Source organism: Megalobrama amblycephala, linkage group LG2 (assembly GCF_018812025.1).
Source record: "Megalobrama amblycephala isolate DHTTF-2021 linkage group LG2, ASM1881202v1, whole genome shotgun sequence".
In the NCBI taxonomy this organism is placed as follows: Eukaryota; Metazoa; Chordata; class Actinopteri; order Cypriniformes; family Xenocyprididae; genus Megalobrama; species Megalobrama amblycephala.
The window spans coordinates 10,691,761-10,835,939 of NC_063045.1; the positions used below are offsets into that span (position 1 = coordinate 10,691,761).

A 144,179-nucleotide genomic window follows, 5' to 3' on the forward strand; every position below is an offset into this window, starting at 1 on the left:
GAACCTCTTGCATGCTAAATGAAAATGCTGCCACGAGTCTATCAGGTCAACCTTATAAGAATTGCGGATCCTCGTATTTATTAACTAATGTACATACTCTCGGGACTAATGGCATATTGTTTTATAGCAGATATAAGGAAAAAACTATCATATTAATTTACGCCACTGCAAACAGCATCCCCAGCTTCACTTATTACTAACCAGATTGACTTGATTTATGTTAGACATCAACAAAGGTTGTTATTGAGAATTAGCAGAGGTTTTAACTCTGTTTCATTTGAAGTCACCATAATGGTGAATAGCTGTTCCATTAGTTGGGCTCTTCACTCTTAATGTTCACTTGTTTTTTCTGACTGCTATGACAGTGTGTTTGTTAAACACATTTGCAATAGTAATGAACGCTAAACAAAATAACTTCAGGTGATGATGGCTGTCTGTTGATTGCTTTGTTGGCATCATGAACTGGACTGTCATTTGAATCTAACAACTGTGTTGTGCTATTGATTCATCTACATTATGAACTCTGCGCAGCAGGGGTGTCTGGAAAATAAATGTCTTATTAAATGTTTTAAAATAACAGTTATTTTACGTTATTTTCTGGCGCTCCTGCTGCCAGAAAAGTACCGTCTTTTCACAGGATCTTTTTTACAGTTTATCTATGCTTTTTTTCTGACAGTATTTTTCTGTTTTTAAAGGGACATTTTCTGGCGCCCCTGCGCCCCTGTGTACTGTAAATATATTTACAGCAAGTTAAATGGTACTGTAAATATTAATACAGTATTTTTACTGTAAGTTCAATTTACAGTAAGTTACTGGCAAACTGCTGCCAGTAAGTTACTGTAATTTCTACAGGAAATTTTTTACAGTGTATATAGAGAAAACGTTGTGAGAACAACATTCAAGGAACGTCCATACAATGTTATTTTTTACTAAAAGAACATTCTCATAACATTGAGAGAAAATGTACTTAGAACAACATTGCCGTAGCGTCTTTATGATGTTATTAATATTTGCTAAATGTTTTTGAAGTTCAATGTTTTGAACGTTCTTATGTGACCATAAAATTACCCAAATTGCAATGTCCCCCTAAAGTCATTCATGTTCTGTAAAATGTCAGAATTTTTGTCACTTTTAGAGAACTTTTAGGCAAAGTTGCACAAGGTCACGAGAACGTCGCCTTCTACGTGTGTGTTTTATAGAAAATAATAAAGTTTGAAATCACCATTATAGAGGTGAGCGGTTGCTATAGATGGGCTCTTGATTCCTGACATATAACGTTAGCTGTTTTTTGGCTGCTTTAACTGTGTTATCAAGACGTGCTAGTTACAGCAATAAATGCAAGAGAAATTCTGGTCAGATGATTTGGGTTGTTAAGTGCTGGTGATAGAAAGAAAATACAATATTCAGACATCAGAGAATAAGGTTTTAAAAACACAATTGCAACAATTGGGGGGCAATAGTCAAAACGTTAAGGGTCAGGAGCCCAACTAAAACAAGCGCTTACCATCATAACGGTGACATTTATAAATTTGATAAAACACCAACACCTCATTAAGAAGATTTGTATGAAAGAAACAAAGTCAGAGTGGTTTGTAATGTGAAGATGCAGATATCTAGAGAGATCTGTTAGCGTTTAATGTTGTTTCTGTTATCTGAGTTTTGTGGGTCACCATTGTGCTGGAGAGTAGAGCCTGTGCTTCAGTCAGTGATGATCCAGAAACGCTGATGATCTGCTGCATGTTGCTTTATTTAAAGACAGTAACTGTGTAGTTGTTGATGCAGTGATACAACAGTTACATTAGCTTACGCATGTTCTGTTGTTTTTTCGTCTTTCGTAAGACTTTTAAGAAAAATTAGTTTTTGTTTGAGCAGATGCTTTTATTAATTGACTTTTTTGACAAGGGCAGCAGGGGTGTTCCTTAAAAAAAATAAAATATGGTTCCCTAAATGTTCAGAGAACGTCCTGAATGTTCTGTGAAGGTCAAATAACGCCAAATAACGTTCCCCAAACCTTAAAAGAACTCCACATCGTGACCGTCTCTGAACATTCTGGGAACATTATTAGACAACGTCCTCAACACCAGTGGGGACGTTTTGAGAATGTTCTGGGAACGTAAAATTTCTAGCGGGGCAGGGTGTTTTGAACGTTCAGAAAATAACGTTTTCATAACATTTCCAAAATGATAGAATGGAATGTTCCTCTAACGTTCACATAAACCAAGAAAAAAACATTCTTAATACATAAAAAACAGATAATTTGAACGTTCCAAAAATATTACAAAATAACGTTTTTATAACATTTCCAAAATGATAGAATGGAATGTTCCTCTAACGTTAACATAAACCAAGAAAAAACATTCTTGATACATTAAAAAAACTGGACGTTTTGAACGTTTAAAAAACATTCCGAAATAACGTTTTCATAACTTAAAGAGAATGTTTACAAAACGTTCTGACAACTTTTTGTTAGCTGGGTTGATCTAACCAAATTCTGTTTGTTGGTGTAGTCAAGTTGATTGGCCAATTTTAAGGATTCCTGTAACAATATAGGCCTATCTCTTTATCAGAACACCTGTGGAGCTTTCACAAAAGGTTTGTTCTTGCGTCAAGCAGTTTCGGTTGAGCTTCTGTTTATGTTCTCCGATCAAAGTTCATATGTGAATAAATGCCTAAATTCTATCTGTTAAGCTATCCAGTCTCTTAAGAATTTTTTATTAAACTGCATGATTCATACTCAGCTAACAGGGAATGTTCTTATAACTTTGGTTAACGTTCAAGAGGTTAGCACAAAAACATTATTTATATATTGTTTTTAGAAAACATTCTTGGAACAACATTCTTCAATTGTCCTTTAAATATTAAGGATCTCTAAACTTTTTGGCTAATGAATTGGTGGGATGCTACACAGCAAAATATTGTGTTTCATGAACAGCGCTCAGTGTTCATATGTCAACACTACATGTTAAAATAAAATGTAAGCGATCTTGGAGTTTATTAGATAATTAAGAGACCTCAAGAGTCTTGTTCGGTTTGGTTGAAGGGTTTTTGTTATGATATAATATTACTCAACTTTAGCACATTTGTCAGCTAAACATTCATTCAGTGTTTCCCATTAATTAATGATAATTAATTCCTTAAGGATTAGTTCACTTTCAAATTAAAATTTCCTTATAATTTACTCACCCCCATGTCATCCAAGATGTTCATGTCTTTCTTTCTTCAGTCAAAAAGAAATAAAAATTTTATACATTTTAACCATAAATGCTCATCTTGAACTAGCTCTCTTCTTCTTCTTCTCTATTTGAATTCCAGCAGTGTAGACACTGTTAAGTGTATTACTGCCCTCCACAGGTCAAAGTTTGAACTAAATTGTCATATACAATATGCTAGTGCAAGTATATAACAATTAGTTCAAACTTTGACCTGAGGAGGGCAGTAATACACTTAGCAGCGTCTACACTGCCAGAATTCATATAGAGAAGAAGAAGAGAGCTAGTTCAAGATGAGCATTTATGGTTAAAACATATATAATTTTTATTTATTTTTTTTTAGAAAATGAGCAATGGTTTCTCTAGATAAGATTCTTATTCCTCGTCTGGGATAGTGTAGAATGCTTTGAAGCTGCACTGAAACTGTAATTTTGACTTTCAACCGTTTGGTGGCCATTGAAGTCCACTATATGGAGAAAAATCCTGGAATGTTTTCATCAAAAACCTTAATTTCTTTTCGACTGAAGAAAGAAAGACATGAACATATTGGATGACATGGGGGTGAGTAAATTATCAGGAAATTTTAAATTGAAAGTGAATTAATCCTTTAATGACCCTGAGCCGCCACTGTTTCATAATGATCTGAAAATGTAAAACTTATAGTCTAACATAAAAGGTCTCTAACATTGTATTTTGTCAAAGAACTAAAATCAAAACTGTAATATTTTGTAAGTGTGATAAAGTGTGCACTTTGCTCAAACAATCATCTGGTGATCTGATGATAATAATAAAAGGATTAATCACTTGCAAGTTTAGAAATTAGGACTAAAGTATTGTAATTTTCTATACTATAAGTGTAAAGTAAAATATACTTATGAAATATTTATTTTAATTTATTTTGCAGGGCATTTGTTCCTTCTGTCATAGGAATAATTCTATAAATCATTATTATGTTAAGTGTAACGAATGTAGCGGTTCGTACAGTTATTAATCAATTTATGGATGAAATATGAATATAATAATTCATAAGGTTATGAATAAATTATGATTCATATATCGACCCAACGGGGAATTAAACATATATTGTGAATCAATTACAACGAATTATAATCAATTACATATATGATTAGTTCTGGTTTAATAATTATTTAGAGAAACTGTTCGTTTGTCCAGCAAACTAAGTCCCTCACCGAATATTATAAACGGAGTTATTCTCTGGCCATGAAAATAACTTGCTATTAGCATAAAGCGATCGAAAAACGTTAAAGTGACTTGGTCTTCAGTTGAAAGAACGAACAGAACAATCGAGCATGAATTAAGTGTTTAATATATGCAGCTATGACTGAGATTATACGTCTAAAATATATACAGAAGGTAGGCTATACACATAGCCCAGCAGGCACAGAACGTCATAAGACGTTAGTATTTGGTTAAATTTAGGTCGCGACGTCTGGTAACCAAAATTCAATGTAAAACCAACGTCTAATAACAACATTAATTTGACGTCCAATACTGACGTCATTTGACATTGATATTTTGTTGGTTTTAGGTTGTGGTTTTAACTAACCAAAATCCAACATCGAATCAACGTCTTAAACCAACGTCAAAATGACGTCAAATACTGACATTTAGTCGTCAGGTATGGCAACCAAAACCCAACGTCTTCTATACGTCATAGTGGTAACGTCTATTCAACGTCAAACTCTAACATCATTAGACATTGATCTTTTGTTATTTTAGGTTGTGGTTTTAACCAACCAAAATCCAACATCGAATCAACGTCTTAAACCAACGTCAAAATGACGTCAAATACTAACATTTAGTCATCAGGTATGGCAACCAAAACCCAATGTCTCCTTACCATCATAATGGTAATTCCCAAACAATTTCAAATTCCAAAATCATTTGACATTAGACATCGTGTTGGTTTTAGGTTGTAGTATTAACTAACTGAAATTCAAACTTAAGCCAACATCTGAAGCCAACATCAAATTAATGTCAAACACTGACATTTAGTCATCAAGTAAAGTAACAAAAAATCAACTTCAAGTCAATGTCTCAAGCCAACATTAACTTACAATTGTGTGGACGTAACATAATGTCTCTAACCAATGTCAATTTACAGTGTACTTTTGTTCATAAGATTATATGGAAGTTTTTTGTTTTGTTGATGAAAAGTGTTTGTTCATCAAATCAAATCAAATCAAATAAAGACCGCTCAGATTTATAGTGAGGTTGTTGTATAAAATAAATATCACATCTGTAATTGTGGACAGCCTCACCTTTCAGGTAATGATTCTGGAGGCAGCATTTATGCACAAAAGAAATTTTGTGCACAAAGGAAATTTATGGTCATTTTCAATGGTCATAGCTGACAACAGCTATCAGGAATGAAATACATACATGAATTTCTAACTGTGTTGTTGTCAATGGATTGGCACTTGGCAGTTTTGACAGTAAGCAGAAGGGGGTTTTTTTTGTTGTTTTTTTTGTCTGACACTATACCCTACAATGTGTTTGTAATCTTGTGTTATGACTTTATTTTGACCCATAATGTTTATTATTAATTAATATCCAATCTTGTTTACAATATAATGCAATTCAAACACTTAGCCCAAACCTGTTAAGACAAGATGATCAAAACAGTTATTATTGATTAGTCGATTCTGGGCTGGAAACATTGCTTATAACAACATAAACTTGTTGATATATGTGTTGGAAAGTACAGTAAGTGCATGAAGACAATGCAAACATTACTACTGTTTATTGTACAGTCTTGTAATTAATGTTTTATGCAATGTATAACTAATTCCTTTGCTCTTTAATTTGGTCTGTTCCAGAGGTGGACATTCCAGGGGTCAGAAAGTAAAAGTCCTGCCATATTTTTATCTCATCCACTGAAGCATTAATGAGATAATTAAGTGATAAATTGAGTGATGATTGAGCATTATTGAAGACACCTGATGATAAAAAGCAGAATCACCAAAGGAGAAAATCACAATTTTTAAGTTACCATCATCGAGGTCAGGGTTTGTTTTAGTTGAGCTCTTGACCCTTGCCTTTTTAGTATTAGATTTTGTTTGGGCAGTTTTAACTGCATTAAAACCAAACAGACAAGCAAAGTTAAAAGACAATCAGGTGTTGGTTATGTTTTTACATAAACATTATTTGATCTGAATCACTGAACTCATTTAGAGCCCAATCTCTGAATTAGATTTACATTATTGATTACAGCAGCACTGTGATCCGACAGCACAAGATCATTTTTTTTTAAGAGTTCTGATTTTTTTTTTAAAAAGCGCTCATTTAAACACACAAACATCAAGAATCATCCTGTGAATCTCAACAGTGGTGGCCATCATAAAGCATGTTGCAGTGCATTCTGGGAGCCACCAATCAAAATTCATCCATGGCTCCCTTCATGCATTGCTGTATGAATAAATTATGAGCTAAATTGTCTTAGTAATTTCATTTATTCTCACTATTAAAATTTTGCTGTTTTTCTGTGACTTTTTAGTAGCTTGTTTTCTAATGTTCAGAGTTGATCTGTTGATCAGAATATGTTGCTTGTCACCGTCGTTGAGATTCACAGGCTGATACTTGATGTCTGTGTGTGCCTAAAAGAATTTTTTTTTTTTTTTTGTGATAAGGACAACTTTTAAAAAAAAAAAAAATTCTGTATTGTATAAGCTGATCTTGTGCTGTCGGATCACAGTGCTGCTGTAATCAATAATGTAAATCTAACTCAGAGATTGAGCTCTAAATGAGTTCAGTGATTCAGATCAAATAATGATTTTGAGAAAACATAACCAACAACACCTGATCATCTTTTTTCTTTGCTTGTCTGGTTGGTGTTAATGCAGTTAAAACTGCCCAAACAAAATCTAATACTAAAAAGGCAAGGGTCAAGAGCTCAACTAAAACAAACCCTGACCTCGATGATGGTAACTTTAAAATAGTGATTTTCTCCTTTGGTGATTCTGCTTGTTATCATCAGGTGTCTTCAATAATGCTCAATCATCACTCAATTAATCACTTATTTATCTCATTAATGCTTCAGTGGATGAGATAAAAATATGGCAGGACTTTTACTTTCTGACCCCTGGAATGTCCACCTCTGTTTCTTACAGAGAGTGTCCAGAAAACATCAAAAGAGACGGAGGCAAATATTGCAGCGGCCATCGCCTTTTGTTTAAAATATGCCCCAGACAAGGTGGGTGGAGGTGGCAGGAAAAAAAGCTGTGAATAAAACTGATGTTAATGTTTTGAAAAATATTCAGTTCCAATAAGGTTGGTGTTAAAATTAAATTATTTTGAAAATGTTCTGTTCCAATAATGTTAATAATAAAACAAATAAATAAATCATATTTGTTATAATCCAGTTTATCTCTTTGTAATTTTTCTGATAAAACCACCAAACATTTGTAAATTCCATTTTCAAATTAAGTTAAACTATTCTTTTTGCTAATGTCTTAAAATTTAATAATTTGGTGTAGTCTCACATTGGATCTTGATCTCTCTCTGATCTTATTGTTAGAGTTTCTTGGTATGTTTTTGTTGTTGTTTTTTTCTCTCTGAATGTTGATTTTTATTTTACAACAAAATTGAAGGTTTAATGTCATGCCAACAAAATCCATACTAACCATATCTTTCTTTAAAGTTGGAATTTGACAGCTTGACAATTTGTTGTTGGTTTTTGACAGATACCAATTTTGATTTTATTTTCCATCAAAGCGCAATGTCTCCGATGTAGGAGATTGATATTAGTCTGACGTTGGGTTCTGACATCAACCTGATTTAAATTTTCAACCAAAATGCAACGTCTGACCAACGTTGGAGATTGACGTCAGTCTGACGTTTGGTTATGACGTCAACCAGATTTTCATTTTCAACCAAAATACAATGTAATACCAACGTTGGAGATTGATGTCAGTCTGACGTTTGGTTATGACGTCAACCAGATTTTCATTTTCAACCAAAATGCAACGTCTATCCGACGTAGTGGTCCAACGTCAATCTGACGTTATATTGACGTCCGGTGCCTGCTGGGAGGCTATATATACACAAGAGTGAAAATGAAGAAAAGACAGGAAAAGAAAGATGATCAAAGAATGGCAAATTACACAGTCAAACCTTTTTGAGAGAGCCAGCACAGAAATCAGTTTAAACACATTTCAGGTAAATTATAATACTTGCTTATTGGTTCAAGTCCGTGTGTAGCAGTTTCAATGCGCCTAGCTGGGTTGGTCCTTTCCGAGAGGGTTTCTTCGGCGGGGTTTTCAAAAGAGGTTTAAACTGAAGAGTAACTTAGCCGAAGAGAGAGAAGAGAGAGAGAGTCTAAGGAAGTGGTCCTCCTGAGCTGCGCGCGTGGTTGGGAAGCGCGGTCACCTGAGGCGTCCGGAGAGACGTGCACGAGACGATCGGGAGAACACCGGGAGAAGGAGAAGGTGTGTGTCGTTGTTTTTATGGAAACCCAAGCTAACACACCTCCTGAATTGTAGCGGCCAATAGAGGCGCAGCACTATTTGGCGGGCAAAGTTCCTTGGTTTGGTCTCCTAGATGAATTTGCATACTTAATGGCTATCAGACCGGATTTCGAGATCGAGTGCTTTCTTCACAGTATCATTAAACACATAGAAAAATGCATATGTCAGCCATGTGACCCACCTCAGTGGATAGCTCGAGTCCGGAGCTTTACGGAGAGATCAAACTCGACAGATCAGAAAGGCATAGACAAGAAGTTATGGTTTACAGACAGAATTCCCCTATTAAAATGCACACTAGCACAAATACACTCATTTAAACACTAGGAAACATGCATAGGCTCTAAAATATATCATGTATATATTCCAGCATAGTGGTAGTTCACATATACAGTTAAAAATGTATGATTGTGTGTTTCTGTATGTGTCTGTGTGTGTGTTTTTGTGTGTCCCTGTGTGTGTGGGGTGTTGGAATGTGGATCTGGTCAGTCTCTGGGGGGTGCTCCTTTTGAAGTCACCGAAGTGAGGAAGTTGCACTTTCTGTTTACCCTCGCAGGTCCACAAAAGTGTCAAGTGGGCTCATCTTTGGCAGGCTGTTCAGAGCCGGGATGGTTTTACAACCCAGTCCAGCATGCTAAAAGCGTTCTGAACATTCCAAAGTTTATTGATTATCCTGATACGTGTGCATATGCTACATAAGGTAATAATTTTTTGGCATTCTAAAACACCCTGAAGAAGGCAATACCAGCCACAGCGTGTAGCTGTGCAGTCTATACGTGTCACCTGTTTTTAAGATTTAAACACATTGTGTCAAGTGAAGTGAACTTTAACAGATTTCATCTGCTCAGTCCGTTGTTGTGCCAAATTCTGACCCCCGCCAAATATTACCCCCTAGTATTGGTTTAGGATTGGGAGTGGCATTAGGATTAGGCAATCAGGTAGTGACTTAAACGAGGGGGGTAATTATTTGGCACAACACCAGAACACAGCTACTGTCACATATTGACACCCTCAATGACAAAGAGCACACATTGTTCCTATAGTTCAGGTTTGATATTTAGCATTTTATGGACTTATTCTATTTATTTATTCCCCCTCCAAAATGTAGTAAGTGGTAGTGATAAGAAAACATTTTATATGTCAACAACATGGTATGACAGCTAATGTCACAAACGTTACTATAGGCAGCCAGCAGTGGGAACGCCTTCTAACAACCCAACCTTCTGGGGACTGCGTTTGTGTTCAGGTCATATTCAGACATGTCAGGTTATTAGAGTGGTGGGCAAACAACCAGGGAATATGGTTCATGCTTTTGTTTTCTTCTCTTTGTGTTTGTGGCATCTGGTTGGTAAGTTATAAATGTGTTTTTATGACTTCTCTTCTTACCGTTTTAATAATAAGCTTCTGTTTATGATCAGGATTTGCGCATAACATTAGCATAAGATTATTCCCATAAAAAAGTTTCTCAGACAATCACTTTAATATAAAATCTAATAGAAATGTACCATAACAACATGTATTATTTTGTTTTAAAACACTGAAAATTAATTTCACAACTTCAAAAGTACTTAAAATAAATGTTATAATATTCTACTTTTTTATCATGCAGCTTAATGATGTGTATAACATTGTATTTTCTCAGTATGAAATTTAAATAACTACATGATCCAATCAGTAACTAAAACTTGTCAAATGAATAAAGTTAGAGCAGTCTGATCCAGAGGTGAGTGTTTTATGTTTCACTTCTCTTTGCTGCAGCTCTTCTTTCAGTTTTGTTCAGTGCAAGCTGACTCACTCCGGCAAATGCAGTCCTTATAATCAACAGTGGCATAGACGTGGTGTAATAAGATATTTATTATATTATGTATCATGGATTGGGGCCAAAGCCCAGGAGCCTTTGACATGGGGACATAGATACTGATCTAATATCTAATGTTTGCCCCATAGCCTGTACGAGGATTGTCTTTTCATTTTCTGTGTATAATTCATTAAAGTTTTCACTGACGGTTTTGGTTAGTAATTCAGCATGAGCGAATCAGACTGACAGACCGTAACCAATCACAGACAAGCCCATTTAGCTCATAAATGCAGTGACCAATCAGGAATGTTAAAATTAGCCCAACAATAACCCACAGATGAGTGTTTTATGTTTCACTTCTGTTTGTACATGAAAGTGAGTGCCTAACCTTACCTCCACACTAAGCAAAGTTATGTTCAGAAGATGTCTTTTCGACATTGAAAGATGTCCACTGAGGAGCCAGAATAAAGTATACAAGTGAAGTACTTTGCAAGGTTGTTCATTTCACTGTGCGTAAAAAAACAAAGTATACTTTCTGCTTTAGTGTGTGACAAAACATCTGTATATTCTGTAGATGTGACTGATGAAATGAAGACAATATCAGTGATGGAGGGAGATTCTGTCACTCTAAACACTGATGTTACTGAAGTACAGAAATATATGTTGATACAGTGGATGTTCGGAAGCACTCGAATAGCTGAAATCAACAGACTCACGCAAAGCAACTCAATGTATGAAGATGAGAGATTCAAAGACAGACTGATGCTGGATCAGACCGGATCTCTGACCATCACAAACACCAGAACCACAGACTCTGGACTTTATAGAGTAACAGTTATCAGCAAAGAGACCAGCTACATGAGTTTCAATGTTAAAGTCTATGGTGAGTAGAGAACTACAGCTTGATAGGTCCCCTTTAAAAGCCTTTTTTTTTCTCCACTGAAATCCACTGTTAGCTCATAGTTGCCTGATTGAAGTAAAATCAATAAGACAGTTGTGTTCAAACACAGCCCAGATCTGGTACATGTGGATTACACGCGGACCAGATGTGGGCTGGATCTGGGCCGACACTTCGTTGCTGTTAGTTCATAGGTGTTAATTTATGTTACTGCTGGTGTGTGTGCTTTAATCGACCACATAAACCAATTAAAACTGTAACATTTACATTGAAATTACATTTATGCATTTGGTAGATGCTTTTATCCAAAGCGACTTAGAACTGCATTCAAGGTTTACATTTGATCAGTGCTGGATGTTTATGGATATGGGGTTAGGGTGCATTTGCTTGTTTTGTTTTTTTATGTTTACAGGAATAGAGAATAGACCACAGGCGACCGACAGAGAAGTGAAGCGTGAGTCTGAGATTCAAGTGTGTGGGTGGTGACCAATGCTGCTTTAGAAAACATTAATTCTCAAGGCAAAAACATCATAGAGAAAGATTCACATAATAACACAGTTGCTAGGAGAGCTGAGAAGAAGGATGGGGCTAAAGAGTCTAGAATTACATGTATTACACAAACAATCCTTGTTAATATTATTTGGCTAAGCAAGGAAAGTGTGTAGCCAGCTAACAGAATTTTGTTATAACATTCTCTAAATATTCAGTGTTGGTTCTGGGAACATTAAAACATCCAGTTTTCTTTGAAGTTTTTATAAGGTATAATGTTCTTCAAACGTTCTGATTTTGATTTAAAATTCAGCATTCTAGGAACGTTTATTTGTAGCATTCCAAGAACATGAAATTGTCCAGTTTCCTTAATGTTAGTAGAATGTTATTTAAAGGTTAGTGTGATGTTCCTCAAACATTCTTTCAATCATTCAAAAGAAAGAAAGAGGAATAAGAACACAAACTACAACTTTCTTCAGCCACAGCCTTAGATGAACTGAAGATAAAAGACATTAAATCTCTGAAGATCTGATTAAACAACTCCACAAACAGCTTTACCAGCTTCACTTATTACTAACCAGACTGACTTTATTTCTGTCACACGTCTACAGAAGATCTTATTGAGAATTAACAGAGGATTAGATGTTGATGTCTTATTGAAAATGTTTCGTTTGTAGTGTTTGCTTTTGTTGATCATGGCTTCTTTTTCAGATCAGTGTTTGCTTTAGTTGAGTTCCTGACCCTTGACTTTTGTTCAAGGGCCAAGAGAGTAGCTTCTCAAACAAAACATTTTCAGCAATTGCAGCTGTTTTCAGTCTGGTTAAAAAACATTTCTGAATTGATAAAGCAGCCCCCCCCAAAAAATAACTTTTAGTCAACATGTTTTAATAACAGGCAAATGATAGTATTAAAGTGGCTTAAATAACTACCTTTCTGTAGTTTAAAATGGACATGTGGTTCATTTCACTTATCTGCTTTATCACTTGGCTGCCTGTGCAGAAATGTTTTCTGAAAACACCTGTAATTGCTGACAAAGAAGCAATTCAACAAAAATCAAGGGCCAAGAGCTCAGCGGTCCTGTCCTGTTACTAAAGCTAATGTTTATAAATCACTGATCTCCATGATGGTGACCTCAAACAAAACATTTTCAATAAGACATCAACATTTTTTTTTTTTTTTTTTTTTTTTTTTTTTTTTTATTAAATCTTAACCTCTGTTAATTCTCAATAAGATCTTCTGTAGACGTGTGACAGAAATAAAGTCAGTCTGGTTAGTAATAAGTGAAGCTGCTAATGCTGTTTGTGGAGTTGTTTAATCAGAGATTTAATGTCTTTTATCTTCAGTTCATCTAAGGCTGTGGCTGAAGAAAGTTGTAGTTTGTGTTCTTATTTCTCTTTCTTTCAGTGTTTGTTCACAGCAGGTGTTTGAATGACTGAAAGAATGTTTCAGGAATAACATACTAACCTTTAAATAACATTCCACTAACATTAAGGAAACTGGACATTTTTATGTTCTTGGAATGTTACAAATAAACGTTCATGGAATGTTGAATTTTCAAAATTAAGTTGAAAGAACGTTTGAGGAAGATCATACCTTATAAAAACCTCAAGGACTGGACGTTTTTTTTTTTTTTTTTTATGTTCCCAGAATCAACACTGAATATTTAGAGAACATTCTTATAATGAAACTCTGTTAGCTGGGTATGCAAACACTCAAACAGGCACACAGTACAGCTTGTGGATTCACTGCCTTCCCGACAGATGATTGAGCTCCTAAAAAACAATGAATTTGGCACCTATAAGTCTATTTGATAAAGAAACAAACACACAATTCTAATTCAGAGGTCTCTTTTTTTAGATCACATCCACAGTTGTAGTTTTACTGAGGCTGTAATCCGATTGGTCGTCTCTGCTCTGGTGGGTGTGGCTACTGTTGCTGTGCTGGTTTATGACATCAGATCTACAAGAATTGAGCTGAACAGGATGGAAGAGACTAGACATTACAATCAGACCCATGGAGAACAATCAGATCAACAGTCTGAAATGAGCAGAAGGATGAGTTCCAGATTTGTCTAGATATAAAGCTAAACATATCAATTCTCTATATTAATAATATGCACAGAATATGATTTGATCAATCTATAAAATTAAATACATGACTGTAAACACAACTGCCCCAAACAAAACAATAATTAGCAACAAATGATGGCACAGAATGATCTTATAGGCTCTCAATTTTGTTGCATCCTTGAAATGACTCACATAGGCGAATGATCTGCATTTTTATTTTGTAACTTTTAATAAAGATTTGGTTTTACAACAGGGTGTAGAGCTTGTGTTTTTCTTTGTTCTTCTGTCCACATTTATAATGTCACAAGACAATATTCAAATAGCAGTTGAGTGGATATGTAATTCACTGAATGCACGTGATACACTTGCAGTTTGTGAGGTGAAGTGAAACCTGCTGTGCTCTCAGTTATTTACATCTGTACAGCTGTGGTTTGATCTGATGGCTGGACAAACTGTTTGTGAAAGAGTCCAACTAGTAGACGTTGTTTTGGCTCCCCCTTTTGACTGAATATGGAAACACTAGGCTCGTTTGAAATGAGCCAATTGTATTTTGTCAAACTAAATCTGGTGATCTGATGTTAGTTTTCTCCAAAATAAAAGCTCATAATAAAAGGGTTAATCTCTTGCAAGTTACTTGCAAGACTAAAGTAGTAAGTAAAATATACTTATGAAATATTTATTTTCATTTATTTTGCAGGGCATTTGCGCCTACTGTCATAGGAATAATTATATAAATCATTATTATGTTATTGTAATAATTGTATGGCATAAAACACCCTGAAGAAGGCAATACCAGCCTGTACGTGTACGTGTGCAGCCTGTAAGTGTCACCTGTTTTTAAGATTTAGCCAAGATGAAATAAAGGCTTTTTAAAATAGTTTTTACATTATTCGAGTGCCTTGGATTATCCATAAATTTACAAGTTGAATTATCCCTTGCATCCAAAGAGCACCGAGACGGAGCACTTCTTTGGCATAGTTTTGCTTTGAAAAATAATGACTTTATTCAACAATCTTTTCTCTTCTCTGTCATTATCCTTGCCGCAGTAAGCACAGTGAAGACTTATGTGTTTACGTCTGAATGTCAGCTTGGTATTGGCCAAAGCTGTTCACATGAGCAGCATGACACATATGTGTGATGTGATGCTGGTGCAGAATAAAGTTGTTGTTTTTGTTTTGTTTTTGCACACAAAAAGCATTCTCATCACTTCACAAAATTATGGTTGAACCACTGCTGTCACGTCGACTGTTTTAACGATTTCTTAAATACCTGGACCTTGAAAGTGGTGCAAATTGTTGTCTGTGGACGAGTCATATACCTCTTGGAAATATCTTAATCTGTGTTCTGAAGATAAACAAAGGTTTTACGGGTATGGAAAGACATGAGGGTGAGTAATAAATGACAGAATTTTCACATTCCAACAAGCCATCACAGAGAGTACAGTAACAATGTCCTGTTGGAATAATGACAACAGAACATTTTGTAAACACATTGTGTCAAGTGAAGTGAACTTTAACAGATTATCATCTGCTCAGTCCGTTGTTGTGCCAAATTCTGACCCCCGCCAAATATTACCCCCTAGTATTGGTTTAGGATTGGGAGTGGCATTAGGATTAGGAAATCAGGTAGTGACTTAAACGAGGGGGGTAATTATTTGGCACAACACCAGAACACAGCTACTGTCACATATTAGATAGCCTCAATGGCAAAGAGCACACATTGTTCCTACTTCATGTTTGATATTTAGCATTTTATGGACTTATTCTATTTATATACTATATTCCCCCTCCAAAATGCGGTAAGTGGTAGAAAACGGTAAGAAAACGTTTTCTGTCAACAACATGGTATGACACTGGCAACTGCCACAAACGTTACTATAGGCTGCCAGCAGTGGGAACGCCTTACTAACAACCCAACCTTCTGGGGACTGCGTTTGTGTTCAGGTCATATTCAGACATGTCAGGTTATTAGAGTGGTGGGCAAACAACCAGGGAATATGGTTCATGCTTTTGTTTTCTTCTCTTTGTGTTTGTGGCATCTGGTTGGTAAGTTATAAATGTGTTTTTATGACTTCTCTTCTTACCGTTTTAATAATAAGCTTCTGTTTATGATCAGGATTTGCGCATAACATTAGCATAAGATTATTCCCATAAAAAAGTTTCTCAGACAATCACTTTAATATAAAATCTAATAGAAATGTACCATAACAACATGTATTATTTTGTTTTAAAACACTGAAAATTAATTTCACAACTTCAAAAGTACTTAAAATAAATGTTATAATATTCTACTTTTTTATCATGCAGCTTAATGATGTGTATAACATTGTATTTTCTCAGTATGAAATTTAAATAACTACATGATCCAATCAGTAACTAAAACTTGTCAAATGAATAAAGTTAGAGCAGTCTGATCCAGAGGTGAGTGTTTTATGTTTCACTTCTCTTTGCTGCAGCTCTTCTTTCAGTTTTGTTCAGTGCAAGCTGACTCACTCCGGCAAATGCAGTCCTTATAATCAACAGTGGCATAGACATGGTGTAATAAGATATTTATTGTATTATGTATCATGGATTGGGGCCAAAGCCCAGGAGCCTTTCGACATGGGGACATAGATACTGATCTAATATCTAATGTTTGCCCCATAGCCTGTACGAGGATTGTCTTTTCATTTTCTGTGTATAATTCATTAAAGTTTTCACTGACGGTTTTGGTTAGTAATTCAGCATGAGCGAATCAGACTGACAGACCGTAACCAATCACAGACAAGCCCATTTAGCTCATAAATGCAGTGACCAATCAGGAATGTTAAAATTAGCCCAACAATAACCCACAGATGAGTGTTTTATGTTTCACTTCTGTTTGTACATGAAAGTGAGTGCCTAACCTTACCTCCACACTAAGCAAAGTTATGTTCAGAAGATGTCTTTTCGACATTGAAAGATGTCCACTGAGGAGCCAGAATAAAGTATACAAGTGAAGTACTTTGCAAGGTTGTTCATTTCACTGTGCGTAAAAAAACAAAGTATACTTTCTGCTTTAGTGTGTGACAAAACATCTGTATATTCTGTAGATGTGACTGATGAAATGAAGACAATATCAGTGATGGAGGGAGATTCTGTCACTCTAAACACTGATGTTACTGAAGTACAGAAATATATGTTGATACAGTGGATGTTCGGAAGCACTCGAATAGCTGAAATCAACAGACTCACACAAAGCAACTCAATGTATGAAGATGAGAGATTCAAAGACAGACTAAAGCTGGATCAGACCGGATCTCTGACCATCACAAACACCAGAACCACAGACTCTGGACTTTATAGAGTAACAGTTATCAGCAAAGAGACCAGCTACATGAGTTTCAATGTTAAAGTCTATGGTGAGTAGAGAACTACAGCTTGATAGGTCCCCTTTAAAAGCCTTTTTTTTTCTCCACTGAAATCCACTGTTAGCTCATAGTTGCCTGATTGAAGTAAAATCAATAAGACAGTTGTGTTCAAACACAGCCCAGATCTGGTACATGTGGATTACACACGGACCAGATGTGGGCTGGATCTGGGCCGACACTTCGTTGCTGTTAGTTCATAGGTGTTAATTTATGTTACTGCTGGTGTGTGTGCTTTAATTGACCACATAAACCAATTAAAACTGTAACATTTACATTGAAATTACATTTATGCATTTGGTAGATGCTTTTATCCAAAGCGACTTAGAACTGCATTCAAGGTTTACATTTGATCAGTGCTGGATGTTTATGGATATGGGGTTAGGGTGCATTTGCTTGTTTTGTTTTTTTATGTTTACAGGAATAGAGAATAGACCACAGGCGACCGACAGAGAAGTGAAGCGTGAGTCCGAGATTCAAGTGTGTGGGTGGTGACCAATGCTGCTTTAGAAAACATTAATTCTCAAGGCAAAAACATCATAGAGAAAGATTCACATAATAACACAGTTGCTAGGAGAGCTGAGAAGAAGGATGGGGCTAAAGAGTCTAGAATTACATGTATTACACAAACAATCCTTGTTAATATTATTTGGCTAAGCAAGGAAAGTGTGTAGCCAGCTAACAGAATTTTGTTATAACATTCTCTAAATATTCAGTGTTGGTTCTGGGAACATTAAAACATCCAGTTTTCTTTGAAGTTTTTATAAGGTATAATGTTCTTCAAACGTTCTGATTTTGATTTAAAATTCAGCATTCTAGGAACGTTTATTTGTAGCATTCCAAGAACATGAAATTGTCCAGTTTCCTTAATGTTAGTAGAATGTTATTTAAAGGTTAGTGTGATGTTCCTCAAACATTCTTTCAATCATTCAAAAGAAAGAAAGAGGAATAAGAACACAAACTACAACTTTCTTCAGCCACAGCCTTAGATGAACTGAAGATAAAAGACATTAAATCTCTGAAGATCTGATTAAACAACTCCACAAACAGCTTTACCAGCTTCACTTATTACTAACCAGACTGACTTTATTTCTGTCACACGTCTACAGAAGATCTTATTGAGAATTAACAGAGGATTAGATGTTGATGTCTTATTGAAAATGTTTCGTTTGAAATCATGGAGATCAGTGTTTGCTTTTGTTGAGCTCCTGACCCGTGACTTTTGTTGAGTAGCTTCTTTTTCAGCAATTGCAGCTGTTTTCAAAAAACATTTCTGAATTGATAAACCAGGTCAACATGTTTTAATAACAGGCAAATGATAGTATTAAAGTGGCTTAAATAACTACCTTTCTGTAGTTTAAAATGGACATGTGGATCTGCTTTATCAGTGCAGAAATGTTTTCTGAAAACACCTGTAATTGCTGACAAAGAAGCAATTCAACAAAAATCAAGGGCCAAGAGCTCAACTAAAGCAATCACGGATCTCCATGATGGTGACCTCAAACAAAACATTTTCAATTAGACATCAACATCTTAACCTCTGTTAATTCTCAATAAGATCTTCTGTAGACGTGTGACAGAAATAAAGTCAGTCTGGTTAGTAATAAGTGCAGTGTCGGCGCTATGGTGGGGCATTCGAGGGCCGTGCCCCCCCTAGCGGTCATTGATGCCCCTCCTACCACAGGCCATGGCGTGGCCCCCCCCCAAAAAATAACTTTTAGTTATTCTTTTAATATTAAATGTACAAACTGTAACTTAAATGAAATAAAATGAAATCAACGGGGAAAACATTAATTTTGGTTGTTCATGACATGTTACTAGGCTTGGTCATCATAGGTCAATGCTTATTGGTCGCTGAGTAAACTTGTTACATTTGATTTTCAGCGCGCTGCGCGCATAATCCATTTCAGTTTGCCCGTCTTTATCATAGACATTTAGCGCTAACTGTTAGCCTAATTATAGACAAAAAATGGATTTACGAAAACACTTCTTCTGAGGGTAAGTCGTTTGTTCATTTCACTTATTAAAGCCAGCCTGGCTTTGATGATAAGGCCTACTAAGCAGTAGAATTGTGTATGTGTTTTATACTTGGCTGCCTGTAAGTCTTACAGGTAAGATATGCTTATGGAGCCCGATCACACGAAAATGCGTATAAATAGTACGAGATTGTAATCTCGTAGAATATATACATTTTGGCGTGCTTATGGTACGCAGTTTTTCGCGTGCATATGATACGCACTTTATGGCACTTTATTTATAGGCCTATATATATTCTACGAGATGACACACTAGTACTAGCTTATTGATACGCATTCTCATGTGATCGTGTTGTCTTATGTCATTTCTGCCTGGTGCGTGGCTTGTCCAATTGGCTACTTGCTGCCCGAATGCGTGCCTCAGTTATGTCAGCGGTCCTGTCCTGTTACTTATATGTTGTAAAGGGGTGTTTTTGATGGAGGCTATGTTGTCTAATGTTTATAACCAGTGGTAGGCCTATAATGGTTTTCTGGAAGTGCGTAAACTGTTGAGAGGTGGATGAACTATTTCTGACATGTCAGAGATGGGTAAACTGCATTTATTTGCGTATAGACTCCACGACAGCCCTATGCTGTGTGTGACTGAGCTGAATTTCAAATAGAGGGCATAACTTTATGCTTTTTCTGCTTTTAATGTGACTCCACTCCAAACGCTGTCTTCATTTTTTTTTTTTTTTTTTTTTTTTTTTTTTTTTTATTAAATGCAACGTTTTTAATTTCAAAAGCATTTCTAAATTCAGTTCATATTTCCAACAAACGAAATTTCAAGCCAAAATAACGAAATGGTTAAAAAAAATATATCGCAAAAGTTTTGTGCAAATGTGTAATGGAAATGCGGCTACATGATATAGAAATTAACAACAACGAGAATAAACGACACTCGCAAATAATAATATAATAATATTAATATTAATAAAACGTGTTTCTCTTATTTATTGCATTTCTGCTGTGTTGGACTGTGATGTCGCCACTGCGTAAAAATATTTCTCAAACGGCAGTGCCCCACCGCCGATGACCCAATGCCCCTCCAGTAGATCTGCTCTGGCGCCGACTCTGAATAAGTGAAGCTGCTAATGCTGTTTGTGGAGTTGTTTAATCAGAGATTTAATGTCTTTTATCTTCAGTTCATCTAAGGCTGTGGCTGAAGAAAGTTGTAGTTTGTGTTCTTATTTCTCTTTCTTTCAGTGTTTGTTCACAGCAGGTGTTTGAATGACTGAAAGAATGTTTCAGGAACAACATACTAATCTTTAAATAACATTCTACTAACATTAAGGAAACTGGACATTTTTATGTTCTTGGAATGTTACAAATAAACGTTCATAGAATGTTGAATTTTCAAAATTAAGTTGAAAGAACGTTTGAGGAAGATCATACCTTATAAAAACCTCAAGAAAACTGGACGTTTTTTTTTGTGTTTTTTTTTATGTTCCCAGAATCAACACTGAATATTTAGAGAACATTCTTATAATGAAACTCTGTTAGCTGGGTATGCAAACACTCAAACAGGCACACAGTACAGCTTGTGGATTCACTGCCTTCCCGACAGATGATTGAGCTCCTAAAAAACAATGAATTTGGCACCTATAAGTCTATTTGATAAAGAAACAAACACACAATTCTAATTCAGAGGTCTCTTTTTTTAGATCACATCCACAGTTGTAGTTTTACTGAGGCTGTAATCCGATTGGTCGTCTCTGCTCTGGTGGGTGTGGCTACTGTTGCTGTGCTGGTTTATGACATCAGATCTACAAGAAGTGAGCTGAACAGGATGGAAGAGACTAGACATTACAATCAGACCCATGGAGAACAATCAGATCAACAGTCTGAAATGAGCAGAAGGATGAGTTCCAGATTTGTCTAGATATAAAGCAAAACATATCAATTCTCTATATTAATAATATGCACAGAATATGATTTGATCAATCTATAAAATTAAATACATGACTGTAAACACAACTGCCCCAAACAAAACAATAATTAGCAACAAATGATGGCACAGAATGATCTTATAGGCTCTCAATTTTGTTGCATCCTTGAAATGACTCACATAGGCGAATGATCTGCATTTTTATTTTGTAACTTTTAATAAAGATTTGGTTTTACAACAGGGTGTAGAGCTTGTGTTTTTCTTTGTTCTTCTGTCCACATTTATAATGTCACAAGACAATATTCAAATAGCAGTTGAGTGGATATGTAATTCACTGAATGCACGTGATACACTTGCAGTTTGTGAGGTGAAGTGAAACCTGCTGTGCTCTCAGTTATTTACATCTGTACAGCTGTGGTTTGATCTGATGGCTGGACAAACTGTTTGTGAAAGAGTCCAACTAGTAGACGTTGTTTTGGCTCCCCCTTTTGACTGAATATGGAAACACTAGGCTCGTTTGAAATGAGCCTCGCCTCGCTTGAAATGTACTTAGCTGCAAGTGCATGCATATAAATACTCATGCTGTATAATAATAATAAAAATTAATAATTTGTTACATTTATATAGCACTTTTCTGGGTACTCAAAGCGCTTTTCATAAGGAAGGGGGAATCTCCTCAACCACCACATACACTATATTGCCAAAAGTATTGGGACACCACTCCAAATCACTGAATACTCACTGGACACTAGAGCAGTGGAGACATGTTCTCTGGAGTGACGAATCACGCTTCTCTGTCTGGAAATCCGATGGATGAGTCTGGGTTTGGTGGTGGCCAGGAGAACGGTACTTGTCTGACTGCATTGTGCCAAGTGTAAAGTTTGGTGGAGGGGGGATTATGGTGTGGGGTTGTTTTTCAGGGGTTTGGCGTGGCCCCTTAGTTCCAGTGAAAGAAACTCTTAATGCTTCAGCATACCAAGACATTTTGGACAATTTCATGCTCCCAACTTTGTGGGAACAGTTTGGGGATGGTCCATTCCTGCTCCAACATGACTGCACACCAGTGCACAAAGCAAGGTCCATAAAGACATGGATGAGCGAGTTTGGTGTGGAGGAACTTGACTGGCCTGCACAAATTCTTGACCTCAAACCGACAGAACACCTTTGGGATGAATTAGAGCGGAGATTGAGCCAGGCCTTCTCGCCAACATCACTGCCTGACCTCACAAATGTGCTTCTAGAAGAATGGTCAAAAATTCCCTTAAACACACTCCATAAACCTTGTGGAAAGCCTTCCCAGAAGAGTTGAGGCTGTTATAGCTGCAAAGGGTGGGCAACACCCACCAGAGCAGAGACGACTAATTGGATCACAGCTTCAGTAAAACCCTACGGGTTAATAATGGGATGTCATTAAAGTTCATGTGCACGTAAAGTCAGGCGTCCCAAAACTTTTGCCAATATAGAGTATATAGAGAAATAAATAATGTGCCCTGTAAACAAGCCTCCACTGGCACTTTACGGGCCCACTTAGGGCTGCCAGCACAGGGACTCTGCTCACTGGCAAAATGTTGGACCATTGTTGAGGTTCATACACTGAATCTTGATTACTGTGTGAGTACATGATTCTGTCCAAAAAAATTCTGCATAATGGCTTAAAAATGTTAACAAATATTAAAGCAGGACAAAATTTCATGCAGTGGTATTCTAGGGCTCCTGTGTGAATATTCCCAAACTCTCTGACAGTGCGATCTCTCTATGAGTTATGTGATGTCATTTATAAAAAATATATAAAAACATGTCTGTAAAAATGATTGATACACACATCTTTTCGAATGGAAATAAATAACAAGTACTTTGGGTGTATTGTTCATGATATTTATTTTCATATTGTAACAACCGCACGAATAAGAGGGCAGAGAACAGAGCACCTGGATGGCAATTAACACACAATTCATTATTAAACATTAAAAGACAGCACACTTCATAAAAATGTTACCCCCCTTTGCTTGATGGACCAGGAGAGGATCACACGAAGATGGATTCAGCTCAGCAGGGAAGATACACCATAAACCCCTTTTGTCACTTAATCACTCAATACATAGAAATCAGTCCATCAGGTTCAGCGTGGTCTTTCAGCTCAGTTCCAGGGGCAGAGTTATTTGCGGCTTCAGTCAGGAGCTCTCCTAATCAGAAGTTCCACCCTGACTACCTACCACATTTACCCCCCCACTAACTTACTATCCTCACCACCAGAGACACTATTTGTCCCGAGCGGCCGTTTGATTTGATTTTGATTTTATTTGACAAGCCTTTATAAAAATTGTACAAAATAACAAGTATCCCATACACTTCACAAAAACTGTCGAGGATAAAAACACAATAAAGCCACTGGCTTATTTCCATTGCGGCCCTCGATGTTAATATAAAGAATAGAGGCAAACATACAGAAGTGACAGAGCAAGCAACAGTATCTCCCAATCAACCTACAAAAAAAAAAAAAAAAAAAAAAAAAGCTTATATCACCAAACAACCATCTTTTTACCAAACTTTTAAATCTCCCAAAATCTTTTACTCCCTTTAATGACGCTGGTAATTTATTCCATTCAATAGCACTAGTATATAAAAAAGTATTCTTCCCTACCAAACTTTTAAATTTACATGGACAAATATTAAATTTTCTACCCCTAGTACCTTAAGAATGCTCTTGTCTCACCACATAAAAATAATGACGTTCCACACCCGTAAGACCTTTGTAAACCTCAGAACACAAATTAAGATATTTTAGTTGAAATCCGATGGCTGAGTGAGGCCTCCATAGGGAGCAATGACATTTCCTCTCTCAAGATCCATAAAGGTACTAAAAACATGTTTAACATAGTTAAATATTAATATTATAAGGCGACGAGAATGTTTTTGGAGCGCCAAAAAAAAAAAAACAACAACTTATTTAGTGATGGCCGATTTCAAAACACTGCTTCATGAAGCATCGGAGCACAAATGAATCAGTGTATCGAAATGAATCAGAGCACAAATGAATCAGTGTATCGAAATGAATCGGAGCACAAATGAATCAGTGTATCGAAATGAATCGGAGCACAAATGAATCACACAAATGAATCAGTGCCAAAGTCACGTGATTTCAGCCAGTTGGCAGTTTGACACGCGATTCATTTGTGCTCCGATGCTTCATGAAGCAGTGTTTTGAAATCGGCCATCACTAAATAAGTCGTTATTTTGTTTTTTTGGCGCTCCAAAAATATTTTTGTCGCTTTATAATATTAATATTGAGCCACTGTACTCACATGAACTGATTTAAATATGTTTTCAGTACCTTTATGCATCTTGAGAGAGGAAGTGTCATTGCTCCCTATGGAGGCCTCACGGAGCCATCAGATTTCAACAAAAATATCTTAATTTGTGTTCCGAAGATTAACGAAGGTCTTACGGGTGTAGAACGGCATGAGGGTACGTAATAAATGACAGAATTTTCATTTTTTGGGTGAACTAACCCTTTAAGGAATGTTTAACACGCATCACCTAAACCCATTCATTTCATTAAGGGACACCCACTTACGTAAACTGAAGGGCGTGTACATCAAACATTCAAATTATCCACTTCCATTCATCACAATATAAAAGCAACAGAACTTTAATTACATCAAGTTTATCAGCAACACAGAGCACGAGTGTGAATCAAGCGATAACCGTCTTTGATCTCGTAGGTTCTGATCCACTATGAGAACAGAGAACTGTCCGTCTTGCCTGCACTTTTTTTCACTCCTCTCCTCACTGCGGCCGCCTACTCCAAATACTCTCGCCTACATTTCAGACGAGGCGCATCTCAAACAAGCCTAGGTCAACAAGATGACATCCGCTAGCTAGGCAACCAATGGAAACGCCTTCTGCCAGTGTCAGCATTTGGCGACATGCAGCGATAAAGTGGTCGATTGTGATGTGACCGGCGGTTTCAGAAAGTGGTTGACAAACGACCAAGGAACATGGTTAATGCTTTTATTTTGTTCTTTGTGTGCTTGTGGCGTCTGGTTGGTAAGTTATGAATGTTATTAATTATGATGTCCCTTTAGTTTTTATAAACAAACTCTTTGCATTACGGTGGTTTTAAAACGTTTCTCAATTTCTTATCGCTTTAATATATTTACAAACGACAATCCAATCCATTTACAATCCACAAATTTTAGTGGAATTCCAGAACGAAATGTTAAATATGGTTTTAAATCTGCCTGATGCAAAAATAATTGTTGTTTCACTTCTGTTTGCGCATGAAAGTGAATGCTGGAGAAAAACGCCCTGACACTGAACTCCTGAACTTTTATTGTTGTTCTTTAAATGTTTACTGCAATTCATTCACTAAATAAAATGTCTGCATAATACAAATCACGACAACTCCTAAATAACAAACATCATGTCTGTTAAAAAAATGTTCCTTCCTTCTGTAGATGTGACGGGTGGAGTAAAGTCAGTTTCAGTGATGGAGGGAGATTCTGTCACTCTAAACATTGATGTTACAGAATCACAGAAATATTTGTTGATACATTGGGCGTTCGGAAGCACTCGAATAGCTGAAATCAACAGACTCACGCAAACCAACTCGACGTATGAAGGTCCTGATGAGACATTCAGAAACAGACTGAAACTGGATCTAACCGGATCTCTGACCATCACAAACACCAGAACCACAGACTCTGGACTTTATAGAGTAACAATTATCAGCAAAGAGACCAGCTACATGAGTTTCAATGTTAAAGTCTGTGGTGAGTAGAGAATAATAGTAATATTTTTAAATGTTTATTTTCTGTTATTTTCACTATTCCTCCATTTTTATGATCTCTCAATGGCTTTAGTTCCATTTAATTTATTAATTACTATAAATAAAAACATAAATAAAATAAAACATCTGTGTAATTTGACTAATTTCATTATCAGAGACTCCACAAAGTACTTCATCACCAGAAAGATCATCAAGCTCCAACTTTTTGGTGAACAATTCAACCATCATCCAGACTGAGGATGCCAACATTACTGAACTCCATCAGCCAAGTTCAGGTACGTCACTCACATGTACTCTGAAAAACAATATTAGTTTTTGGAGAGCTTTAAAAGATTGTCAGAATGGAAACCACACGTGCAGATGTGGCCAAACTTAGGTATTTTATGTTCCTTCTGATGGGTGCTAATCATGCAACCACATAAACCAATTAAAACTGCAACATTTACATTGCATTTATGCATTTGACAGATGCTTTTATCCAAAGTGACTTAAATTGCATTCAAGGTTTACATTTGATCAGCTCGTGCATTCATAGAGAAAGACTGAACTGTTTGTGCACACAAGTGCATTTGCTTTTTTCCATTTGTGTTTTAACTAGAACAGAGAACAGACCGCAGAATTGCGACAGAGGCATGAAGCAGGTGTGAGCGTGAGAGGGTTGTTGCTCTAGAAAACAGTGTTCGAGGCAACAACAACAAAAATCTATTGGAGAGAATCACAAAATCACATAAGTTTCTATGAGAGCTGAAGTTAAAGAAGGGGCTGAAGCATTTTTAGAAGACTCTAGAGTTATATTATATTGAACAATTCTAGCTAATGTTATTTGGCTAAGCAAAAACACATTCAAACATATTCACACAGTCAAGCTTGTGAAGGCTTTGCATTAATGGATGCTTTAAATCCTAATAATAACCCACAAAACATTTGAAAAGGAGCTAAATGTACAATTCTGATTCAGCGTTTTTTCTTTTTTTCAGACCACATCCACTGTTGTGGTCTTGAGGCTGTGATCCGATTGGTCGCCTCTGCTCTGGTGGGCGTGGCTGCTGTTGCTTTTTTGGTATATGACATCAGATCTACAAGAAGTGAGCTGAACAGGATGAAAGAGACTAGACATCACCGTCAGACCCATCGAGTAAAATCCGAGCAGTATGAAATGAGCAGAAGGTTTAGTTCCAGATATGTTTGCTGAAGTTTGCTGTAATAATCATGAAAATAAAACTGTCCAGATTTCCTGTACTTACACAGCTATTTATTAACAGATTATTTTTCTTCCCTTTTTTTCATTGTATTTGCACAGAATATAATTTGTTATATTAAATTAAATGGGTCCAAACATAATTACCCTAAACAAAATAATAATTAGCATCACATATGACACCATAGAATTATCTCATAAGCTATTTTGTCTGTTAAAACCCTTGAAATGACTTTTGGTGGATGTTTGTGCATGGTAACTTTTAATAAAGATTTAGTTTTACAACAACTATTGTCCACTTTTATTACAGACTTGTAGTTCAAATGGAGGTTGTATGTGATTCACTGAATTCACGTGAGCAGCGCCAGATTGATTGTAAGCCTTTTGTGCTCTTTACATCTGTACAGCTGTGGTTTGATCTGATGGCTGGACAAACTAGAAAGAGTCCAACTAGTAGAAGCATTAAGGACATTGGGAAATGGAAAAACATAATTTGTTAAAAGGCAACGGACCTGATTAATATGAAGCAAACTTTTATGCAGATTTCGGAACCGCACACAATATTTATGCCAAATAAAGATATTACTATTTATAGCCACTAGGTGGCGCTCCAGCAGTGTCATTTGTTTCAGGAGACCCCTGAACTGGACACCATGACTAAAGCATACTGAATAGCAGATACGATAATCTTGCAGACTATCATGTTCCTGTGAGTTTTTAAGTTTTAGTTGAATATGGAAAAAAATGTTAAATAAGTTTGTCTGCTATGTGCTAACAGACCATTAGTATGTTTATGGTGTTTGAATTTTTGACTTTTAGTTTGAACATATATCAACATTTATTTCCAATTTATTTTTAAAACCTTAGATTTCATTAGTTACTTTTATTAGTTCCACATGCTCTCGGGAAAGATGACTCCTCAAGAAAAATGTGGATTTACTGTTAAATTGTAACATATTTAGATATAAGTTTAGCATGTGCATCATGATGATGCATCAGCCAATGTATTATTATAGGGGAAAAGTTAGGTCATCCTAACACGGTCAGTCCTCCTGCTTATGTCCCATAATTATGTTATTCATGTGTAGTAAAATTTACATGTGGTCACTCAGTGTGTAGTGATCAGATTTTATTATTACTTACAACCACTAGGGGGAGCTCCAGTATAGTCTGATGCTTGCAAAAAATGTATAAACCAGGTGTCATATCCTGCTCCTGAAGGGCCACTGTCCTGAGAGTTCAGCTCCAATCCCAATCCCAATTAAACACACCTGAACCAGATAATCAAGGTCTAATTAGGCATACTAGAAACTTTCAGACAGGTGTGTTGAGGCAAGCTGGAGTTAAACTCTGCAGGACAGCGGCCCCCCAGGACTGAGTTTAGACACCACTGGTATAAACATATATTTTGAATAAAGAAGGATGCATTGTGGGTCCTGATGGTGTAGTTATGGCTTCTACCAGCAGCTAACCAACCAAACACTGATATGTTGATGGGAACCATCTGGACGGACAGGCTGTAAACCTGCGACCTTTGACCTGCAACATGCAACTCTGAAACATCATATTACACTCTGACTGGTGCTTCTCAAGCGTGCAATATTTTCCGGTATGTTGCACCAGAGAGTCACTCAGGTATAAACGAGATGTAGGAAGCTATTTTTTTGGTAACGTGACAACCATAAAAACAGGAAATGACATCAGAGATAGGACCTCTGTAGACCCTCATGACAGTGTGTAAAGGTCAGGAAATATCTTTAAAATTATTAAAGATATCTATAATATGGCAAGACTAGTTTAGATTCCAATGCCAAATGATAAAACCCCCCAAAAATTCATGATATTTATGATTAAAAAACATAATTTTTGTAAAACACTTTAAAAAACTAATGTTTAAAATATGTACACTAATGTGTGTTCCAGGAAAAATCAGTTTTTAAAAAAGAAAAAAAATTGTTGCGGTGAAATATGTTATATATTTGCTATATGCTATATTTTGTGATTTATGCATCTTTCTAAATGGCACATAAAAAATCTTGACCTTTCATCCTCAGCAATGCTAGTTTCAGTAGTTATTTCTAGCAGCACTTGTTTTCCAGAAAACTATTTTTGGAATCACACCTAAACCCCATGCCCTGCAATGTAGGCCTACCTTCTGGTAGAATAACATGTCCTGTTTTTGTTTATCAATGTCTGGGACGAATTCAAATTTACAACGTTTCAACAACATTGATTACAAACATTTCTGCAGTTTTCATCAAATAATCTTGAATCACATTGCGTGTGAGTCAGATATAGTATATTGCACCTTTCATCTCCTTACACATTGCACGTCTTACACAACTCAAACTTTCTGTTCTTCACCAAATACTTCATTATAGATGTTATTTTCAGACCCTCAGACATCTTCATTTACCTTTGACCGATTTAACACTATAGTACTTATGTAAAAGGAAATCAGTCTGTGAGGTTTATTCTAGCAGGACAGGAAGAGGTTCATAGAAACTCTCTTCAAGATGTGTCCATCTATCAGACCAAAACCACATTTCTTTCCAGATCTAAAGGAATCAGGCCACATCAGGTTTCGTTTTGACTCTAAACTGAACATGCCCAGATAGCACACGTGTATGTAGGACGTCTGTTAAAGATCACTTCATCTAATGATGAAGATACCCTGATAGCACATGTACTTGGAGACATCTATTTGATGTGTGAGTTTACATCTGCAATAATCTATAGGATGTTTCCTGTTAAATAGACATTTAGAAAATGTCTTCAAGATTTTAAATGATTTATGATTTAGAATGTATGTGAAACTGACATCTTTAACACTTCTATCAGATGTTTGTAAACAGCAGATGCTTTCCAGACGAAATGATCTTTAAAAGACATCTCGCAGACATGATGTGTGCTATGATATCTGGGTAAATCTTCATCTGATGATGAATATAGGTGTCTTTAAAGGTGCCCAAGAATGCTTTTTCACAAAATGTAATATAAGTCTAAGGTGTCTCCTGAATGTGTCTGTGAAGTTTCAGCTCAAAAATATTTTTTTAACTGCCTATTTTGGGGCATCATTAACTATACACTGATTTTTTCAGCGCGCCGCCCCTTCAAATCGCATGCTCCCTGCCTCACGAGCTCTTGACTATATTACAGCGCATTTACAAAGTTCACACAGCTAATATAACCCTCAAATTGATCTTTACAAGATGTTCATCATGCATGCTGTGTGCATGCATCAAATGATGTGAGTAAAGCATTTTTTTTTATGTTTACATTTGATTCTCTATGAGTTTGAGGCTATACTCCGTGGCTGACGGCTAATGCTACACTGTTGGAGAGATTTATAAAGAATGAAGTTGTGTTTATGAATTATACAGACTGCAAGTGTTTAAAAATGAAAATAGCGACGGCTCTTGTCTCTGTGAATACAGTAAGAAATGATGTTAACTTTAACCTCATTTAACAGTACATTAGCAACATGCTAACAAAACATTTAGATAGACAATTTACAAATATCACTAAAAATATCATGTTATCATGGATCATGTCAGTTATTATTGCTCCATCTGCCATTTTTCGCTGTTGTTCTTGCTTGCTTACCTTGTCTGTGCACAGATCCAGACGTTAATACTGCCTTTCCTTGTCTAATGCTCGAACATGGGCTGGCACATATGCAAATATTGGGGTCATACATATCAATGATCCCGACTGTTACGTAACAGTCGGTGTTATGTTGAGATCCGCGTGTTTTCTGGAAGTCTTTTAAACAAATGAGATTTACATAAGAAAGAGGAAGCAATGGGGTTTGAAACTCAATGTATGTCTTTTCCATGTACTGAACTCTTGTTATTCAACTATGCCAAGATAAATTCAATTTCATTCGAGGGCACCTTTAAGATGTAAATTTTACATGCATTCTAAATCATAAATGTATTAAAGACATCTATTTAACATCTGACAGGAAATATAGGCTTATTGCAGATGAGATAACTTTCTAAAAAAATACGTCTTCCGATTGTAAACACTCACATCTCCAAGATTTTGAAAATCATTATTCACAAGAGAACCACTGAGATGTCTTCTGTTGGTCAGCCTTGATGACTTATGATGACTAGAGAGAGAGAGATTTGAAAGATGAAATATATATATATATATATATATATATATATATATATATATATATATATATATATATATATAATGTGTGTGTGTGTGTGTGTGTGTGTGTGTGTGTGTGTGTGTGAAACCTTCCTTACAATCAAGCGCGGTCACAAGCGCGCGCACACACACTCACGGCGGCGGGGCGCGGCGCGCAGAGAACTTCAGATCCTCTGACTGAGTTTCGACGTTAGTTACTTATTTCGCTACAGACCACGAGGCTTTAAGTTTCTGTTTAAATGCAGATAGTATTTTAATTATAAAAGATTAAATATCCTAATTAACACACGAGAGCCATCCTCAGCAAAGTTTTAGGAAATTCGTTTTTATTGCGGTATAATTTTTAAGAAATGACTTCTCAGTCAAAGAAATTGTTTTATAAAATTGTTTGGTTCAGTTTTTATTATGAACGACTGTTTGGTAAGTAATTCGTGTTTTTATGGTATAAATCCTTCGAATTAGAGAGTAATAAGCTTTAAACCAGTGATAATTATGCCATAAAATCAGGGATCTAATCAATTTCCGGAAAAGGCTAGAGGTAGATGTTTTCGACCAGATCCAAATTGGTCATTAGCCAGTTGATAGCTACCATTAAAAAAAAAAAAAAAAAAAAAAAAAAAAAAAGTGGTTTGTTGCTGTTCCAAGATGGTCTACCAGCCTGTACCTAAGTAATGACAAATATGGACTAAATAATCTGCTATTGAGTGACAGTTCCTGTTCCATTGTTCTCCAGGTGTGTTTGGTGTTGAGACGGGTGACATAAAGGTGATGGAGGGAGATTCTGTTACTCTAAACATTGAGGAGCAGAGAGATAAAGAACTACTTTGGACGTTTGGACCTCAAGAGACTCTCATTGCACAAATCAATAAGAAGGAGGGAGTCTTCAACACGTATGATGGTGCTGATGGGAGATTCAGAGGCAGACTGGAGCTGGAATATGATACTGGATCTCTGACCATCACAAACATCAAAACTGAACATGCTGGAGTTTATAAACTAGAGATCATCAGTGATAGAGTCTCATACGAGACATTCACAGTTTCTGTCTATGGTGAGTAGAGAAATACAGTGTTATTTATTCTTCATGTTATGTTTCCATAATTCTGGGCACAATTCCTTTTAAAATGAATGTAATCGTGAACATTATAACACTTATTTAATGTTATTTTATTCTAACTTCATTTTCCAGCTCGTCTGCCCATTCCTGTCATCACCAGAGACTCTTCACATTGTTCATCATCATCATCAGTAAACTGTTTATTGCTTTGTTCAGCTGTGAATGTGAGTCATGTGACTCTCTCCTGGTACAAAGGAAACAGTTTATTGTCCAAGCATCAGTGTGTCTGATCTCAGCATCAGTCTCTCTCTACCTCTGGAGGTGGAATATCAGGATAAAAACACCTACAGCTGTGTGCTGAACAATCCCATCAGAAACCAGACTCAACATCTGGACATCAGTGGACTCTGTTGGCCATGTCCAGGTACAATGGTGAAATAGCTCATATTTGGTATTCAACTCTATTTACAGTAATGCTACTAAATTAGTAAAATAAACTATATTTTTCCCCATATATTTTGTCTAATTCTAATGCATAAGATTGTTTAAAAAGGTGTGATTCCAGTAGGTGAATTAACCCTGCAAACTGCACGTTGTGGTGCACTACAATTTTAGACCTACATGTAAAAAAGAAGAGTCTGTGGAACATCTAAATGTGTCATTTAAAAAGACTACATATATATTTAAACTAAATTCTTTGTAAGATTTCTCTTCATTCACTTGTTTTCCAGCGCCTCTGCCGATTCCTGTCATCAGCAGTAACTCTTCTCAATGTTCTTCATCTTCATCATCATCAAATTGTTCATTGGTGTGTTCAGCTGTGAATGTGAGTCATGTGACTCTCTCCTGGTACAAAGGAAACAGTTTATTGTCCAGCATCAGTGTGTCTGATCTCAGCTTCAGTCTCTCTCTACCTCTGGAGGTGGAATATCAGGATAAAAACACCTACAGCTGTGTGCTGAACAATCCCATCAGCAACCAGACCAAACATCTGGACATCACTCAACTCTGTCACACATGTGCAGGTACATAACCTGTGATATTAGAACTGTACAAGCATGCTGATCTTGAACTTTTTTCAGTATTTTTTCTCTTTCTTCAGGCCCCGCCCACTGTTGTGGTTACACTGAAGCTGTGATTCGATTGGCTGGCTCTGCTCTGGTGGGCGTGGCTACTGTTGCTGTGCTGGTTTATGACATCAGATCCAGAAGAGCTTATCAGAAGAGGAGAGAGCAACCTGCGCCAGCACATGCAGATGAATATGATGATGTTGTATTAGGACAATGATGTTGAGCTGTCCTTTATGTTCCTCAGGAATGTAAATAAGGAATATACCAGGCATCTCAAACTATTGACAATTTGCATTATGTCAATCATACAGTGAATAATAAAATACACAAAATGAAAACATGAAAATCAATGATATAATGGACACTTTTTGAAGTGTGTCATAACTGATCATATTGCTATTTGGTGGCTGCTTTTGTTGCTTATTGTGTTGCTTTTACTGTTGCACCAATAATTTTCTTTTACTTTTAATGTAAGATTTTATAATTTTCTATACCAAGAATTTTTTATTTTTTTATTGGTTCATAAAGTTTTTGTATTTACATTTTAAGTGTTGCCAAGTGAAATTCTTGATGTATGAAAACAATGTCTTATTACCAATTGTTCATGTTTTTTCCTGTATTTTCACGTTTACATGAATTATTGTAACATCCAGAAAATTCATTAAAGCTAAAAATGTCTGCAGAATGTTTCATGAATATATTAACCTGTTATAAGGCTGTCTTGCTCAGTATATTGCATACTCATGTTGTTTAGTTTGGTATGCTTTTTCTTTCTTTTTTAGATATGGGTCTGCATTAATACAGTTCCTCTACTTGCACAGACCAAAAGAACTCTTATAGTTCTTTTTGCACCCCAAAAGAACTAGAAGAAAATTATTTTAATGATCCATTTACAATATTATTTTGTTAAAGTTCAGTTTCAATCATGCAGCCACTTCATTTGGATCATACTTTTTTTATATGCACAGATAAATACTTCTTTATGTAATCTATTACAACACATTAGAATACTATAGATTAACAGGACAAAGTGCAAGATTTATAGAAATGTATTTTATTTTCTGTTAACACCACAACAGAAAACACATACACCATAACTGACAAACATCAAACTCAAAATTAAAATGTATAGAGTTAATTTAGAGATGATAGGAAAACCAAAAGCTGTCTATACATGGCCATAGATAACATTAACACAGACAAAATGTATATACATTTGGTTTGAATTTACAAATGTTCTGAGATTCCTCACTAACATCCTTTATATTTGGACTTTAAACAAAAACAAGCATCTGTGTACAATCTCAGTTGACGCCAATAAAATAAATTAATTTATGAACACATGCATAACATATCATTCTAAATTAGTGATTATCTTACATATTCTATTTTTTTATTAAAGAATTACAAGCAGATCTGCTGAAGTTTCATAGTGTTTGTCATAGATCAAGCCAACACATTCAGGTACACTAATAAATGTCTCTCTTTCTCAATTTCAGAACTCATTTCCAGTCTCCACTGATCAGATGTCAGGTGCCACTGGAACCCTGATGTTCATGGCTGCAGGAAAGAGAGAAAAAGTGGTCAGGATTTTCTTACATATAATACAATTTTTAGAAATAAAAGGTTTTAAAATAGTATAAATGTAATTTGATAGCAATTGTAGATAGAATTATGACTAGATATACTGACATGCTCATACTGACATGCAAATTTTAAAATGGGCTGCATATTTATTAGGACTCTGGGACAACCAAACAATAGTGCATTGCAATAATCTATTTTTGAAGTTATGGATATACATAAACTATCTTTTCTATTCATTATCAGAGAGAGAATCCATAGCATGGCAATATTTATGATATGAAAGCCTTAATAGGGACATTAAGTCCAATCAGGCCCAACACTACTTAGTTATCACAATTGATTTGTATTGATCAGATGTAAATAAATCAATATCTAGTCTATAATGTGCTTACTGCAATACACTAGCTTTAAAGGAGGAAATATAACGCTGAATTTCATCTGTGTAATAGTATCCGAATGATATCAATTGAAGGGAACATGTAAATTGAGAATAACAAAGGACCCAAGACTGAGCCTTGAGGCACACCACACTTTATCTGTGTTACACAGGACATCTTTTCATTTACAAAAATAACTTGGTAGTTGTCGGACAGATAAAATCTTAAGCAGGCTAGCACCTGTCCACAAATGTCAACATGGTTCTTAATATTCTCAAAAGAAAGTCATGATATAGGGCCAAATACAGTGCTAAGTAATGCTGAAAGAGACTGTTCGAGTCAAGTGCTAAAATAAGTATTTTGTCAAGTATAGGCCCAACTGGAATAGTAGTATTTAATAGTACATTTTTATTCTTAATGGCATTTTCATTTCTTATGGGATCTTACAATTAAAACTCAAGATTTCCTCACAGTATTTCTCACGAAACTGAGACTGATGTCCACTCATGTTGTCCAGACATGGCAGGTGTACAAGGATGTTTTTGGGGGGGCGAGTTGGTTGAGTGTGTGTGGTTTTTGTACGGTAGGTGGCGTTATGAGTCTGTGTCGTCCCCGCGTCACGTTACCTGCCAGACGGAAGATTCAGCCATTTCGAGCGAGTTGTGCGCTCTCTTGTATTTGTACCCTTTAGGGAACCTAACCCATTTTCCACATCGTACATATCTTAAGGAATATTAACTGTAACTCGCAGTCAACATAAAAGTGTCTCGGTCATTCTTTAGCCATTTTTTAGTAATTGTCGCAATCTGGCTGGGTGCGGTTGAGAAACTACAGCACGACGGATTTATATGGATATTTATAGCTACGATCTTCATCGTTTTTAAGCTCCAGAAATTACTGAATTCTTCAATCAAAATGGGAAACGCGTATTTAATGTTTATTGTCTTATTATCCGTGGAGGGTAAGTAGTAATTTTATTTATGTAGCTATAACACTTTCGATTTTAATTAATAGAACCGGAAATAAATAATGCGTATTTGCTTTTATACCCGTATTTTCTTATTCCTTGTGGATCGTAACGTGTTAATCGTGTTTGCGTTTATTAAGATGCAAGCCAGGGAGTAGGAAAATGGTGTGTGTTTTTTATTTAGCTTTATTTGGCTTTATGAAGCGTCAGACACCATTGGGTTTCAAGTTCAGGCCTTGCGATAATTATTATCAGCCTTTTGGAGATTGACGTCCGAATCACGTCGGGTCTTTGGGAACTATATTTTATGCGGTTGTGCTATTCAGGTAAATTAAATTTATGTTTCTCGAGATCTATTCATGCTTTTTGTGTAATATTTTTATATAGGCCAAATCAGACTTCCGGAGATACCAATAGGCCTTAATTCCTGTGTATCTGATGTCGTTTCTATTGTAAATATTTGAATATTTAGGTTTAAGAATTGAAGATTTGGGGGGTTTTGTTCATACAATTTTTTAGATGCTGTTTTGGAGGATGCTGTTTTGGAAGGCAAGGCTATGTCATTTTTTCCCTTTATGTCTGTTGTACTTCAGCCTATGTCCTTATTTTCTCAAATGTATCGTAATCATAATTTGTGAACAGCTTTTTAAACACAGACAACATGATGGTGAAATGCGTCATTTATATTTCTTGTAGGCCTATGTTACGCCAGTTCATGACGCGGGTGGTGGTTTTCGTTCATACTTAAGCTGCAGGTCCAGTTATTCATGTTTAGAAGTGTCGTGCAAATGTCAAGCCAGCTTTAAAGCTGAATCAGCCGTATGAAATTAATATAGGCCTATATATCTACAAGAAATACGTTTTTGCGTTCATTCTAATTCTTGATAAGCAAATAGTGGAATTAGCCTATTAGTAATCAACTGTTAGGCTACTATAATTATAGAGTAAAATGACAATAAACGTTAACTTAGTAAAAAAAAATAATAATTTTGTGCTTCTGTAATTTGGTTTAAAAATAATATCTATTGAAGGAACATTTATACGTTTTATCATTAGCATCTGTGTCATAATACACGTGTTTGTATATATAAAAAAGGCATAAACCTCACCATGACATCTGGTGTGAAAGAATTTTCGCGAGTGTAGTGTGCGCTCTTGCGTTGGCGTGACAGACTTCAGTACTCTAGGGGGCGATAGAGGTACATTTCTGACAACAAACCGGATGTTTTATTATTCAGGTGAGTTTCTATAAACATATCGACTTAATAAATAGAGTATAACTTGATTATAAATGCTATTTTCAAACTCTTACTTCGCTATGACATTAGTTCGAATCGATAAGTTTACCGAATTGCGCTATTAGTGTATCTGGCAACGCAACGAGTTCTTGAGTTGGGTTGTGAATTTGCGAAGTGTTTCAGAATGCAATGGCGCGTGTTTCGCTCTGATGTGTCTTTTATGGTAGAGCTGGAAACTTAGGTAAAGTTGGTTTTATATTCGCACATTCGCACTTCTGATAAATTCAGACTTTCCAATAAATGTGCAATAAATTAATTTTTGCGAATTTTAAGCAGCGACATGATATTGACAACCAACGATTGTCAACTTACAACATTTTTCACAGTCGATCAAAATAGGCAAGTATTGTTTTAATGGCATATTTACTTGTGAATGTCCACTGAATGTCCAATGTAGTGTGATTAACAAGGCCATTGAATACGGATGTCCGAATGTGCGAATATAAAACCAACTTTACCCAAGTGAGCTGGAAGCACTTCGGTTAAGTTGGTTTTATATTCGCACATTCGGACTTCTGATGAATTCAGACTTTCCAATAAATGTGCAATAAATTAATGTTTACGGATTTTAAGCAGCGACATGATATTGACAACCAACGATTTTCAACTTACAACATTTTTCACAGTCGATCAAAATAGGCAAGTATTGTTTTAATGGCATATTTACTTGTGAATGTCCACTGAATGTCCAATGTAGTGTGATTAACAAGGCTATTGAATACGGATGGCCGAATGTGCGAATATAAAACCAACTTTACCCAAGTGCTGGAAGCATAGCTTGCTGCAGGCATTGTTGCTAATGCAAACCAAATTACAAACCGGAGTGCATTTTGTTAGTTTGTTATAATGAGTGGTGATTTTTGAAGTTTGTAATGTTTTGATGTGGTTTCTCAGCACAGCAGTGGATATAGGTATAGGATTGCAATGTTTTTTTTAGCATGCAGTCCATTTCCTTTTTATTCATCCATGGGATGTAAACAAATGTGCTTCTAAAATCCACTGATGCACAGTTTATTAAAACTAGGCCAAGGTCATGGGATTTTATTCCCAGAGAACCCATGAGCTGATAAAGTCTATACTTTCAATGCATTGTCAGTTGATTTGGATGAACATATGCCAAGTTCATAAATATAATTTATGCATGGTTTATCAAATAATTGTCACATGATCATTTGAGCATTTCAACTGACCACTTTTCTTTTGTAAGATCAACATATTTTTATGTATAAACACTACCATTAAAGGGTTAGTTCTAGGGATGTGCACAAATAGTCGAATATTCGAATATTCGTTCTGTAATTAATATTCGAAAAATAAAAATACTATTCGAATTTTACTATGTTGCTTTGCTGGCCGTAAATGCAGTGAATCCATGATAAATCCTAAGCACTAAAACTCGCAGTTATAACTAAATGCACCAGGTGGCGCTGTGGAGCGTGTTTAACAAGTTTATTTTATTTGATCGTCACATGTTGTCGTCTGCCTCGCAAAGTTTGGAATTACTTAGATGAAAATGATCTTACAAAATGGAATTACTTTTGATCAAATTAATTAATGAAACCGAGTTATCATAATATCAACACCATAATGAGAAAGCACATGAAATCTAAACACCAGAGAGGAAAGACAGCGATCCATCACTATTCACGACAGGTAGGCTAAGCGCAACTGTAAGTTATCCCCGAGTGAGCCAAGATGATAACTTATGTGATAGCAAAATGATTTTGAGACGTATGCTTCCTTTAAGTTTCGTCGAGGGAGATATATTTACGAACAGAAAACAAAGTGCTGCTGTTAGAAACTTAGCTTAGCACACAGTTATGTAACGTTAGGCTATTATTATCTTTGTGTCTCTGCAACGTCTGTCAGCACGGCTCGTTTTCTGACCCGAGCATGTGGATATTATCGTTTTTCTCAACATGAACATGTGAAACAATATAAACACGATAACCATATACTGAGTGTATTATGTACGTTTTGTACAATAACGGGCGCTGTCTGCTTTATAAGTATTTTTCCCGCTCGCGCTGCTTGATGTTAAATACTTTTGTTCTTAATATTTTCTGTTTACACATATTGTTTAATGCTTTAAACTAAAAGAAAACCTTAAGATATAATGTAAGCTTGTTGTGTATATTGCCTAATCGTAAGCTTGTTCAGAAATGGTTACAAAATATTGATGAATATAAAACAATAACGTCTTTCTCGTTTAACCTCATTTAAATAAAAGAATATTCGAATATTCGTTTTTTACGAGCCCAAATATTCGAATACAATATTTGGGAAAAATGCCCGTCCCTAGTTAGTTCACCCAAAATTACATTTATTTCATTAAGTACTTACCCTTATGTCGTTCCAAACCCTAAGACCTTTGTTCGTCTTCGGAACACAAATTAAGATGTTTTTGATGAAATCCGAGAGGTTTCTGAACCACACATAGGCAGCAATGTAATTTAACCTTTCAAGGCCCAGAAAGGGCAACAAGAATAATTTTGTGTGCAAAAACAAAAATAACAACTTTATTCTTCTCTCCCCTGTTCACTCTCCTACGCAGTTGATGAAGTGAACGCAGTGCAGTGCTTCCAGGTTCTACGTCAGAACCGACACTGTTCACATGAGCGGCACGACGCATGCGTGTGATGCTGACGCAGGAGTCGGCGTTCTGACGTAGAACATGGAAGCGCTGCACTGTCTACTAGGGATGGGCATTTTTCCAAAATATTGTATTCGAATATTTGGGCTCGTAAAAAACGAATATTCGAATACGTTATTGTTTTATATTCATCAATATTTTGAAACCGTTTCTGAACAAGCTTACGATTAAGCAATATACACAACAAGCTTACATTATATCTTAAGGTTTTCTTTTAGTTCAAAGCATTAAACAATATGTGTAAACAGAAAATATTAAGAACAAAAGCTTTTAATATCAAGCAGTGCGAGCGGGAAAAATACTAATAAAGCAGACAGCGGCAGTTATTGTACAAAACGTACATAATACACTTGAGTCAGTATATGGTTATCGTGGTTATATTGTTTCACATGTTCATGTTGAGAAAAACAGTAATATCCACATGCTCGGGTCAGAAAACGAGCCGTGCTGACAGACGTTGCAGAGACACAAAGATAATAATAGCCTACATAACTGAAACCCATGACCTTGACATTATAGTGCAATGTGCTGCTATAGTTAGACTAAAGAAGACATGTTTGTTGAAATATAACCTTCACCTAGCTGCCATAACTGATTTGCTGGAGGCAAGTGTTGCATGGACTTTAATTGTATGGGGATAAAAAAGAAAGTCATACAGGTTTGGAACTACGTAAGGGTGAATAAATGAAATTTAAATAAATTTTTTGGTGAACTATCCCTTTAATAATGATTTAGCCAGGAAAATTACTTTAATTTCAGATATGAGGAGTTGAGACACATGGCATAATTTTACTGTATTAATAATTATTATTTACTGTATTCATGCCAAAGATGATAACTGTAATGATAAAGATACAGTTCTAGAGATTGTCTAAACATAAATAAATAGTAGAGACCAGTCCACGCCACAACTATAACAATAACGGCACAGAGAAATGATAGCGTTTGAATCACTGTCAGAACGTTTTTTTTTTTTTTTTTTTTTTTTAGCTGAACAATAAAAATATTGACAGCCTTTCAGAATCCACCCTGCTTTAAAGTACTTGATCAGTTAAAACGACAGACAACAAAGCAGCAGCGCATACTTAGAATAAACAGAACAATATTGTCGATCATTTATTCAAATTGTGTTTCAAGTTAGTGTTAATTGTCTTTTTTAATTGTGGTGTTTTTTTGTTTTTTTAACAATGTCTGGTTATGAAGGAATGTAAAATTGTTTAATTCCAATTGGCCGATCTTTTGTAGATCTATAAAAAAAAAGTCGTTCTCAACAGGAAGCTTGACATTTTGAGGCTCAGCAGTTATGAAAGAGTTTCTTAAGAGCCCCTCCCCCAGTAAGAGCCTTCGAGTTTGGCATAAAAAGTGGTAACATAACAGGGAGAAAAGAGGCCCTTCTGTTTTGAATGGAAGTCAGTGGAGGAGAGGCCTCAACATGCTGAACAACTGCTTTTGTGTTGAAACAGCTTATCACTTAAAGGGATAGATCACCCGAAAAATGTCTTTCACCCATATTTAGAATTATTACACCCCAAATAAGTTAAAGTTTTACTTATTTATCTGGTTAACCTGTTTCTCATCATGAAAAAACCTGTTATGCATTAAATTGCATGCTTATTTGGATGCAGCATATGGTAGTCTAACTGTTAGAAATACTGCTTTAAATGGCACTGTACCTTAAAATGCTCTGCAGTGGACAAGTAATTTAAACAGCATTTTTCAATTTGAATAATTACTCATAATTATATGATTGTTGTGCACGCAGTTCCATGGCCTCATATCAGACTCGGGAGGCTACATGAAATAATTGTACTATTTTAATTTCATATTTTTTGAATGTAACACAAGAATAAGAAAATAGTTTTAGACTACAGCCTGTTACACAGCAGGACACTTGAAATTCTTCTCAATGACTGAAAAGCAAATGGAAAACGTGTGCAAGCTTGTACATGCTTAGAAATGATTAGCACAATTTACAATCGCCTTGAAATGTCCTGCCAGCATAGTTCATGAACCGTGTAAATCATTGTCTAGAGTAGACCGGTCAGTCATAGCGTTGTCACGTGGTACCTGTTACTTTTGTAAGCGGTGATTACGATGAACTAATCACAGCAATTTGTGATTAACATGATACGGGATTTTTAAAAAATAATTGTATGGAAATAGCAGGGAGGGGGATTCTGTTTTATTTAGAAGTACCTATTCTGGTTACTAACATATTTAAATAATTATACTTTCCATTGTACAAATGCCTTTAATAGCCCAAAACCCTCCAGAGGTTTGTATGCTACTCAGTGGAGAAGTCGTTTTTCTGAACCGTGAAGCGCCCTCTAGTGGAAGAGACCGACGTGTGTGGGAACAACATTTACCGCCCAAAGGGCGTCAAGTCCGCTCTGGTAGCAAGAATGTCAACGTAACGAGAAAAATAACGTCCCTGCCTGTCAAATTGTTTGACATATCAGTGTAAATTGTTGCTTTGGTCAAGTTAATCCGGCGTATGTCACTAATTCACCCGACAGTTGATTATTTACCAAAACTTTATCAGTGAATTCATATCATCCACCATTTTTGTCCGATGACAGATCTCTGTCTAAACCTATGGCTTTATACAATGTGTTTCCTCCGTGATGTGGAACACAAACACAAAACGGCTTTGGTGTATATAAAAATATTATTCTTACCCGTATTTTGGTGACTATCCGTCACAACGATGGTTCAATGTAATGCTTTATCCACAGCCTCGGTTCTCAATAGTTTCTAAACGCGTATAGGTTTCTATCAACGTTTTATTTTTCAAAAATAAATGAATTACAGCTGTGCTTAGCATCTAAATGGATAAACAAAAACAACAAATAACGTAAATCCCATTATTTAGCTGGATAAAAATATCATAGTCTCTATATATTTTACAAAGCGCTACTGTATGATCCAGTTTCAATTTTAATATCGTAGCCACACAATCGCACACCAGTTTCCGCATTGTGCTCGTCCTCTATCTCGCGAGATTTCATTTAAAACTCAACTGCTTGTTTATGTCTATTGTGAGTTTGTTTTATTCGCATCCAGCCTTGTATATTATACTAAGATTTCCTCAAATGGTCTGTAGGTGCTCGTTTAAACATAGTAGTCCGTCAATAGTTTGTTTGACTAAAATAAGGTGTTACCTAAATATTGGAATTTAAGAAATATCCATATTTAGAGTTCAGATAGGTAGCCTACATGTAGTCTGCATTAAATGACAATGTTTTGTTTAACCATCCTGTCGAATATTTCTGAATAAATTTGTCCATTTATATTTAATTTTAGAAAACCATTTAGTGATATATGCATGGCTTTAGACAAGTAAAGCCTATTTATATTTCTGAATAGTAGACACATGTAGACTGATAGAAATGAGATCAAACTTGATCTCCACTGAATCTGTTATATTGGAGTTTTATATGTTCCTGTTTGTTCTCCAGGTGTGTTTGGTGCTGAGGCAGATGCATTGAAGACAATAGAATCGATGGAGGGAGATTCTGTCAAGCTAGAAACGTGTGTTACCAAAATACAGAAAGATGATGAGGTGGAGTGGAAGTTTGAACATCACATCATAGCTACGATCAAGAGCAATAATGTCTTATTATATGACACTGATGATGCAAAATTCAAAGACAAACTACACCTAGACGGTCAAACTGGAGATCTAACCATCAGAAACACCAGAACCAAACACTCTGGGCTTTATGAAGTGAAGATCGTCAATATCACCAACCAAACAATACTCAAGAGATTCAGTGTCACTGTCCTTGGTAAGCAGTCTATGGTGATATAGTCTTAATGGATGATTGTGATTAAAGGGATAGTTCATCCAAAAATTAAAATTCTGTCATCATTTACTTACTATAAAGTTGTTCCAAACCTGTATTAATTTCTTTCTTCTGCAGAACACAAAACAGGATATTTTGAAGCATATAGGTAACCAAACAGTTGATGGCCCCCATTGACTTCCATAGTATGGGGGAAAATACTGTTGAAGTCAATGTTACCAACATTCTTCAAAATATTTTCTTTTGTGTTCAGCAGAAGAAAGAAATTCATACAGGTTTGGAACAACTTGAACTTGGGTAAATTATGACAGAATTTTCATCTTTGGGTGAATTATCCCTTTAAAGTATGCAAAAATATTTGTCAAGGAAATGTTAGTATTGTAAATGAATACTTAAATCCTGAGAAGAGCATCCATTAATGATAAAATGTACTCCACGTGCCAGAAGTTAATTGTTTTTGGGTTTCAAAATCTCATCCTTCAATCACTCCCATTATAAAGCTTAGTAGAGCCAGGATAGTTTAATAATATCCATGTCTTTTATTTTTGTATATATTAAACGTATAGAGATCAAGTGTCAAACTGGAAATATTTATGTACAATTTACACCGATCAGGCATAACATTATGACCACCTTCCTAATATTGTGTTGGTCCCCCTTTTGCTGCCAAAACAGCCCTGATTGTCGAGGCATGGACTCCACTAGACCCCTGAAGGTGTGCTGTGGTATCTGCACCAAGATGTTAGCAGCAGATCCTTTAAGTCCCGTAAGTTGCGAGGTGGAGCCTCCATGGATCTTGGACTTGTTTGTTCAGCACATCCCACAGATGCTCGATTGGATTGATATCTGGGGAATTTGGAGGCCAAGTCAACACCTCAAACTCGTTGTTGTGCTCCTCAAACCATTCCTGAACCACTTTTGCTTTGTGGCAGGATGCATTATCCTGCTGAAAGCAGCCACAGCCACCAGGGAATACTGTTTCCATGAAAGGGTGTACATGGTCTGCAACAATGCTTTGGTAGGTGGTACGTGTCAAAGTAACATCCACGTGGATGGCAGGACCGAAGGTTTCCCAGCAGAACATTGCCCAAAGCATCACACTGCCTCCACTGGCTTGCCTTCTTCCCATAGTGCATCCTGGTGCCATGTGTTCCCCAGGTAAGTGACGCACACGCACCCGGCCATCCATGTGATGTAAAAGAAACCATGATTCATCAGACCAGGCCACCTTCTTCCATTGGTCCGTGGTCTAGTTTTGATGCTCACGTGTCCACTGTTGGTGCTTTCAGTGGTGGACAGGGGTCAGCATGGGCACCCTGACTGATCTGCCGCTATGCGGCCCCATATACAACATGCACTGTGTATTCTGACACCTTTCTATCAGAACCAGCGTTAACTTCTTGAGCAGTTTGAGCTACAGTAGCTCATCTGTTGGATCGAACCACACGAGCCAGCCTTCGCTCCCCATGTGCATCGAGTCTTGACCACCCATGACCCTGTCGCCGGTTAACCACTGTTCCTTCCTTGGACCACTTTTGAGAGATACTGACCACTGCAGACCGGGAACACCCCACAAGAGCTGCAGTTTTGGAGATGCTCTGATCCAGTCTTCTATCCATCACAATTTGGCCATTGTCAAACTCGCTCAAATCCTTACGCTTGCCCATTTTTCCTGCTTCTAACACATTAACTTTGAGGACAAGAATGTTTACTTGCTGCCTAATATATCCACCCACTAACAGGTGCCGTGATAAAGAGATAATCAGCGTTCACTTCACCTGTCAGTGTCATAATGTTGTGCCTGATTGGTGTATATGACAAATTATAATAATATAATTATATTGAACTGTTTTTTTAATAGTATAGGATTATTGTCTGAATGCAATCATTAACGTCTGTTATTTCTGTGCATTTTGTCGATACGTATTTCAGATGCAATCCCTAAGAAAGTGTCAGTAACGGAGGGAGATTCTGTCACTTTACAGCATGATATTGCTGATATAGAGATTTACGATATGATCAAGTGGAAGTTTGAAGATGAAGCGACTCCCATAGCTCAAATCAACAAACAGACCAGTAAAAGCCCCTCATATGATGAAGCTGATGAGAGATTCAAAGACAGACTGCAGCTGGATCAGACCGGATCTCTGACCATCACAAACACCAAATCCACAGATGCTGGACTCTATAAACTACAGGTGACGAGTCAAAACATAGCGGCCAAATACAGGAGCTTCCGTGTTACTGTCAGTGGTGAGTAGATCAAGTTCCTCAGTGTAATAAGTGTTATTGTAGTCATGTTTATAACTGACTGAAGGTTATGCTTGAACTGACTGTCTCTCTTTGTCCATTACAGAATCGGGTCTGCCCACAGGTGTTATAGTGTTCATATGTGTCATATGTGTTATTGCGTTGATCGTGTTGGTGGTTGGGATTTGGTGTCAGAAACAGCGACGTGAAAGAAGTCAAACACCACAAGGTCAGCAAGGCCCATATTAACTTCATCTGTTCCTACAATGAGGAAAATCGAAGCGTTATTGTGCGAAAGCAAAGTAAGCATTCTGTACTGTATTATGTGTGTTGTTTAATGTCTGTGATTGATTCAAACGATATTTACAGTATTTCACTAAATGGGTTAATTGATTGTGTAAATACTTGCATTTTTTGTTCATCAAATGTTTCATTTGAATAGCTGCAGTAAGGAATTCATTCTGTGCCTTCTTTCAGATGAAGATAAAGGGAATGGGGTACAGGATCCATTGAAAGGACAGCAGTAGTTGAAAGCCTCTGTAACATGAACACGAGCTGTGGTTGAAATCGTGAACGACTTATTTGGCATAAACTGAGAACATATATGTTGTACATTTGCTGGAAAGGTTTGCACTACATGTTGATCAATGATCCTGTTATTTTATGGTACAATTCTTTGTTTTAAAAGCATTTAATTACCTGTTTTCAGTACATATATAATCATGTTGGCTGGTGGGACTGTTCACTGCAGCTTTTTTAGGTGGATGTTTTCAAGGTCAAATGACAACGGCAGGTTTCATCTTTAAAAAAAAAATTGTTTTCCTTAGTGATTCAAATCATGCTTTAGAGGGCTAAAGAGGGAATTGTGTGATGGATGCTTTTTTCATGTGCAGGACGAGCCTGTTTTGGGGTAATAATTTGCACATGTTTATTTTCTGAAGTCTTTTTTTTTCATAGTGTTATGGAAACTGCCTCATTTTTGCTCTGTAAGTATATTTTAAGATATATTTTACTCACTTTGATACTCTGGTTACATTGGGATAGGTTATGATAAACTGCTGCTTACTTGCCTTTAGTGAATGCCGATAGGGGTGGTGAATATTTCCAGTTATGAAGGCCTGCATATTTTTTTTTTAATGTGAAATTATAGAAATTATTAAGGATCAGCAATTAAAATGAATGTCAAAGTTATTGCACTTATTGTAAAGCCATTTAATGGCCTAATTGATTTGATGTGTAGCCAATTTTTTTTGTTATACAAATCTCTGCTAGGCTGTAATTGAAAATTATGATGTCTTGGTGCCTTTTTGTTTGTATATTGGGAAATAATTGGAATAATAAAATATGTGCAGCAGCGCAACAACTATTTAATCTCAAAAAACATGATTTTTATCTCAAAGCTTAGTTTTTACAGCATCTATTTACATATGTGATAAACTACATATTAATATATGGTGCAGTTTGTGTTGTAATCTTGTGTTGGTTAATATGTTGATTAATACAATTGCAAGAAAAAGTTTGTGAACCCCTTGCAGAATCTGTGAAAATGTGAAAAATGTTAACAAAATAAGAGAGATCATACAAAATGCATGTTATTTTTTATTTAGTACTGTCCTGATTAAGATATTTTACATAAAAGATGTTTGCATATAATCCGCAAGACAAAAAAAATAGCTGAATTTATTAAAATCGCCCCATTTAAAAGTATGTGAACCATTGGTTCTCAATATGTGTGTGGTTACTTGGATGATCCATGACTGTTTGTTTGTTTTGTGATGGTTGTTCATGAGTCTCTTGTTTGTTCTGAGCAGTTAAACTGAACTCTGTTCTTCAGAAAAAAATCTCCAGGTCCTTTAAATTCTTTGATTTTCCAGCATCTTCTGCGTATTTGTACCCTTTCCAGCAGTGACTGAATGATTTTGAGATCCATCTTTATACATTGAGGACAACTGAGGGACTCAAACACAACTATTAAAAAAGGTTCAAACATTCACTGATGCTCCAGAAGGAAACACGATGTATTAGTAGCTTGGGGTGAAAACTTTTGAACAGGATGAAGTCCAAATTTTTATTAATTTGTTTAAATATCAGTTTTTTTCATTTAGTACTGCCCTCCGGAAGCAACAGAAGATACTTTTTTTGTTTCCCAGAAGACAAATTAAGTACAATTTACCTTGATCTTCAAATTCCAAATGTTTTCACCTCCCCACTCTTAATGCATCGTGTTTCCTTCTGGAGCATCAGTGAATGTTTGAACCTTTTTTAATAGTTGTGTTTGATCCCTCAGTTGTCCTCAGTGTGAAAAGATGGATCTCAAAATCATACTGCTGGAAAGGGTTCAAATATGCAAAATATGCTTGAAAACTGAAGAATCTTCAGGACATGGAGAATTTTTCTGAAGAACAGAGCTCAGTTTAACTGCTCAGAACAAACAAGAGACTCATGAACAACCATCACAAAACAAAAAACAGTCGTAGATCATCAGGTAATCACAGACAGTATTAAGAATCAATGGTTCACATACGTTTGAACTGGGTCATTTTAATAAATTCAGCTATTTTTTTGTCTTGTGAATTATATGTAAACATCTTTTATGTAAAATATCTTACTCAGGACAGTACTAAACAAAAAAATAACATGCATTTTGTATGATCTCACTTATTTTGTCAAAATTTTTCACAGATTCTGCGAGGGGTTCACAAACTTTCAAGTGACACTGTATATGATGTTAATCTTTTAGAGGGCATATAAAATTAATGGTTTCAGTTTATGTTTTTTGTTTTTGTTTTTGTAAACATGAATCTAGTTCCCTGTTGAAAAAAAAAAAACAGCATATACTGGTTAGGTATGTTTTGAAGCGTGGAAGCTGCCTGGTTTATGCTGGTCATGATTTAAGATGGTCAAGTGCTGGTCCTGAGCTGGAGCTAGTTGCTTGGGACCAGCACTTGACCAGCTCATGACCATTTGTCTCTTCTGTCTGGGTCAAGATTCTTCTGTTCTCTAAAAGTTTACACTTTCTCAGAATGTAAATTTGAAAACATAACTATAATTTTATCTGAACAAACACTGGAAACATCTGCGGGTCAAAGGAAGGTACAAGTGGTGGTACCTAGATGTTCAATGGTCCAGTTCCTGGTATTGTGTTCACAGATGACAGGTGAGATAAATCTCAGACCACCTTAACTACATTTATTAGTTCCCTTCACCAGGTGGCGCTGTTCAGCTAATCGATAACAAGAACATGCTGCTGTTTCCAGCAGATGTTCTTTAGCGCCCTTCTCTACAACAAAAACGCACTGATTTCTTTCAGCATTATAGATATCGTTATGAAAAATCATCTCTTAATCTCGGTCTCTCTGTCCGTCTTCAGTCGTGTTTTCAGTCAATAATCCTCTCAGTGGGGAGCGGCTCGGGAACAGCACATATTTTACATGCATAATTACCTTCTAGAAGTCATATTTTACTGTCTTGTTCGAAAATATGAATAACCTAATTTTCCCTATTTTCTTATTTTTCGCTGAAGGTAAGTCGTCAATTGTTTATTTTTCATTCGTTTTCAAGCCATAGAAACCGGAAGTGGAATGCACACACGATTTTGTGTGTTTTAAGGTGTTTACATGTGTAATAATAATGTCTTTGTTTTGGTGGCGGGATTTCATAAATGGATCGACACAATACATTTATAGTTCCCGATACAGTGCTTTGCATGTAGTCATTGTGCGTGCGCGTATCTGTTAGCGTCCTGACGCAACTGTAGTTTTCTTGCATTGTCGGTGTATTTGCATTTTGTGGTGAATGCATATGCGCTTTTATTTACCTACTATATTAACATAAACATAACACTGTTCAAATAAGATTTAATGTGTCCTCGTTACTTTTTATTAACAAATTTATTTATTTTTGTGATTCTGTGTAAGTATTTTGTGGTTGTTCAGTTAGTTTTACATATTTTTTGCAAGTCCATTTAGTTTGTTAGATAAAATAGTGATCTGAATTGAACCTGTGTGCATATTCAGTGGTTTAATATGTGATTAACTGTGAAAATCTATTCTCTAGGTTTGTTTGGTTTTGAGACAGATGGAGTGAAATCACTATCAGTGATGGAGGGAGATTCTGTCACTCTACACACTTGTCTTAATGAAATACAAAAATATGAGAAGATAATGTGGAAGTTTGAAGACAACCTCATAGCTCAAATCAACAAAGACCAAACATCCTCCACATATGATGGTGCTGACGGGAGATTCAGAGACAGACTGGAGCTGGATTCTGAATCTGGATCTCTGACCATCAGGAACATCAGAACCAACCACTCTGGACTTTATAAAGTGGACATGTTCAGCACAAGTGGATCCTCAAACAAGAAGAGATTCAATGTGACTGTAATTGGTGAGTAGTGCATTAATGATTATATTTACCAGCAATTTGAACACATTGATTATTTATCTGTTAATATACAGTTTATTACAGTTTTTGGTTAACACTTTAGTTTAGGGTCCATTCTCACTATTAACGAGTTGCTTATTATCATGCTTATTACTAGGATGTTGGCTGTTTATTAGTACTTATAAAGCACATATTAATGCCTTATTCTGCATGACCAAATTCTACCCAATTCCTAAACTTAACTTAACTACCTTACTAACTATATTAATAAGCAGTAATTAGTAGTTTATTGGAGTTAATTGAAGCAAAAGAACAGTTAATAGTGAGAATTTAAGTTTTTCAGTGAGATTAGAGTTTTTGAAATGATGTAGAAGAGTTTAAGTGGGTTGTTGCATTAATAGTTTAAAGATGTTAAGATGATTATAAAGTTCACTAGTCAACTAATATACATGACTAGAAAGTCACAGTGATTACAAAACAACAGCATAAATAATGTCAGAAAACAGTGATTATATTTAATCTCACCCGATTGGCTGTTCCATTGTAACTTTTTAATCCATACGTGAAAGAAGGTCACGATCAGTCTCAGATTCCTACCGTTGTTCTGTGGTGAAATGTCTCTCTCAAGGGTCGTGCAGTTCCTTCCCCCCTGTCTGCCCTTCAAACTCTCTCTCTTTGTTGTCATGTGACCTGCCAGCTCTGTCCCATATTAGGAGGAAGTTCACAGTTTGGGAGTTTTTGGACCACATTCATTGTAATAGTAATTATGTGATCGGATTACACAAATCTGGTTTGTAATTATTATGGAAATGTAACCGGGGCAAATTGTCACAAGTGTTTTGTATATAAAACCTCTATACATTTATTAATTACAATACCTGTTGACCAAAGCATTAGTTTAATATTATGCTTTGTTAAGTGTTTCATAATTGTTCGACTGTTAATGCTAAAATTAGATAAAATAAAGCCATTAATTATCCTATAATACATTTTAAATACAGATATGTCTGCTATAGGGTCAGCGTGTATTAAATGAACTGCATCTTTATTACAGATCATTGCCAGTGGAAATATGTTCTATAGATTCTACGAAAATTGAAGTAAAAGTATGACAACATGCCCTGATGTCCCCTATGTACATTATTATGATGTGTTGCAGTGCAAATAATCAAATGTGAAACTTTTCCAGGTGTGTTTGATCCAGACGCAGATAAAATAAAGCCAGTGTCGGTGATGGAGGGAGATCCTGTCGTTCTCAACTCTGATGTTAAACTACACAAAGATGATCTGATGCTGTGGAGGTTTGCACAAGCCACAAAACGCTGCGTATATAATCCGGTTCATCATAACCCGTGTCTAAGCGACACGACTGCCATCGCTAAAATTGATGGAGAAACTCGGGAGGTCTCGTTAGATGCTGGTGTCAGTGAGATATTTAATAATAGATTGAAGATGGACAAAATGAGCGGATCTCTGACCATCACAAACGTCAGAACTGAACACTCAGGGTTTTATATACTGCAGATCAGCAACAACACTGGGACCAAATACAGGAGATTCAACGTTACTGTCCGTGGTGAGCATGTATTGGTTTTAGTTTTCTGTTCAGTGTAGTTTATTTGAATAAGATGCAGGTAATTGAGATCCTTATTGAATTTGTGCCAGTATGAGAAGTTGTTTCCCAAAACTGCACTAATTTCAGATCATTTCTTTTAGCCGTTACAGAATCCCACTCGTGTACAGTTTGGATGTCAATTGCTCTAGTACTTTTGTTGATGATTGCGGTTGGGTGTTTGGCTGCGGGCATTAAAAACTGGAATGGTAAGTAACAGAAATGAAAATCTTCTGAACGGATTTCTGAATGTTTTGTTAGTTGTGATGGTTGTAGTAGTGCCCTATAATTAAGGCCCTGTTTACACCTAGTATTGAGAAGCGTTTTTGTCAATAGAAATAATCCAAGCACATAAATCACTATATGGAGGATTAAATAAGATTGCATTTGTCCATTAAAATTTAAGATTTTGTAGAACTTTCAGCACCAAAATAACAAGTTTAACACAATCCTGGGTTTTTAAATTATGGAATTTATTCATGAAAATGAATGAACAATGATCTGACTTTAACTAGGCTAACATTACTTTATTTCTTACCACTGAATCGAGCAGTTTAGTGGGAAGTCCTCATACTTTTGGTTAGTAAACAAAAATTCTATTAACATGTTTTCTTCAATTAGATGTGTCAAATCTTTCTGAAATCCCTATTTACTCTTGTATATATATTAAAGGGTAGTTCACCCAAAAATGAAAATAATGTCATTAATTACTCACCCTCATGTCGTTCTACACCGTAAGGCCTTCATTCATCTTCAGAACACAAATTAAGATATTTTTGAATAAATCCGATGGCTCAGTGAGGCCTGCATTCAAAGCAATGGCATTTCCTCGCTCAAGATCCATAAAGGTACTAAAAACATATTTCAAACAGTTCACGTGAGTTCAGTAGTTCTACCTTAATATTATAAAAGCGACAAGAATATTTTTTGTGTGCCAAATAAAACAAAACTTAACAATATAGTGATGAGCTGATTTCAAAACACTGCTTCGGAGCTTTACGAATCGAATCAGTGATTCGGATCTCCTATCAAGCGGCTAAACTGCTGAAATCACGTGACTTCAGCGCTCAGAGTCACTGATTCGATTCATAATCCTCCAAAGCAGTGTTTTGAAATCAGCTCATCACTATATTGTTGAAAAGTCAATATTTTGTTTTTTTGGCACACAAAAGTATTCTTGTTGCTTTAAAATATTAAGGTAGAACTACTGAACTCGTATGAACTGATTTAAATATGTTTTTAGTACATTTATGAATCTTGAGAGAGGAAATGTCATTGCTGTCTATGCAGGCATCGGATTTCATCAAAAATATCTTAATTTGTGTTCTGAAGATGAACGAAGGTCTTACGGGTGTGGAACGACATGAGGTTGAGTAATAAATGACATTATTTTCATTTTTGGGTGAACTAACCCTTTAATTATTAGTAATTATTCAATAAAGAGATCGATAAACATGTCGCTCAATCAGTAAAACGAAATGACTGTTAATTTTTAAATGATTTTAGATGCACAACATGATGCTCTGTGGTTATTGTTCAGTGTTTTACCTTCATTCTCAGTTTTGTTAGGGAGATTGAGGTCGTATAACTGCTGTCGATCAAAGGGGCCACAGGAAATGGGTGAGTGTTTCCTTCAGATAATAAGGAGCTTCCTGTGCCTAAAGGATTAGTTCACTTTCAAATGAAAATTACCCCAAGCTTTACTCACCCTCAAGCCATCCTAGGTGTATATGACTTTCTTCTTTCAGATAAAAGGGTTAGTTCACCCAAAAATGAAAATTCTGTCATTAATTATTCACCCTCATGCCGTTCCACACCTGTAAGACGTTCGTTAATCTTCGGAACACAAATTAAGATATTTTGGATCAAATCCGATGGCTACCAAACACATATTTAAATCAGTTCTTGTTACTACAGTGTTTCAACCTTAATATTATAAAGAAATGAGAACAAAAAAGCGACTTTATTCCACAATATCTAGTGAAGGGTGATTTCAAAACACTGCTTCATGAAGCTTCAAAACTTTATGAATCATTTGTTTTTCGAATCAGAGGTTCAGAGCGCCAAAATCACATGATTTCAGTAAACGAGGCTTGGTTACGTCATAAGCGTTTTGAAATTTCAATAGTTCATTTGACTTTGGCAGTTTGATACACGCTCTGAACCACTGAATCGAAACAGAGTTTTACACTTTCTTCGTAAGTTAAATACAGAAGGCGGTCTGGCGGAAGCTAGATATTTTACTTTATAACTTGTTAAATATGGATATTTTTCTTACTCAAACACATCGCTTCACTTCAGAAGGCCTTTATTAACCCCACGGAGCTGTGTGGAGTACGTTTTGCTTTAGATGGAGACAATTTCTTCAGCTTCAAACTCGTTGATCTCGTTCGCTGCCATTTTAAAGCTTAGATGCGTCAGGATATTTATTAATATTTCTCAGATTTTGTTCATCTGAAAGAAAAAAGTCATATACACTTAGGATAGCTTGAGGGTGAGTAAAGCTTGGGCTAATTTTCATTTGAAAGTGAACTAATCCTTTAACTAAATGAAAAGTAGGTTCATTTGTAATAGTGTAAAATATAGAGTTTTTCTTTAGTTCTCCTTGACAAAATGTTGTTTAATGGAATTCTGGCCCTTTGTTGATAAAACAGAATCAGAATCAATAGTGAGGAAAGGACAACCTCTCATTCTCAACACTGAACATACTGAACTACAGAGAGACGATGTGATAGAGTGGAGGTTTAAAGGCAAAGTTATAGCAAGAATCGGTAGAGAGAGTGATGGAGGCAGACTGGAGCTGGACAGTACGACTGGATCTCTGACCATCACAAACACCACAACTGAACATGCTGGAGTTTATCAACTACAGATTACCCACAATGGACAAGTGCAGTCAATCAGAAAGATCAAGGTTTCTGTCACTGGTGAGTAGCCCAGGTTTGCTTGAATATAACATCTTGTATATAAATAAAAAGTTGACAAATATAATAATCCAAAAATAAATGTATGACCTCATGTATCTTTGTTTTTGTGTAGCAGAACAACAGTTATTATTATTCTGTCTTTTCTTATAGATTCCGGCGAGTCAGAATCTCTACTGAAGAGAAAAGAGAGCAGATCCACCACTATGGAGGTGGCATAATGTTATTAATATATAAGTGAAATGTTATGTGCCTCTAAAAACACTTTGCACTTACGAATGATCAAGGACTGACCTCATGAGAAATATCATGTACTTATAGATAATATACGACGTTATATGCACCACACTTGTTTCTCTGCCTGATATGTGCATTATAAGCTGAAAAGATAAGTGAAGCTGATAAATGTGTATGCTGTATGTTTTGAACATATCCTTCATGCTGTATCATGTTAAGTGTCTGTACAGGTTTATTGTGATGCTTTATTGCAGAAATCTTACCTCCACCATTGTAAATTTCTGAAAGACATACTTCTTCTGTGAGCGCTTAACTGACTTAATCATATCTATAAAGGCACTTTCTATGGCTGTTTATCCAAATAATAGTAGAAAACGCTCATCTCCACTGTTCACTACCTTCATTTCTGCTTTACCTGTGTGTTATTGTGAAAAACTTGAAATTCAGTACTGTTAGTTTATTAATTTACTTCTGATAAAAACATTTGCTGCTCAATAAAAAATTTGGATGAGAACTCTAATTTTAAATATCCATTTTTTTGGTTATTTTTTTTTTTAATATATTTTTAAAACATTTTTTACACATGCTATCATGCTTCTGGAGAACAGAAACTGGCAATATTCTGTGTTCTCTGTCAGTTTGTCATGCAACAAGATATGATTATGAAATCTAACGTGGTCTGAATTGTATATTTTTTTTCTGATTCATTGCTGTTCTGTATGCTCTTACTGGGAACTGGGTTTGTTTTTACTTTAAACTCTTAAATATATGTGAATACATATGAAAATAAGGATTATGGTGATAAAAAGCTAATGTGAATCATCTGTGTCTTTGTGTTAATTGATATTAATACTTTTTTTTTATATTTTTAATGACATTTAAAAATATAAACAAATAAGGACACTGAACATATTCCAAAAAGACAAGAGACAGTGTGAAAATGGGGAAATTACATATTCACAGATGTTTGTGACTACAGAATAATTATTTGTAGCATAATTTAATAGAGATTGCTAGAAAAGATTTTTATTGCTATCTCAAGTCAAAATCATTGCAATTTATAGATTTTAGAAATGAAAGAAAATCCCATTATGAGAGTCCGTGTGCAGCCTGATTTTTCTGTCCACGCGTCAACATTTTAGTGCGCTTGCGTCCATTCATGCTCACGGTTTGTGTAGACTGAGCAAAACATGGAAACAGGCTATCGTAGACTAGACTTTGATAATGCCACCTGAGGAAAACAATTTTGTGTCGCAAGAAACAGTTATTAGCCATCAAAATTTGCAGCCTAAAATCAAGCATTAAGTTAATGTTATTATTTTAAATGAAGTAGACCTATGTTCTTTTATTTATTGTTTTATTCCCATTGAATGGATTGTTACAAAAAATTTACAGTTTTGATGAATGGTGAAACCAAAATAGGTCTCTACACTTTGCAAAAAACAACAACAAAAAAAAGAAACGTATTCTTATTAGATCATTTTTTTAACCGACCCCTGGACACCCACCAATTTCCAAAAGTCACACTTTCAATGTCAATAGTCATAAAATTGTGAATCTAGGCCTAATAATCCAGAAGATCACAAACCCCGCCACACACCAGCTTATTGGTGGAGAGGAGAGAGAGTGAGGAAGCCAGTCAGTATGGGGATGATTAGGAGGCCATGATGGTCAGAGGCCAATGGGCAAATTTGTCCAATTTTTAATGATCACAGAGAGTCAAGACCTCGGTTTAACTTCTCATCCAAAGGACAGTGTTCTTTTGACAGCATAGTGTCCCCATCACTATACTGGGGACCTACACAGACCACAGGGTGAGCGCCCCCTCCTGGCTTCACAAAAACTTCTTCCAGCAGCAACCTAGGAGCAACTTCCCAGGAGGTCTCCCATCCAGGTACTGACCAGGCTCAGCCTTGCTTGGCTTCAGTGGGAAACCAGTCTTGGGCTACAGGATAAGATATGGCTGCTGGATAAATAACAAATACTGTACTTTTCTTTCGAATTTAAAATATAAAATACATACAAAACACACATTAATGTAATATAATCAAAACATATGAAGACTTCCATTGCAAAAGCCTCTAAAAGCCACCTCGGTCAAAAATGAGATAACGATACTCAGGAAAAAGGTGTTAACCTTAAGGTACTAATATGTACCCATTAGGAGTGAAAAAAAGGTATAAAGATGTCCTTTTAAGGATAGGCCTACTGCCCCAGCGACAAGCTGCCTACCCCTAAAGGTGCAATTTTAACACATTTTTTTACTGTGTGCTGAGTTCATGCTTTTTGCATTCATCATATTATTTCTTCTTCAAACCCGCAAAATCCCAGCCTCAGCCCAATCAGAAGTACGGTACTGAGCTGAGGTAGAAACCTATACATGTGCCCAGGGCCGTGCACAGACCTTTTGAGGGGCATGTGCCGAAACTATGTGCCGAAACTATATGTGTGTGTATATATATATATATGTGTGTGTATATATATATATATATATACACACACACACACAGGGTTGCAGGGCTTCTTTAAAACTAATTACAACAGCAATCTTCTGTGAGCCATGTGCTTGAAGACGTTTATGACTTCAATGTGATCCACTGGGATGTCCCTCTCAACACACATTAATACACAGACTACATTCTGCATGATAAAATATAAAGAAGCACAGTGACCTGATGATTCTGTAATATTTTTTAGTTACTACAACATTACTGTAGTAAAACCATGTTTTTCTATGTTTATACATGTGAAGACAAGCGGGGAGTAGTATACAATACAAGATTAAAAAAATATCTAGCGAGCAAATACTTAACATCGTAAACATTAACCATACTGTGTGACCATATATAATATGATTAAATGTTAATGAATTAAGTGTATCAGCAGATAGCCATCATAAATCAAATAAGAAATTTCTTAGAAATATATTTTACCTAGCTGACGAGGATCACTCGCTTTGTGTCAAAGTCAAATGCAGTTATATGTGTGGAAATGTGCAAAAACATCATCACATTAGGCTACGTCATCATCAATAGGTTATGAGCGCTCAGTTTTTCCTGTTGTAAAATACGTTTGGCCAAAATCTCAATTTATAAAAGATGTAATACTACTGTATGCACAGGCTATTTAAGGCTATTGGCTATGACTAACTTAGATGGCAAATGCTAGCCCCCTCTCTCTCTCTCTCTCTCTCTCCGCCGCCGGTCTCAGGCTTCAAATGCATAAAATATGAAACTTTATAGACATACTAGTGTTTCTTTCGTAAAGACAACGACTTGTAGCCTAATTATTCAAACAACAAGATTTATTTACCGTTGCAAGACGTTCAGCTGCTCGGCTGTGGAACTTCAGTTCGCGGCACTCAGGGGGCGGAGTTAAGAGGTTTGACTGACAGTTTGAGCGGAACCAAAACGATTTTGTCACAAGCTCTTTTTAATACCTTTTATTAGGCTAAATATATTTGTAAATCAGTCAGACATGCTTAAAGGGTGACCAATAGCATTGATTTATTGAAGAAAATGAATAAATAAAATAAAACACCTCCAAAAAAAGGGCACTTCGGAGTGTAAGGACAAAAAGGGCATGTGATCTGCACAGGTTTAGCCCTACCTGTGCACGTGCCTGCATGTGCCTGATTAAAAATGCTAATTTTAAAGCAAAACGTCAGACTAAGAGACCTGCGCGAGATGGATTTTTCCTGTCCCGCTTTCACCAGTTCCCGCAAAAAATGTGTTATGTCTCGCTCCCGCCCGCAACTTTTATGTTTTGTCCCGCTCCCGCCCGCGCAATATCCCGCATAAAATATAGATTTTTGTCAGTGCATCCATGTAGCCTACATCAAATAGCCTATCAAGATATGTGTCGCCTATAACATCCCAGCATAAACGCTCCCGATAAAATATGTGTTATTAAAGCATCAACATTCACAAACCACAGTTAGTTTCAACAGAAAATCAAGATGCGTGCATGGTTTGGTATGGCAGGATGCCCGCAAAGAGCACTTCCTTTATAATGACTAAAAAGCTGACATCTCATTTCATCGCGATCTCACTAAGCTCTGTTATAACTCAATGAATATATGAACAATGAATCTTTCATAATGTCTATAGCCTACAGGGCCGGTTCTAGACATTTGAAGGCCCTAGGCAAACTTTCTGTTGGAGACCCCCCACGAAAACGAAAATCACTTAAGTAGCTAAATTAACATCATGCCTTAATCATTTTTTGGACAGGATTTTTCCCTCCTGTTGAACCAGTTTAGACTAGCCTATATTATCATATGTGTTTTAATGCAATACTTAAAATATGCACTATACACTCTTAAAAATAAAGGTTCCAAAAGGGAGTTTTTACACCTGATGCCATAAAAGAACCACTTTTGCAAATCTGACAGCATTCTGTCATCAAAAAGATCTTCATTTGTGTTCCGAAGATGAAAGAAAGTCTTACGGGTGTGCAACGACATAAGGGTGAGTAATTATTGACAGAATTTTCATATTGAGGTGAAATAACTAATTTAAGATGGAGAAACAAGATAGAGAAGTCTACTTCACAGTGCACTTACGGTCGAATGGAACGCACCTTTAGTATGACGCATCACATCCTTCGCAGAAATCACATGACTCGGAGGGTTTGACTTTAGCCCAACATTAGTACCCTGGATCAATGCTTTCATTTGAGTTTGTATGCGGATTCAGTATGAGGAACCATTCTTTTGCTTTTGTGGGTTTTATTACTCATGTACGGTGAGTTATATTTGTCATTATAAATTAAATAGCCTACTTTCGGTTTCTGCATAAACTGGAAACAGCTATAATAATGCGCACTTGCTTAATCTTTAATTTGTTTTTGATAGCCTAGGGCTGTATCCGGTGTTTTTAACATTGTGATAAATAACTGCGAATAATGACAGCTGACAACACTATTGTAAGGGTTTTTAAGGTGTTAGTGAAAAAGTGATTTGTAATAAATCAATCATATTTGACACATGCCGCCCTATAATTGCTCTTTCTTCAACAGATCTTCTACACACACCAGAGAGCTCTAAGGTCCCCTGTTTTTATATTAAATTTTGACGCACATTATCTCGTTTTACGCACACGTTGCTTGCGTTAGCATATAACCTGCATGAGTCAATTGCTCAGTTACTTGCGTCTATCACTTTTTTTTTTTACTTGCGTCAATACATTTACTGTTTGCTTTAACAACACACATTTTTATTCTACATTTTATCAGATTTCTAACTTGCTAGACATTTATGTCCTGTCTTCATTTTTTTGGCAGTTACACACAACAATGCTTCTGTCCCCCAGAGCCCATGTTCACCCACACACATAATGCAAATACGTTATCTTTACAGGATGCGGTAGGCCTATACAGCATGTGTGTGTGGAAACTAGAGGAGCGCTGACGGCTTGCAATACTCGGCGCAATGGCGCATCACTATTGAAATAATAATGGGCAATAGCCATTTGATGAGATCTTTCACGTGCCATAATGGATGCCTGTTTGCTGTTATTTTTCTTTTCTTTTCTTTTCTTTTCTTTTCTTTTCTTCGTTCTTTAATATTTTGTCATATATGGGAATGTTCCAGTGTAAGAATGAACTTGTTTAATATAGCCTAATTTTGATGGAAATGTTCTAGAGTTTTGCACTATCATGCACTATCACTATCATGCTTCAGTTATCAGTATAGGGTTGTCAGTAGTAGGGTGCGGCTTAGAAAAGACGAATAGGCTAGATGTTTTTTAACTCTTGCTATATCAATATGAATTTGTTTCTAATTTAAGATGAGATTTCTTTGGCATTTCCTGTGTTACTAGTTCTTCATTGAATAGAAAACACCATCAAATAGAAAACACGTTATTGCATTAAACCATCATACTCGTAAATTTAGATTGGCCTTGCCCTTGTAACAGTAGGTGGGGTTGCTTTGAATTTCTTTGGTAATCAGTTTTACTTGTCCAGAATGACACTAAGCCATCCTAGGCTACACTCACGACACATTTTTTAACACCACAATGTTTAAGTTTAACCTCTCACTTTGCAACACCTGTTTCTATTTGTTCTGCAGGTGTGTATGGTGCTGATGTAGGTACAGTGAAGCCAGTGTCAGTGATGAAGGGTGATTCTGTCACTCTTCACACTGGTGTTACTGAACTACAGAGAGATGATAAGATAGAATGGATGAATGAAAATCGAGATATCATTGCTCAAATCGAAAACAACATAACCTTAATTCATGAAGACAGACTGGAGTTGGACCATAAAACTGGATCACTTACCATAAGAAAAATCGCTGAAAACAGACTTTATGAACTACACATCAGGGGCGACCAGCTGACATCCAAGACATTCAATGTTACTGTTCATGGTGAGTACACTAACATCTTACAATGTGATATTTATGGGATTAAAGCAGGGTTCCTCAAATCTAACCCTGGAGGGCCACTGTCCTGCGGAGTTTAGCTCAAGCCCGATTAAACTCACTTAACTGCAATTTTCTAGAAACTTTAAAGATCTTGGTTAGCTTGTTTCAGGTGTGTTTGATTAGGAATGGAATGAAACTCTGCAGGGCACTGAGGAATCCTGGATTAAAAGATCATGGCCTGTGTCACAAACAGAGTTTAGCCTAAACCAGGATTAGGTCTTAGTTCAATTAGGGTATACACTAAACGTACACTAGAAAAAAAACATTACTGGTGTGCATCTTGAGACAAAACAATGGCTCTAACATATTTTGAGATATGTCAGTGCAGGTTACTTTCAGTTAAAACAGCTCAGACATGAATTTTAATCTATAGCTTAAGCCTTGTCTGTGAAACCGGTTTTTACAGTTTTCCATTGAAAGAGTTAAAGGGAAATTTCTAGCCAAAATGAAAATTCTGTCATTAATTACTTACCCTCATGTCCCGTAAGACTTTAATTAATCTTCGGAACACACATTAAGAATTTTGTCATTAAAATTAAACATTAATGACATAATTTTCATTTTTATATAAATTTTAAATAAAATCAGCAACTGTCAAAGTTTGAGGTGTGTGGAGTTATTTTTATGTTGACTTTAAAAAACATAGAAGCCAATAAAGTTTACAAGATACAAGATTTTGTATTAAAGTAGGCCTACTATTTTTTTTATTCATTTTTACGTATTGTTTATTTAATGCCTTTCAAAAATGCATAAGAGAAAAACACAAATAATAAGGAAGAAGTTAAATTGAGAGGAATTGTACTGCCTTTTTATTTGTTTTGTTATTTTGTTGTTGTTGTTGTTGTTGTTTTGTTTTTGTAAATTTCAAACAATAAATCAATTCTAATTGTAACAAAAGAAGACACATGACATGTTGTGTAATCATTTCCTGATTGGCTGAAATGCAGAGGACTGATTTTGAGCACAGGGACCTTTATACAGCTACTTATATGTTATGTAGAAATTTAGATTTAATATTGAATTATTTATAATAGGGTTAAGTGCCAGTAGAACCGTAGAGTCTGGAAAGCAACCATTTTTATCAATTTATTTACTTATGTTTTAAATAAGTCATGTTTAAGGTTGCACATTACCTTTTTGTGGTCATTCTTTACCCTAAAACAGAAAAATAATGTTATAGGAGCAAAGTCTTTTCAAATTTTCAGTCTCAGATTTTAGACTCCTCTTCACATGTATATTTCAAAGTATGATTGTGTGGAAATTACAGCATTAAACATTTTGTGTTTGTTCTCATGTGTTTGTTGTTGAGACAGATGAAGTGGTGTCAGTGTCAGTGATTAGAGGGAGATTCTGTCACTCTACACACTGGAGTTACTACTTTTTGGAAAAACAAAGAGATGATCTATGTTTGTAGATAGTGCCATCTTCTCTGGAACTCTCAATTCGTTTGGATTGTTGCGAACTCTTAAACAATGTTGTCGCTGTGACATTACAATCATAAATATCAATGCTTGAGCCTTTACACTTCCACATGACATTCAATAAATGTTAACTTACAAACCTCGGAACCGGCCATGGTCTCGTGAAAGTTAATGGATTAAACGGCCCTGTTGACTCAAGCTGGAAAAACATTCATCTGAATGATCAGACCGGGGACCTCACCATCAGAAACATCCAAATCGATCAGTCTGGAGATTATAAAGTGGAGATCAACAACGTCAGTATGATTTTACACAGAAAATTCTATATGGCTGTTGGTGAGTAGCTGTTCTGTTAAATTCTGTATTGACTCTGTGATGACTTGCAAACAGCTAGATGCTCAAAATAAGTTTACATTAAGATGCAGGGTATGCATACAGGATTTATTTAATAGCCTAATTTGCTAAGATGGATTTCCATTTGTTTAGTCATGTGCTAAACTTTAGAATTATTATCTTAAAATGTTTATGTTTAAATGTTTCCAGGAAGACTAATACAGTCCTAAAACTGTAATATGGCTTAATATAAATCATCTTTTTGAGCTGTGACCCGCCCCTCTTCATAAAGAACAACTTTGCACCTCATAGAAATCACATGACAAAAGTATCTAACACGTCTTGTTTTCAATTTCAAGTTTCATTATCAATATTCAGGGTTGCTGCTGTTTTTAATGTCAAATTTAATGCTTTTTAAGACCTGAACAATTAAAATTTAATACCATATGTCCATACAAGAACATACACCTTCATTTACCATTTACCTGCATATTATACTAATATCTATGTACAATTTCATGTGGGGATATTCATGGACATGTTTTTATTTGAAATGGACAACATATAAGAAATGCTTGAAGGAAATTAAACTCTTATATGCAAATCAGCGTTTGCAAGAGGTTGGAACAAGCTGGAACAAGCTCAGGTTTTACTTGTCTAATTCTTTGTTCGCCTCCCTGGCTGAAAATAAACAGTGTCATAGCAGGTAACTTTTCAAGAGAACTTTGCTTTGCTTTCCTTCCCATCACCTCCTCGCGCTTCCGCTGTCTGTCTGTCATTGAGACAAACATCAGCTTCTCTAATCTAAAGGTGCAGCAGGGATAGAACTGATATATGTATAGTGCTGTACAATACAAGTTGAACAAGTCATTGAAATTACAAAATAAAATAAAAACAAATGATTTATTTTATAACAAAAAAGGAATATCTGGAGCATTAACTACTATTAACGTCAGTCATACTCAGATGCGAAACAATTATTCAAAGAATTATTCCGATGGTTAATCATATATTCTTCATATGTGTTTGTTGCTGTGACAGGTGGTGTGAAGACAGTATCAGTGAAGGAGGGAGATCCTGTCAATCTACACACTGATGTTATTGCAATAAAGGGATTTGATGTGATATTATGGAAGACTGAAGGTGATCTTGTGGCTGAAATCAATCAAGTTACCAATCGGTTCTCATTATATGACAGCGGTGATGTGAGATTCAAGGGCAGACTAGATCTTGATCGTCAGTCTGGAGATCTCACCATCAGTGATGCTGAAACCACAGACTCTGGCGTTTATCATCTACACATGAGCAGCAGTACACACACCTTACAGAGGAACATCAGTGTTACTGTCAAAAGTGAGTAGATCAAAAGTATAAATATTTTTGAACATAAGATATTCTATCCAAGAAATGAGACATTTGTAGAGGAAATTAACCTTATTTTACATATGTAATCTTAGATTTGTGTTTTAAGTATTTGTTCATTATTAGAAGAGCAACAGGTTTTAAATAATTTGGTGGAAAACAGGTTCTGTCACGGAAGAGCTTTAGGGCCCTATATCATTACACCCGGCGTAATGCGACGTCAGCCGTGAAACAAGTGTTTTTTGCTAGTTTCAGCTCGACGCAGTTATCATTTTCATGTCCAGTGCCACATTGTTTAAATAGCAAATGCACTCGTGCCCATACGAGTGTCATTTTTGTTATTTAAAGGCTGTGTTAGTAATATGCGCTTATAGGCGGGTGCACAACACTGGTACACTCTGGTACACTACCGCTCTGTGTTCTTTTGGGAACCACCAGCAGGGTGTTAAAATTAACACCGAAGCAGTGTTAGAGTTAATTAGGTACTTAAATGATTAATTGAGTGATGACTGATTGATTATTGAAGACACCTGATGATAACGAGCAGAATCACTGAAGGAAAGAGAAACACAAGAACTACAACTGACTTCAGCCACAGCCTTAGATGAAATCAGCTGAAAAGACATTAAATCTCTCTTATTACAAACAGACTGGCTTTATTTCTGTCATTCACCTACAGTTATTTTTGACAATGAACAGGTTTAGATGTTGATGTTTTATTGATAATGTTGGTTACCATTATGGTGATCAGTATTCCATTTAGTTGGCAGTTTGACTCTTGACTTTTTATGTTAAGTTTGTGGCCTTTATAACAGTGCTTACGGAAACACATCATTTATTATAAAGGAGACCATAAACGAGCAATCGAGTGATAAAATTATTTCTTTTAACATTGGTTGAGTTTTATACTTCTCAATAACACTTCAATTCCTTAAGTCAGCAATTACAGAAAAAAACAGTTATTTAAACCACTTTAATGCAGTAATTTGACTGTTATTTTAAAGCAGACATGTGGATCTGCTTTCTCAATCCAGAAATGTTTTCTGAAAACACCTGCGATTGCTGATAAAGACAAAACATTTTCAATTAGACATCAACATCTAAACTCTGTTAATTCTCAGTGAGATCTTCTATAGACAGAAATAAAGTCAGTCTGGTTAGTAATAAGTGAAGCTGGTAATGCTGTTTGTGTAGTTGTTTAATCAGATCTTCAGATGTTTCATGTAGAAATTTAATGTTTAAATTTAAAGAAAGTTAGTTTGTGTTCTTATTTCTCTTTCTTTCAGTGTTTGTTCACAGCAGGTGTTTGAATGATTGAAAGAATGTTTCAGGAACATCAAACTAACCTTTAAATAACATTTTATTAACATGAAGGAAACTGGACATATTTTATGTTCCCAGAACCCACACTGAATATTTAGAGAACATAGTGTTGATGTTTATAGTGTTTGTTATAGATCAGACACATTCACACTAATGACTGTCTTTATCATTACAGATTCAGGTAATTCAGGTGCTGTATCAGGGATATCTGGTGCCAGTGTTGCTCTGGTGGTTTGGGCTGTAACTGTTTTTTTACTGCAAGAAGTATAAGTAGCCAAGGCAAAGGTGTAAGTATTACATACAAATCAAATAGCAAGAGACAAATATAAAATTATTCAGTCCTTTTTAAAGTCTTTTTTGTTTCCACACATAATTGACCAGTGTTGGGGGTAACGCATTACAAGTAACTTGAGTTACATAATCATATCACTTTTTTTAAGTAACTAGTAAAGTAATGCATTACTTTTTCAGTTTAAAACAAAATATCTAAGTTACTTTTTCAAATAAGTAACGCAAGTTACTTTTTCACATTTATTGACTGACAGCTTTCCTGTCCCCATGTGTGAAAGGGCCTTAACATTTGCCAAAAAAAATATAGAACTTTTTTGATTTCATTAAAAAACAAACAAGCAAGTCCAGCCCAGGTGAGAAAAAGTAACGTAAAAGTAATGTAACACATTCATTTTTATAAAAAGTATCATGTTTTAAACAATGTTTTAAAAATTCTAAATTTGAAACTGAAACCGCCAGTAGGTGGCAACAAAACACTTTATTTATTCAACCGGCTTTGTTCAAAGAAGCTGATTCATTTAGTAAGGAAACAACGCAGTATGTTGCTTGGAAATGCAAAACAGTTCTGCTATGGATTTTTTTGGAACAATTTTCTTTGCCAAAATAACATTTGGTCATAACTTTGGTCCCACTTTATATTAAGTGGCCTTAACTACTATGTACTTACATCAAAAAATAAGTGCAATGTACTTATTGGGTTCATATTGAATTGCAAAACACTTTTTCTGCTATTGAGGTGGGATACGGGTAAGGTTAGGGAAAGCTTTGGTGGTATGGGTAGGTTTAAGGGTAGGGGTTAGTCATTATAAATGTAATTACAGAAATTAATTACAGATGTAATTACATGCAGGTGTTTTTCAAATATAAGTACAATGTAAAAACATGTATGTACACAATAAGTGCATTGTATCAAATGATTAATTTAAATGTAAGTACATAGTAGTTAAGGCCACTTAATATAAAGTGGGACCCAAACTTTTTTTGTGTCTAAAATGTAAATCACTTAACATTAACTTCTTGTTTATTGAATGAACGTTTGTATAAAATCAAGTATTCAAGTTTGCAATTCATGCTCATATTTCGTGAAAACGGCTCTCTTGCTCTTGTGATATTGCTTAATTTATATCCTGTGTTATAGATAAGACACAAGATCTAATTCAAGTACATTTATGGCAATCATGTCTTGTATATTTGTGGGCAATCATATGTATGAATATATGGGCATTTGAGATTTTGGGCCTTTTTTTCTTCTTCTTTTTTTTTTTTTTTTTTTTTTTTTTGAGAAAATCCTGCATTGATTTTGAACCTGGCACAACAAAAACAAAAGACTTAACATTAGAAATAAGGTATTGATTGCATTTTAAAGCAAGTAACGTTTTTACATCAAATCACATTAATGATGTTAACAAATAAATCAGACAATGTACCAACAATTTAGTGATATCCTCACAGTTGTGATCTTGACCTGGTCTTGGAGATAAAATCCAGAGTCCTCTTTTAGGCTAAGACTGAGTACAAATGCGGTTGAGACCAAGACCAAGACCTTCAAAACCTTAAAAAAGACCGGTCTTCGAGTACTAAAACACTAAATGATGCGGTTGATCTCAGCAGCATTTGCAGCATGTTTGTGTCTGTTTGTATATGATGGGGCTTCATTAAGTTTGTCCAGATATGAAACACCTTGACAAAGAACACACCTATTAAGTACAGAAATATTAAATACAGCACTGATCTTGTGCTGTTTTACTTTAGACAGAACAGCAACTTTACCATTAACACAAACAGTAAATACAGTGGATTTGTTGCTGTTTTGATCATAGAAAAAGGCTCCGGTATATTTTAGCCATCTTGTTTAGTAATTTTCCCTATTGATTGGACAGCACTATTTGTTTAATTTAACATTTTTTTTTATTTTTAAAGCAGGTCAGACTCCTGAGCTAGTACCTTTTATTTTTTTTCTTTCCTTTTTAAAATTGGTTTCAAAGTTTTTGAAAACAATACCGTCTCCATGTAAACTACCAAAAATGCAAATTTGTGGACAAAAGTGACATCGTCAACTACTGGCCTGGCAGCATAATACAGCGTTTTTAATCATTTTCGTGGATTAACCTGGAATATGTAATTTCACAAAAGAAAACCTTTTCTCTTTTTAGTACATTGTTGTCGTGTAAACGTACCCTAAAGGCTAAACTTGCATTTAAATTAACATTCACAAATTACAACATATTCTCCACAGTGTTCAATACATGGTGTACTCATAAACAAAAACAAGTGTAACGCAGGAGAACATATAGCTATTATTATCATCTTTATTATCAACGCTATTATTTATTCATTACTATTTTCATTTTGTTTTTAACTTGGTGTTTTTACTGTGAATCTTTCTGGGGGTTTTTTTATCAGGTTTCATGGAAGAAAAAGTGAATCAAACTCAGGATGAGGATGAATGAGAAGAATCAACCTGTAATAATCTATAACAATGTAAAGATGGGCTTTGCATGACATACTGATCAGTGTAGGGGCTATATGTAAGAATTTCTTGTATTAATCTTTTTTATTATTATTATCGCCAATATGTAAACAGATTGTAATGAAACTTGAAATTGATACCTTCCACAACTTCCTAGGTTGTCTATGAAAGCCTGTAGACAAATTTTTATGCAAAAGACTTGTCAGTTTCCCCGGGAAAATCCAAAGGATGTAACTTTTACACATGCTCCCGAGAGCCTCTCTTCCATTCTATGGCACATGAAATGAATGATTATACAATGTTTAGGACAACGCTGAAAGAGCTATTCTGTACTGTAATGTCATTGTGTCAGGCAAAAATGGGTTAATTTAAACTATAGTCTTAACTTAATGGCCAATAGCTAATGATAAGGGTTTCTGAATTTTACTTTTAAAGACATCTTTAACTCTGGTACATTGCTTTTTTTATGTAGGCTACATATTTTTGACATAAATCACGCTTAATGTATTTTTTATTTTTTATTTTTTTGCCTCATGCTTGATTACTAGAACAAAAAGGAAACTTGTCCTGTCTGACAGTGATTTCTGTTTTATGAACTACTGACCTTTTTGTTTCCTGGTCAGATGTGAATATGAAAATATGAGCTGAATTCAAAATGATTATTTTAGACCCATGTGGTCATGAATGTAGATATGCTGCTGTTTTATATGATCTTGTTTGATCTTTTCTGCACCTTAAGCCGGGGACACACCTAACGATTAGTTTAAACATTCTACGACTGAACTGAACACACATAACGATTGTTTCCTGCGACTGAAGCAGATTTATATACTTACACATGGAATTTGAACACCGACTGTAATCACAGACTGAACGCGACTGGACGCGTTTGAGCGCGATCAGTCATAAGTATCAATTTACATTCATAATCGGCCTTACAATCGTTAAGTGTGTGCGCGGCTTTAATGAACGAACACTGATTCATGTTTAAAGCTCTTTTTTAATTAATCAAAAGAAAATGTTATAGTCTTTCTGAATTTCATGAATCCCTGATTTTTTTTTTTTTTTATTAGTTTCACTGCATACATTTCCTTTTTTTGTCTTAAAAGTGAATCCACATTTATAATTTTTCTGTATCACGAGTATTTGTTTTTGTTTATAATTTTTCTGTATCACGGGTATTTGTAAAACTCATGCCTATCATAAGTAATCTGAAACTGGTGTTTCTGCTAAGTGTAATCTTAAGATTATTTGCATGGAGATTTGTGACTGATCTTATGGGTGTAATTTCTGTTCCATTAATATGTTCATACAGTGCTCATACATGGATCTATGTGCAAAAACACAATAAAGCCAATGTCTAAAACTGGATAAAACTAAGACTTTTATATGGTGTCAGAGTGAACAGGGTGAATGGATTGTAAGATGTTGAAATTGGCCAAGGCATAAAGAAAGATTATGCAGGATATTAACATGCCTTATCAGTAGGAGTGGCTCATCTACACATTTTAATGGGATCTCATTGGCGTCAGACTATAAACACTGACCTAAATAATGCAAGAATATTTAAAAAATGTTGAGGCAGAAGGAGAAAGAAACTAGACAAAAGACTGTTTATTATTGCTATACAATATTATGTACATGACTGTCATTAACCAGAAGAACAACAGCAGACACGCCCATCAGAGCAGTGACGACCAATCAGATCACAGCTTCAGTAGAGTCAAAACAGAGGGAACAGCCTGAGGAAAGACATGAAGTTGAGTACTGAACAATTGCATTATAAAAATATTTCACCAAAATCCACCTAATTGGATTCAGAGTACCTGAATATATCTGGCAGTTGAGTGATGTCCAGATGTTGAGTCTGGTTGCTGATGGGATTGTTCAGCACACAGCTGTAGGTGTTTTTATCCTGATATTCCACCTCCAGAGGTAGAGAGAGACTGATGCTGAGATCAGACACACTGATGTACCAGGAGAGAGTCACATGACAGCTGAACACAGAACGATCCTTGAAGATCTTTCAGCTGATAAAGAACATTGTGAAGAGTCACTGAAGATTAGAGGAACTGGCAGAAACACAAGAAAATAAAGGGAACCAAAAATAAACAAAACTAGAAAGATTTTATATTATTTACAACATGAATGAAGACTCACCATAAACAGTGACACTGAATCACTTGATTGACTTCTTTTTCCTGATAATGATGCTCATCTGGTTTTAGCAGCCAAGTCTGTACTTGAAGGTGCAGTGTGTACATTTTAGTGACAACTGGTGGTGAGGCTGCGAATTGGAATATAGAGAAGCTACGGGTGGCCAACAGGACAAAGATGTCATCATCTGAGACAGCAGAGAGTTGCCAGTCAAATAAACATGCTCTGTAGAGCAGCTTGTCCGTTTAGGGAACATGTGTCAAACTCAGTTCCTGGAGGGCCACAGCCCTGCAGAGTTTAGCTTCAACCTTAATTAAACGCACCTGATTCAGCTAATCCTTCAGGCCTTTCTGAAATCTTCCATCCTAGTCCTTCAGGCCTTTTTGAAAACTACAACTGTGTGTGTTCGGAGCAGGGTTGGAACTAAACTCTGCAGGGCCTAAACTCTGCAGCTCTGCGGCCCTCCAGGAACTGAGTTTGACACCCCTGGTTTGGGGCTACTGTAGAAACATGCCGGCCCAAAATGATGATTTAACATGTAAGGGGACCTGCGGTATATAAATGGCTCATTCTAAGGTAATAAAAACATAATGGTTCATTATGTAACGTCTTTATACACCACTAAAAATATATGTATAATATTTTGTATTTCTGTCAATAGATCCTCCTAAAATGTACTCATTGCACATTTAAAGCAGCAGATCAATGCTGTACGGTGCATGTCAATGGACGTGCACAACAGGTGTTACTAGATTTTCAGTTTCCCAGGGAGGAGCATACATGAATATTCATGAGTTTCCTAGACATGCTGATCGCACATGCAACTGAGAATTTTAGTTCACAACTTTCACACTCCTTGTATCTCAGTAGTTTAGTGGATTATTCCATAAAGGTAACTATTCTCAGTGTCGCAGCTGACTTATACCTAAACTACAGTTGTTTACTTCTAAGTAACAGTTTATAATGTTTTCATTAGTATGCACGATTTGTGTAGTATTTTTTTTAACACTTTTTTTGTCAAGTGGCTAACATAGCATCAGATCCAGCTTTATTTTTAGTAACAGTAATACAGAATTTTTTGGCTAAACATTCACATGGGCCAGTGCTTGAACCACGATGATTGTCGCTTGCAGCTATATTATTTATTATAAATTTCCTTCATTATTTTTCTAATAATTAAATTAATCAATTATTCCACTTATACTAAGGTTACCACATCACATCAAACATTGTTCAGATGTATTTCGAGACATTTGTCAGATTTTGTCCTTTAAACTCTCTTTTGCCCAACGGTTTAAGGAATGTAATAATATTGTTGAATAAATCGAATATATCTTTCAATAGACTTAAGCAAAAATTCATCTTCTCTAATGATTATTTCTGTAGATATGCTCACAGTATCTTTACCTCCCCCTCATATGCTCCAAGGGGTAAAAATATCCTCAAGATGATCTGGAAGATTGTGGGTACTGGCCATGAGGCATCTAAATATTATTCGATGGGCTAAAATATTAGTTCAGCAGTTAAGATAATTTGGGATGCACATTTGAAGATGTACTGTAAAAAATAATTTTCATGATTTGTTATAACTTTTTTCTTTTGTCAAATCAACTTAGATAATTAATGTAGTTAAGATAACATAACATTTTGAGTTTCTGTTGATTAAACTAATTGCCTTCATTGTAACTAAATTTTTTAAATTTCAGTGAACTCAAAATTTTAAGGCTACCATTTAACTTACTTTTTTAGTAAAGTTAAATCAACAATTCTTTTTTTACAGTGGGGAGGATCAAGAGATATTAGAACATATGTCTCATACAAATTAAAATCTTACATTCTATTGGACACCTAGAAGGCTGTTTAGAGCGGGTTAATCCTGAATGTTAGCAATGCCATATTTTAAAGATATCACAGTCCAAGATCTCTGTCCTAGTTTATATATTCTTGGTGACCCTCAGCCTTTAAGTCATGTTTAAAAAAAAAAAGAATCAGAGTGGATACAGAGCTGCATCATGCTGGGCAGATGTGTGATAGTAAAAAACTGGAAATCTTCCAGAAAGATTTGTATCTTTTACCCTATGATTTACTCACGCATTAAGTCGAACAAGCCTACCGCCTATAGAGCAGTGAGGCAACAAGTCAGCTGCCACAAGGCTTGTTTGACTTCATGCGGCAAAGATCTGCTGCCGCCTGACAAAAGCAATGCATTCTGGTTAGAAAATTTGTCGCCTTACAATCACATGGGCCATAAAAGTACCGCAAGAGCAAAACGAAACCAGCCACCTAGGTCAGGCACTGCAGTTGCTAAAAATCATCTGTTTTCTCCAGTGTTGTGACGTATTTAGGCAGGTTTTACTTTAGTGCTCCTCCTCTCCATCTCTCGGTTGGAGAGGAGTGGTTTACGTGTTTTCAACCCAAGCCGTCAAACTGACATCATCAGAGAAGGAACACCATTCCAGACCGGAAGTTACTTTTCAGATTTTGATTAAAGATTACAATGACAAACTTTTTCTGTGTTTTAACTTGCACAAACCTGTGTTTTAATTTGCACAGATTAATTGTTCACCACAAGACTAGTAATATGTGCTAACAAAGTAAATAGGGTCAGTTTTGATTTAATGACAACTTTAAGACTTTTGTCGCACTTGAAACAAGAATACACAAAATGTTTTTTTACAGGATTTGAGGAGTTTATGTGGCTGTAATAAAAAAGTAACAAATCCTTTCATCACGGGTCAATTTGAGCCCCTTAGGAATAAATTGAATGCGAGGAATGCTTCAGTACACATAGAAAACTAAAAATGCTAAAGCTAAAAAAAAAAGATTTTATAATGTCTACATGTGTATCTGAATGCATATTGAAGAGAAATTACTTTGGAACAGCTCATTTGCTCCATATAGAGTTATAAGGCCATCTAGAGGCAAGAGTACGGAAGAGGATTAGGGCCAAGCAATAATAAAAAAATAAAACCATCTCGAGATTAAAGTTGTTAAATTTCAAGAAAAAAGTTGAGATAAAATGTTGAGAATAAACTCATTAAATTACGAGAAAAAACTTGTTAAATTTCGAGAAAAAAGTTGAGATAAAATGTTGAGAATAAACTCATTAAATTACGAGAAAAAACTCGTTAAATTTCGAGAAAAAAGTCGAGATAAAATGTTGAGAATAAACTCGTTAAATTACGAGAAAACAGTCGTTAAATTACGAGAACAAATTCGTTAAATTATGAGAAAAATGTTATATTTCGAGAAAAAAGTCGAGATAAAATGTTGAGAATAAAGTCATTCAATTAACGAATTTATTCTCATAATTTAATGAATTTGTTCTCATAATTTAGCGCCTTTTTTCTCGTAATTTAATGAGTTTATTCCCGTAATTTAATGACTTTATTCTCAACATTTTATCTCGACTTTTTTCTCAAAATTTAACGAGTTTTTTTCTCGTAATTTAATGACTTTATTCTCAACATTTTATTTCGACTTTTTTCTCGAAATTTAACAAGTTTTTTCTCGAAATTTAACAACTTTAAAGGTGCCCTAGAACTTTTTAAAAAAAGATGTAATATAAGTCTAAGGTGTCCCCTGAATGTGTCTGTGAAGTTTCAGCTCAAAATACCCCATAGATTTTTTTAATTCATTTTTTTAACTGCCTATTTTGGGACATCATTATAAATGAGCCGATTCAGGGCTACTGGCCCTTTAATTCTCGTGCTCCCCGCCCACAGAGCTCGCGCTTGCCTTGAACAGTGCATAAACAAAGTTTACACAGCTAATATAACCCTCAAATGGATCTTTACAAAGTGTTCGTCATGCATGCGTCAGATTATGTGAGTATTGTATACTGTTATATTGTTTACATTTGATTCTGAATGAATTTGAGGCTGTGCTCCGTGGTTAACGGCTAATGCTACACTGTTGGAGAGATTTATAAAGAATGAAGTTGTACTTATGAATTATACAGACTGCAAGTGTTTAAAAATGAAAATAGCGACGGCTCTTGTCTCCGTGAATACAGTAAGAAACTATGGTAACTTTAACCACATTTAACAGTACATTAGCAACATGCTAACGAAACATTTAGAAAGACAATTTACAAATATCACTAAAAATATCATGATATCATGGATCATGTCAGTTATTATTGCTCCATCTGCCATTTTTCGCTGTTGTTCTTGCTTACCTAGTCTGTTGATTCACCTGTGCAGATCCAGACGTTACTGGCTGCCCTTGTCTAATGCCTTTCATAATGTTGGGAACATGGGCTGGCATATGCAAATATTGGGGCGTACACCCCGGTGTTATGTTGAGATTCGCCTGTTCTTCGGAGGTCTTTTAAACAAATGAGATTTATATAAGAAGGAGGAAACAATGGAGTTTGAGACTCGCTGTATGTCATTTCCATGTACTGAACTCTTGTTATTTAACTATGCAGAGGTAAATTCAATTTTTCATTCGAGGGCACCTTTAATCTCGAGATGGTTTTATTTTTTTATTATTGCTTGGCCCTAATCCTCTTCCATAGTACCAAGAGTCATGAAATATCATATTGTATTTTTTTTTTTTTTTCAACAAGAGGTCGGCAGAAACACCCAAATTGACCCAGTGTGACCCAATATTTTGAGCTGATTTGAGCTGGGTTATTTTGAGCATGTATTGGAGAGTTATTTTGAATTTAAGTTGAAAGAATGTGAAGAATGTGCTTAAATTATATTATTTATTGATAAAAATCTATCAATTAAAATGTAAATATAATAAGAAATCTCAAAAAAGTCTGAGGTGTTGTCATGACGTAATTACTGTAACTGGATGAACGCAGCATCTCTAATCAAACACACCTGAACAGCTGATCAGGGTCCTCAAGATTAGGCTGCTAGAAAGCTACAGGCAGATGAGTTGCATCAGGGTATGAGCTGCGCCAGATCTCCTTGGATCTTTAAAAACTTGTTTTCAAAAAAGTGCTTTAAAACCCTTGTGATCCTCTAATTCAGCGCATTTTCCAGTAGAGTCTGTTGTGAGATCTCTGGTCGAGAGGATGACGGCTCGACTGTGCTGCTCGTTGATTGTTTTTTTGTGTTCCTCTGTATGCTGGAGCGTAAGAGTCCCCGAAGAACGAGTAGGTGAGATCTTTTCACTCCTTTACACAGGGCGAAGCAAATATGTAAATGTACTTGCACAAAATGCCGTTAGAGCTTTAGTTTGTAACAGTACATTTGTATAGTACAGATGTCCAGTGAAAGTTAAACTTTGTGTTGCTGTTTTGTGTCCCTCCGTGCTTGAGCACTACAGACTCTGAAGAACCAGTCGCAGGTGAGATCTTCATTACACCGCGCGAAGCAAATATGTGAATAAGTAGCCTGGGCAGCGTTTCAATGGAGCTACGATCAACTTAGGCTTACGATGCTTTTGGGAAACGCTGCCCTGGGCTATCTATATAAAAAAAAAAACATGATTTTTATTTTTTTTCTTACTTATTTTTCTATTTTATTTTTTGCAGAAATCAGACCTGTTGGTTTAGTTCCACCACTACCAGGTATGTATGCTAATTTTATTTATTTTATTTTATTTTTTTGGTTAAATTTTCCAGTTGTAAAGTAGTACACTTGGGTAAAGTTTGTTTTATATTCGCACATTCGGACTTCTGATAAATTCAGACTTTCCAATAAATGTGCAATAAATTAATGTTTGCGAATTTTAAGCAGCGACATGATATTGACAACCAACGATTGTCAACTTGCAACATTTTTCACAGTCGATCAAAATAGGCAAGTATTGTTTTAATGGCATATTTACTTGTGAATGTCCACTGAATGTCCAATGTAGTGTGATTAACAAGGCTATTGAATACGGATGTCCGAATGTGCGAATATAAAACCAACTTTACCCAAGTATTAAGTACTACATTACAAGCCACTTTTATTGTTCAAAAAAAAAAGTCTGATCTCATTGGTTTAATGGGTTCATCCTGTTTTGCTACATGTTACTGTGTTGTTTTTCTCTTGTGCTTATTAAATTTCTTAATGTAACGGCGGTGGTCATGGTAATAGCATAATTGTTTTGAACAGTAAATTCATGTACAAAATATCAGCCGATGTTCATGTTATATATTAGCATTCCTGTGCACTTGTAGTGGGGTAGGTAAGGTTTCTATGTTGTAATGGCACTCCTTGTCTTTGAAACCGGTTTAGGTATAAATAGTAGATTTTCTAAACTACTTTGATTTGATCCAGATAAATTTGTGGCTATTATACTTAAAGGTGCAATGTGTAAAATTTAGGAGGATCTATTGACAAATGCAACATAATATACATAACCGTTTTCAGTGGTGCATAAAGACCTTTCATAAGTCATTGTTTTTATTACCTTTGAGCCATTTCTTACCACATCTTATACGCCGCGGGTCCCCTTACATGTTAAAACGGCATTTTGCGCCAGCATGTTTCCCTAAACGGACAGACTGCTCTACAGAGTAAGTTTAGTCACTATGTTGCTGTTTATCTTAATCATTCGTGTTTTTAGAGGCAGAATACACACAGAGTAGTAGTCGTCTGGTTTATTAGAAGCAGATATCGTTTTTTTGTTAGAAGTAAGAAATCTCATTGCTTGACTGACTACTCTCTTCTGTTTCAGACGAAGACATGTTTGTGTCAGCGCGTCGGCTACCGTAGCTTCTATGTGTGCTTCGAAAAGGGAGGGGTGAGCGCCATTGGTTGCAGTTTGCAACCTCACCGCTAGATGCTGCTAAAATCTACACACTGCACCTTTAAGTTTAAAACACACATTGCAAGACCTCTGACTTACAAGTGCTGGAAAAAGCATTCAGCACTCCTGGCCTCCCCTGATGATCCTCTTGAATATCTTCTGCAGTGGCCGGTCGGTGTCTGAAACTGATGCCGTCCCATCGAGGACATGTTTCTACCTGCTCTAGTCTAGGGGACACAAATGCTGTTGATTTGATTGTAGTTCTGTGTGTGTACTCCCTGCTTTCAATGAGTTTCACTTCTTAGTGGATGTCTACGCAGCCCCGCACATGACATGCAGGAAAATAGTAGGCTAAATCATGTGCACGATTTAGAAAATCAAGGGAACATCTTGGTAAAGTGTGCGCATGATTTAAAGGTGCCCTAGAATGAAAAATTGAATTTATCTTGGCATAGTTAAATAACAAGAGTTCAGTACATGGAAATGACATACAGTGAGTCTCAAACACCGTTGTTTCCTCCTTATATAAATCTCATTTGTTTAAAAGACCTTAGATGAACAGGCGAATCTCAACATAACACCGACTGTTACATAACAGTCGGGATCCTTAATATGTACGCCCCCAATATTTGCATATGCCAGCCCATGTTCAAGGCATTAGACAAGGGCAGCCAGTATTAACGTCTGGATGTGCACAGCTGAATCATCAGACTAGGTAAGCAAGCAAGAACAATAGCGAAAAATGGCAGATGGAGCAATAAGTAACTGACATGATCCATGATAACATGATAGTTTTAGTGATATTTGTGAATTGTCTTTCTAAATGTTTCGTTAGCATGTTGCTAATGTACTGTTAAATGTGGTTAAAGTTACCATCGTTTCTTACTGTATTCACAGAGACAAGACTGTTGTTATTTTCATTATTAAACACTTGCAGTCTATATAATGCATAAACACAACTTCATTCTTTATAAATCTCTCCAACAGTGTGTAATGTTAGCTTTAGCCACGGAGCACCATCAAACTCATTCAGAATCAAATGTAAACATCCAAATAAATACCATACTTACGCGATTAGACATGTTGCATGACGAACACTTTGTAAAGATCCATTTTGAGGGTTATATTAGCTGTTTGAACTTTGTTTATGCTGTTAAAGGCAAGCGTGAGCTCCGTGGGCGGGGAGCGTGAGCATTTAAAGGGGCCGCAGCCTAAATCGGCGCATATTTAATGATGCCCCAAAATAGGCAGTTAAAAAATTAATAAAAAAAAAATCTGGTATTTTGAGCTGAAACTTCACAGACACATTCAGGGGACACCTTAGACTTGTATTACATCTTTTAAAAAGACGTTCTACGGCACCTTTAATTTCTTATTTCCCCTGCATGTGCATGTCTTCCAAAAGAAACTAGAAACATTTTTCATTCAAATTAAGTTTCACAAATTACACAGAAACTGCAAGTAACACTTTCAAGAATTATACTTCTTGAAAAGAAGTGGTAAATGAGACCTTCAGCATGATTTGCTTTTTCTGTTGTGTTTGTGTATCAGCAAAGCCAGGAGTGTGTCCTAAAAACTACCTTGAAGTAGCAACGTCTAGAACGTGTAGAGAGTCATGTGCCCATGACAGTGACTGTCCGAACACTGAGAAATGCTGCAGCAATGGATGTGGACAGCAGTGTATGCCTCCATATACAGGTATTTTATTGTATTAGTGTGTGTTGGGGGTCAGCTTTTTAAATGCAGTGAGTCATTCAGCATTCACTGATCTGGTTTCTCTGTAATGTTTGTATAACAGGAAAGCCAGGAGTGTGTCCAAGCAAAAAACATGGAGAAGTGGGATTGTGTGTCGAGATGTGTTCTGATGATAGTGGCTGTCCGAATGATGAGAAATGCTGCAGCAATGGATGTGGACATCAGTGCATGCCTCCATATAAAGGTATTTATCTTGCATTAGTGTGTGGGTCTGTGCTTTTTTTTTTTTTTTTTTTTTTTTTTTTTAATTAATGCAGGAAGTCATTCAGCATTCACTGATATGCTGTTCACATATACATATAAAGTAATGCATATTTGGCGTACTGGAATTTTGGCCCGAACCCAGAGTACTCCCCCTGGATGTGGTAATAATAGATAGAACTCGAAGTGAAGAGATGGGGTGGTGGAAGGATGCTGATAAACTGTCAATGAACAGAGATAAGTCTGCAGTGTATATATACCTCTTGTTTGTTGATTAGCTCAATGCTTTCCACTTATGCTAATTAGATTAATTATATGCACCTGCTCCTCCCGAATTTTGTTAATAAAACATTTATATAAATGCATGACAGAGCAACCAAAGCCAGGAGTGTGTCCAAGCAAAACCCTGGGACAAAAAGTGTGTGCAGAGTCATGTGTGAAGGACGGTGACTGTCCGAATGATGATAAATGCTGCAGCAATGGATGTGGTCATCAGTGTATGCCTCCATATAAAGGTATTAGAGTGTGTGTGTGTGTGGGTCAGCTTTCCTTTTTCCCTTTTTTTTTTTTTTTTTTTTTTTTTTTTTTTTTTAAATGCAATGATTGATTCAGCAATCAGTGATCTGGTTTCCCTGTCATGTGTTTGTATAACAGCAAAGCCAGGAGTGCACAAACAAAAACCTTAGACAAGGAGTGTGTGCTGAGTCTTTTCTTTATTTTAAATGCATGGAGTCATTCAGCGTTCACTGATATGTTGTACAAACACACGACAGAAACCAAAGCCAGGAGTGTCCAAGCAAATTACTTGGTGTAGGAGGAGTGTGTACCGAGTTGTTCCTATGACCGTGAATGTCAGAACGATGAGAAATGCTGCAGCACTGGATGTGGACATAAATGTACAGCTTCATATAAAGAGTTAAACACTACTGGTCAAAAGGTTGGAAACATTACCATTTTTAATGTTTTTGAGCGAAGTCTCTTATGCTCATTAAGGCTGCATTTCATAATGAAAACAATTTTATTAATACAATTTAAAATTATGGTTTTCTATTAATATACTTTAAAATATAATTTATTTCTGTGCTCAGCTGAATTTTCAGCATCATTACTCCAGTCTTCAGTGTCACATGATCCTTCAGAAATCATTGTAATATGCTGATTTATTATTAATGTTGATAACGGTTGTTAATATTTTTTGGATCCTGAGATGATACTATTTCAGGATTCATTGAATAAAAGGTTCAAAAGAACAGCATTTATTCAAAATATAAATCTTTTCTAACAATATCTTTACTATCACTTTTAATCAACTTAACACATCCGTGCTGAATAAGTGTTAATTTCTTAAAAAATAAAAATAAAAATACTGACCCCAAATTTTTGAACGGTAGTGTATATTGTTATAAAAGATTTATATTTTAAATGTTATTTAACTTTTTATTCAAAGAATCCTGAAAAAGTATCACAGGTTATAAAATAAGCAGCACAACTGTTTCCAACATTGATAATAAATCATCATATTACAATGATTTCTGAAGGATCATGTGACACTGAAGACTGGAGTAATGATGCTGAAAATTCAGCTTTGATCACAGAAATTCTATTAAGTATATTAAAATAGAAAAGCCATAATGGTAAATTGTAATTCACAGTATTCTGTATTATGAAATATATGCAGCCTTGATGCGCATAAGAGTTGGTTCAAAAACATTAAAAATAGTAATGTTTCCAAACTATTGACTGGTGGTGTTTATAATGTTTTTACATTGCTTAACTTATTCTGATGAGTTAAAGCAATGTTCAATGTTTTAATATCTTGTATGAGATGTAACTCATTTAAGTCGGTGCAATGTAATTTAAGTTTATGTGACTCAAACATCCAAGTTGATTGAATTTCATTTAAGAGAGGTGTGTGTGTGTGTGTGTGTGTGTGTGTGTGTGTGTGTGTGTGTGTGTGTGTGTGTGTGTGTGTGTGTGTGTTCTGATGCATGGTTCAGCTTTTTTTCCCCCATCACAGTGAATGGGACATTCAGCGTTCAGTGATCTGGTTTCTGTGTTTGTATAACAGCAAAGCCAGGAGTGTGTCGAAGCAAAATCCTTGAACGAGGAGTGTGTGCTGAGATGTGTGTTGATGACAGTGACTGTCTGAACGATGAGAAATGCTGCAGCAATGGATGTGGACATCAGTGTATGCCTCCGTATACAGGTCTGTTTGTCTGTAACATTTATAGTAGTAATAGTAACTGTATATATTAATATTTTAATATTTATAAAAACAAACACATGACAGAGAAACCAAAGCCCGGAGTGTGTCCAAACAAACTTGGAGTAGGAGCGTGTGTGGAGTCGTGTTCCTATGACAGCGACTGTCTGAAAGATGAGAAATGCTGCAGAAATGGATGTGGTGGACATCAGTGTACAGCTCCATATACAGGTATGTTATACTGATGCATGGGTCAGCTTTTTTCCCCATTACAGTGAATGAGACATTCAGTGATCAGGGGTCTCCTTTATAAAGCGTGCGTACGCACAAAACGGGGATGGAAACGTGCGTACGCCAGTTCCCACGCAAAGTTTGTGATCTATAAAAACAAACTTGACGGGAGAATGTGCGCACCTTTAAAGGGCACCTATTATGCAAAATTCACTTTTACATGGTGTTTGACCATAAATGTGTGTTGGCAGTGTGTGAGCAAAACCACCCTAGAATGAGAAAAATCCACCCAGTGGTTTTTTTACAATCTCAATAATTCATAAGCACTGTCTCAGAACGCCCTGTTCTAAGATTGCTCTCACTGTGACGTAGAATTGCGCTAAGCCCCACCCACGTGGTTTGATTGACAATCTGGTTTTGGCATAGACCCCGACCTCGGTGATCTGTCAACCATCCTCCATTGTTTCAACGACAGCCGGTAATGTCTCCTAAGAAACATAAGTGTTCTGTTGTGGGATGTAATAATGAACATAGTAGTTTTCACTTACTTCCGACATCAGAGCCACTGAAAACGCAGTGGATGGATTTTATTTACGAAGGAAAGGCGCCACTCAAAATTCCAAAATACGTTTATGTTTGCACGAATCATTTTTTGACTGACTGTTTTGAGAACGAGGGTCAATTCAAAGCAGGTCTTGCTTCAAAGTTAATCCTCAAGTGTGGATCGTTGCCTACTGTTCGCGATCCAACGTCACCTCCAGAAGAAGTAAGTGTATTTAATGTTTTTTGAGCAAATAGTCATTTCAGTCGATGTCAGCCAGTTCAATAACAAATGCGTCTAAAGTTGTTGTTGTCGTCGTAGAATGTCTGTGTATATAATTTAAACCTTGTTTGTATAGTGTGTATCCACACGTGTATATATATATTTTTTAAAGATATTGTATTAAAAACTGTGTATGTTTACTTAGCAAACGTTATCACAGTATTTGTGTTTGTAGTTTCAAAAAATTGCGCGAACGTTATCACGCAGTGTGTGTGTGTGTGTGTGTGTGTGTGTTGCACATCCATAATTGCAAAGGGGACGCGATTAAAACTCTAAGTACATAAATGTATCAAATAACCATTCAGAGACGTCCTGCTCCATTCTCAATTGTGTTTCTTCTGCCGGAGTCTCTTCATCATCTGGGTCTGATTCCGGTTCAAACATGTACGGCTGAATGCCATACAAAACAGCGGGTCTCTCACTCTCAGCCATTCTGCTTCTACCAACTGTTTATTGCCATAGGTATGCAAGTTATGCCCTCATCCAAAGGCAGGGCGGGGATATGCAGCTCATTTATATTTAAGGTGGTACACACCAAAACAGCTCTTTTTAAAACAGGCCCCCAAAATGACATTTTCAAATGGTTATAATAAATTAACTGTGGGGTATTTTGTGCTGAAACTTCACAAATACATTCTGGGGACACCCAAGACCAATATTACATCTTGTAAAAAGGGGCATAATAGGTGCCCTTTAAGCAAACTTTGAGCCGTGCGTACGCACATTCTGGAGACAAAAGTGATATGAATTGAGATAGTAGATGTGCTACTTTCGATCACTTTTCCAGTGACACGCTGCTTTAATGACAGCGAGGAGCGCTGGGAGCACAATAATTCCTCTTTAAACTAAACTGCAGATGTTATGACAAAATATTTTTTTGAGAATGACGATCAGTGATGCACACTTAACTTGGATATTATGGAAGACCCTGCTGGATTCGGTGGTCGAACGGTCCGTTGTCCAGTTTGAATAGGTCCAATAATATCTTACTGTACAACCACAGCTGCAGGAGGTGTTCGTGTGAAGGATCTTCAAATAATTACCATTTGAAGGATATCATTTGAGGAAAACGGTAAGATTTGCATGTTTTCTTTTTAAAATACTTTGTCAGTGACGCGCCGTTTCAGACAATTGTATTTACACTGCAATAAATAGGTAGGCCGATCTGTTTCCACTAAAAATAGCCTATAAACTTCCTAAAAGATATGTTCACCTTATCAGCAAAACCTGCATAAATTTGATTTGAATTGTTTAAAACTATTAAAATACTATCTGGCCAGTGGAAATTAATGAATCAACTCTATTCTAAAACCTTTATCTGAAGTTTTTTATACAATTTTGTTTTTATGGATATTTTGATATATTTATTCTAAAACATAAAGAGGATATTGGATGATCTTTATCAATATAATGTGTGGCACAAATTGCATTTATAGTCCATATCTAATATTTTCCAATGTCTTGTACCTTTGACGGTGTTAACCGTGGTGTCACGTGGATGGGAACATGTATGGGAATGATATGCAGATGAGGTTATGCATAGTAAAACTAGGCGTCGTAAGCTCCATATATGGTGATTTCGGGGAGGAGACAGGGTGGAGATGCACGTACGCACAATCTTCTGCTGACTGGGATTTATAAAGGGATTTGTGCGCAGGTTCTGGCGTACGCATGGTTTTATAAATCTGATTTTTTTTGTGCGTACGCAGAATCTAGCTTTTGCGCGTACATACACTTTTAGTAGGGATCCTACGCACAGTTTTATAAATGAGACCCCTGGTTTCTGTGTTTGTATAACAGCAAAGCCAGGAGTGTGTCGAAGCAAAATCCTTGAACGAGGAGTGTGTGCTGAGATGTGTGTTGATGACAGTGACTGTCTGAACAATGAGAAATGCTGCAGCAATGGATGTGGACATCAGTGTATGCCTCCATATACAGGTCTGTTTGTCTGTAACATTTATAGTAGTAATGGTAATAGTAATAGTTGGTTGTATAAATATTAATATATATTAATATACAAACACATGACAGAGAAACCAAAGCCTGGAGTGTGTCCAAACAAACTTGTAGGTGCGTGTGTGGAGTCGTGTTCCTATGACAGCGACTGTCTGAAAGATGAGAATTGCTGCAGCAATGGATGTGGACATCAGTGTACGGCTCCATATACAGGTATGTTATACTGATGCATGGGTCAGCTCCCCCCCCATCCATCACAGTGAATGGGACATTCAGTGTTCAGTGATCTGGTTTCTGTGTTTGTATAACAGCAAAGCCAGGAGTGTGTCGAAGCAAAATCCTTGAACGAGGAGTGTGTGCTGAGATGTGTGTTGATGACAGTGACTGTCTGAACGATGAGAAATGCTGCAGCAATGGATGTGGACATCAGTGTATGCCTCCATATACAGGTCTGTGTTTGTCTGTAATAGTAATAGTAATTTTATAAATATTAAAATATAAATGCATACAAACATGACAGGGAAACCAAAGCCCGGAGTGTGTCCAAACAAACTTGGAGTAGGAGCGTGTGTGGAGTCGTGTTCTTATGACAGCGACTGTCTGAAAGATGAGAAATGCTGCAGCAATGGATGTGGACATCAGTGTACGGCTCCATATACAGGTATGTTATACTGATGCATGGGTCAGCTTTTTTTCTCCCATTACAGTGAATGAGACGTTCAGTGATCTGGTTTCCCTGTCATGTTTGTGTAACAGCAAAGCCAGGAGTGTGTCCAAACAAAATCCTTCTACCAAGAGTGTGTTCCGAGTCATGTGTTGATGACAGTGATTGTCCAAAAGATGAGAAATGCTGCAGCAATGGATGTGGACATCAGTGTACAGCTCCAAATAGAGGTATTTGTTATATTAATGCTTGGGTTCCACCATACACGGTTTGTCTTTAGTATTTTTCTTTTTCAGTGTCAAAGTACCTGAGTTTCAAGCATGTGGCTTTACAAAATAAAGATTAAATATAGCTGCAAGCAGCAACTGTTGGATCCAAGCACAAAGAACACAGTCTGGGAGCACCAGACCAAATGCAACAATGAGCAATTAGACATTTGATGTAAAATGGCTGAAAAAACACAAATACTGTCACAATGAATTTGATTTAAATGACACATGCAAAGTTTGGTGTCAATATGCCAAAGCATTAGAGACACAGCCTCAGAAGTTGTTTTGGCATCATGTCTAGTCTATGACCCAATCCATAACCTTTTGCCTGCATTGTCTGAAGATAAGATTCAATCTATGTTCTCAGAATGACCCAAGGAATCTATTAAGACTGGTTTCATTACAATAGTCTAATTTATTTAAAAGCTATTGGCTTTTTTTTTTTTTTTTTTTTTTAAATATAACTTTTGACCGCAAGGTGGCACTGTCCTCAAACATACCTTCAGGACATGAAATTCAGGAATCTAAGGAGATAAAGTTGACCAAATCCAAAGTTATAAGCATATAAACTTTTTTTTTTTTTTTTTTTTTTTTTTTTTTTTGTATCTCTGGACCAGTAGGTGGCACTGTGCCGAAACACAGCATGTAAACTCAGGTCGTGTTTGTGATGACATGTTTGGTCTGAATACAGTACAGCAGTGGTTTTCAAACCTGTCCTGGAGCACCACCACCATTTTGTATGTCTCAATCTATCACACCTGATTCAACTCATGAGCTCATTGTTATGGATGGAAAACCTGAAATGGGTGTGTCCGATTTAGGGAGACATACAAAATGTGCAGTGCTGGTGCTACTCTAGGGGTTTGAGAACCACAGCGTTGCAGTAATAAGCCTCACGTTCAGTTTGGGGCGTTCTACATTCATTTCTTTGCGTATTCAAGAATGGGTAGCTTTATCAAAAAGCTTTTATTTTTTTGCCAGTGAGGTCTGAAGATCTGATTTGATTTTCATAAATCAGGCGAGCTGTCTAAGAGTCAGGCGAACTGTTGTTGGTTTTTGTTTCTTACGATTCAAAAGTGATTAGCATACGAGTGCAATTTTGGACATTTGATGGCACTAGAGGGTTTGTGTTAGAGACTCCACATTTGCTATGTTTAATGTTCAGATTCTCCTCTATTAGTATGCCAAATTTCACCAATTTTTACCATACAGTTCTATGTGCTACCATATTCTTTCAGAGAGGAAGAATAAGAACACTAGCGATAACAATAGGTGCCTACCCACCTTTGCTGCTTGGCCCCTAAATATAAGAAATACAATTCGCTCTATAAGTAAAGTGTTTTGTTTTGTGATGTGTATCTGAGATTGAATGCTGGCACATGGACCGACTAAAGCTGAATTTCTGTATCCATGCAGTGAAGCCTGGTGACTGTCTCAAACCGATCCTGTGCCGAGAACTGTTACCGTCATGACCAAAGTCCTGCCAGAATGAAGTGTTGCCCTGGGCCATGCATGCAGTTAACAGTGCTGATTTAACTATCAAAAAGGAGTCTCAGGAGATTGCTTTTTGCATACCATACTTGAGGTCTTACTTTCACCAAATATCATAGTTTAATAAAACCTTGTTTTGTGCATTTGTGTGTGTGGTTGTTTATTACATCTTTCTCCAGGAGCTTAACAGAAAAAGGGACTAAAAGTAATGGAAGCCTTGAACTGAAGTACAATGGTACCAGAAATGAAACCAAGAATGCAGTTAACGCTAATGCAAGTAATGTATGTGTAAAAATAATCAGTATTTAACACTTAAAAATATTTCTAAAGACTCCTGATTTGGTGTGTATATTTGTGTATATTTTTATAGTGGTGGTAGTGGTGTTCCAACGACTGATGCGGAATAAGGAACCGTGGGGTTGGTAAGCTTAAGAGGAGCAAAAAGAGGGAGTGTGAGGCCTTGTCACCGTTAGCACATTAGTACTCGCTTAATCGGGTGGGGATTGTCATTTAGGGTCAAGTGGGTGTACAGTAGATTGGGACAAGGCTGTAGGAGTGCTGCTGCTCCCCAGTGTGATGAGTCTATTGAAAGAACTACTGGCCTTTTGCCCTTTTTTGAAGTCGAGTTCTGTACAGTGGTGTTTATATAGACCTGGATATATTCATGAAATGTAAAATATTCCTATATACTGTCACCAAGTTCTATTTTAATGGATTTTCATGAAAAAAGGAACATGCAAGTTAAATGTGTACTAAAATTCACAATTTAACAAAATACTTCAGCATATACCTAAAGTGCTATATTTTAATGTGGAGAATAAATTTACCACCTGCACCTACGACATCTGACCCTTGCTTTCTTTCTTGCTATTTTTCTTAAACTGATATTTGCTGCATTCACTATTGATTCCTCTTTATTTCTTGTGACAGTAGCCTACTATTTAAACACACCATTAACATGCCAGTGAAAAAAGGACACTTCTTTAATGTACTTCAAGTGCTCTATTTTCACGCATTAATTTTGTACTTAATATACTAAAATTTCTTCTTTAGTTCTTAACATCTAAGTGTACTCGACTGTGCTATTTTGAGACACCATGAAATCTGAACTAAAATGTGCTTTTAATATACTATCTCTGTATTTAAAAATATTTAGTTACCACTTAGCACACTATGGGTTCAAATGTTGATTTTTAGTCAACACTAATAACTATAAAAAGTAAATGGCAAAAGATACTGTATAATAATGGAATAAAAGAAAGACATAACAGGTCCAGGAGTGTTAGGGCTGAGAGAATTAGATATGGAAATAAAAAGATTACCATTTTGAAACTGAGAATAGGATGTACAGCATTAAAGGTGCCATCGAACGTTTTTTTACAAGATGTAATATAAGTCTAAGGTGTCCCCTGAATGTGTCTGTGAAGTTGCAGCTCAAAATACCCCATAGATTTTTTTTAATTAATTTTTTTAACTGCCTATTTTGGGGCATAATTAGAAATGCGCCGATTCAGGTTGCGGCCCCTTTAAATGCTCATGCTCTTGTCAACGGCTCTTGTCTCCGTGAATACAATAAGAAACAATGGTAACTTTAACCACATTTAACAGTACATTAGCAACATGCTAACAAAACATTTAGCAAGACACTAAAAATACCTTGATATCATGGATCATGTCAGTTATTATTGCTCCATCTGCCATTTTTCGCTATTGTTCTTGCTTGCTTACCTAGTCTGATAATTCAGCTGTGCACAGATCCTGGCTGCCCTTGTGTAATTCCTCGATCATGGGCTGGCATATGCAAATATTGGGGGCGTGCATATTAATGATCCCGACTGTTACGTAACAGTCGGTGTTATGTTGAGATTCGCCTGTTCTTCAGAGGTCTTTTAAACAAATGAGATTTATATAAGAAGGAGGAAACAATGGAGTTTGAGACTCACTGTATGTCATTTCCATGTACTGAACTCTTGTTATTTAACTATGACAAGATAAATTCAATTTTTAATTCTAGGGCACCTTTAAATTAAAGTTTGAGCAAAATAGAGAAACATGAAACTGGTAATTGTGACAAATGTGGACACCCAGAAATGGTAGAACATATTCTTCTAAAATGTATTGCATATAACCCTATATAAATGTATTGCAAAATGTGTTGTATACAATTTTATTTATTTTTTTAAATGTATTGCATATGACAATATAAATGTATAGACCTATAAGTGTAGGTCTGATGGTAGTTAATAATTTATAGTGATATTAGGAAACGGTTCAAGGCAATCAAGTATATGGGTAAATGGTTAAACATTAAAAAAAAATATAATAAAAAAATATATATATATATATATATATATATATGAAAGTATTCAATTTTTATCCCTTTCTTTCTCTTTATCCCTCAGTATAGCCAAATGTTAAAATATGTGCGCGCGCCGCACTCCAGTCTAGGTGGCGGAAATGAACAGTTTACGTTGGTTTACCAAACCGCCAAAAATACCAGAAGGAGAACACACACGTTCCGAACTGCTGTTTCAAAAAAGATTTGCCGGGTTTTCGAAGCATCACGAGTCAGTTTTTAAAAGCGACTATTTACAAATGAAGAGATGCAATCAGACCATCAGGAAGAACAGAAATCTGTAATGATAGAGTTTAGTGAATATTACAGTGAGAACAGGAGTGAACCCTTCAGAGTGAAACATGAAGATACAGAACAGAGAGGTTAATGTTTATTCTTGATTCTTCATTAACGATGCTTAAAACATTAGAGTTATAAAACTTAAAGCAGCTTCAGATTTAATGGTTGTAAGTTAACGTTAGTCATTCAGTCAGTCAGTATAAAGTAGCTCGCCATAGAATCGCCATATTTAAGTAAATGTAAGTTATTTTCATATGAAAATTGACTTGAGCAAAAGCAAAAGATGATTACTTAAATTAAAATTACTTTAGTATTAAAAGTACAGGTGAATTTTATAGATAATTTATAGTTGTCTGTATCAATGGCAACCTAGCTGAGCTAGGTTGCCATTGATCTGACATCATTTACTCACCCTCATGTCATTACATCTGTATGAATTTCTTCTTTTTCATAACACCTGAAGAAGATTTTTAAAACAAGAGACCTTTAAAAGAAATAATGCACACGTTTTGAACAACATGAGGCTGTGTTAATAATGAATTTTCCAGGTGAACAGCTTTAAATGATTCAGTGAGGGAATCTATAAATGCAATATGTGCACAATACAAAAAAATAACAAAGCAAGCCATCTATAGAGCAGAAGTCATAGTGGTTTGGAGGTGGGCTTTTTTGACTTGGATCTTATGCTCCCAGAACAACCTAGCAACTGCAGTAACAACCACTCAGAAAATGTAAAAATATTGTCTTGCTGTTTATAGCATGATTTTGCAGTTAATATTTGTACTTTACTTGTGTGGTGTTAATAAGAGTTAAGTCCCATTCACAACAAGAACAATAACTATAAAGATAAATATGATGACAACTATATTAGCATCACATCGACACATGATTTATTATAAGCGTGTGCTGCAGTTACATTGTCTGCTGCTTTAAAAGCTCTTTAAAGTCTGGTGAATTCTGATTGGTCGTTAATGTTTAATCGTTCAGCAGCTGGAAAAAACATACTAAAATTGATTGCATTTCAGCGATATTGTTCCTCTGTTTCATTATCATCAGTGTTGTGGGTGTGGCCTCCGCTATCTTTGAAATTTAGAAGGATTAGAAAGATAAATTGCTGAGCCCCAAAAGGAAACATCAAAAACTTAAATATCCTATATTTATCCTGCATTTATTGTTTTATTTATGTATTTCCCCCAATACTGTACATGTTTAAAGTCACAATGTAAATTATGCACAATTATTATTAACCATAGTATGATGTACATTCTTAATTTTTCATACTGAACACATTTGTGCTTTTAAAAACCCAAGACTCAGTGCTTTGGAATAGAAAAGATTGCAGGGTCCTAGACAGGGGTCCTTTTTTTTTCTTTTCTTTTTTTTTTTTTTTTTAAAGTTGAACTTCTTTTAATTTGACAAGGCATTTTTTTTAAAGAGGTGCAATCCGTCAAACTCATGTTTATATAGAAAAACATGCTTTTCATCTTTTTGTCACTACTTTTCTAGTATTGGGTGAATAGCCCATCCCCTCAGGTTCGTGGAAAGCAGGAGATTTGTCACTATCACACATAAATTCACAATCAAATTTCACATAATCACCATTTCACAGTTAAGCCAAAACATATTTATATCGAATCAAACACAGATAAAAATTTCACAACTTTTGAAATGAATCATTCAGACCAATTTGTGAACCATTTTGACAGATTTTTTTTACCTTTCATTTTAGACCTGATGGAAGAGAATGAGGAGAGAGAAGAAGAACTGAGTGAAGTGGAGGAGAAACATCATGATGTCAAAACTAAAGAAAAATCTTTGAGTTGCTTACAGGCGGAAAGTAAAGTTGAGCTGACAAGAGCCAACAAAAATTTCATCTGCTCTCAGTGTGGAAAAAATTTCCCATACAAAAAAAGTCTTAAAGATCACATGACAATTCATACTGGAGAGAAGCCTTTCACATGTGATCAGTGTGGGAAGAGTTTCTCACTAAAAAGAAACTTTAATGTACACATGAAGATCCACACTGGAGAGAAGCCGTACACATGTGATCAGTGCGGGAAGAGTTTCACACAAAAAGAAACCCTTAAGAGGCACATGAAAATCCACACTGGAGAGAAGCCACACACATGTGATCAGTGTGGGAAGAGTTTCACACGAAAAGAAACCCTTAATGATCACATGAAAATCCACACTGGAGAGCTGCTGCACACATGTGATTATTGCGGCAAGAGTTTTGCACAAGTAATCGGTCTTAAATCACATCTGCGTTGTCATTCTGGAATAAGACACAGCTGTGATCAGTGTGGTAAACAATTCCTTTGGGCAGAATCCCTGAAGCAGCACCTGAAGGTCCACACAAAGGAGAAGCCTTACATGTGTTCTTTGTGTGGAAAGAGTTTTACACGACTGCATAGTTTGAAAATACACAAGAAAAGACACAGTGGTGTGAAGAATCATGTGTGCTTTGATTGTGGGAAAACATTTTTTACAGATGGTGAAGTGAATCGGCACCAGAGAATTCACACTGGAGAAAAACCTTACAAGTGTTCACACTGTGACAAGAGGTTTAGTCAGCTAGACACTGTGAAAACACATGAGATGATCCACACTGGAGAGAAACCACACACATGTGATCAGTGTGGGAAGAGTTTTACTCTAAAAAAACAGCTTAAGAAACACATGAAAATCCACACCGGAGAGAAGCCTCACATGTGTTCTTCGTGTGGAAAAAGTTTTACATGGCTACACTCTTTAAAAGTACACCAGAAAATACATACCGGTGTGAAAGCAGTGTGCAAAGACATTTGCTACGAATGACAAGTGTCTCCAGAGAATTTACAAAAGCCTTTTAAAGGGATAGTTCACCCAAAAATGAAAATTTGATGTTTCTCTGCTTACCCCCAGCGCATCCAAGATGTATGTGACTTTGTTTCTTCAATAGAACACAAATGATGATTTTTAACTCCAACCGTTGCCGTCTGTCAGTCTTATAATAAGAGTGAATGGAAACTCGAACAATAAGAGTCGAAAAAACTTCCATAGACAAATCCAAATTAAACCCTGCGGCTCGTGACGACACATCAATGTGCTAAGACACGAAACGATTGGTTTGTGTGAGAAACCGAACAGTATTTATATAATTTTTTACCTCTAAAACACCACTATGTCCAACTGCGTTCAGCACTTGGTTAGTGAGGTCTGATCGCGCTCTGACAACGGCAGTGATGTCTCGTGCTTATACTTCAATGAGAGCTAGACATCACTGCCGTTGTCAGAGCGCGATCAGACCTTACTAACGAGTGCTGAATGCAGTTGGACATAGTGGTGTATTAGAGGTAAAAAATTATATAAATACTGTTCGGTTTATCACACAAACCGATCGTTTCGTGTCTTAGGACATCAATGTGTCGTCACGAGCTGCAGGGTTTAATTTGGATTTGTCTATGGAAGTTTTTTCAACTCTTATTGTTGGAGTTCCCATTCACTCTTATTATAAGACTGACAGACGGCAACGGTTGCAGTTAAAAATCATCATTTGTGTTCTACTGAAGAAACAAAGTCACCTACATCTTGGATGCCCTGGGGGTAAGCAGAGAAACATCAAATTTTCATTTTTGGGTGAACTATCCCTTTAAGTGTTGACACTGTGATAAAAGATTCAGTCAGTCAGGACATCTGAAACCACATGAGGATCCACACTGGCGAGAAGTCGTATCACTAGGAATCACTAAGTAAAGTTCCTGTTGAGTTCCAGCACTTTACAACGTTGCATCATCTTCACCAAACATGACACAATAATTCATCAAGAAGTAAGACCAATTTCTTCCATAAAATCCTAACCAGTCAAAAGAATGACAAAAAATACCCTCTAAAATTTTCATATTGAACATAGTTCATCTTCAAGACCAGCAGTTTCAAGTTTGAGATTGAGATGAACTCAAAGATGGAGTTCCTCCCAAAAGAACAATATCTAAAAAGTGTGTCACTCTTAGTTCATTTGATGTTTTTTTTAAACAAAGTAGAATTTTTAGTACAAAATGTTCTTGTTCTCACGTGTACTTCGGGTAGCTGAAGCAGAGGCTGTAACATTTTAAAGAGAAACGTGTCTCTGTTATTTATATTTTAACTTGTTCTTCATAGTTGTGCTTAGAATGTCTAGTTGCTCTGCCACTTTTGTTGTATTTACCAAGTGCAGATGTAAGATAAATGATCATTTAGCTTTGCAACTGGATGTTTCTTGATTCTCTGCTTCTCATGTTGCTTTGAATACCTTGCAAGTCAATAAACAGAAATATCAGATTCATTTTTACTTTTATTAAATTTTTATATTTGGAACTAAACTTGTTTCTCAGTCTCATTTTATCAGCAGGACAAGGAAACAAATATGAGAATGGAGGATAAACTATATTTTGCGTTTGCTTTCAAAGATTTTGCATTCCCCAAGAAACTTGCACTTTTGGTCGCCTCTTTAAACGTTTCATTCACGTGCAAAACTCAAACTCCACAAACAGCATTACCAGCTTCATTTATTAATAACCAGACTTACTTTATTTCTGTCAGAATAAAAATGTAAATAACATTCTAACATTAAGTAAACTGGACATTGTTAAGTTCTTGGAATGTTACAAATCAACGTTCCTAGAATGTTAAATTTTAAATCAAAATTAAGTTGAAAGAACGTTTGAGGAACATTAGACCTTATAAAATACATTTTTACGTTCCCAGAACCAACACTGAATATTTGGAGAACGTTCATATAGCAAAAATTTGATAGCTGGGGTTGTTATAAGATATAAGCAAAGATCTTTGGGAATAAATAATGACACTCCAGGTTCTGTTAGGTGAAGGCCCAAAGCAATCAATAATTACTTTACTCGATGGATGAATAGAATTTAGGATACCATTTTATTTATTTATTTATTTTACATCTCTTATTGTTTCCCAACTTCCCATTATGCCCCCCACACTCCTATCCAGTAGGTGGCGGAAATACACCATTTAAGTTGATCTGCCAACCGCCATTATACACCAGAAGAAGCAGAAATCAATTAAAAAGTGATCACTATTTACAAGTGAAGACATTCATTCAGACCAGCAGGAAAAACAGAAACCTGTAAAGATTTATTATGTAAAAGATTTCGGTTAGTTCATCCAAAAATGAAAATTCTCTTTAATTACTCACCCTCTTGCTGTTCCAAATCCATAAGACCTTCATTCATTGTCCCTTTACAGAAAAACAACATTAATTTCACATGCAAAAAAACAACATGTGGTCACGTGATTTTGCACATGTGAAAACATGTTAAAAGAACATGTGAAATATGTGGATTAAATGCGAAACACGTGAGATCACATGTGAAACATGTAAATTTACCACAGCAAACGGTACCAAACGGTACCTGATTCAAAATGAGCTTTTATTTCAAAACATGCAATGCAAATGCAACCAGTTCATACAAAGTAGAAAAATGCCCCCTAACGGTACCAAAACTGTACTACAGTACCTTCCAGGTAATTCCTGTCCTGTATAATATACAATATAATACTACAGTATCTCGAGGTAATTCCCTTCTCAAATACTTCTAATACATTTCCAATACTTCGAGGTAATTCCCCTCCCGAAGTAAAGTGACGGCATCCCGTCAAGAAGCTACTATCACTACCTCAATCACACATTTATACACTCTCACCATGTTTCTCAGCTGGTCCGACACAGGATCATTAATACTAACTCTGAGTATTACAGCCTCACCCCGAGGGCAACTCTATAGTCTTCCAACACTATCACTGTCTCCGCTGTGGTCTTTTGAACGTATAGTCTTTTAGTACTACTATTCCTCAGCTGCGCAGCATATACCTGACACGACTTCCAAGTTGCTCTTTGCAGAAATTACGTTTTATTTACGGCCAGGAGATCACTGTTCACAACAACCAAGTGAGTCCCTGAACAGAATGATACATGCACATTTTAAGTCTTACAGTTGAGTAAAAATCAGTGTCTTCCTCTGTGATTTGCTCTGGTGATTGTTTTGTAATGATCTAAGCAAATCATATGACTTCTACTGTGTTAAGCACTTGTTGGGTAAGTCTACATTGTCTTTGACCTGAGGATTCTTAGTTCGCATTTTCTGTACATTTCATGCTGACATAAAATATTTCTATGACAGTGGCTTACTGCGCTTAAACGGTCAAACACATATTGTCAAAATGCCTGTCTTGGCGAGTATTCAGTTAACCAGTCAGTTTTGGAATGTAAAATAGTTGAGAAAGAGAACGCAAGTTGTGTTACAGTATACTGGGTCCATGCATAAACTCTTAAAGTGACAGCAGTCCAATATTCCTGCTACTGTCTGTCAAGTTAATCAAAGAACAAAAGAAAAAGAAAATCACTTTCTGCTTGACTGAATAAGTTTTATAAATTTATTGTAAGCAGTAAATGATGTTTTATTAACAAAATTCGTGAGGAGGAGGTGCAGATAATTAGACTAATTATCACAAGTGGAAAGCATTCAGCTAATCAACCAACAGAGGTATATATACTACAGACTTATCTCTGTTCATTGACAGTTTATCAGCATCCCTCCACCACCCCATCTCCTCACTTCTAGTTCTATCTTTCATAACCACATCCGGGGGGAGTACTCTGGGTTCGGGCCAAAATTCCGAGCTCAGAGCCATCCCCCCAGACAGCATGGCAAATACACATTACTATCTAATTATGTGTATATGTGAACTCGTGAATCTGTATTTAATTTTCACAATAAAGACTATCCAGTGTTATTTTACATTTAATTACTTTAATTTCTGTAGTATTTCTTACCTAAATAAAGATCTACTTAACCTGAAAAATGTAGTTTATTCTCTTTATTCTATTGCATTTATTTGTGCTGTTGTTTGCAATATCTGTATAGACGTGCAAAATGTGCAGTGTTGGGAACCACTGCTCTAGAAGCCACCCACAAATGAATTCTAAGAATGTCCCTTTATAGCAAGTCATTTCACTCAGCGGCCATCTTTCAAACGCCTCTTGGGCAGCTTTTAGTTATGCATGTGCAGCTCCTATCTCTTTGTATGGAGAAACATCAAATTCTCTAAAGCTGTTCACCAAGCTTATGATTAAATTTTATATTTGAAATCATCAATGCAAACTGACAACTGTCTCATAAATTTGATTTCTTGTGTTTAAATAGCATTAAAAAGCTTATTTTTCAGAGGAAGAGTAAGTCATCATAGTTGGGTAAACATCTATAGTGAAAGAGAGACTACATTAATTTTTTTTGTTTGACTACATTAATTTATTTGCTCAAATAAAAGAAAAACTCAGCAGTTTTCAAAGATTAAAACAACAGAGATTGATAACAGCAATGATAAGAGAGAAAAAAGGCCATCAACCACTGTATTAGCGTTAACTTTTTTTTGATGCAAAGGCAATATAATATACTCAGCAAAAAAAGAGACGTCCTCTGACTTTCAACTGTTTTTACTTTCAGTAAACTTAATGTGTAAATATTTGTATGAACACTAAAAGAGTCAACACCATAAGACATAAACTAAAAATGTTTGACAATGTGTCCCTGAATGAAGGGAGGCTCAAAATCAAAAGTACCAGTCAGTATCTGGTGTGGCCACCAGCTGCTTGAAGTACTGCAGTGCATCTCCTCCTCATGGACTGGACCAGATTTGTCAGTTCTTGCTGTGAGATGTTACCCCACTCTTCCACCAAGGCACCTGCAAGTTCCTGGACATTTCTGGGGGGAATGGCCCTAGCCCTCACCCTGCGATCCAACAGGTCCCAGACGTGCTCAACACGTGGTCTTCCACTGCGAGGATGATCAGCTGTCCTTCCTGTCTCCCTGTAGCGCTGTCTCAGGCGTCTCACAGTGCGGACATGGCAATTTATTGCCCTAGCCACATCAGCAGTCCTCATGCCTCCCTGCAGCATGCCTAATGCACGTTCACGCAGAGGAGCAGGGACCCTGGGCATCTTTCTTTGGGTGTTTTTCACAGTCGGTAGACAAGTCTCTTTAGTGTCCTGCGTTTTTAGAACTGTGACCTTAAATGCCTACTTTTTGTAAGCTGTTAAGGTCTTAACGACCATTCCACAGGTGCATGTTAATTAATTGATTATGGTTAATTGAACATGCATGGAAAACATTGTTTAAACCCTTTACAATGAAGATCTGTAAAGTTATTTGGATTTTTACAACATTATTGTTGAAATGCACAGTCCTGAAAAAGGGACGTTTCTTTTTTTGCTGAGTATACATAGTATAGTGCTATAAATGTACACACATTTTTTTTTTTGTAAAAAAAAAAAGGAAAACGTAAAAACGAAAGTTATGCAAACCAAAGATTAAAATGCTGTCTACATCAAAGACTTAAAGCACATATACAGGAGGTGAAAAATGTCCTGTTTAAAGGTATTAATTATTCTGCTTTATTGCACTCTATATTAAATGTCTATTTCTGGTTGCGGTGGGATTCCAAGCGAAGTGCAGTGTGTTCACATGAGCAGCTCATGATTGGCCTTTTAGAGCAATCGTGTTAAAAGTAAATGCTGCGCGCTCCATCACTGCATGTGCTGTGAGTTTAACCTGCATTTTTGACTACTCCTGAGTATTTCATTTAAGTTGCTTATATTTTGTTCTTGCATGTTACATTTGTAGGAATTTTGCACTTTGACAGTTAGTTTGAGATGCTCTATTTGAGTATTGTGTATTGTTTACCAAATTAAATGATGTGGACAATTTGTGTCACTGAAACTACTGGGGTTAAAGTGTCCCATCAACCTGCATTCACCCATTTCTTTGAAATCTTAATTGCATTGCATTATGTTATTTTAAACCCAAAATATTTTACTTATAACATTCTGAATCAAAATGCTTATGAATTGAAAAAAGGTGCTACACTCACTCTTACAGTGCTCTAATTTATTACGTTTACAAAATTCTTGTGATTTCTGTCTGTTTTCCTGATTGACTTAAAATAAAAAATAAAATAAAAAATATTTTGTTTAGACCTGATAGAAGAGAATTGGGAGAGTGGAGAAGCGGAGAAGAAACATCATGCCAAAACTGAAGAAAAATCTTTAAGATGCTCACAGACGGGAAATAAATTTGTATTGAGAATTTGTACTTTGCTTAATTTAATCCTTATTGGTGAAACTCACCCTTATTGTCTTTGCTTGTACCAAGATAAATTCATAATTTTTGTTATACCAGATTTTATCTGTATCTTGATTGCTTTTTGGGATTGTTGTGTCAGAGCAATTACTGTTACTTCAAACAACATTTTTTCCTACCTAAACGGAAATGATTACCAGTGCCACCCATCCGACAATTCACAAGCTTCACACAATCAGTGGAAATAGAGCTGCTGGATCAAAGACGAGCCGGGGGCCCCTAAAGGGAGTATAAAAATATGCGAAAGGCTAAGTATGGTAACCCATACTCTGAATTTGTCCTCTGCATTTAACTCTTCCAAGTTAGTGCACACACATTAGCAGTAGTGAGTAGTGAGCACATACACACACACTGCAAACCATGGACACACACCCAGAGCAGTGGGCAGCCATTCACTGTGGCACCCCAGGAGCAACTGGGGGTTAGGTGCCTTACTCAAAGGCATCTCAGTCATTTCCTGCCAGCATTGAGAATCAAACCTGCAACCTTTGGGTTACCAATCTGACTAATAATGAGTTTAAGCTAATTAGAAAATGTATTTAAGATATTTATGATTTAGAATTGTAGAATATGTAAAACTGACATCTTAAAGATGTCTATCAGATGTTTGTAATCAGCAGATGCTTTCCAGATGAAGTGATCTTTACCAGACATCTTGCAAATGTAGGCCTGTGTGTGCTATCTGGGTAGTGTCTCGTTGGCTTCTTCCCCAATTCCACAGATCAAACATGTCTGTTTTTAATTACAGGCAAATGACTTTCAACAACTGCTTTTTCTGTTGTTTTGCTTAGTTTCGGAATTGAAATGTTATATATGTATGGAATGCCAAGTCTGCCGAAATTAAAAATAAATATAAACATAAATAAATATACAAAGAAATGTAAAAAAAAAAAAAGTAGGTTAAATAAATAAATATATAAATAAATATAAATATAAAAGCAAATATATATATATATATATATATATATATATACATTTCCTTATGTATAATTTTTTTTTTTCCACATTTGTTTATTTTTTTCCATATTTATTTATACATTTATTAATTTCTATATTTCTTTATTTTTACATTTATATATTTTTACATTTCTTTCTCCGTAGGGTAATGAGGAGGGCGTGGTTTACCTCAGACATAGCAATCGAGCTCAGAGTAGGCGAGCGAAGCATTGAGGCCTCAGTGACACCTTGTGGTGTGCCCGAAATACAAGAAGCCTGATGATGAGTCTGTATATAGTGGGATGAATGACTTGGATGGGCATCAAGGCCAAAATCTTATATCACGGGTTAAGTCATATAATATCACCGTAACTGTACTGTGTGACCTGGATAGGCTACTCTTTATTCCGTACATGGCCGTAGAACATCGTCTGGTCTGGATTTGAAAAATGTCCTTTGCTGGCAAACATGAACAGCAACATCTTCAAAATAGAATGAGGCATCGTTTACTGTAGAATATTTTGTCGCATTACGTCACTTCTCGTGTGGACAGAGTCCCTGTTATCAGATCTTTTGAAGATGTTGCTGTTCATGTTTGCCAGCACAGGACATTTAACAAATCCATACCAGACGATGTTCTACGGCCATGTACGGAATAAAGAGTAGCCTATCCAGGTCACACAGTACAGTTATGGTGATATTATATGACTTAACCCGTGATATAAGATTTTAGCCATAATGCCCATCCGTCATTCATCCCACTATATACAGACTCGTCATTAGGCTACACTTCTTGTATTTCGGGCACACCACAAGGTGTCACTGAGGCCTCAACGCTTCGCTCACCTACTCTGAGCTCGATTGCTATGTCTGAGGTAAACCACGCCCTCCTCATTACCCTACGGACAAAGAAATGTAAAAATATGTAAATGTGGAAATAAAGAAATGTAGAAATTAATAAATGTGGAAAATAACAAATATGGAAATAAATAAATAAATAAATAAATAAAAGAAAAAAATAAATGTGGAAAAAAATATAAATAAATAAGGAAATGTATAAATAATTATTTATTTATTATTTATTATTAATTATTTATTTATTATTATTTATTATTTACTTTTCTATTTATTTATTTATTTATTTATGCTTTTTTTTTTTTTACATTTCTTTGTATATTCATTTATGTATTTATTTATTTTTAAATAAATACAGCTTCGGCATTCCATAGAAAAAGATGATATTGGCCATGTGTTCTACTAAACACATCCACACATTCGTGAAAGACACACCCCAAAGCGGAGGATTTCTGGCATTTTGAGCAGCACTGAGCGGATTTCTGTCGCAGCAATGTATACGCACCGTTAAACATGTTTGACAACGCGCGCTCAGCAGCACCTATCATTTACTAAAGACCTGCTATCGGAAATGAAGACATAAGATTGGCTGGCACTGCTGTTAATCGTTCCCAAAGTTTAGAGGACAGACTGATTCCAGAGAGAATGGAGTTTTGGAATCTTGCCACGTGACAAGCAACAAGCGCAAAAGACAGAAAAGCACTGAAAGAGTTTTAAATAGGCTTCTGAATTTTTATTGCACAAGACTGCACGTAAGTTTTAATATTTGCTCGATTATCGTACTTGCTGTAAGCGTGTTTTAAATTCGAATTAGTGTAGGGCTTGTTTTTGTTCCGGAGTGCTACTATTTAACTTTTGCACGAATAATAAAACATTGTTTATTGAAAAGCGTTATTGAAAACGAAAAATGCGTTTCTGAATGTTTTTGCCCCTCAATTTTCTCTTTCATTTTAAGATGCGAAATCGAAATTATTTTTAAATCAGACCGACAAACACAAACATAGTGGACTTGTTTTCCTATTTAGTTTTTGTCAAAGAAGCATGTAAAACTCAACTGTGACTAAATAGAATATTTTGGTTCACATAGTAGCCTAATAAATTACATTTTCAACATGACCATATACTTCACAATTAGCCTAATCAATTATTTTAGGAGCATTCGAAAATAGTAAAATAATCATAATACACAATCGTTTCCATTCCGTGCCGATCCGGGCCATCTTTGGTATGGTTATGGTTTCATTTTCCACTGTAGGGCTGATAACGGCCGCTCTTTGGAATGTAAGATAAAAGCGTCATGGTAATGCAACGGTTTACTGATGATATGAGATTGACCGCACAAGAAAAAAAAAAAAAAAAAAAAAAAAAAAAACTTTAAAATTAAAGTAAAATATTCTAATTTAAATAAACGTGGCAAAAACTTTAACAGAAGTTTTCATTAAACCTTTTACAGAAAAACACTTATTTTACAGGTATTCCCTGAATTATTACAATAAAACATCTTCACTGCAAAACATAATCCTAAAAAATGACGGTCAAATGACTTTCAGCAACGGCTGCCAAACAAAGTCTGTAAAATAAATGTAAAATATCCTGATTTAAATAAACAAAACAGTTTTACAGGTATATTCTAAATTGTTACTAACAAAACACATTCAATGTAAAATGTGAATCTCTTGCATTTAACCAGAAAAAGCACACATGAATGAATTAATGTAACTATATATTACTGTCTATGTCACGTTTACTTTATTTTGCTATCCTCACTTAAATAAATGAACTATAGTGTCCTGCACCCACTAGTAAAAAAAATATCAAAAATATGTGTGGTGTAAATTGGTGTGACTATATGTATAGTCATTATATATATTATGTTATATATGTATATAGTATTATGTACACACATTATATATATATAATGTGTGTGTTGGAAGTAAAAACTGAGGCAAGTCTGCTAATCTGTTGAAATGTGGTCATTAAAATACATTACAAATTTGTTGTATGGTTGCTGCCTGTTTTATTTTAAAATAGCTTTGTCTCAGTTTTTCATCATTTATCACTCTGAACTATCATGTTATTCATCTAAGTAACATATTGTCATCTCTAGGTCATACTGAATGGCGGATTGTTTTCACAAACAAGTGCTGATCTGTTTGCACTGGCAGTTTAGCTAGTATGTCAGAGAAGCGAGGAAAGGACTGTTCCTCTAAGATGAGTCTTCCAGAGAAACAAAGGTAAGACTATATCTGTTTTCAGAGAAGCATTTTTAAATATTAAAGTTTAAGTTTTTTTTTTTTTTTTAATGAACAGCCTTTTCAACAAGGAATGATTGTCATGACAAATGCTGTGCAAAACTTCAATATAGAATTTCCTATTAATTTTTTTAGATCGTTGCAGGTTAAAAACAGCTTTACACTATTTAATATTTAATATAAAGGAACTTTTATATTATATATCAGATAAATATGTTTATCATGTGCCCCTCTGAAATGCTTGAATTCCGAGCTTGGAATTTTGGCCCAAACCCCGAGTACTCCCCCGGGTTGTGGTAAAAATAGATAGATCTAAAAGTGAGGAGGGGTGGAGAGGAATGCTGATAAACTCTCACGAAAACAAAGTCTGCATTGGTTGAGTTTATTAACTGAATGCTCTCCACTTGTACTAATTTGGTTAATTATCTGAACCTGCTCCTCCAAAACTTTGTTAATAAAACATAATTTAAAACAATACTGACGAAAGTGTTTATTATACAAACACTGTGTTAGTGTTTCATTTTAATCACTTAAGGTTTTGAGAAATTATTACTTGTAAGTATACATATTTAACACTTTATGGTGATTAATCCCACACACCCAGTGTATTTATTTAATGTTGATTTAATGTAAATATTGTAAATACTTATTTTAAAATGGTAATGCAGATGAAATTTAAAACATAAACTCATAGATATTTTTTGAAAACCAAGAGACTATGAATTTATTTGAACATGTATTGAAATTTTAACATAATTAAATAAAACAGCTATGTTATTCTCCAGTGTAATAACATCTTAACACTGTTTGGTATGAAAATACACATTCATTATGATTTAATTTCTTTATAAATAAATAAATCTTTACTGAGTTTCAAACAAGTTCATTTTTTGTAACTATGTAGAAAAATGACTCAATAGCAGTCTGTTTATCAAACAAAGAAACATTCCTTAAAGGTGCCATCGAACGTTTTTTTACAAGATGTAATATAAGTCTAAGGTGTCCCCTGTATGTGTCTATGAAGTTTCAGCTTAAAATACCCCATAGATTTTTTTTAATTAATTTTTTTAACTGCCTATTTTGGAGCATAATTAGAAATGCGCCGATTTAGGCTGCGGCCCCTTTAATTGCTCGTGCTCTCCCACATTTAACAGTACATTAGCAACATGCTAACGAAACATTTAGAAAGACTATTTACAAATATCACTAAAAATATCATGTAATCATGGATCATGTCAGTTATTATTGCTCCATCTGCCATTTTTCGCTTTTGTCCTTGCTTGCTTACCTAGTCTGATGATTCAGCTGTGCACAGATCCAGACGTTAATACTGGCTGCCCTTGTCTAATGCCTTGATCATGGGCTGGCATATGCAAATATTGGGGTCATACATATTAATGATCCCGACTGTTACGTAACGTTATGTTGAGATTCGCCTGTTCTTCGAAGGTCTTTTAAACAAATGAGATTTATATAAGAAGGAGGAAACAATGGTGTTTGAGACTCACTGGATGTCATTTCCATGTACTGAACTCTTGTTATTCAACTATGCCGAGGTAAATTCAATTTTCAATTCAATGGCACCTTTAAGTTGTCCTTGTTACTATCCATACATGTTGAGATGCTTTGTCAAATAATCTGTATGGACATTTTCCATATAAGTTGACTCAAAGTATGAGATTATTGTCGACCACAATGGAGAACTTGAGCACATCTGCTTTGATTTGTCCAGTGGCCAGAAGATAGGGCTGCTTGTCTTCCACCTCTGAGAGATGGTCCTCCAAACTTCTGCAGGACTGATTAATAATAACAATGTAAAAATTACTTAAATACATTTAAAAATCACAACATAGTCAATTTACCACAGATTTAGACTTCTTAAAAGCAAATTACGGGGTGCCACACAAGAAAATATTATTTCAAGAACAATTAATTTGATTAACGTCTGCTTTCTCGTTTGCATGCCATTTCAAAACACCAGAATTAACCTGTTGTTACGGGATGAAAGATATAAACGGTCTTATATAGGTTGGGAACCCTATTAACGATACTTTCGCCAAATACAAATGAACTAGCTAAGTTTAACTATCCAAATCCTGACAGTTCCAAAATGACGCATAATGACGGTATCACACAGAAAATGCTGAAACTGCTACATTATTTAACAAAACGATTAAATTAGCACAAGGAAAATGAACGTCACTAACGTCTACCTCTTACTTTTTCAAGTAATTTGTAAAGTAACGCATTACTTTTTCAGTTCACAACAAAATATCTAAGTTACTTTTTCACATTTATTGACTGACAGCTCTTCTGTCCCCATGTTGAGAGAAATAAAGGTCAGAGGTGTTGTGTGCGCTGTGTGAACATGATGGTTATCTTAGTTCTAGACTAAATGTGAACATTCATTCACTTTTAATTTTTCATTTACTATTCTCACTTGCACAAAAACATTCAGTATTTCTCAAAATGAATAAAAAACAGTGAAATGCAATCTCAGAATTTTACACAAACCTGTAATAATTAACTATATTAAATGACACAAATTATACTTTATGTATTTAATCTCACTTTATTAACCAAAGTCTTTGTTGCTGACCTTCAATTATCTAATTAAACCATACTAATAAGCAAATATTACTTTAGATTAGATTTAGAAATACGAGCACTGAATATCTGTCTCCTGTATCCTGCTGCCTTTTTTTTTATTATCCAGAATAGCAGCACAGCTGAAAGGTTTGTTTGAGCGGCGCCCTCTACTGTACAGGCATAAATATGCATTTCCTGCATTTCCTATTCATTTTACTTTTGGTGTGAAAGGGCCTTAACATTTGCCAAAAATACAATTTTATTTGTTGTTATTAAAAACAAACAAGCAAGCCCAGCCCAGGTGAGAAAATGTAACATAAAAGTAATGCAACACATTACTTTTCATAAAAAGTAATGAAATAACACAATTAGTTACTTTTTTAGCGAGTAACACAATATTTTAATGCATTACTTTTAAAAGTAACTTTCCCCAACACTGCTCACCCCTTCACTTTCAGTCATGGTGCTGTCCTACGAATTTATATCACACTTTACTTCACGTGCTTCCGCATCTCAGTGATCTCATCTCAATGATGTCACATACGCAGGACCATATATAACATTTTGTAACAGTGCTTCTTTCATGTCTCTCGTACCACAGTGAGGACTCGCACTCTCTTGTTTCATACCTACAAAACTGTGGCATCTTGCATCTCACTTGTCAATTACTGAAAATAGAAATAATAATAAACAGGTCAGATTTTGAAACTGTTTCAACTCAAATAAAATTGTACATGGCAAACAGGGCTTGCCAGTGGCACACAATGGCACAATTAATTAAACACAGTGCTTAGATCCACGTGTTTTTCAGTGAAGGTGTAGGGAACCAGTGCTTTACGTGACTGTTTACCACTTTAGATTCCAATGTAGCTGACCTGATAAGTTTTTAAGACGGTTCAGTTCAGTAAAGTGTTTTTTTCTTTGTTCTTTGTGTCCAACGTGATATCATGAAAATACATGTATTTTTACGTAAAGTGTGGTTCTACCACACGTACATTTACTTACGTTTTCAAACACACAAAAATGTACAATATTGACATTTTTATAGCACTAAAATGTAAAATACTTATGTATCGACAGCAATGAAACGTAAATTATTTACATATCCAAGTGTGAATGTGTATGAATTCTCATGTACTAATAATCGGCATTAATGTTTTGATTCTGTTGTATTCAATTTTCATATCAATATTTCATTTATGTAGCATATTAGCTCAAAATAAATATGAATAATTAATCATAACTAGTTATAATTAATTATTAATATTTTAATCAGTTAATAAAATTAACTTAATGTAATAAAATTAATATTACCATCAATTAACCTGGTGTTCAATGAACACACAGTGTTAATTGTTTATTAATTCTAAGAAATGTTCATTTCCAGGTTATGGGAAATAACTAAAAGCCTGTAGTCAGGACCGACATGAATAGGGACTCCCGTATATGAGCGCAAAACACGGACAACCTTACGTGTGACATGAACAAGACTTTATTAACTAGACTAAACACTTAAACTACTCTAACATTCACACACATACATGCATACAGTTTACCAAGAGAGAGAGAGCTAAAGCAGAGTACAGGAAGCAAGAGGTTACAGCATTGTTGGACATTTCAGCAGATCAACAGCCTTGAGCAAACCATCAGTTTAGTTTTAACAGGCCCTTCTTTAAAAGGGGTAAGGATACTCAATGTATCCGATAATGAGACTAAGTTTGATACTTGCATGTCTCTCCAAGTTGAATTAAAACTGTCCTGATGCAATTTGTGGAGGCTCCTGTTGAATCTTTGCTGATATTGTCTTGATGAAAGAGAACCAGTTGGATTCAGAGGATCTTTGGTGAATGGAAGGTCTAGGCCGAGGCCTGGCACAAGCTTGGGGTTCCTTAGAAGCTTCTAGCTTCTTAAAGCGTCATCTTGACGTCAGCATTTGTCAGTAAAAAAAGAAGAAGAGGAGGAAGAGCAGGAAGAGAGGAGTTTGATCTTGTGTTCAGTGAATATAAGAGGTGAAGATGTCACACCCTCTTAAGGTGTCTGAGTCAATAAGAAGTTGCCCCCTCGGAGGGAAGTTTTACGAGTCTTTGTTCTGTAGCAAGATATTAGCATAAGACACTGGATTGGATGAATGAGAAAAGAACCCTCTAAATTCTTATAATACTAACGTGTCACAGAGTTAGTAACATGTAACATAAATTACCAAATAGGAAATTAAAGTTGGAGTCCGTAGATACCAAACATGCTGCCAATGTGATCTCAGTCAACTATACATTTGCAACTATGGAACATTAATACCAAAATAGTTCAAAAGAGAGAATTAATACATAGAATAAAGCGTATAAAAGGAAAGTCGTGATATGGGAAAATTGGATACATGTTTATACATTTCCCAAGTGGTTATATAGAGAATACATAGGATTGAGAGAGTTTATTTGTCCTTCTCAGAAAGAATGAGTCACTGGTCTCTGCAAAATTGTTCCTGATCGTAAAAGGTCCAAGTATCTGTAACAGGACACCTAGTTCTTCCTGTAGTTTAGCTAGTTTGGGATGCTAGTTGCAGTTTTAGGGGGATGGGTTCACAGAGCTTTGATAAAGTGAGTTCATAGGTAATTCATTAACTATATTGAATAATTTTGTGTGCCTGATTAGTCCAGACGCTACATTTATTAAATGCAGTTTACTCATCTACTTAATATGAAATAACATTTCTGTTCGTGACTTGTACTGCAAAATTGTTTCGGAGGATTACATAATGTTAAACAAGACTACACTTTAAAACCTTAAAATTAATAACATTTCTGTAATTGTTTAACCATTTTGTAATATTTAGTTTGCTGTAAGACACACAAGGCATTTTTCAAATTTGAAAGTTGCGCCCTCTAGAAGCGTTATGACATAGTTTACGCACTGATATCGAATATATATGACTCTCGCCTGCTTTGTCACAGATTGAGAGATGCCGTGTTTCAGTGGATTGACATTTGAAACGAGTGATAGATTTAGGAGTAGGTGTGGGGCAGGGGTTAGGATTAGGGGCGGGGTTAAGATTAGGCAATCAGGTAGCGATTTCAATGACTTCAATAATTTGTCAGGGGGTCGAAATTCGGCACAACACTGGATTCATATTTTCATGGAATAATAACTTAAATTCTGCTCTGTACCCTATAAAAAAAAGTATTACCGCCAGAGAGGATTGCGAATATTATTTTAATATTCTGTATAAAATGGGTATGTTTAGGCTCAGAGTAGGGTTTAGGGATCTAACATTTATTTACAAAATGATAAAAGGGAAATTAGTTGTAAATCTTTATGACATGAAAGATTTGTAAATATTTTTTCACTGTAAAACGTAATAATGCTATGTTAAACGCTGCCAATACGTGCCAATATTGTATGTTTCAGCGCCTATCCAAACATACAAAAAAAAATCTTTGAAAGTTACGTATTAATACCTACGTCTTAACAATGAGACCAGGCTGTTGTGTCATTCGTGAAAGATCTTCAGTGAGTAAACACCATCATCTAACAAAAGGTATTTCAGAAAGAGATAGTTCACCCAAAAATGAAAATTCTGTCATCATTTACTCACACTCAAGTTGTTTATTTTGGGTGTACTATCCCTCTAACATTATAGCATTGCATTAGCTAATTTCTTCCCTGTGGTAAATGTGATGGAACTTCACTGAATAAAACAATAAATCACAGAATATATATAATATTGTTACTAGGGGACATAAATTCACCATTGAAAGACACCTGAGCAACCAAATATAAATCCATCCATCTATAGTTATGAGAAAATTTGTGGATGGCTATACTGGATTTAATCACATTAAATCTATTTTAATGAATCTGAAGTATCTCCTATAGTAAAATGTTTTTCCCCTCTCTGTTCTTTGTGTCATTAGTGTAAGGTCAGGCTCATGGGTGTCCAGCTCTGAGTCTGTGAAGAGTGACCGGTCAATGGAAGGTAAACAACCAGACTTAAGTGAGAAAACACCATCATCTTCCAGGTATTTCATGTGTTTTACATTACATTGCTCTTTTGGCTAATTTCTGTGTTTATTGTGTTTGTTGTACTAGATTCGTAGCTTCAATATAGAGAAGAACTGCACCTGTTAGAATATATTTCATATGTTTCTCCAAAATTATTGACAAAGTATAGTCAATATATACAGTGGAGTTCATATTAAAAATCTAGGATTCAAAGTCAAATCCTGGAAATAAATAGAATGTTGAAACATTTAAAGCAAATATTCTAATAAAGGGAAAAACAAAATCAAAACATTGGTGCATTTACAGTATAGTGTACGTTGCACAATACAATAAATTTAGACTTTGAATAGTGATTTTAAAGTTGAGAATCAATAAGGATTCATTAACAATATGTTCAAATCTAATTATTATAATGTAAGTTCATGTTCATTAAATTTTCATTTTCATTAATACAATTACACAGGAAGGGTGCATAAATTCACTATTGAAAGACAGAACAGGCAAATATATATATATATTATATATATAATAATTTAGCATAGGAAATAAATGGTTTGTAAAGCTTTTTAACAGTTATCACAGTTGAGCCAAAAACCTATGACTAGTTCACCAAATGAATATTAGGCAGGAAGAGGGCCACTTTCAGCCATCTCATGGGATTCTCCATAAAAGTATGCATGCTTCTTTAAAAATAATGTGTCTTAAGTGCTCACGTAATGATGCAAAGTTCTGAGTTACCATTTAGGAACGATGTGAAATGGGAATCTCTTGTATTTAACCAGAAAGAGCACACATGAGTGAATTAATGTAACTATGTGACCTGATCCAGCAAAATGAGTCACAGTGACCCAAATTTCAAAATTGAGTATCAATTGAAAGATGAGACAATAAGCTTTAAAATGATATCCTAGTCAAAGTCATACCTTGAATGGTTTTAAAGATATACCCATTTGAATTATGGTCGTCTGCACTCTTTTTCCAATTGAAAACCTGAGAAAATCACTTTTAAAGTTTTTTGCCTGTTTTTTGTTGATATCTTTCAAAATCCATTGCATTTAGAGGGATAAAATATTTATTTTACAGCTTAATTTGACCAAAGACATTTTTATATATATAAATGCTATTAAACCAGACTGAAGCTCAAATTATTTTAAAGTATTTATTTGAATTAATATTTTATAAGGCACTTTTACAAAGATTTACTAAAATCAGAAAGATTGAACAGAGGTGCTACATTTTTGCTTGAGAGAGAGGGTGTGTGTGTGTGTGTGTGTGTGTGTGTGTGTGCGCGTGTGTGAGTGAGAGAGAGAGAGAGATAGAGAGAGAGAGAGAGAAAGTGAGAGAGGCCATAGACAGACGTATCTCGTAAACAAAATCTTCATCAAATGACAGAAAACACGGCTCTCCATCGTTGAGTTTACACCCTTTACAGCAAAAGGCACGTATTTTGGCTAACTCAACATCTCGATCACCGCTAACTGATTCACAACTAGACATTGAGGAGATCTGCTAGCTTAGTCTGACAGGAGGATGGCTGGACCAATCGCGTGCCTTTCAGTCGAAATGGGGCTTCCCATTGATAAAAATCAGCGTTTATGTCAGTGTGTTTACATTTCAAAGCTTTTTGATTGGTTCTATACAACGTGTAACACCATATTTGGAGAGCAGAGACGTTTCAGGGGACACCCGGAAATGCTCATAAGTGACGAGAGGAGTTGAGAAGTTCATTTCCAGCGAATTTAGTAAAACCATGTCAAATTTAATAGCCATTTAAATACCTTTACTCAATTATCTGGACTACGAAACTTTGGGTTCTTTGAAATTAGCTTAAAAAAAATAGATTTTTTCATTGTTTTTCCACATTATCGGCCCATATCTTAAAATAGAACGTTGCGACTTCTGACTCATTTCACCAGAGCGGGTCACATATGTCACTGCATCAGCAACTACACAGTTACTGCCTCTGAAATAAAGCAACATGCAGCACAACACCAATGTTTTCTGGCTCATCCTGGACTGAAGCACACGCTCTTCTCTTCAGCTCAATGGTGACCCACAAAACAGAAGATACAGAAACCCTTTAAATCCCAACAGAACATTAAACACTAAAAGATCTCTCAAGATCTCAGCATCTTCACTTTATTACAGTCCAGACTTTTTTTCATTTATACTAAAGTTCCTGTTGATAATTAACAGAGGTTTAGATATTGAAGTTTTATTGAAAATAATAATGTTTGAAGTCACCGTTCTGGTGGTCAGTGTTTGCTTTAGTTGGGCCCTTGACTCTTTAACAATATTATTTCTCTGGCTGCTTTAACTGTGTGTTTTTGATACGTGTTTGTTATAACAAAAAAGATGGTCTGATTCACTGATACCTGAGTCTGGTCTCTGACTAAATTGTTTAATATTTGTTTTAATTTCACGTGCCAATACTGCAGTGCTGTGATACTATAACAATTTTATTAAATCATTATGCAGAAAATGTTTTGTAAAGGTCATGCAGACTCACACAGACATCAAGAATCAGCCAATGAATCTCAACAACGGTGACAATAAAAAAAAATTCAGATCAACTCAGAACATCACAAAACAAGCTACTAAAGTCACAAAAAAGCTTAATTGATTGTCAAAATTGTTGAGATTCATATGCTGATTATCGATGTCTCTGTGCTTAAAAAAAGGCATTTTCTGCATAATGACTTAATCAGAATACCAGGTTATCATAATGATTCCACAATATGACAAGGTGACAGAAAATCATTTGAAATGAACAGTTAATATACTCAGAAATTTGACATCATATCACTGATATCAGTGAATCAGGCCACTTCATGATAACTATATCATCAATAAACAACCAAAATCATCTGATCAGAGTTTCTTCTTTTTTGCTATAACAAACGTACATCAGAAACACAGTTAAAGCAGTCAGAGAAAAACTAACATGAAAAAGTCAAGGGTCAAGAGCTCAACTAAAGCAGATGCTGACCTCCATAACGGTGACTTCAACCTTTTTTTTTCAATAAGACATCAACATCTAAACCTCTGTTAATTCTCTATAAGAACCTTTGTATAAAAGAAATAAAGTCTGTAGTAAATGAAGATGAGATCTTGAGAGATCTGTTAGTGTTTAATGTTCTGTTGTTGCCAGTCATTTGAATTAAATCAGGAAATACCTGTAAAATAAGAGTGTTTTTCAGTTTATTTAAATTAGGATATTTTACTTTAATTCTACTGGGTTTTTAATTACTGATTATGTTTGTAATTTTACATAAATTTTTTTGTAATTTAAGAAAACAGAAAAAATACTGTATAAAAATACAGTACATATTTTTTCTTTAAAAAAATATGTGAATTACTGTAATATTTCATTACTTAAAATAACAGCCAAGTTGTTAATTTATATATTTTGTTTGTAATTTTACAGAGTTTTGAGTATAATTTAAAATAAAAGAAAATTACCGTAAAAAAAATCACAGTTATTTTCCATAATATTAGGATTTTTTTTTTACAGTGTTAGTGGAAGATCAGACTCTGGAGTTTTCAGCTCTGTGTCTGTGAAGAGTGACAATTCAATGGAAGCACCACCGAAATTAATTGAGAAAACACCATCAGCTACAAAAAGGTATTTCAGGTGTTTACATTACATTGCTCTGTTAACTAATTTCTGTGTTTATTGTGTTTGTTGTACTGGATTAGTAGCTTCAATATAGAGAAGAACTGCACCTTCTAGAATATATTTCATGTGTTTCTCCAAAATTATTGACAAAGTATAGTCAAAATATACAGTGGAGTTTACATTAAAAATCTGAAGTGCCTTGGAATGTGCAGCTTTATTGGCTGCCATTCATTTGACCATTTTATCATTTAACTGATTTGTTACTGTTTAATTACTGATTATGTTTGTAATTTCTAAAGAAAACTTTCTTTAAAAAATATGTGAATTACTGTAATTTTTCATTAATGTCATAATACTTAAAATAACAGCCGAGTTGTTAATTTACATATGTTGTTTGTAATTTTACAGAGTTTTGAGTATAATTTAAAATAAAAGAAAATGACCGTAAAAAAAAATCAGTTATTTTCCATAAAATTAGGATATTTTTTTTTTACAGTGTTAGTGGAAGATCAGACTCTGAAGTTTTCAGCTCTGTGTCTGCGAAAAGTGACAATTCAATGGAAGCACCACCGAAATTAAGTGAGAAAACACCATCAGCTACCAAAAGGTATTTTGGGTGTTTACATTACAGCTAATTCTTTCTTTTTTCTTTGTTAGATGCAGGAGATTTCTCTAATATTTTGCCTGCAAATTCTGCATTTTATTTCTTAACAGGGTTCAGTATGATACATTAGATTCAGACCTTCACACTCACAGTAACCAAAAGAATTTCAAAGACAATCTTCTGTGGATCTTCCAGGTAGGAAAAAACACATTTTCATAAATGTCTAATTAAAATGTATATTATAACAAACAAATTATTTATTTAACAATTACTTTTCCTTTTAAGGGCCGATTAGAATTTGAATGAAAGAATGAAAGCTAATGAATATGTCTGTTTTTTTATTTTTATAAATATGTATTGATTAAATAGTTTTGACCAAATGTGGATGTAAGATTTGGATAAATTTTGTTGTTGTGTCTCTTTTTTCTTTTTTCTTTTTTTTTTTTTTACATTTACATGTATTCATTTAGCAGACACTTTTATCCAAATGAGGAATACTACAAGCAACTCATCAAAAAGAGGCAAATAAACAAGAGAAGTGCCCGTAATACAAAGTTTCAAACCTCGTTCAGAAAAGTTCAAGCTAGAACAGGGAGGGATTAAGGAAAAGTAATAGTATAGAGATTTTTTTTTTTTTTTTTTCAGTAGGATGCAGTTAAAGGATTAGCTCACTTTCAAATGAAAAGTTTTACTCACCCTGAAGCCATCCTAGGTGTATGTGGCTTTCTTTTTTCTAGGTGTATATGTCTGGCAATGCGTTTGTTTAAAAACAAAATCCATATTTTACAAGTTATAAAGTAAAATATCTAGCTTTTTCCAGACCGCCTTCCGTATTCTGCTTACGAAGAAAGTGTAAAACTCTGGCAGTTCAAAAAGCTTACACTATGTCCATGCCTTCCCTATTCAACTTATGGAAAAAGTGTAACTGACGCGATGCCAGTTTACACTTTTTTCGTAATTTGAAAATAGAAGGTAGTCTGGCAGAAGCCACTTCATAACTTGTTAAATATGGATATTTTTCATTACACAAACGCATCGTTTTGCTTCAGAAGGCCTTAAATTACTACAATGTGTTGTTACAGTAACAGCATGGAATTCAAAAGAACTGTTATTGCACAGAGAAGAGTAAGTAGAATATTTCCAGTTATTAGAAATGAGAAGACTGGTACCCCTACCCCTCCCAACCTGACAGAGGGTGTAAGAGAAGACGTTCTTAGAGAGAGCAGCAGAGGTTGCTGTGTCCTCTGGCTGAATACAGGTCCCAGTCAAGCCCAAGATACTAAAAGCTGACTGAGTAGCAACATCTGGAATGAAGTCAGCTTTGTTGACAGCTGACTGACAATTCCAGAGGTCCACAGAAATAGAGAGATGTACTTGAAGAGTACATAGAATGTATAGAGTAATGTAATAGAGTACATAGTAGATAGAATGCTGGTTAGTAGGATTTCAGTGTCTTTTGTGATGTTAGTGTGTTGAGAGACAACAGGAATGTACTGAAAGCACATGTTAAATGTGGGGAAAGAAAGGGGAAAGGTAGTGGGAGCAGAAAGGGAAAAAAGAAATACTTTAGTGCCTTGTCTGTGTCCTTGCGCAGGTAGACTCGCTGGTCTTTACCTGAGTTGGTCTTCACACAAGGATGCTGAACATTCTGCTGGAGTGGAATGGCTATCTAATAAATATACAGCTTAACAACACTTACAGCTGTGGATGCCTTTACAATTAGCACACCAAAAGCCTATAACACGCAAATGACTGAAATCGAAACTACTGCAGGGACAGTTCACCACTTAAGTGCAATAAGGAGCAATACAAATAAAAAAAATAGGGTCTTTATAGTCGATATCTATTATTCTAATTACGAATTAGTGCAGCCAAAATACAAATAATAATGATAGTAGAAATAGAAATAAGCAGTAAACAAATGAATCATTCCTAGCACAAAATATTCTAAACAGAAACAAGGTATTAAGCAAACACTTACATGCTACTTACGTCTCCACTTACTAATCATTTCCCCCTTTTCTCCACTGACTAATCACTTCTCCTTTTTCTTGCTTTCTAGGACCTTGAGGGCAAAATAATTAAATTTCTGAAAAATGAACTGAAAAAATTTGAGAAAATATTACAAAAAGACAGCACGCAATGCTTTGTGAAGGACTATGATGAGGATAGATGCAGTATCAAGGAAGCAGCTCTTGATCTCACACTCTACTTCCTGAGAAAGATGAAGCAAGATGAAGCTGCTGATACTCTAGAAGGTAAGAGACTTATAACCATCTTTTAAAATGTAGTGAAGAAAATTCTGATAAAAATATTAATATTTATTTTCTGGTGTTTAGATGAGCTGGCCTTCATTCATCCGCTAAAATGTAGCCTAAAGAAGAAGTATCAATGTGTGTTTGAAGGAATTGCAAAGCATGGTGACTCCACTCTTCTGAATAACATCTACACAGATCTCTATGTCACTCAGGGTTGTAGTGAACAGGTCAATACTGAACATGAGGTAAGACAGATTGAAGTTGCTTCCAGGCATCATGAATCACAAGAGATACAGGTTGAATGCAAAAATTTGTTTGAAGCACCTGAACAAGACAAGGAGATCAGAAATGTACTGACAAAAGGAGTTGCTGGCATCGGAAAATCCATCTCTGTGCAAAAGTTTATTCTGGACTGGGCTGAAGGAAAAGAAAATCAAGAAATCAGCTTCATATTACCTCTTCCATTCAGAGAGTTAAACTTAAAAGAGAAAGAAACGCGAAGCTTGATAGACCTTGTAAGTCAGTTTTTCCCAGAGACAAAAAGACTGAACATTACAAGAAGGAATAAATTCAAAGTCCTGTTCATCCTTGATGGATTGGATGAATGTCGCCTTCCTCTAAACTTTGAGGATAATGAGACATGGTGTGATGTTTCATCACCAGCCTCTCTGGATGTTCTCCTAACGAACCTCATAAAGGGAAATCTGCTTCCTTCTGCTCTGATCTGGATCACCACCAGACCAGCAGCTGCCAGTAAAATTCCACCTGAATGTATTGACCGGGTGACAGAGGTCAGAGGATTCAATGATGCACAAAAGGAAGAGTACTTCAAAAAAAGATTCACAGATAAGAATCAGGCCAAAGAAATCATTGATCACATAAAAAAATCAAAGACTCTCTTTATCATGTGCCATATCCCAGTCTTCTGCTGGATTTCAGCCACTGTTCTCCAGAACATTTGGGAGGAAAAAAGAAATAATATAAAAAACAATCGGGCTGATGACTCCTCCAAAACACTGCAGGAATCAAATACTGAAGACACTCCCAAGACACTGACACAGATGTACACACACTTTCTCCGCTTTCAGATTCAGCAGAGCCACCGAAAGTATGATGGAAACTACACACCAGATGTTTCCTGGGATAAAGATGCCATCCTTTCACTGGGGAAACTGGCATTTCATCAGCTGGAAAGAAACAACCTGATCTTCTATGATTCAGACCTGGAAGCCTGTGGTATTGACATCTATAAGGCATCAGTGTACTCAGGCATGTGTACCCAGATCTTTAAGGAGGAAACAGGGATACTTTTTGGTACCATGTACTGCTTTGTTCACTTGAGCATACAAGAGTTTATTGCAGCTCTTTATGCACATCTGTTTCTAGACATCAACAAGAAAAGTGTGTTTGTTCATGAATTTACAGAACAGGAAAACCAAAATGAAACCATGATTTATTTGCTCAAGACTGCAGTGGACAAGGCACTTGAAAGTGACAATGGACACCTGGACCTTTTTCTTCGCTTCCTTCTTGGTTTGTCACTCCAGTCCAATCAACTACTCTTACGAGGTCTGTTGACACACCAAGATGGTATTGACCAAAGCAAAAAAGTAGTAGTTCAGTACATTAAACAGAAATTAGAGGATAATCTGTCTCCAGAGAGATCCATCAATCTGTTCTACTGTCTGAATGAACTGAATGACCAAACTCTGGTGAAAGAGATTCAGACCCACCTTAGAGAAGGAAGTCTGTCATCTGCTGACCTTTCACCTGCCCAGTGGTCTGCTTTGGCCTTTGTGTTGTTGACATCAGAGGAGGAGCTGGAAGAGTTTGAGCTTCAGAAATTCAAGAAATCAGACGAGTGTCTCATTAGATTATCAGCACTTATCAAAACCTCCAAAAGAGCTCTGTAAGTAATTTCATATTTTTTCATGTTTTGCTTTCATATTAAAAAGCCATTTAACTACACTGATCTAAAGTGTGTTTGGGCAACCTTGATCTATAGTGATTCTTAACCATATACCAATATAAAAGTGTATAACTCTTGTATGGTTAAATCATAACATATTTTGTTTATCTTTTTCTTTAAAGAATGCAGTCCATTGGAAGTAGTGTAATGCCAATATTGTATTATATTTACATGTATGTTTTATGTAGATATTTCTGTTTTCAGCAAATCAAGCTTATCAGTTAGCTGCAGAAGAAGCACATCATGTTATTATAAAACACATTAATTCATTGATATTTCCACTCCAATATGCAATTTTCTTCAACTTTGGCTATGAAGTACATTTACTCTTACAAAACCTCAAATGCTCAAAACATTATTCCCAAGATAATCCACCTTAAGACGCTCATCAAGATGATAGAAAAAACGTACATTGTTTTATTCAAGTAAGTAAATTTAATATAGGGCATTTAATAAAGCATTTAATAAAGGGTAATCCAAATACGTAATCAGTAATCAGGAAAGAGGTCATAAACACATGCAAACAATCACTAGGCAGGAAACAGGTAATCCAGAAAACAGACAAAGAGTCATAACCATGGAACAGGAAACCAGAAGAACGCTCAGAAATGCTGAGTTAACGCATATAAGGTTTCACAAAGAGTGAATAGATACACAGGGTTTATATAGGCAGAAATCCAGGGGGGAGGTAGAGCAGACGCAGACCCAGGGTTAGGACAGAGAGCCAGGTCTGTGAAGTGGAAGCAGGTTTGGAGACTGAGGCAGATCTGGGAGCTAGGGCAGAGCAGGCTGGGCAGGTGGACAGGGCAGGGCTGATGGGACTAAAGATAATCTCAGTGGCGCTGAAGACCACCATGGCAGAGCAGATGACCACCACAGCCTGGCAGACAGGACTGAATATCCCCACAGAGGAGCAGAAGACCACCACAGCAGGGCAGACAAGACTGAAGATCCCCATGGTGGAGCAGAAGTACACCACAGCAGGGCACACAAGACTGAATATCCCCACAACACAGCAGAACACCACCACAGCAGAGTAGATGGGGCTGAAAATCCCTGAGCAGAAGAGATGAGCCACAAGACACCCACAGCAGACTAGAAGACCATCAGGGCGAAGCAGACAGAGCTGGTTACCACCACTGCATAGCTGGTGAGGCCGAAGACCACCAAAGTGTACCTGAAGACCAGCACGGTGGAGCAGGCAGAGCTGGTGATCACAACGATGGAGCTGGTGGGGTTCAAAGACCACAACGTTGGAGCTGAAGATCTCCAGGGCAGATTTGCTGGAACTGGAGACCACCATGGCTGATCAGGTGAAACTGGAACACAGAGCACAGTGAGGTAAAGGTTGACCTCAGGGGCCATGACAAAACAGGCAGGGAGTTCAAGGGTGACCTCCCTGGTCATAACGGGACAGGCAAGATGTTCCAGGTTGACCTCTGTAATCATCTGAGGGCAGGCAGGAAGTTGATGAATGACCTCTATGGTCATGTCTTGGCAGACAGGAAACTTGGGGACAACCTCTGTGGTCACATCAGGATAGGCAGTGAGTATTGGAGTGACCAATGTAGTTATATCAGGGCAAACAGAAAGTTTCATGAGCAGATGCCGGCACTAGATCAGGTGCCACAGCCTCTGCAGAAATATATGCAACCCAGACATACAGGTGGAAGGACCTCTGGGACCTCTAGATTAGATGCCACTACAGAGATGTCAGCTGCTCACACAGATATCAGCGGTGTGTCCACCAAACTGGAAGCAAGTCTCAAACACCTTGGGACTGCCTTGGTAGCTTCAGGTCCAATGTTCATGATGGCAAGGACTCTGGTGTGGCGTCCATGATGGCTGAAGACTATGGCATGGCAGCCTTGAAAGCTGGAGACTCTGGTATGCTGGTCATTATGGCTGCCGGCTCTGGCATGGTGGGCATGACAGATGGAGGCTCTGGTGTGGTGGCCATGATGGCTGGAGGCTCTGGTCTTGGGACCACTGGACTGGAAAGTGCTGTAAGCACTGGACTAGACACCATCAGAACCAGAACTTTTGTTAAGGGAACATAGTGAGCATTGATGCTCCCAGGTTTTCACTGTACATTGTGGGACCTTTTACAGAGCGAAAGTATCAGTGCACTGGAAGAATTCTGCGATTGAGACAGCCTTAAAATTGCAGACTCTCTGATCAGTGCCCTGATTACTGAACTAGGGAGCTGATTGAGACACACCTAGGATGTATATAGGTGTAACGGGTGCATGAAGATGATATGAGGGGAAAATCTAAATGCACATAGTTTTTTAAACAAAAGACAAAGTCACAGATCCATTCCAAATCTTGAGCAGGCAAATAATCCAGACAAGAGTAACACAGTAAAATAATCCAAATCACACAGAGAAAACAAGAACACCCACTGCAAACCACATAAACCCATAAAACCTGACTGAAAAGCAAGTAGATACTGAACAACAGCTGTAACTAATGTAGGTGACCATGATGTATATATGAGAACACATTGAGAAATGGAAAGTAATCAGGAAAGCAACACATACACAATGGAAACTTAGAATGCATTTCAACATGAAAGTCCTTTAACAAGACAAAACAAAAGACACAGATTGTGACAATAGGCGAGGATTAACAAGGTAAAATGATCAACAGCTGAAAACAGTCAGGCATAATGAGTCCGGGCAATGGGTTCTGGGAAATGCAGTTCATGATAGAGTGGCAATGGACTAGGGAGGAGTGCCCTTTGGTTGAAATCCAGGGCGTTTTGTGATGTTATTTATTTTACCTTGTAGGCTAAATGATTGTAACTTAACAGACAAAAGCTGTCCAGCTCTGTCTATAGTACTTGGATCAGATACCAATCTGAAAGAGCTGAACATAAACAACAATAATCTGCAGGATTCAGGAGTGAAGCTGCTCTGCACTGGACTGAATAGTGTAAACTGCAAATTGGAGATACTGAGGTAAGTCATGTAACAATCCTAGAGATTCTCAGGTGAGTTGATGTCTAAATTATTAAAGGTCTCTGGCTCTTTTGTGTTCACTTTTAAGTGTTTTGCAATTTAATAGTACAAGTAACAAAATATAATTCACATTATGGATTAATAATGTTAAGGTAATTTCTAAATTAATTTGTAGAATGTTACATTTAAATTTTTGTTCTAGTCTATTTGTGTGACTATTTTTGTTCTAGTCTTTCAAACTGCAGTATTACTGAAGAAGGTTATAAAGCCTTGGCTTCAGCTCTGAGATCAAACCCTTCACACCTGATAGAGTTGGATGTCACAGAAAATGATCCAGGACAATCAGGAGTGAAGCTGCTTAATGATTTACTACAGGATCCAAACTGTCAACTGAAGACACTGAGGTAAGATGTCATGAAATAATACAAAATAAATGATATGCAGGTTAATTATTTAAAGAAATATTATTTCACTGTTGCATTAAAGTAAAATTTGTCACAGCTTTTTTATACAATGCTGTTTTTCACCAAGTTTGGTTAAGAACTGAATTGAGTTCTGCTTCATTCTTCTCTTCTGCAGGTTTTTGGGTCCTGCTGCGAATGAAGCATGTCAGTATGTGAATAGAGTTGTGGGTAAAAACCCATTATTTCTGAGAGAGCTGAATTTGAGTGGATGTAATCTAGGGGACTCAAACATGAAACAGCTTGTTCCTCTACTGCAGGATAAACACTGTACACTTAACACACTGATGTGAGTATTTGACTTTAATTGATACTAATATTATTGAGTGGGAATAAACTAGAAATCTCAGGAATAGTGAAGATCTGTTTTCTGTTGGAAAATCCACAATGCAGACTGGAAAACTGAAGTGTATAATTGCAATCATGTACATTTCTACATGTCAATATGCATTTGTAAATGTCTATTTTAAGTAATGCCATTAAAGGTGCTCTATGGATTCATTGTAAAGAATGAACAAAAATCAGTTATTAACGGAAGCCCTAACGGCCATGGATTATTATTTTTTCTATCTTGTTATGTCGTGATCACGACTTATTTTCTCGTGATTTCGAGATAGCAAAAGTTGTTTTGTCGTGATCACGACTTAATCTCTGCTCTAAATTACACAAATGTGCCAACAGGTGGCAGTATATTACCAAATATAACTGATGACGTGCTGTAAATGTCCACTTTACTGTATTAGTTCATATTGGCTCAGATTGTACGGGTTTCGGACAGAGAGAGTTTTCGTGATCGCTTTATTTTGTGCAGTATTGTGTGCGTTAAGCGATTAACTTAACTGTTAAATGACTGATTATAATTATTTTGCTGACTAGTTGCATGACTCACCCACAGTTTTATGACTGCAATAGTTCAGTGTGATACTAAACTTATTGCTTATTAAAACTAGGGCTGGGCGATATATCGCATGCGATTCTCACGCGCATTTCGTCAGTAAAGCCGGTTCCCTGATTACCGCTAAGCCACGCAAAATCGCGTTCAGTATCGAAGATGAATCGACTTCGATAATGAACCCGATTTTGCGTGGCTTGTCCGTGAACTACGGCTCTGTCTATTAAAAGGAGCTCCATTTGAAAGCAGGTGATGGCGATTTAGCGGTAATCAGGGAACCGGCTTTACTGACGAAATGCGCGTGAGAATCGCATGCGATATATCGCCCAGCCCTAATTAAAACTAATTTTGATGTCACTGTATAGTATTCTGTTTGCACCTTATATCTTTAAGAAACTATTTTAATCATCGCAGTTTCAGTGTTCGTTTACCTCACTGTCATTCAATGTATATTCATGTAATTTAATTCAGTGATAGTGTGTAACCTATTGTATTTTCTACATTTCGTTGTAGGAAACAACACACATACACATAAACACGCTTCTCAAACAGCATCCCAAGATTGTTTTAGCCTATATCAACTGGATTAAAGTTTTGTTATTTGGAAATCTGGAGTATTGCACCTCTTTTTAATGGATGAGGAGGAAGACAATTTAATGCACATGATAGCACAGCCTATCCTACATGACGAATAAAAATAACAAACACATTATGTAATATAATTTTGTTTCAAATGATTGAGGAAAATAAAGTGGGTTTAATCTAAAAGTTTTTAGAATTATAGAATAATCTGGCATCTTTCTGAAAGCACTCTGCCTGCACTTGAGATGTTGAATTCTCAGTTGATTATTAAACATGTTAATTACACAAACAAAATGTTAAGCGTACATTTATTTAACAGTGATTGATTAGCCTATATGTATTTATTTATTGTAAACTTTATTATTAAGTGAAGTAAACATTTAAACATTTAGCTGAAATATCCACAAGATACAAGAGCGCATGATTTATCCGTCGATCAGATGCATATGAAAGTTGTGTTTGTTACTATAGCAACAGTAGAATCCAGGTACAGTGTGTTTCAGAATCAATCATTGTAAAAAGAACTTTTATGTCATGATCATGACAAAACAACTTTTGTTATCTCGAGATCACAGGAAAATAAGTCGTGATCATGACAAAACAAGATAGAAAAAATAATAATCCATGGCCGTTTAGGGCTTCCATAGTTATTGAGTGAGTATTCAAATATGTAAGCAAGTATGTCAGATCTAAACTGTCTTCTTGCCTTACCTTGATTCACAAAAGTAATCCAATAATGATGATTTATAAATTGAGCTTTCAGGTTTTACAGGAAATGTCAATTTGACATTTTTCATTTTTAGCATGGATATGTCTCAGATTATATACATCTTGTGTGCATACTGAGGTCCCTGGAGTGTTTGCATCTTGTTTTAACAATAGTTGCTTAGAATTGTATCTAGTCATCTAGCTGACTGCTTGATATAAACACCACTGGTAATGCTAGAGATACACTGGCTGTCATCTTTCTCTCTTCTGACCAATGTAATCAGTATCTTACTATTTTTTTTACTCTTTTGAAATATTATATAAAATCTGTCATAGATTGTTTTGCCTCTTGCTATTTGGGGTAAATGAAAACACAAAAATTGCATTTGTTTTAGTTTCCGTTCACCACTATAAAACCAATTATGATGGTTTTTGCTTCTGAGAAGCCCGGAAATGTGAAAAGGCAAAAGGCCAAAGTCCTGTGGTGCAGCTTTTTTTTTTTTTTTTTTTTTTTAAGCAGCATAGAACTTGTACTTGTAATGACATCTTATTTCAGACTTTCAGACTGCTGTATCACTGAAGAAGGTTATAAAGCTCTCGCTTCAGCTGTGAGATCAAACCCTTCACACCTGATAGAGCTGGATCTCACAGGAAATTATCCTGGACAAACAGGAGTGAAGGAGCTCAATGATTTACTACAGGATGTACACTATAAACTAAAGACCATCAGGTGATAAAACCTTGAAATATTTAAAACTGAATGAGTGATGTGAAATCAGCTGTATGAAAATAGATAGAGGGGTCAAATGGACCAGTGTGGAATATGAATGACATGAACTGGAATGAAATTCCAATTCAGAGAAATTCAACAGGCACACAACTGAATATGTGACAAAAAAAATTATGTAAAAACATGAATTATCTTATCTACTTCCTTTAGGTTTCTGAAAAACCCTGCTGCACAGGAAGCGTGTGAGTATCTCACAAAAGTTTTGGGTAAAAGTCCATTGCTACTGACAGAACTGGATCTGAGTGAAGATAAATTAGGAGGCCTGGATGGGGAGAAGCTCTCTGCTCTTTTGAAGGACTCTCATAGCAAACTGGAGAAAATTAAGTCAGTGAACATAAGTTATAAATGTTCTGTTTCTTCATTATAAATGACTATATAATTATAAAGTCATATGTATGAGCAGATATGAAAGCCTGTTGATCTGATGTGTGTTGAATATATGGTGAATAATAAATAATGCTGTTATTGTTTAGGATGAATAATTGTGAGCTTACAGAGAAAAGCTCTTCAGTTCTAGCTACTGTTCTCTCCACCAAAACCATCCTGAAAGAGATTAACCTAAACAACAGCCGTCTGCTGGACTCAGGAGTCAAAGAGATCTGTGAAGGACTGAAGAATCCTGTGTGTGAGCTGAAGATACTGAAGTGAGTACATTTCATCATCAGCTGCACTGAACAAAGAATATGAGCAGTGAGATGAATATTGCAACATTGGCTGATGATGGGAATGATATATATTGTTGAATCTGTCCACTGTCCAGAAGCAGAAGAAAATGTAAGATTACCGGTTTTCTAACAAAAATGAAAACTTAAAGAATATTTGTTAACTGTACTAAAATTAAAGGGGTCATGACATAAGAAATCAAATTTTCATTGGTCTTTTGGCATAGAAGAGGTTTTTGTATCATTATTACATCCTGCAAGTTCCATAACTTAAAACGTCCTCATCATCAATAAAAGATTGTTTATATAATCAAGTTGTAAAAAAAGCTTTGTTTGGAACAGAGGTGGCATGTGACATCACAAGGGCACAATCATTTGCATACGACTGCCTCTGGAGCAAGACAACAACACCTACTTTTACATCATCGCATCATTGCCCCCGCCACTGATGTTCAGTCGATGAGTTGTTTACGATAGAATTGTGATAATACCAAGATTGCAATGCCACGCAGATGTTGTGCTGTTCCTGGCTGTGGAAAAACAAAACTTTTGCCTAAGCTACCAAATAATCCCGATGTCACAGAAAAAATGATACAGTTTATTTTTAAAGAACGTCCTAGTCACGTGAGTGCTGACTTGCGTGTTTGTACTCTACATTTTACCAACAACTGTTTTGAAAACAAGTCACAATACGATACTGGCTTTGCACAAAAACTTTTGCTCAAAGACCAGGAATCAACTGTTCTGGAGTCAGCAAGGACTCCGCAAACTGTAAATAACGCATTTCATTTTTAAATCAGTAATGACAGTTAAATTTATATTGAATAATTCTTGTATTTTTACTTCAAAGAGCACTCTCTTTATAATGGCTGAAGCTGTTGATCATGCAGCGCAAGTTTATCTTTCCAAAACTCCTGTTATAGTGATGCTCTTACACTACACTATTAATCTCTCACAGTTTTTAAATCATGTTTGCATTGTTAGTTATGGTGAAAGCATTTCTTTAGAGTTTGTTAATCTCGACAACTGTAATAGTAAAAATGTGGTAAAATTATTCAAAAGGATTCCACATGTAATACTTCAATTGCAAATATGTCAGCCAATCACATCAGAGTGGGTATGTTTACATAGAAGTCTCACAGCAGACACCCCTTCAAGTATTCAGTAGTGTGATAGTATAATATTTTGTGCAGTAATGAATGAATTTGAACCACAATGTTAGTTTGAATTCTTATTTTTATTCTTTGTAGACTTTCAGACTGCAGTATCACTGAAGAAGGTTATAAAGCTCTGGCTTCAGCTTTGAGATCAAACCCTTCACACCTGATAGAGCTGGATCTCAAAGGAAATGATCCTGGAGAATCAGGAGTGAAGGAGCTCAGTGATTTAATACATGATCCAAATTGTCAACTGAAGACACTGAGGTGAGTGTTTTTTAAAATAATGTTCAATAGTCTTAAACCAATTTTAGCTGAAAATGTGAAAGATGTTTATAAACGCTTTGCACTTATCAACAACCCATTCACAAGCTTGTGAAAATAAAATATATCAGGTAATGTTAATGTACACTAAAAAATGCTGGGTTATTTTTTAACCCAAATGCTGGGTTCAGTCTGCTGGATAATTTTAATGGGTTATTTTTATAATTTTAACCATGTGCTGGGTCACTCTGAAAATGCTGGGTTATTTTTTTTTTAACCCAAATGCTGGGTTCAGCCTGCTGGGTAATTTTATTGGGTTATTTTTCATATTTTTACCCAGGTGCTGGGTAGTTTGGGGTGCCCTCTCACTCCAACCCAGCGCTGGGTAGTAGATGTAACCTAATGCTGTGTAGTCTGTGTGAAACCGGTTAAAACTGGAACTTAATGGTCATTTTGTTTTCTGTTCTGAGAGAAAACTTCCTGAGGAGAAATTCCTGAATGAAATTAAGGTTTGTATTACATTGTATTCCTATTAAATTATTACTATATAAAGAGGAAAACGGTCGTAGTCTCACATTTTATCTTTTTTGTTTACATGACTGTTACAGTATGCTGGTGTAGAGATGAGGCAGATATGGATTTCCACAATCAAGCAAGTATATTTAATAAACAAAAGGCAAGGAGCACCAAACATACACACTATACAACATTCAGAACGGACCAGGAGTGAAAGGAGTGAGTGCAATATAAAGGGAGTGCTAATAATGGAGTCCAGGTGCAGGTGATCTGTGATGATGGGGAGATGACGAGGGAAGTGAGTGCAGGTGATAAACAGGAGGATCATGGGAAATGGAGTCCAGGGGAACAAGGGATCTGTAACAGTATCTCCCCCTCCCGGTAGGCGCGTCCTCGCGCCGTAGATGGAACAACCGGGAGGGGGGTGGGCGCCCTGGAGACCTCAAGCCGGTGCAGGGGGAGGAGCAAACTGGAGAGGAGGTCTCCAGGGCAGGTCCAAGAACCATGGCGGGTCAGGAGCCGAAGGCAGCCATGGCGGGTCAGGAGCCGAAGGTAGCCATGGCGGGTCAGGAGCCGAAGGCAGCCATGGCGGGTCAGGAGCCGAAGGCAGCCATGGCGGGTCAGGGGCCGAAGGCAGCCATGGCGGGTCAGGGGCCGAAGCCTTCGAGCCGTTGAGCCCAGGCGGCGCTGAAGGACCGGCGGGAGATGGCGGAACCAGCGGCTCCGCCGACCGAAGTGCAGCCGGGGCTTATCCTATATCTGTAGAGATTTTAGAGTGTAGTTTTATTATTTAAAATTCAAAACCAATATCAAATTGAATGTCCCAGCACTGATTAAAAAAACAACCCAGCAAATAGATTAATGTATAAAACCCAGCAAACTGGGTAAAAATAACTCAGCATGTGTTCTGTTCATATTTACCCAGCGCTGGGTTGCCAAATAACCTAAATTGGGATGTTTTTAACCCAGCATTTTTTAGAGTGTACAACCTGAATTCCGGATATGTTGGGATGTTTTTAAATTTGAATAAAATTAAAACTAAAAGACTTTTAAATCACATGAGCCAATATTTTATTCACAATAGAACATAGATAAGATAACAAATATTTAAACAGAGAAATTTTAGACTTTTATCCACTAAATGAGCTCATTTCAAATATGATGCCTGCTACAGGTCTCAAAAAAGTTGGCATGGGGGCAACAAATGGCTGAAAAAGCAAGACATTTTGAAAATATTCAGCTGGGAGAACATCTAGCAACTAATTAAGTTGATATCAGGTCTGTAACATGATTAGCTATAAAAGGGATGTCTTAGAGAGGCAGAGTCTCTCAGAACTATGAACAATATTCAGTGTTCTTCAACGTCAAATTGCAAAGGCTTTGCAAATCTCATCAATTACAGTGCATAACATCATCAAAAGATTAAGAGAAACTAGAAAAATCTCTGTGCGTAAGGGACAAGGCCAAAGACCTTTAGTGGATCCCTGCTCTCTTCGGGCCCTCAGACGACACTGCATCTCTCATCAGCATGATTGTGTCAATGACATTACTAAATGGGCCCAGGAATACTTCCAGAAACTATGTCGGTAAACACAATCCACCATGCCCTCTGCTGATGCCAACTAAAGCTCTATCTTGCAAAAAGGAAGCCATATGTGAAAATGGTCCAGAAGTGCCAAGGCTCATTTTTAAATGAACTGTTTCAAAGTGGAAAAGTGTTCTATGGTCATACGAGTACAAATTTGACATTCTTGTTGGAAATCACGGAAGCCATGTCCTCTGGGCTAAAGAGGAGGGAGACCTTCCAGAGTGTTATCAGCGTTAAGTTCAAAAGCCAGCATCTCTGATGGTATGGGGGTGCCTAAGTCCATATGTTATGGGCAGCTTGCATGTTTTGGAAGGCACTATGAATGCTGAAAGGTATATAAAGGTTTTAGAGCAACATATGCTCTCCTCCAGATGACGTCTATTTCAGGGAAGGCCTTGTGTATTTCAGCAGGACAATGCAAAACCAGATACTGCAGCTATTACAACAACATGGCTTTGTCGTAGAAGAGTCTGGGTGCTGAATTGGCCTGCCTGCAGTCCAGATCTTTCACCTATAGAAATACGTCAAAAACGACCACAAACTCTTCAGCAGCTGGAAACCTACATCAGGCAAGAATGGGGCCAAATTTTAACATCAAAACTCCAGGAATTCATAACCTCAATGCCCAGACATCTTAACACTGTTTTGAAAAGAAGAGGAGATGCTACACCATAGTAAACATGCCCCTTTCCCAACATTTTGAGACCTGGAGCAGTCATCAAATTTGAAATTAGCTCATTTTGTGCAAAAAATTTTAAAATTTCTCAATTTAAACATTTATGTTATCTATGTTCTGTTGTGAATAATATATTGGCTCATGTGATTTGAAAGTCTTTTATTTTTCATTTTAAGCTAATTTAAAAAATGTCCCAACATTTCCAGAATTCGGTTTCAATTTCCTTTTTCTCTAGGTTTTTGGGTCCTGCTGCTGATGAAGCCTATCAGTATGTGAGAGAAATTGTGGGTAAAAACTCACTACTTCTCAGAGAGCTGAATCTGAGTGAACATGAACTAGGAGACACACAATTGAATCGGATGGCTGCTCTACTGCAGGATAAACACTGTAAACTTAACACACTGATGTAAGTATTTTGTTTATTTCTTGTTATACATTTAAAGTAGCTTAAGTAACCTAAACACATTAATCCTCTGTAACCAACTTAAAGGGTTAGTTCACCCAAAAATGAAATTTCTGTCATTAAGTACTCAAAACAAAAATAATGACTTTATTAAAAAAAATATTCTCTACCCTCACAGACTCGAATGCCGTTGATGCAGCGAACACAGTTCAGTGCTTCTGTGTTATGTCTGAATGCCAGCTTAGTATTGGCTGAGGCTGTTCACATGTTTGACAGTGTAGAGGAGAATTTGTTGAATAAAGTTGTTATTTTTGTTTTGTTTTTGCACACAAAAAGTATTCTTGTCACTTCATAACATTAAGGTTGAACCACTGTAGTCATGTTCACTATTTTAATAATGTCTTTAGTACTTTCCTGGACTTTGAATGGCGGTAATTACGTTGCTTTCTATTGGGGATAAAAACCTCTTGGATTTAATTATCTTAATTTGTGTTTCGAAGATGAACAAAGGTCTTGTGGTGCAAGTACTTTAATATTTGCATCCAAGTCATTGTGCTTATAATTTCCCTCTCTCATGTTCATCATTTTAGACTTTGTAATTGTGGTCTAACAGAGGAAAGCTGTTCAGCTCTTGCTACAGTCCTGAGATCAAACTCCAGTCTGAAAGAGCTTGACATGAGCAACAATAATCTGCTGGATTCAGGAGTGAAAAAACTCCAGAACGGCTTAGAAAATACAAACTGCACACTGGAGAAACTCAGGTGAATTGAATGAACTGTTGTTTTGTAGTGATTTAGAGTCTTATATATTTATATTAATATTGATATTTAGTATTAATGTGAGGGCTTAAAAACAACAACAAAAAATCAGTCGGTTCACTCCAGCAGAATCAATATTTTAATGTTTCTGTTCCTGCATTCTTTCTGTATTATTAACGTTCTGAAACACTGGTTAATAACGTTTAACCTTTTTTTGCCTACTTTATAATGATAATAATAATATGTACATTTTCTCTATTCAAAAACAATGCAAGTCTTGCCGTTTTAGCCAATACAATAATCTTTTATAACAAGATTCTGTCCAAATGTAAACCTATTAAACGAAAGGAAAAACTATCAATGGTTTTTAAATTAAAGTGTATTTTCAAGATATTTTAAAATGTTTGCTGCATGGTTAAAAATATGCTACTCATGAGAGGAAAAAAGATAAGTCTTGTATACAACACATTTTACATTCAGAAATAATGTAAATTACCAGAAATAATTGCTTTGTTTATAATGTTTTATAAAATAAAAACATAAATTATGAACAAAACTGCCGTATTTTACTTTCCATTATGCACTCCACAACAAAAGTTAACAGTAGGCCTTTTCAGGCTATATAAATATCAAGCCAAACCGAATTTTAAAAATTCTCTTTTCTTTAACGCCATTCTGTTCTATTGCCTTGAACTTCTTTATAGTATTCAGTAGTGTGATAGCATAATATTTTGTGCAGTAATGAATGGCCTTGTGAAAAAAAAGTATACTACGTATACTTGCAGCAAGACTAATTATTAGTATATTTCAAGTGTGTTAATGATTAGTTCATTTAAAGTGTGCTATTTTGAAACAACTAATTTTGTACTAAGTATATTTAAGTTAAAATTAAGTAGTATTAAAATACAACTTTAAGTATATTTAGTATACTTATGTGTGCTAAATTGGAACAACTTCAAGTATACTTAGTACACTTTAAGTGTATGTCTGTGTAGGGACTAATTACATGCTTGATTAGTGATATTAAAGTGTACTTAATTTGTGTTATAAGTATGCTTTATTTGTGTTAAAAGTATATTTTTTGTTATAATATACGTTGTATTATAAGTATACTTTATTTCTGTTTATTCTGTTTATTTCTATTTCTGCTTTTATTTGTGTTATAAGTATAGTTTATTTCTGTTATGAGTATACTTTGTGTTATAAGTACACTTTATTTGTGATTTAAGTACATTGCAAAATAATTGAAGTGTCTTCAGAAAACACAAGCAATATACACTGAATATATTATTTTGCAGGTAATAGTATATACTGTATGCTCAGTACCTTTGGCTTATTCCAAATATTAAACATTACACACTTTGCAGTCAATAACAATACACTTTGTTATTACTTATACTTTGTATAATATAGTCAACATTTGAAGCGGATCAAAACCTTTAATCAAAGTTGTCCTAACTTTTTTGATCCACTTCAAATGTTGACTACTGTACTTTGAATTACATAATCTCACACAATACAGTTGTGCTACTATTTATATACAGTTGAACACATTTTCCCAAAGTTGAATGCATTTGTTTTCAAGGCCATTAAAATAAATAAAATGTAACAACATCACTAATGACGAGACATATTTCATTGACAAATCCAATAGTTTTTATTTAAACTTAGATTCAGCAAAACTTACCATGTTTTTCATTAAAGAAAAAAAAAATTGGACCATGGTGACCCTCTATACACAAATACAAATTACACATTATATTCCATTTTCTGATGAGCTTCTCATTGTGTCTGATGGCACAATGATGACCGCAGAGACTCGTGAAGAACAGCATCTGTTGACAGAATATAGCAAAGATATAAGACAGCATGTTCAACTCTTTATTCACGTTTACAATAGTCTGTCTAAATCCTACATTGAACCAATACTATTTTTGAACAGTAAATGAGGATTAGCAGCAGGGAATTGTATCAGAATGGCATGTCAATATTGTTTTCGGTACATAGTCAAGCATAAAACACTTTATGAATTAATATCGTACAGAATACGGGCCGATTTGACCAATCATATGAATGTTTTGGTGCTGCATACAAACATGTGCCATAAACCATCACACAAAAACTCAAAAAGGAGATATCAAGCCGAAATATCGCTCTCCGTTTGTTAAAGAAAATAAAATAAAGTTTGTTAACTGGTAGACTACAACTACTTGGGTAAAGTTGGTTTTATATTCGCACATTCGGATTTCTGATAAATAAATGTGCAATAAATTAATGTTTGCGAATTTTAAGCAGCGACATGATATTGACAACCAACGATTGTCAACTTACAACATTTTTCACAGTCGATCAAAATAGGCAAGTATTGTTTTAATGGCATATTTACTTGTGAATGTCCATTGAATGTCCAATGTAGTGTGATTAACAAGGCTATTGAATACGGATGTCCGAATGTGCGAATATAAAACCAACTTTACCAAAGTACTACAACTCACCTTCCAATAGCAGCACTTTTCTCCGGTTCTTTCAGGATTGCGTAGGCCATTAGATTAGCCGGTTGTCGTCGCCATGTCGGCTGCGATGTCACTTGATTGAACTGGTCAGAATCCCCAAGACTGAGCGATGTATTGTGTTTTCAGTGTTTTATTAAATAAATTATACATTGCGACATTATACTTCACCTGAGTGACTGAGCGAGGGGATTCAGACAACGACCGTTACGTCAGCAGCTCTGATTGGCTGAAGGCAGTGAGCAACAAAATCTGATTGGTCACAGACCAAGTTGAAGAGACATTTGAATTCCGATAAGTTTAACCACTCGACATATTTTTTCGCATTACTTGTGCTGCTGGTGCGTTGTTTAATATAGATTTGTGTGTACGATTGTAAAATGATTCTGCCAGTGTAAACTTAATAAACATTTACACATATTTGGAAATTGTATAGGCTACACTGCATATACTAAATGGGCTTGTAATGCATTCATACTGAAATAAATAGCACAAGTAATATAATGAACTCCAAGGATGAAGAAGTAAACTTAAAAAAATCTACTCAAATTTAACATTAGATATACTACAACTTCAGGATATTAAATAATGTATTTTTTAAATATACTTTCAGTGTATTGTTACAATGATCATTTTCAGCACACTGTTAAAATATACCTCAAATATATTTTTATAAAGTGCAAATAAATACACTTTTAAAAAATAAACTGAACTTACACTTTTTTTTAGAAAATATACTAAAGTACAATTATTTTAAAGTGTGTTAAAAGTTGCATTGTGAAAATATGATACTAATATACTTTTTATATATTTAATGATAGTACATTTTTTGTTAGTATATTTGCAGTGTACTATAGAAAAAGGGAATATATTTAAAATACAATAAAGTATACTTTTTTTGACTAGGGTGAAGTTGAACCACAATGTTAGTTTGAATTCTTATTTTTATTCTTTGTAGACTTTCAGACTGCAGTATCACTGAAGAAGGTTATAAAGCTCTGGCTTCAGCTCTGAGATCAAACCCTTCACACCTGATAGAGCTGGATCTCAAAGGAAATGATCCTGGACAATCAGGGGTGAAGCAGCTCAATGATTTACTACAGGATCCAAACTGTCAACTGAAGACACTGAGGTGAGTGTTTTTAAATTAAATAATGTTCAATAATCTTAAACCAGTTTTTTTTTATTATTAATTAAAGTGCAATAGTTTTGAAACAGTTTTAGCTGAAATAGTATTAAACTCCAAAAAGTATTTGACAAGCTTGTGAAAAAAGTCATTATATGGCAGAGAATGTCCATATACTTTTTCTGTCTCCAGGTTTTTGAGTCCTGATGCAGATGAAGCCTGTCAGTATGTAAGAGGAATTGTGGGTAAAAACCTGTTACTCCTCAGAGAGCTGAATTTGAGTGAACATAAATTAGGAGATTCAAATCTTAATAAACTTGCTGTTCTACTGCTGGATAAACACTGTAAACTCAACAGACTGATGTGAGTATTTTGTTCATTATTTACCGGACATCTAAAGTATCTTAAATAACTGAAGTGACCAAAACACAATAATCTTTAGTCATCACTGAATATTGGCATCAAGTACTTTGTGTTTGCAAATCCTCCCTCTCATGTTAATCATTTTAGGCTGAGTAATTGTGAGCTAACAGAGGAAAGCTGTTTGGCTCTTGCTACAGTCCTGAGATCAACCCCCAGTCTGAAAGAGCTTGACATCAGCAACAATAATCTGCAGGATTCAGGAGTGAAGAGACTCCAGGATGGATTAGAAAATACAAACTGCTCACTGGAGAAACTCATGTTAGTTTAATGAACCATTGTTTGGTTTTAATAATATTGTTGTCTTTTGTTTAAAGTTAAAATGACTGTTAAAAAAAAAAAGAAAAAAAAAGGAAAATGACAAGACACACTTCTGTCACCAGACCAGGCCTTCTTTGACCAGAATAGAGAATAAATTAAGTGTATTTGAGGTTTTATGATATAAAACATGTTCACTAATTAATTTTATAATAGATTTTGTTATTTTAAACCTCTTTTCTGTAGACTTTCAAATTGCAGTATTACTGAAGAAGGTTATAAAGCTCTGGCTTCAGCTCTGAGATCAAACCCTTCACACCTGATAGAGCTAGATCTCATAGGAAATGATCCTGGACAATCAGGAGTGAAGGAACTCAATGATTTACTACAGGATCCAAACTGTCAACTGAAGACACTGAGGTGAGTGTTTTTAAATTAAATAATGTTCAATAATCTTAAACCTGTTTTAGATTAAAGAGAATTAAACTGTCAAAAAAAAAAAGACTTTTACAAAAGCTTTAAACTGATCAAAAGGCCTTTCACAAGCTTGTGAAAATAAAATATATCAATGTATTTCCTGTTTCTCCAGGGTTTTGAGTCCTGCTGCAGATGAAGCCTTTCAATATGTGAGAAAAATAGTTAGTAAAAATCCGTTACTCCTGAGAGAGCTGAATCTGAGTGGATGTGATCTAGGAGACACAGGAGTGAATCAGGTCGTAGCTCTACTGCAGGATAAACACTGTCAACTCAACATACTGATGTGAGTTTAGTTTTTATTGCTATTTATATAGTTCTCATGAATCACTTAATAGTGGCATCAAGTAATTTGTGTTTGTAAATTCTCCTCCTATTTATCATTTTAGGCTGCGTGATTGTGGCCTAACAGAGGAAAGCTGTTCAGCTCTCGCTACAGTCCTGAGATCAAATTCCAGTCTGAAAGAGCTTGACATGAGCAACAATAATCTGCAGAATTCAGGAGTGAAGAAACTCCAAAATGGCTTACAAAATACTAACTGCACACTAGAAAAACTTAAGTGAGTGGTTTTAATAATATTGTTCTCTGTTGTTTAAAAGTTAAAATTAATATAGTAAACTAAGGAAAATGAAAAGACACACAGTAAATTCCCTAGTGTTAAATTAACACCGCTCTTTGTTCATATAGGAACCACCAGCAGGGTGTTAAAAGTAACACTGAAGCAATGTTAAGAGTTAATTAGATACTTAAGTGATTAATTAAGTGATGATTGCTTGATTATTGAAGACACCTGATGATAACAGGCAGAATCATTGAAGGAAAGAGAAACACAAGAACTACAGTTTACATCCAGCCACAGCCTTAGATGAAATCAACTGAAAATACATTTAATCTCTCTTATTACAAACAGACTTTATTTCTGTCATTCATCTACAGTTCATTTTGAGAATTAACAGGTTTAGATGATGATGTTTTATTGGAATTGTTTGGTCACCATTTTGGTGATCAGTGTTTCATTTAGTTGGGTAGTTTGACTCTTGACTATTTAGTCAGTTTGTGGTTTTTGTAACAGTGTTTATGGAAATAATTTGTTATGAAGCAGACCATAAACAAGAGCAAACTGAAAGAGCAAATCAGAAAACTGATTGTCTAGTCCCATCACTGTCTGAAAGTGTTTGTTTATTATTAAGTTATTTACCCAACAGTTCCTTGATGCCAAAGATCAGAAATTTTGATTTTTAAACACATTGTGGGGAAACAAAATTAGACACACCCACAGACATCAAGAACCAGCATGTTTCTCATCAATGGTGACATGCTTTATGCTGGTAGTCATGAGTTTTATACTATGATGGCTCACAGCATTGATGAGAAACATATGCTGATTCTTGATGTCTGTGTCTGAATGTTACACCATTTCTTACATTTTTTGTTTTCAATTTGTATTTCTTTTTGTCTTTTTTTATTTAAGACAATACTGACATCAAGAATCAGCATCTGGATCTCAATAATGGTGACATACTTCATGCTTCGATGCATGTTGGCCACCATAGTATAAAACTCATGACTCCCAACATGCATTGCTGCATGAAATATGTCACCATTGATGAGAAACATATTCTGATTCTTGATGTCTGTGGGTGTGTCTAATCTTTTTTCCCCACAATGTGTTTAAAAATTCACTATTTCTGCTCTGTAACTTGAAGGTTCTGTTGGTGCAAGTAACTTAACAATAAATAACAGATTTCAGTCAATTATGAAACTAGACAGTTTTCTTTTTGATGGTATAAACCATATTATCTGATTGCTCTTGTTTATGATCTCCCTAGTAACAATTTATGTTTACATAAACACTGTTACAAAGACCACAAACTTGCCCAAGTTGACCAACTAAAGGAAACACTGATCACCATGATGGCAATCAAACATTTTCGATAAACTTTAACATCTAAACCTGTTAATTCACAAAAAGAACTGTAGACAAATGACAGAAAGAAAATCAGCCTGATTGTAATAAGAGAAATGTAATGTATTTTCAGTTTATTTCATCTAAGGCTGTGGCTGGATGTCAGTTGTAGTTCTTGTGTTTCTCTTTCCTTCAGTGATTCTGCTCGTTATCATCAGGTGTCTTCAATAATCAAGCAATTCATCACTTAATTAACCACAAGTATCTAATTAACTTTAACACTGCTTCAGTGTTACTTTTAATTAATATCATTTTGTATGTCTCCCTTATCTATCACACCTGATTCAACTCATGTGCTCATTAGTAGAGACAGAAAGACCTGAAATGGGAGTGTCAGAAATAGGGAGACATAAAAAATGTGCAGGGCTAGGGGTCCTCCAGGACACGTTTGGGAACCACTGCACTAGTCATTCCCATTTGAACACAAAGCAGTGTTAATTTAACACTGGGGAATTTACTGTGCTTGCTTCTGTCACCAGGCTAGTCCTTCTCTGATCAGAAGATGAAATAAATGAAGTGTATTTGAGATTTTATGATATAAAACACATTCTCTAATACAAATTTTACTAGGTATTTCATTATTTCAAACCTGTTTTCTGTAGAATTTCAAACTGCAACATTACTGAAGAAGGGTATATGGCTCTGGCTTCAGCTCTGAGATCAAACCCTTCACACCTGATAGAGCTAGATCTCACAGGAAATGATCCTGGACAATCAGGGGTGAAGCAGCTCATTGATTTACTACAGGATCCAAACTGTCAACTGAAGACACTAAGGTAAGTTTTCTTAAGAGTGTAATAGTTTTAAAAGTGCAATAGTTTTAAAACAGTTTTAGCTGAAATATTATTAACCTGCCAAAAACTCTTTGACAAGCTTTTGAAATTAAATGGCAGGTAATGTCAAAGTACTTATCTCTCCAGGTTGTTGGGTCCTGATGCATATCAAGCCTGTCAGTATGTGAGAGGAATTGTAGGTAAAAACCCGATACTACTGAGGGAGCTGAATCTCAGTGAACGTGAAGTAGGAGACACAGGAGTGAATCAGCTCGCCGTTCTACTACAGGATAAACACTGTAATCCCAACACACTGACGTCAGTATTTTGTTAATTTTGTATTGGACATTTAAAGTATCTTAAATAATTAAAGTGACCAAAACATATTAATCCTCAGTAATCACTTAATATTGGCATCGAGAACTTTGTGTTTGTAAATTCTCTCTCATGTTTATCATTTTAGGCTGCGTAATTGTAATCTAACAGAGAAAAGCTGTTCAGTTCTCGCTACAGTCCTGAGATCAAACCCCAGTCTGAAAGAGCTTGACATGGGCAACAATAATCTGCAGGATTCAGGAGTGAAGAAACTCCAGAATGGATTAGAAAATACAAACTGCACACTGGAGAAACTCAGGTGAGTTTAATGAACCATTGTTTGGTTTTAATAATATTGTTTTCTTTTCTTCAAAGTTAAAATGACTGTAGTAAACTGAGGAAAATGAAAATGCATGCTTCTATTACCAGACCTTCTCTGACCAGAAGAGAGAATAAATGAAGGGTATTTGAGGTTTTACAATACACATTCACTGATATTAATTTTATAATTGATTTGGTTATTTCAAACTTCTTTTCTGTAGACTTCCAAACTGCAGTATTACTGAAGAAGGTTATAGAGCTCTGGCTTCAGCTCTGAGATCAAACCCTTCACACCTGATAGAGCTGGATCTCACAGGAAATGATCCTGGACAATCAGGAGTGAAGGAGCTTAATGATGTACTACAGTATCCAAACTGTCAACTGAAGACACTGAGGTGGGACATGATGAAATAATACAAAATAAATAACAACACTCCAACACTGCACATTTTGCATGTCTCCTTTGCCTGGCACACCCATTTCAGGTCTTGGAGTCTCTACTAATAAGCTGATAACTTGAATCAGGTGTGTTTGTTTAATGAGACATAAAAAATGTGCAGTGTTGGGGGGCCTCCAGGAATGTGGTTGGGAACCCCTGCCATAGAACACTTGCGTGCTTGTGGGTAAAGTGAGGTGTTTGTATCTTGAAGTTTCCTGATCGAATGGCTTATGATCATAAAGTTCAAAAATTACTGTGTTGTGTGTTGGTCTCTCTAGGTGGACTGACTTAATTGTGCATCTAGTGTTGCATCACTAACAAGAAGTTTAAGTAGTCTCACCCTACCATCAGTTCCTGGGAAACTTCTACCACTTTGGCTAGCTTCCACTGATATCATAATTTGAAAAATATCATATCATCATCTTGGCATTTCTCCTGTGCTTATTCCACTTACTTCTCTGCTGCAAACTCAACAGATATTGCTTTCTCCACCTGGTCCAAAACTCATTTGCCAGAAACTGACCTCTCTTTCATCTCTTCTTAAGATAGAGATCCTCCCTTACAAACTCTCCAGGAGGTGGTGCAATGATAGTGGACTTCATTGTTAGTGTATGATTCAGCATCAATGGTTCTGGACCCACAGGATCATTGGTGTGTACTGAGGTCAATGATCGAATATTCACTATCGCCATTACTTCATACATTCATACAAATTTCTTAAGGAAGAACTGTCCAGTTTAGACTAGTCTAGGATGGACACAAGTACACTATACTGTCCAGATCTGTGTCTCCCAGACACCACCAATGTGACTGGAAGCAGGTGGGGGTCATGACTAAGGTACAGCCTAACTCCTTCAAACATTCTTGGTCCATTCCCTTTATCAACTCCAGGAACTCTCCCTTTGCATTAAAAAAGTTGGTCCCTTGGTCCCTATGCAGTTGACATGAATTGACACATATAGCAATAAAACAATGCAATGTGTTAAGAAAGGCATCAGTGTTAACATGATCCTTTCTGGTGGCAGATCAGCCATCCTCTGCTCCTGGTTGCATTTCCTTAGCTTCTTACACTTAATGAATTTGTAGATGAGAGATGACACTTCACTACTGGATCCCAAAATCCAAATACCAATGGAGCAAATTTCATTGATGGTCATGCCATGACTTCGATGTTGCACCTTCTTCATGGAATGGTTTTATGCATAGACAAGGTACATGATGCCCTTTTGGAAGAATGGTTGGATGCTTGACATGAGGGTGAAGCATGAGGTCTCCATTAATCTCTTCCACCTTAGTATCCACCTTAGGGAGTTCTCTTTGACATAAGAATCTTGGACCAATAAACCTGTTAGATCCCATGAGTTCCTTTACAGTGAGCCCACAAGAGGCGTGGAAAGCTGGGTTTTGATCTGACACAACATATGTCCATTTACTAGGTTCAGAGCTTGTCCTGATCTGCTGAATTCATTGGCTACAAATACATGGAACTGTCTTGCATCAATGTTAATATAACCAAAGACAACCTTGGAGTAGGTCCAGTAGTATTCACGAATGCCATCTAATTCTAGTTCACTTTAGAGCAGATTACCAGTTTTTGTGCCGACCACTGCAGCTGAAAGCTCCAGGTTTGAGTTTGTAATTAGCTCTGTTGGGGCAACCCTAGCTTTACCCATAACAAGAGTGCAGTAGACTTCTCCAGACATGGTCATAGTTCTGGTATGAACATACTCCTTAAACAGACACACTGGCATCAGATAAATGTTGTAGCTCATATTGTTGAACATTCTTGAATGCTGATGGCACATAAGTGTGATATCTTTACTGAAGATACATTTGACCTTATGGAGGTCTCACAGTTAAGCTTCTCAGTGCGGCTAGAGGTCATCAGGAAGAGGTTCGTCCTAGCCTATCTTTTCTTGACACATTCTTTGTAGGTTTTTTTTTCCCTCAATTAGAATGGAGTGACAAATCCATGAGGATCAAATTCATTTCTATCATAATGAGCAGGATTACTGTTGAATCAATACAGACATCAGTAGAGTAAAACTAAACTCAGATCATGTTCCCTATTACTGGAGGAACAATCCAGCACTTGTTGTATTTTGCTACATAATGGTAGGAAGAGCCAGCATTAAAGAGCAACAAGCGACGTCACTATGGCCATCACAAGCTAGTTATCCCTTTGCTAACTTTTCTCATCTCCTGATTAAAAGCCAGAATGATCTTGAGACACTAATTCCACTGTCCATTTTTGAGAATCATGTTCTAGGGCCCTTTTGCTCTGTGGGACGTTTCTGTCTTCCTAAGTTTGAAGTAAGACTTTCTTTGAAATAATTGTGGTTTTTTTACATTGTTTTAAAATTGATTTATTTGTTTATTTAAATGTTCAATGTAAAACTGTTAAAAGTAACTAGAGTTTGTCATTACAAACAATGTTTGATAATCTTAACTTGTCTTGTAATGCAATGTACATTGAACTGAATCCTGCTTTAAATTCCCTTTTGCAGATTTTTGAGTCCTGCTGCAAATGAAGCTTGTCAGTATGTGGAGAGTGTTGTGGGTAAAAACCCATTACTCCTGAGAGAGTTGAATCTCAGTTTACATAAACTAGGAGATACACGAGTAAATCAGGTCGCTGCTCTGCTGCAGGATAATCACTGTAAACTCAACACACTCAAGTGAGTATCTTGCATCATTTCACAATCACATGTTACATGACTACTAGTAATGATACAGTAGTTGATAATTCTCATTTGAGTTAGAGCTCTTTTTTCTCAGCATCACACAAGCCAAAATAAAGTGAAGTATTAAAATGAAACAGAGGTATTTTATGGTTGTTCTGGTGCAACTTCACAAAATCAAAAAGGTGCATGGAAGTAAAAATATAACAGCCAATTAAAAAGTGTGTCTCCAAGCTTTAAACAGATGACTAAGACAGTTTGTTCCTGACTCAATAATTATTTCAATGACTATAGAGAGAGAATAATGGTTTACTTCCAGAGCTTAAAAAAACGCCTCAGTTAAATGATAGAGTAAAAACAACTGCACTGTGAACACACAGATGTTTTTCCTAGCTGAGTCACTAAATTAACTTTCACCTGGTAAAATACATTACTTAATAAATTGTTGTGATCGTTACTGTTAAATTAAATTTAAGTGCAAATACAGGGGTTGGACAAGATAATGTGAACACATGGGAAGTAGGCAATATTTTTCACATTATTTTATCATATCTTAGTGGTATTTGTAATCTACTTGTAGTGGTAATTTAAGTTGTTGTACAACATTGTAAATGTGAATTTAAAATGACAGATTACTGTCAGACATGACAAACAAATTCTCCAAAACCATAAATTGTCATCATAGATCTGACCTATTTTCTTTCTCTTTCTGTCTTCAGTCTGTGGAATTGCAGTATTACAGAGAAACAGTGTCTCATCCTGACTTCAGCTCTGAAATCAAACCGATCAGACCTGCAAGAGTTGGACCTTAGTATGAATAAAATAAGAAACACAGGAGTGAATCACTTATGTGACACACTAAAGGATTTACACTGTAAACTGGAGAGATTGAGGTCAGAAAAATTTACATATAAGAATCAAAATAATTTAAAATCACTATCAATATTTCCTGAGGAATGAGTTTGCATAGCATTTGTAAATAATTCACAGTAGTATTTTGCGATCTGGTGGAATCAAGATGATGATCACTCTATTCAGTCTGTGTACTTTTTAGATAATTTGTTTTCTTGCTTTTGTCCTTAAAAAACATAATAAATCATTAATTTTAGGGATGCACCGATACCATTTTTAAGGACCGAATACGAGCACCAATACTTTTTTCTAGTACTTGCTCTGGTTATTTGAGAGAAAACAGGCATTGTATTAATAAATTAAAATAAGGTATAGTAATGTGACCCCACCCCCAAACGGCTCCGGTTACCGCCCTGTAAAGCGTGTCCGACAGATGTTCATGATTTGTGAGATCAGAGATCAGTACAACTGTATCCCTTTATTTCTGGAAACTGGTTTGAACACCTACACAGTAAAAAAAGAAGTGTCAAATATGTAATAAATGAACTGTTTATTTGTTTTTCTGTTTTGTGACTTTACTAAATAAGTTTTCTTATTTTATGCTCTCTTTGTAATGCTCTCTTGCTCTTTCCTTTTAGATTAAGCTGCTGTGATATGACAGATGAAGGTTGTTCTGCTGTGACATCAGCTCTGAAATCAAACCCTTCACACCTGAGAGAACTGGACCTGAGCGGGAATAAACTAGGAGACTCTGGAGTGAAAAACCTCTGTGATCTACTGATGAATCCTCAATGCAAACTGGAAAAACTACAGTTAGTATCATTATACTGTACAGCAGTTACAGTGTATATTTACTCATACTTGAAATTAAAATGATCTGAACCATTGTCTTTTCTCTTTTTGTCTTCAGTCTGTATGAATGCAGTATTACAGAGGCTCAGTGTCTAAGTCTGACTTCAGCTCTCAAATCAAACCCATCACACCTGAGAGAACTGGACCTCAATAAGAATGAACTAAAAAACACAGGAGTGAATCACTTA

The 144,179-nt window shown here is 35.9% G+C and overlaps 8 protein-coding genes and 1 long non-coding RNA gene across 23 annotated transcripts in view; 8 read left to right on the forward strand and 1 right to left on the reverse strand.

Moving 5' to 3' along the window:
- Positions 1-9,944: 9,944 nt before the first annotated feature.
- LOC125262826 lies at positions 9,945-14,369 on the forward strand. 2 transcript variants are annotated; one of them, XM_048181689.1, is made up of 4 exons: positions 9,945-10,040; positions 11,065-11,373; positions 11,801-11,842; positions 13,735-14,366. In XM_048181689.1, the coding sequence occupies exons 1-4, from the start codon at positions 9,992-9,994 to the stop codon at positions 13,950-13,952; spliced, it is 618 nt and encodes a 205-aa protein (XP_048037646.1). In that variant the 5' UTR covers positions 9,945-9,991; the 3' UTR covers positions 13,953-14,366. The 2 variants fall into 2 exon arrangements, with proteins under 2 accessions (XP_048037646.1, XP_048037647.1); XM_048181690.1 differs by lacking the exon at positions 11,801-11,842 and having other exon boundaries at positions 13,735-14,369.
- Positions 14,370-15,895: 1,526 nt separating this feature from the next.
- LOC125263532 (lachesin-like) lies at positions 15,896-34,503 on the forward strand. Its single transcript, XM_048182539.1, has 4 exons — positions 15,896-15,991; positions 17,017-17,325; positions 33,174-33,467; positions 33,545-34,503. The coding sequence occupies exons 1-4, from the start codon at positions 15,943-15,945 to the stop codon at positions 33,727-33,729; spliced, it is 837 nt and encodes a 278-aa protein (XP_048038496.1). The 5' UTR covers positions 15,896-15,942; the 3' UTR covers positions 33,730-34,503.
- Positions 24,817-27,509, forward strand: LOC125263533. Of its 2 annotated transcripts, XM_048182540.1 has the most exons (5): positions 24,817-24,952; positions 25,064-25,281; positions 25,692-26,006; positions 26,179-26,298; positions 27,001-27,509. In XM_048182540.1, exons 2-5 carry the CDS (start codon positions 25,233-25,235, stop codon positions 27,213-27,215), a joined length of 699 nt encoding a protein of 232 aa, XP_048038497.1. In that variant the 5' UTR covers positions 24,817-24,952; positions 25,064-25,232; the 3' UTR covers positions 27,216-27,509. The 2 variants fall into 2 exon arrangements, with proteins under 2 accessions (XP_048038497.1, XP_048038498.1); XM_048182541.1 differs by having other exon boundaries at positions 24,895-25,235.
- A 46-nt stretch (positions 34,504-34,549) lies between the features above and the next one.
- On the reverse strand, positions 34,550-43,431 carry LOC125263535. Its single transcript, XR_007183839.1, has 2 exons — positions 43,073-43,431; positions 34,550-35,072 (listed from the first exon to the last, which is right to left on the reverse strand). It is a non-coding gene; the product is annotated as an uncharacterized LOC125263535 (long non-coding RNA).
- si:dkey-182g1.2 lies at positions 36,098-47,816 on the forward strand. 4 transcript variants are annotated; one of them, XR_007183838.1, is made up of 5 exons: positions 36,098-36,437; positions 43,853-44,182; positions 46,133-46,453; positions 46,557-46,752; positions 46,928-47,816. XR_007183838.1 is itself a non-coding variant. In XM_048182536.1 (5 exons), the coding sequence occupies exons 1-5, from the start codon at positions 36,392-36,394 to the stop codon at positions 46,975-46,977; spliced, it is 870 nt and encodes a 289-aa protein (XP_048038493.1). In that variant the 5' UTR covers positions 36,098-36,391; the 3' UTR covers positions 46,978-47,816. The 4 variants fall into 4 exon arrangements, 3 of the variants coding, with proteins under 3 accessions (XP_048038493.1, XP_048038494.1, XP_048038495.1); XM_048182536.1 differs by having other exon boundaries at positions 46,557-46,679; XM_048182537.1 differs by lacking the exon at positions 36,098-36,437 and adding an exon at positions 36,597-36,769 and having other exon boundaries at positions 46,557-46,679.
- Positions 47,817-49,098: 1,282 nt separating this feature from the next.
- On the forward strand, positions 49,099-56,428 carry si:dkey-182g1.10. Its single transcript, XM_048182535.1, has 7 exons — positions 49,099-49,973; positions 50,507-50,839; positions 52,026-52,412; positions 52,553-52,657; positions 54,009-54,068; positions 55,103-55,375; positions 55,526-56,428. Exons 1-7 carry the CDS (start codon positions 49,931-49,933, stop codon positions 55,591-55,593), a joined length of 1,269 nt encoding a protein of 422 aa, XP_048038492.1. The 5' UTR covers positions 49,099-49,930; the 3' UTR covers positions 55,594-56,428.
- A 3,894-nt stretch (positions 56,429-60,322) lies between these two features.
- Positions 60,323-70,376, forward strand: LOC125263536. The gene is made up of 5 exons (XM_048182542.1): positions 60,323-60,354; positions 61,683-61,982; positions 64,835-65,146; positions 66,654-66,765; positions 69,173-70,376. The coding sequence occupies exons 1-4, from the start codon at positions 60,348-60,350 to the stop codon at positions 66,746-66,748; spliced, it is 714 nt and encodes a 237-aa protein (XP_048038499.1). The 5' UTR covers positions 60,323-60,347; the 3' UTR covers positions 66,749-66,765; positions 69,173-70,376.
- A 5,928-nt stretch (positions 70,377-76,304) lies between these two features.
- Positions 76,305-93,243, forward strand: LOC125263537 (gastrula zinc finger protein XlCGF57.1-like). 7 transcript variants are annotated; one of them, XM_048182545.1, is made up of 14 exons: positions 76,386-76,513; positions 76,683-76,703; positions 76,891-76,926; positions 79,647-79,793; positions 79,894-80,034; positions 80,423-80,566; positions 82,120-82,257; positions 82,342-82,485; positions 85,109-85,246; positions 85,379-85,477; positions 85,576-85,713; positions 85,785-85,925; positions 86,021-86,158; positions 87,614-87,831. In XM_048182545.1, exons 1-14 carry the CDS (start codon positions 76,429-76,431, stop codon positions 87,667-87,669), a joined length of 1,566 nt encoding a protein of 521 aa, XP_048038502.1. In that variant the 5' UTR covers positions 76,386-76,428; the 3' UTR covers positions 87,670-87,831. The 7 variants fall into 7 exon arrangements, with proteins under 7 accessions (XP_048038503.1, XP_048038500.1, XP_048038505.1 ...); XM_048182544.1 differs by having other exon boundaries at positions 76,389-76,513; positions 85,340-85,477; XM_048182547.1 differs by lacking the exon at positions 85,785-85,925 and having other exon boundaries at positions 76,382-76,513; positions 85,340-85,477.
- An 8,483-nt stretch (positions 93,244-101,726) lies between these two features.
- The window catches only part of LOC125263538 (protein NLRC5-like), a 45,823-nt gene continuing 3,370 nt past the window's right edge, over positions 101,727-144,179 (forward strand). The window contains exons 1-31 of one of the 4 annotated variants that reach the window (XM_048182550.1): positions 101,727-102,048; positions 103,404-103,530; positions 110,046-110,150; positions 113,648-113,758; positions 114,249-114,359; positions 114,467-114,551; positions 116,419-116,614; positions 116,696-118,523; positions 121,376-121,546; positions 121,777-121,950; positions 122,126-122,296; positions 124,746-124,919; positions 125,130-125,303; positions 125,453-125,623; positions 126,892-127,065; positions 130,078-130,248; positions 130,836-131,006; positions 134,472-134,645; positions 134,832-135,002; positions 135,150-135,320; positions 135,564-135,737; positions 135,907-136,077; positions 136,181-136,351; positions 138,361-138,534; positions 138,679-138,849; positions 138,995-139,165; positions 139,389-139,562; positions 142,114-142,284; positions 143,007-143,180; positions 143,778-143,951; positions 144,050-144,179. The exon at positions 144,050-144,179 is cut by the window's right edge and continues 44 nt beyond it. In XM_048182550.1, the coding sequence (XP_048038507.1) occupies positions 103,472-103,530; positions 110,046-110,150; positions 113,648-113,758; positions 114,249-114,359; positions 114,467-114,551; positions 116,419-116,614; positions 116,696-118,523; positions 121,376-121,546; positions 121,777-121,950; positions 122,126-122,296; positions 124,746-124,919; positions 125,130-125,303; positions 125,453-125,623; positions 126,892-127,065; positions 130,078-130,248; positions 130,836-131,006; positions 134,472-134,645; positions 134,832-135,002; positions 135,150-135,320; positions 135,564-135,737; positions 135,907-136,077; positions 136,181-136,351; positions 138,361-138,534; positions 138,679-138,849; positions 138,995-139,165; positions 139,389-139,562; positions 142,114-142,284; positions 143,007-143,180; positions 143,778-143,951; positions 144,050-144,179 (6,417 nt within the window). In that variant the 5' untranslated portion in view covers positions 101,727-102,048; positions 103,404-103,471. Of the gene's footprint in view, positions 102,049-103,403; positions 103,531-110,045; positions 110,151-113,647; positions 113,759-114,248; positions 114,360-114,466; positions 114,552-116,418; positions 116,615-116,695; positions 118,524-121,375; positions 121,547-121,776; positions 121,951-122,125; positions 122,297-124,745; positions 124,920-125,129; positions 125,304-125,452; positions 125,624-126,891; positions 127,066-130,077; positions 130,249-130,835; positions 131,007-134,471; positions 134,646-134,831; positions 135,003-135,149; positions 135,321-135,563; positions 135,738-135,906; positions 136,078-136,180; positions 136,352-138,360; positions 138,535-138,678; positions 138,850-138,994; positions 139,166-139,388; positions 139,563-139,884; positions 142,285-143,006; positions 143,181-143,777; positions 143,952-144,049 lie in introns of those variants that run through there. The other 3 variants (XR_007183840.1, XM_048182551.1, XM_048182552.1) reach the window with 3 other exon arrangements.

Excerpts from the sequence above, each read along its gene's own strand:
- LOC125262826 (XM_048181689.1), top strand. The coding sequence starts at position 9,992 with ATGGTTCATGCTTTTGTTTTCTTCTCTTTGTGTTTGTGGCATCTGGTT. Across the intron at positions 10,041-11,064 it reads GTGTTTGTGGCATCTGGTTG|ATGTGACTGATGAAATGAAG; the intron begins GTAAGTTATAAA and ends TATATTCTGTAG. Across the intron at positions 11,843-13,734 it reads GACCGACAGAGAAGTGAAGC|ATCACATCCACAGTTGTAGT; the intron begins GTGAGTCTGAGA and ends CTCTTTTTTTAG.
- LOC125263532 (XM_048182539.1), top strand. The coding sequence starts at position 15,943 with ATGGTTCATGCTTTTGTTTTCTTCTCTTTGTGTTTGTGGCATCTGGTT. Across the intron at positions 15,992-17,016 it reads GTGTTTGTGGCATCTGGTTG|ATGTGACTGATGAAATGAAG; the intron begins GTAAGTTATAAA and ends TATATTCTGTAG. Across the intron at positions 17,326-33,173 it reads TTTCAATGTTAAAGTCTATG|CGCCTCTGCCGATTCCTGTC; the intron begins GTGAGTAGAGAA and ends CTTGTTTTCCAG.
- LOC125263533 (XM_048182540.1), top strand. The coding sequence starts at position 25,233 with ATGGTTAATGCTTTTATTTTGTTCTTTGTGTGCTTGTGGCGTCTGGTT. Across the intron at positions 26,007-26,178 it reads TTTCAATGTTAAAGTCTGTG|AGACTCCACAAAGTACTTCA; the intron begins GTGAGTAGAGAA and ends TTTCATTATCAG. Across the intron at positions 26,299-27,000 it reads ACTCCATCAGCCAAGTTCAG|ACCACATCCACTGTTGTGGT; the intron begins GTACGTCACTCA and ends TCTTTTTTTCAG.
- si:dkey-182g1.2 (XM_048182536.1), top strand. The coding sequence starts at position 36,392 with ATGGGAAACGCGTATTTAATGTTTATTGTCTTATTATCCGTGGAGG. Across the intron at positions 46,454-46,556 it reads CTTCCGTGTTACTGTCAGTG|AATCGGGTCTGCCCACAGGT; the intron begins GTGAGTAGATCA and ends TGTCCATTACAG. Across the intron at positions 46,680-46,927 it reads AAGAAGTCAAACACCACAAG|ATGAAGATAAAGGGAATGGG; the intron begins GTCAGCAAGGCC and ends GCCTTCTTTCAG.
- si:dkey-182g1.10 (XM_048182535.1), top strand. The coding sequence starts at position 49,931 with ATGAATAACCTAATTTTCCCTATTTTCTTATTTTTCGCTGAAG. Across the intron at positions 49,974-50,506 it reads TTTCTTATTTTTCGCTGAAG|GTTTGTTTGGTTTTGAGACA; the intron begins GTAAGTCGTCAA and ends TCTATTCTCTAG. Across the intron at positions 55,376-55,525 it reads GATCAAGGTTTCTGTCACTG|ATTCCGGCGAGTCAGAATCT; the intron begins GTGAGTAGCCCA and ends CTTTTCTTATAG.
- LOC125263536 (XM_048182542.1), top strand. Across the intron at positions 61,983-64,834 it reads ATTCAATGTTACTGTTCATG|GTGGTGTGAAGACAGTATCA; the intron begins GTGAGTACACTA and ends TTGCTGTGACAG. Across the intron at positions 65,147-66,653 it reads CATCAGTGTTACTGTCAAAA|ATTCAGGTAATTCAGGTGCT; the intron begins GTGAGTAGATCA and ends TTATCATTACAG.
- LOC125263537 (XM_048182543.1), top strand. The coding sequence starts at position 76,429 with ATGACGGCTCGACTGTGCTGCTCGTTGATTGTTTTTTTGTGTTCCTCT. Across the intron at positions 76,704-76,890 it reads CTCTGAAGAACCAGTCGCAG|AAATCAGACCTGTTGGTTTA; the intron begins GTGAGATCTTCA and ends TATTTTTTGCAG. Across the intron at positions 80,567-82,119 it reads GTGTATGCCTCCATATAAAG|CAAAGCCAGGAGTGTGTCGA; the intron begins GTATTAGAGTGT and ends TTTGTATAACAG.